Here is a 102,500-nt window from a genome sequence, read left to right as displayed (position 1 = left end):
AGGAGTGAGTATGGAGCCTTCTCTCCTACTTTACCTACTCGACACACTACTTCCACCTTCCTGTCCAACCTATTTCAACTTGCTCTTCTGATGAAGGGTAGTCTGTGGTGTGGTCTCCTTGTACCCAGAAACAGATGGTTAGGTTCCAATTCTACGCATCCGGAAGGAGTCGAATTGAGGATCCGCTACTCCTGGATTCTGAGTCTTAGCAATAAACTCAGGGACGAAGCTGAACGTTACCTCCCCCCCCCCCCATCCCCTTGAATGGGCAATGTCATACGAGAGACCATGAAGTTCACTGACTCGCTTGGCCAAGGCCAAAGCTAGCAGGAACACCGTCTTCCAGGTTAGGTGATGATTTGATGCCTGGTGTAATGGTTCACAGGAAGGTCTCTTAAGAAACCTGGGAACTCGAACCACGTTCCATAAGAAAGGTCTCACTTCCGACTGAGGGCATGTAAATTCATAACTACGTATGAGTAGAGAAAATTCTAGCGATGAGGAAATGTCCATTCCTTTCAGCCTGAAGGCGAGACTTAAGGCTGAGCGATAGCCTTTCACTGCCAAGACTGAAAGGTGCATTTTTTTCATGCAAATACACGAGGAACTCCCCTATTGTTGGAATAGTGGCATCGAGTGGAGAGATACCCCTTCCACGACACCAACCACAGAAGACTTTCCGCTTTGCCTGGTAGACTGCTGCTGAAGACTTTCGCAGGTGTCCAGACATCCTGATTGCAACTTGTTGCGAAAATCCTCTCTCAGAGAGGAGAAGCTGGATAGTTTCCAGGCGTGAAGCCGTAGTGAACCTACGGCTTTGTGGAAGATGTTGGCATGTGGTTGTTTGAGGAGATTGAATCGTGGAGGGAGTTCTCTTGGTGGCTCTGTTAGGAGTTGCAGAAGGTCCGGGAACCATTCTGCGTGATACCATAGCAGAGCTATGAGGGTCATTGAAAGATTGACCGATGTTCTGGTCTTGTTGACTACCCTCCTCATCAGACAGAACGGGGGGAAGGCGTAAACGTAGATGTTGTCCCACCGTTGTTGGAAAGCATCTTGCCAGAGAGCCTTGGGGTCTGGGACTGGGGAACAGTACAGTGGGAGCCTGAAGTTCAGGGCCGTTGCAAAGAGACCCATAGTCGGAAAACCCCACAAAGTCAGGACTTTGTTGGCTACTAGATGATCCAAAGACCACTCGGTACTCACTATCTGAGATGCTCTGCTCAGGTTGTCGGCGAGCATATTCCTTTCGCCTGGAATGAAGCGTGCTGATAGTGGTATCGAGTGGATTTCGGCCCATCTCAGTATCTCTACTGCTAGGTGGGATAGTTGCTGCGAAAAAGTACCTCCTTGATTGTTGATGTAGGCCACTATTGTGATGTTGCTCATCACCACCACAGAGTGACTTGTCAGGTACTGTTGGAACTGTTGAAGGGCTAGAAAGATTGCCTTCATCTCTAGGAGATTTATGTGGAGGTACTTGTCTGACTCTGACCAGAGGTCTGAGGTCGTTTGGTGCAGCATGTGGGCCGCCCACCCTTTTTTTTAAAGCATCCGAAAACAGCATCAAATCCGGGGGGAGGACGAGAAGATCCACTCCTTTTTGTAGGTTCTCGTTTGCCACCCACCACTAGAGATCCGTCAGTTCCGCAGGTCCCATGGGGATCGGGATGTCTGGGGAGTCGTACGCTTGATTCCACCGGGACTTGAGTGGCCACTGGAGGGATCTCATCCTGAGGCGACCATTGGGAACTACACAGGCCAGCGATGAAAGGTGACCAAGGAGACGTAACCACAATTGGGCTGGAAGTTCTTCTCGTCTGAGAAAAGGTCTTGCAACCTTTCTCAGCCTTGCTATCCTGTCGTCTGATGGGAAGGCTTTGTGGAGAGTGGTGTCTATAATCATGCCTAGGTATCCCAGTCTTTGAGTGGGAAGCAGTAAAGACTTCTCGAGATTTACCATGATCCCCAGATCTTGGCAAAGTCTCAGAAGTTTGTCTCGGTGTTGAAGAAGGGTTGACACCGAGTCTGCTAGGATTAACCAGTCGTCCAGATAATGGAAAGGACGGATGCCAATCCTGTGTGCCCAAGATGATACTAGGGTGAACTCTCTGGTGAAGACTTGTGGTACTGTGGAGAGACCGAAGCACAGCACCTTGAACTGGTGCTTTCTGCTGTCTAGGCTGAATCTTAATTACTTCCTTAAAGACGGATGGACTGGGATCTGGAAGTATGCGTCCTTTAGGTCCAGTGTGCACATGAAGACTTGCAGTCTTACTGCTAGTCTGACCGTGTCCGCCATCTCATTGCTGAACAGAGTTTGTTTGTTCAGAGCTGAGAGGTCGATGACTGGTCTCCAGCCTCGTGATGCTCTTGGAGAGCGCCCTTCTTCAACAGGATCTGGATCTGGACTTCTGCTCGAAGGGCTTACCCCCTTGCCGATCCCATGGCAAGGGAGTTCAATGACACTGGATTCGTCGTCAGGTGAGGTAGAGATGTTATGACGGGACGCGATATCCTAGACTGATCACGGCGATTGTCCAGGAATCGGCCCCAAGTTGCTTCCACCTGTTTGTGCAACTTTGTAGGCATCCCCCCACTAGTGGAAATGCAGGGAGACTGCCTATCCTAGCTTTTGTGGCCTCGGCTGCTCCCTCTAGGATTCTTGCCTCCCCTGGAGGACTTTTTGCCTTTCCTTTCTTTGACAGGAAAGGCCTTAGACACCAAGGTCTTCACTTCTGTTGTCGTCGTAGTGGTCTTGACTGGAAGGGATTGCTGTGGTGCTGGAGGCTTATAGGGCTTGGATCTTAAAGCCCTATGAAGGAGGGAGTCTTGATGAGACTTCCTCCACTCGCAGTGGCATCTTCCACATCCTTAGGCTCGAACAAGATGGATCCCTATAGGGAGGAGTGTCTGAGCCTATTGATCTCAGCGCTAGGGACCTTCTGATGGAATCTCTCAGCTACTGCATCCCAACGTTTCAGGATGGTATTTGCCCACAAGTTCGAGACTTGGTGGGCCAGAAACTCGATCGTGCTAGTACCTGAGAGAAGGAAGGTTTCCATAGCTTTCCTGGTACGTTCCTTGGAGAAGTCCTCAGAACGTATCAGGATACCTAAGGTCCCCAACCAGATATCGAGCCACAAAGTTGCTTTCATAACACACTTCGCAACTTTCTCCTGGTTGAGGATCTTCGCTGCCGAGAATGAGATCTGCCGGTTGGAGAGTCTCTCAAGAGGGACTCCCCTGGTTAGCTCTTCCAGCAAGTGGTTTTATGGGGATATTCTATACATATTTCTATGGTGAAGAAACAATGATCAGTAAACCTTTATTTTGTTGCAATTAGTTTACTTGTACTTACATAAACTATAGTTGCACTTATATAAAGGCTACATGATCAGAAGAAAATATATTTGTGGAAATGGGGATTTTTGTGATGTTTTGGGGATTTTTAGACTACCACACCTGGTAACACAGGGCTTGCCCGAGGTTAAGTAACAGACAGTAACGGCAGGGTAGCTATTTGTCCGTTTTTGCGGGCAATTCGTCAAATTTGGCCTTACGGCAAAACGACCGGCAGTAAAATAATTAGACATCCCGGCTAAACTATTTGGCAGTATTCTTCTCCAAATGATTTCACATCAAATATTTTACATATAATCTCATTTATATGTCATCTGTTATATCAAATATCTTAATTTCTAATCAATAAAATAAAATAAAAAGACAATAAAATGATATAACAGCCACGTAGCCTATATGTTGCTTACCAACCGACACATACTGTACATGATCAGGACGAAGAGAAGGTAATGTGTTGATTGAAATAGGGCTCGGAGTAGGAGACTCGACAATCTGACCGAACCGTCAGGACAAATTTGAACCTGTGGCTGTGTAGATGTTGCGACCCATCTCAGAATCTGCACCGTGTTGGAATATTCCCACTTGGCGCGGCGCAATGTGAAGATTCCCAGATCGGGCGACCAAGTTGGAATCGTATTTTGGTTGCTGTGGAGTGAAACAGATTCACGTAAATACGCCGACTGACTCGTTTATCTTATAGCAATAGGTGTGTTAACAGTATTAGGTTATATGGGGTGATGTCCTCGTCGTATATGCAGTGATTAGGCCATTATGTAAAGTCAGGTCATTATGTGTGTGTTTCATTTGTTTCTAAGGCGTGTTTGTTATTGTAGTATGGAATTGCCACCCCTATCTGTCACTGTGTTTAGGCCACTTAAAATTGTTGAATATCAGCCTCTAATTCACAAACAATGGGGAGGCTGTTGTAGTTAATTAACTAATATCATTTTTTATGCATTTGATATTTTTTAAACAGTGTGTATGTTAATTTTATAATGATTCAAAGCACCTTTAACACACTATCAATTGTCATGAATTACAAATAATTTTTTGTTGCAATTATAACCACATCTTGATGTTGGGCAGTCAAGAAAGGATAGGGGATATGATACTTAAATGCACAATGAACAAAAGCCAACACAGAAAAACAACCTGGATTATTTATCATTAATAATTTATTAGATTGTCATATAAATCAATAAAAATCTTTAACGTTGGCACTTCTGTCACTATGTCAAACAAATTGCTCATGAAGATAACACGATCATCGTAGCCATATTAATGCCTAAACCACAAGCCAGGAGACAGTTAATCCATGAGATTGTTAAAAATGCATTTAATATGTTACCAGAATCCATCAATTTCCATCGTTTTATTTTAACATTGATCATTGAAATCAGTAATAACAACAATCTTACAACGAAAGGCACTTTTGTATAATAGCAAATCAAAGCAATGCCTGGGTTCAACAATCCTTGCATAGTTCCTCTAACCAGAAAATACTTATATATCATGCACAATCTATCTATATTGAAATTCTTATCCACAGGCAAAAACGTAAAGAAATAACCAATTGACTTGTTGTGTCAAATCAAAGTTGAACCAAAGCGTCAATTATGAATTGATTTATGTGATAACAAACACTTCCCACATATCCAAATGACAGGAACTGACTCCAGGTTGCTGCATGCAGTATGATACCACAGCACACTGACTGACAAGCACTTAACGTTAATGTCGTCTGCTTGTGCTTTATATAGCCGTCAACATCTGCGGGAACCCAACACTGCATTCCAACTTTGCCGCACAAAGAATTCTAAAATCGCGCAACCCTTATTCGGAACCGGCGCAGAGTCGAACATAGCGCGGCACAGCAACACTGTCATGATATTTTTTTTTCATGAATACAGATGAATTCAAAAATAATTTAGATTTCAAAAATTATTTTATTTTTGGTAATTCTCCGATCATTAAACTTGACCCAACACTTTTTTTAAACTTGAATCCTCTTTCTACCACTATTTATGTAAAATTTTACTATTTTTCTGTGTTACAAAAAAATAGCACTTATATTTGTTTCTCATAATTAATTATCGAAAAAAGGATAAAATTGTAAAAATGTTAAAAAGGGCAAAACCATTTTAAATCACATAATTTTGATGATAAACTTTCACCTCGTAACTCGTGAGGAAATGGCGGAATATCAAGTGCTCGGAGAGCCCAAAAGTCTTTACGATCACATTAGTAAACAACAAATGAGCCTTAGTGGATAATGATATGATAGGAACGGGTCATCTGACAAGAGAAGTTAAGGAGGGAGTTAGGGCGGGAGATGATAGAAATAAGGGAAAAGGAGAAAAAGAAAAACTATAGTAATTTTCAACATAAAAGAAAGTACAAAAGTTGATAGTAATGAAAAACTGAAAGATGATTTTGATATAATTATGTGGAAGTTTGATTAATTTGATTTTGCCAGGCATTTGCCGTTTTAAAAGGGTATGTGAAGTATATATATATATATATATATATATATATATATATATATATATATATATATATATATATATATATATATATATATATATATATATATATATATACACACATTGATATGGAACTGTTTCATGGCGGGTGACCAAGAGCCCTGAAACATCTGATGTTATAACCATGGGAAAAATAAAAACTTGTATATCTACCCTGTTAATTGTCTGTTTGTTTGTGAACAACTTCCTGACCACAATTTTACTCATATAGTGAAACTTTCAGGGATTAATTGTTATACTGAGATGTGGAAGTGATTCAATGATTATATCATAAATAAGCGTCCTGCTGGCACTAACTTACATGTAGAAAGGCGTACCTATGGCCTACATAGCCTACAGTAGGTCTATGGGTATAACATGTTTTTTCTGTGGTAGCAGTACAGGTATATGCATATTTAATTTGTTTCTGAATAGATGAGACTATTATGAGAGTAATAATAATGCAAATCTGATGCTTATGCTACAAGAAATAAAAGCTAAATGTCCCAATTAAACACAAAATTAGGCCTATAGACATCAAATAACTATTTTTTCTTTAAATGCTGCCTGTGACCATTTGATCATTGCAGTACTTTTAAGTTGTCAACCATAACATGGAGATCAATTGCATTTTCCTTTGTTAGAATAACGAGACCATTAATTGATTCAGTCGATTTATGGCATAAAATTGTTGTGGTGGCCGATGTGGTAACGTCCCTGACTGGTGAACTCCAGACTGTGATTCGAGTCTTGCTCAAACTTGTTGGTTTCTTTGGTCGCTGCAACCTCACCATCCTTGTGAGTTAAGGATGGGGTGTATGGGGGAGCCTATAGGTCTATCTGCTGAGTCGTCAGTAGCCATTGCATGGCCCTCCTTGATCCTAGCTTGGGTGGAGAGGGGCCTTGAGCGCTGATCATTATGTATATATAGTCAGTCTCTAGGGCATTGTCCTGCATGCTAGGACAATCTTAAATCTAACATGATTATTCATTGGGACATTAAGGGAAACATTACTTCTCCATCACTAGGTTTTAATACATTCATTGCAGAGAACAAGAAAGAAAAATCTGTAGGAATTTTTATTTGTACCAAATTAAATTGAATACACCTTCATTCATCGTAATCCTTTTCATCTATTGGTTGACAATAGATGTATTGAAAAGACAGGAAAATTGGATAAAATGTACGAAAAATTAAAGAAAACGAAGAAAATACATTTTCCCATTCGTATCCGTTTCTTCAGGGTCATAAGAAAGTACAGAAGTTTTAAAAAAAGGATACGAAGAATACTTTCGTATCCCAATGGGAACACTGCAGTAGCAGTTCATTATCTTTATCCTTTCCCTTTTCTTTACTTTTATCATTCCTATCTAAAGTCCTCCAGGGAATAATAGCTAGCTCTCATCTATCGGTCAAAACCGATGTACAATATGTAGTCCTACATATAAAAAGGGCTCTTGTACATGGCGTGACTTCATCTGAACTCTATGCTTTTTTAACATTGGTAAAATTCTAATATTTTAAGTTAAAATACCATTCAAAATTACACTTTCTTCACTGGCGAAAGCTCTGTACGTTCGTACATCGGTTTCATCATTTCTTATAAACCTTTATATTTGTATACCTAAAAAATGATCAATGACTTTCTCAAACGAAATAATGTAGATATTCCTTCTAATTTCCAATTCTTTGATAGACTGTATTAACTTTACATCATTTTATCAACAATGCAAGATTTCCCATTAAAGATAAAAATGACAAACACAAAATCCACCAATCCGTATAAAATGGCCTGCAAAATATTAAGAATGGTGTCATTTTAAATGGTTTTGTCCTTTTTAACATTTTAAGAATATTTTGTTTTTATACTTGATTATTTGGAAAAATTCAAAGGTAATTTTTTAAAGATACAAGAAAAAGTAAGATTTTACATAAATAGAAGTAGCAAGAGAAGGATTCGAGTTTTCAAAGTCTGGTAAAGTTAAAAATGAGAGGACAATTTGTTGTCTGTCTGTATAGATTGCCTTATCTTGTGTCAGTCCCAGGTTCTTGCCGTTGGGCAGCCCGGAAATCAATTTGTTTACTTGACCACTGACCAGACTCTTTTTGAAAACTTGAATCCTCTTTCTACCTCTATTTATGTAAAATCTTACTATTTCTTGTATATTTAAAAAATAACACTTTGAATTTTTCCAAATAATTAATTATAAAAACAAAATACAATTCTTAAAATGTTAAAAAGGACAAAACCATTTAAAATGACACCATTCTTGATACTTTTGCAGGCCATTTTTTACGAATTGGTGGATTTTGTGTTTAGCTTTAATGGGAAATCTTGTATTTTTTATAAAATGATATACTAGGTCTCTCCCCTGCAGGACCTCCCTCTCAGGAGTCAGGAGGACAAGCTCTAGGGGCAGAGCAGCCTGAAAACCCGTGGGAGCGTGGCATATTGCCAAAGAGCCCCACCTAGAGACCAAACTCTAGGCTGTTGTCCGGGAACAAACTGACTGTTCGGGGTTGCCGTCCGTAAACTAGCACCTATGTAATATAAATTACCCTCCAAATCTATGTACTGATCCCTAAATAAAAATCTCTTTACCTTATCCAAACCCCACTGACGGGTTGCCAACACAAGAGCCCGTGTCCAGCAAAAAGGGCTGGACAATCGGAGACCACATCTTTACAGATTGACATACTTTTACGGGCTGTCCAGCAACAAGAGCCCGTGTCATGCTATAATGCATGGCAATCTACAACCAACCGAGAGGACACTCGACGAGCTGCCAACGCAAGAGCCCGTGCTCAGTCTATGTAGACTAGGCAATCTGTAAGCAAGCAAGCAAGAGAGGACACTGGTCAGTCTTGACGGGCTGCCAACGCAAGAGCCCGTGCTCAGTCTATGTAGACTAGGCAATCTGCAAGTAAGCAAGCAAGCAAGAGAGGACACTAGACAGTCTTGACAGGCTGCCAACGCAAGAGCCCGTGTCCAGCAATAAAGGCTGGGCAAGCAAGCAAGGACAGTCAGTACTCAGTCTTCTCAAATTGTGACCTGGGAACTACTAGATTCGTTTTGGTTGGATTTGTATGATAGTGACATTGTTTTGGGGGTCACAGGGGGGGCTAACCCCGTTAGGACATTAGGAAGGTAAGGACACGGCTTGTAGGTCAGGTTGGGGGGGGGGAGTTTAGGTTAGTTGTCATTTTTCTCGCTCTTTCCGACATTCATGCGCCGAGTAGTCCTAGTATATAGATTGTTGAGACAAGCATTTACAAATCTAGTAAATTCATTATTTCATTCTGTTAAACTTCCCGTGAAAAATTCGATAGGTGATGATCTTTACTCTACTTTCTGGCGATCGCGACCCTGTCCTAGTATGTTGTTTGTTGGGACAAGCATTTAGAAAAGTAGTGAATTTAATATTATTTCATTCTGAGATCATTCCTTGGAAAGAGAGCCAATTTCGGACATTTTTTACTCGATTTTCGAGCGGTCCAAGGCCTGTCCCCACAAACTACAAAGGTTCCCAAAGTTTCTGTTATAAAACAAAATTGAATACAGTTCTACATACAAGTGTCCTGGGGAGACCCATGCAAAGGTAATGCGTTAAATATGCTGCTTCTAAACTGATATAAAAACAATTACTAACTAATTGCTGCTGTTATCATAAACATGGAACTTGTTTATACCGACACATCCCATAACAAAATTTGTTATTCTGTGTAGCTTACGAAATGAGTTGCTTGCTTCCAATAGTTATTTTAATTTTGATTTCTGACTGAACTGTTTTGCGACAATTAAAACCAACAAAACCACCAAGGTATGACAAAATTTTAAAGCCATATAATCCCAATTAATCCATTCATTGCAAACACAAAGATGTTGCATTAATTTTGGCCTCGATAAAGAATAAACATAAACAAAAAAAAAATACGACCTCGGTAGTAAACCGTGCGAACGTAAGATGTTTGTTTACATTTAAGACGACATTTCTGATTGGTTTAAAAGAGGCTTAAAAGTTTGTAAAGACGATTCTGATTGGTCAGAGATTCCAAGAGAATTTTTTTTTTCTTTTTGCAGTTGCCTCTTCTCAACTTTTGCATTGTTGCTGAGGTCTCGTTGCCAGCAACAAAGAATTGAGTTTATGTGCACCTAAATTAGGATTTGAATGGTGTACTTGATCACGTATATAGGGACGTGGGCATTATCAGTGCAGAACTAAAGTTAAGCCACATGATTTGGATGACAAATGACCCACTAAGCACAGTGTGTTCACCTAGACTGGTCCTACAGTAATTTGGTGAGTGCATATTAATTACCATTTATTAATTACGTAATAATCTTAAGTCGTAGCTCCTAGCATCTCTTGCCCTTCACTGGGGTTGGGTGAAATGAGGTGGATACTAATTAAGGCTTAAGCAAATTAAGGTACTCTCAATTTAGCTTATTATTCATCATGCAGTAGTTATTCGAAACATAACTAGTCTTGCTGTGTTATCTATGGCTGCTTGCCCCTTACATTTCATTATATTATTATCATTACTTGCTAGGCTACAACCCTATTTGGAAAAGCAGGATGCTATAAGTCCAGGACCCTCCAACAGGGAAAATAGCCCTGTGAGGAAAGTGAACTTGAGGAAAAATAAAATATTTCAAGAAGAGTAACATTAAATTAAATATTTCCTAAGAGCCTTTGTAGTTTATGGGGACAGGCCTTTGACCAGACGAAAATCGAGTAAAAAAAAAGTCCGAAATCGGCTCTTTTTCACGGGAATGATCACGGAATGAAATAATATTAATTTCACTAGTTTTGTAATTGCTTGTCCCAACAATCTACATACTAGGACCACTCTGGTCATTGATGTCGGAAACGTGCGAAACAAAAGTCCGAAATCTGCTCTTTTTCGCGGGAATGATCACGGAATGAAATATTAAATTCACTAGTTTTGTAAATGCTTGTCCCAACAATCTCCATACTAGGACCACTCTGGTCATGGATGTCGGAAACATGCGGGAAAAATGGACAACTAACCCAAAATTCCCCTCCTAACTGACCTACAAGCCGTGTCCTTACCTTCCTCGTGAACTAACCGGGGGGGGGGGGGATAACGCCCCCCTGTGACACCCCCAACCACTATCGCTAACATACAAACCCCACAAACCCAACCTAACCGAACCTAGTAGTTCCCAGGTCACTACCCCTACCAGGGGGCAAGCCCCCGGACCCCCTTAGTAAGTCTCTCTCATACACAAAAAAAGGTATGGGCAGCACTCAAAATTATATCTTAACCACATTGCCATAATAAAAAAGTTACTCAGGCTTACCTTAATATTCGATATCCCAACATCACCAATTGTACACTTCTCACATGGACCCCCAAAATCCCCTAAAAAACCTTCTCGAAATAAATAATGAAAGAATTCGGAGATAACTCGAGTAAAATCACGTAGGTGTATATACGTTAAGAGTCTTAATCGAATCAATTTGATCAATATGAATGATAAACTCAACAATATCGCTCAAAGAGTAACTGTACGAAACATGTCTATCCATTACGGCGGTTAAAGTTGGAAAGGGTGGACTCCAGGTCAATCTCGGGTCATGTGGGGGGGATTAAAAATTTGAAATCACGTGGCCAACGAAAGGTTAAGTTCGGTTGCTTTGTTTGACACTGGCTTTATCTACCAAAATATCTTAACTAGATGTTGGCTAGCCTAACCTTTGGTTGTATATAAAACAAATTAGTATTCGGCATAATTTCAGGACGTGTCCCAACGAAATAACAATCTTAACAAGAGGTTAAAAATGAAGATTGTTGGAATTAGCGAAAACATAAGTCAGAACATCGATAACTGTTCAAGCTTGAGCCACCTGCTGATAGGCGAACCGAGCGCCGCCAAACGGGTTATTATAGTCAAGCAGGAAACAATGCTTGCGGGAAATTTTACGATCGAGTAAGGTGGCCGTGGCTACAGCGGACGACGGATTGTAACGACCTTTCCCTAACCTAACAATTCATTATAATTATCATAGCAGCATCAAATATCACTATAAATGACGTGTCCCAAAAAACTACAAACTTAAAAGAGAGATAAATATGTAGATTGACGGGACAGTATTAAATTGTAAAAACGAACGTTTCTTAGACTGGGATGACAAGGGCTCTATCTATCGGGAAAGATGGAAACTAAGCAGGAGCTACCCGTGACTTACGTTCGGAGCGTGCTGAACTTAGAAAATATTGCCGTGGTTAAGGTAAATTATATTATTCAAAATGATGAAATATGATACAATAACATCATATTATGGTATGTTGGATTATTGTAAAGAACATTTTCCCCATAATGAAAAACAATTTGGCTAGTAATAAGAAAGATATCGCCCTGTCCCCAAAAACTACAGACACCCCATTTCCTATATAAACTATAAAAACTTTAACAAAACAAGAGGAAGAAGAATAAGATAGAATAATGTGCCCGAGTGTACCCTCAAGCAAGAGAACTCTAACCTAAAACAGTGGAAGACCATTGTACAGAGGCTGAGGCTATGGCACTACCCAAGACTAGAGAACAATGGTTTGATTTTTGAGTGTCCTCCTAGAAGAGCTGCTTACCATAGCTAAAAAGTCCTCTACCCTTACCAAGAGGAAAGTGGCCACTGAACAATTTCAGTACAGTAGTTAACCCTTTGAGAGAAGAAGAATTGTTCGGTAACCTTAGTGTTGTCAGGTGTATGAGGACAGATGAGAATCTGTAAAGAATAGGCCAGACTATTCAGTGTGTGTGTGTGTAGGCAAAGGGAAAATGAACTGTAACCAGAGAGAAGGATCCAATGTAGTACTGTAGGTATTAGCTATATAGGTCTGAAACAAGGCTGTATTGTTCCCTTTTCAATAAATTATTCATAATGTTGAAGCTATTTGTAACATAACCTGTCTTGCTTTATTATCTATGGTTGCTTGCCCCTTACATTTAATTATCTGAATTTAGAAACTAGCTATATTGGCGGTGGGTAGAGTTCATATATCGCTGGGCTACTATAGGGGTTAATGCCACCACTGCACCTCTTACCATGTATTGTAGACCTTAATAAAGGATCTTTATAGTATTCCTTCGGCCCCAGCCTTTATCCACTCTGGGGTGTATGTATGATGATGGCCATGTCCATAAATCCCTCATTTTCAACTGTATCGCAAAGTTGTACAGCATAAAAACTTTTCAGAATGGGGGTGTATGTATGACGACAGCCACCTGAATGTATTATTATGGCTAACTTAGAATACGGCAGTGTAAGGAGGGTCGCAGGTGGGTGTTAGGCCCCCCTTTAGGTAAGTAGGTAAGGACAGGCTTGTAGGTTAGGTTAGGGGGGAAAGTTTAAGTTTTTAATCCGCGCAGGAGGAACTGGCTGCTGATATACAAAGGCTCCTCAGAATGTTCTAAATACCCTGGGTAAGTACTTACCAGATATAAATAGAATTATTTTGAAAACCCTCAAAATTGCCTTGAAATTTATGGTGAATGAGCTCTGTCGTTGTGTTACCTTGCTAATAGTGAAGCGAGCTACAAACCAAACACAAAGTAAGCCAAGAAAACTGTAGTCTAAGGGCGGTTGCAGGGGGCCATTAGCCGGGGCGGCTAATGGCCCCCTGCAACCGCCCTGTTATGTAAGTAGGTAAGGACACAGCTTATAGGTTAGGTTTGTTGGTGTTCTTGTGTAGCAGTTTTGCAGAACAACAGACACGGGTTTTGTAGTAAGAGATGACGAATGGAAAAGTATTGATTTAAAAACTCATGATAGAGGTGACTGGTGAAATCTAACTGAGGTCCTTTGTGTCAGTAGGTGTAGGAGATGATGATGATGATGATGCCCACAGGAGGATCTGTCCGTCATTATACAGTACAAAGGCTCCGAACGTTTTTGTATCCATGCTTCAAAATTTTGTGATCTTGTTGCATTTATTTTGATAGATAATGAGAATAGGCTATTAATATTTTTTCCATAGTCAATAGTTTCTGTTATAAAACAAAATTGAATACAGTTCTATATACAAGTGTCCTGGGGAGACCCATGCAAAGGTAATGCATTAAATATGCTGCTTTTAAACTGATATAAAAACAATTACTAACTAATTAGTCAGTGAGGGCCTGTGTTTAGGAAACGATGTGGTTTTATAACTAAAGTAAGGTGTTATTTCAAAGTCATGGTTTAATATGTCCAATAGTACGGTGTTACTAGAGTTCATAGTTGCAATAAAATGAATTAAAACTTGAATTAATATCAAGAGTCTAAGGGCCTTACATGGCTTGTACTAGCATAGCCTAACAATCGAAGCAGTAAAGTAAGGCTAAGTTTACCATGAAGATTGTGTAAGGTCATTGTTCCTATAAGAATCAAATTACTGTATCATATATGTAAGAGTATTCCCAGCAACAGCAGGAAAATGGTAGATGAAGCTTAGTGAACACATTTTATTCTACTGGTGTCCTCTCATAATGTTCCCCATTTTCTGTGGTTAACAGTTCTTGACTGGGTTATGAAGATCAATACTGTATTTTATTATAACTTATTTTACTGTACTATTAATTTAGTTGGTAATTGTTTATTGTCAGGAATACAGTGCTGAACAATTATCTTGATATCTATGTTTCTTTCTAGGGGGTAGCCTATACTAATATACTTTTTTTTAAGATGTGGTTTTATGAAACTAAAGGTTTGCTATATTATAACAATATCTGTTTGTGCAAACTACTCCAGAGGCCATTCATGCACTCTCATTCTTTCTCTGAAAAGCTGGGGTCTAATCATGGGAGATTTTTCCTTAATATTATCTAGACTTTCTGTGTGTGCTCCTTTATCTTGTAGAAGAGATGCAGGGAAAAGTTGTTGATTAACCATTAGGTTAGCAAAACGGATTTTGAGCTTCCTAAGGGATTTATGTACTACAGTGATATTCCCAGAATTTTACCTTTAGGTATCCAGAATTATAACTCCTGGCGCGAATATCCTTAAATTTTCAATATTAATCTTACCCGATAATCATGTAGCTGTCAACTCTGTTGCCCGACAGAAATCTACGGTCGGGATACGCCAGCGATCGCTATACAGGTGGGGGTGTACACCACAGCGCCATCTTTGGTCAGGTACTCTAGTACTTCTTGTCAACACCACCTCAATTTTTCCTCTGTCGTGCCTCCGGCTAGACCTACATGGATACGCTGTTGATTCTGGAGTTTTTGCTCACGATTTGGTGATGTATTTGCTCTAGAGTTTAGCTTTCGCTATTCAGGAAGTTTTATCATTAGCTTAGCTAGCTTTTGGAATTAATTTGATTAATTATGGTGACGAAGAGAGTATGAACTCTCTTTCACTTTTAAATGGCCGACCCTTCCCTTAGACGGAAGTGTTGGTGTCTAAGAGAGTATAGACTCTCTTTCTTAATTTTGCTTAACAAAAGTTATAGATTTATTTTATATCTCTCCGCCTTTTATAGGCCTCTTCGATTAACTTCCTTTTATTATAAACTTATTAAAATTAATTTTTATATTTGTTTATATTCGACCTTTCCTAATAGTAGGCGGTCTTTTCTTGGTACCGAAGTTAATTAACATTGAGCCCGTCATTTCGTTGTTACCTGTTAACATATTATGCTATTTTAATGTATTTGAAAGAATTTCTTTGATAGTCTCGTACTGTTTTCAAAGTTGAACTAACGTTTTGTTTTGTCTCTGCAGTTGTTGACGTTCAGAACGTTCAACTTGCGCTCTATCGTTACGATAGAGAGAGAATTTTCACGGTGTCACGTTGCAGTAAGAGTAAACCGATTCTAGCGTTTTGTTCATTCTTTCTTAGCTTAATGGTTTTTATTCTAATAAAGGAACTTTTTATTTGGGAAATCTTTCAGTTTTTTTCCTTTAACAATAATATGTTTTAACGATATATATGATTGGGCTCATCTCTCAGGTTCTAAGTCAAGAGAGAGAGAGAGAGATAGAGACGGAGGGAGAGAGAGGAGGATAAACGTTTCGTTCAAGCGAGTAACGTTGTTATCGTTTTTGCTCTTCTCCCTAGTCTCTTTAGGGGAAGAAGGTAAACGTTTCTAGAGTTTTATTCTTGTTCTCAAGCTTTATGCGGTGAGAGATTTTAAACGTAGTTTATTTGATCTAGTGTTTAGTCTCTTTCCAGCCACTGAATTATTTATCTTTCATTATATTTTTCTGTTACATTGTAATTCTGTTTTCGCAATTACTAACTTTTAAGGAAGGATAGAATTGCGTGTTTCAGGTACAAATCACTTAAAGTTTCGAGTTCAGTGAAATAAGTGCAAACAGAAAATCAAAAGTGATAAAGTGATAAGCGCAAAGTGTTACAGTGTTGCGTTCGAGGGTTCGTCTGTTCGTGCCAGTTGTTCGCCTAGTCTGGGACCTCTTACAAGCTCCCAAGCCAGGGGAGAAGTAACGTCGAAGGACTTATGGGTTCATCAGGCCTTGATCGACGAACAGACGTTTCCCTCCGTGGTTTCGGGTGTAACCAACTCACGTAGCCGACGTGATCACCCCACCCACACAAAGACGAGAGAGCCCTTTTATTCCTCGTCTGCGGAAGAGGTTTCTCGCAGAAACCATGGACCAAATCTTGCAGCTTTTAAGTGCAAGTCGGTCCCTTCCGCGCAAGTCCAACTCCTAGGTGATGCCATTAGCACTGGGTCAGTTCGGACTTGCTGCAGTACGACAACTGCACACCTCCCAGAGAGGCAAGGTGGTATCGCAACAGGCAGTAGCTCCGTCTGTTGCCGCACCAGCTGTTTTAGACCCTCAGTCTCAACGGACAGTAGCTCCGTTTGTTGTTGTCTTTCTTAAACTCTAGTGGTCTATGCTGCAGACAATGCAGTCTCAGCTTGCGGTGTTGATGCAGGAGTTTCAGGCAGAGAAGGTTAACACCCCTCCTCCTGCGAGCGCTCCTCCACCTCTACGCAGTCCAGCCTGCCAGACGTATGATGTTGAGGTTCCTCAAGCTACCTCCATGCGTGAGCTGCCGCATTGGGAGTTGCCAGATACCAGCTCTGTGCAGCAACCTCCACTTTCCTTGAGGCAGGATCCTCTTGCCACGCGGCAACCTCCTCAACACTTGAGGCAGGAGCCTTATGCTTTGCAGCAACCTCCTCTACCCTTGAGGTAGGAGCCTCATGCGTTGCGACTACCTCCTCCATCCTCGAGGCAGCAACCTCTTGCGGTGCGACAACCTCCACCATCCTCGAGGCAGCAACCTCAACTCCACCTCTGCACAGTCCACCCTGCCAGACGTATGATGTTGAGGTTCCTCAACCTACCTCCACGCGTGAGCTGCCGCATTGGGAGTTGCCAGATACCAGCGCTATGCAGCAACCTCTTGCGTTGCGGCAACCTCCACCATCCTTGAGGCAGCAACCTCAACTCTTGCGGCAGCCACCTCCACTCTTGAGGCAAGAACCTCAACTCTTGAGGCAAGAGCCTCAACTCTTGAGGAACCTCATGCTATGAGGCAGCCGCCTCAACGCATGCAGCAGCCGCATTCTTCACAGCATGAGCCTCTCTCTGCGCAGCTACCTCCTCAACCCTTGAGGCAGACGCAACTCTTGAGGCAGGAACCTCACAGGAGCCTCATGCTATGCGGCATCCTCCTCAACCCATGAGGCAGGAGCCTCATGCTATGCGACATCCTCCTCTACCCATGAGGCAGCCTCATGCTATGCGGCATCCTCCTCAACCCATGAGGCAGGAGCCTCATGCTATGCGGCATCCTCCTCAACCCATGAGGCAGGAGTCTCATGCTATGAGTAGCCTCATACTATGCGGCATCCTCCTCAACGCATGCGGCATAAGCCTCTTCCCTTGCAGCTTGAGCCTCATCCCATGCAGCATGAGCCTCATACCATGCAGCATGAGCCTCATCCCATGCAGCATAAGCCGCACACTATGCAACATGCTCTGCTTACCTTACAGCATGCTCTACATACAGCATGCTCTGCATACCTTACCGCATGCTACTCAGTCACACATCTTTGGTTGTTGCCAACTCACTAGACTGTCAAGCAGTTTCATAACGTTGCCTTCTAGTCTGCTGCTTTTGCACCAGTGAAACCCTCACTGAGAGAACTTAGCTTTTCTCGGATATGGTTCCTGTAGATGAGAAAGTGCTATTCTCCCTCCTTCTGATATTCCCTTGAGGACTCTGTCATTTGGAGAGGAGCCTTTAGCTGCGTAGCCTCCTATGGACTTTTATTTAAGCATAACATGCTTCCAGGGAAGGTAATGGTTCCACTTCAGTCGCTAACCCCGTCTGTTACCACACCTGCTCCCATAGACCTTGAGATGTGTTGCAAGACATGCAGTCCAAGCTTAGTCCTTGTTAGAGGATTTTTTGTTTACGGAGTCAGTGTGTCACTGGGAAGACGTTCAACAATCAGCAGAAGTGACTTGTTGTGACGCAGTGCGGCAACCTCAGCAACCCGATAAGGAGTTGTCTGTACGACCCAGACAGTCTAGACAGCTTCGGGTTGTCACTGTACTTCCTCGCTTCCCCATGGTTGACAGTTCACAGACTGTGCAGCAGTACCATGATCTTGTGTCCGGCTCCGTCAGACGACTAGCTTTTAAGAGCTCCCACAAGTCGTCGCTGTCTGGAAATTCTCATATGGACTATGGATCTGACCAAGGAACTGGGCCTCCTGGTCAATTTTGAGGAGTCCCAGCTCGTCCCATCCCAGACCATTGTCTACCTGGGTATGGATCTTCAGAGTCGAGCTTTTCGGGCTTTTCCGTCGGCCCCAAAGATCTACTAAGCCCTAGTTTGCATCCAGAGCATGCTGAGAAGGAACTGATGCTCAGTCAGGTAGTGGATGAGTCTAACAGGGACACTTTCATCGCTGGCCCTGTTCATCGAGTTAGGGAGACCCCACCTCCGCCCCCTTCAGTATCATCTAGCGGCTCACTGGAGAAAGGACATGACGCTAGAGACGGTCTCAGTTCCTGTTTCCGAAGAGAGGAGGTCTACTCTCGCGTGGTGAAAGAACAGCTTTCTTCTCAAGGAAGTCTACCTTTGGCTGTTCAGAAACCCGAACGCCGTCTCTTCTCGGACGCATCAGACACGGGCTGGGGTGCGACTTTGGACGGACAGGAATGCTCGGGAACATGGAATCAGGAGCAAAGGACACTTCACATCAATTGCAAGGAGTTGTTGGCGGTTCATCTGGCCTTGATAAACTTCAAGTCCCTCCAGCTTAACAAGGTGGTGGAGGTGGACTCTGACAACACCACAGCCTTGGCTTACATCTCCAAGCAGGGAGGGACTCATTCGTGGAAGTTGTTCTAGATCGCAAGGGACCTCCTCATCTGGTCAAAAGATCGAAAGCTCACGCTGGTAACGAGGTTCATTCAGGGCGATATGAATGTCATGGCAGATCGCCTCAGCTGGAAGGGTCAGGTCATCCCCACAGAGTGGACCCTTCACAAGAATGTTTGCAGCAGACTTTGGGCCCTGTGGGGTCAGCCAACCATAGATCTGTTCGCTACCTCGATAACCTAGAGGCTCCCGTTGTATTGTTCTCCGATTCCAGACCCAGCAGCAGTTCACGTGGATGCTTTTCTGCTGGATTGGTCCCATCTCGACCTGTATGCATTCCCGCCGTTCAAGATTGTCAACAGGGTACTTCAGAAGTTCGCCTCTCGCAAAGGGACACGGCTGACGTTGGTTGGCTCCGCTCTGGCCCGCGAGAGAATGGTTCATAGAGGTACTGCAATGGCTGGTCGACATTCCCAGGACTCTTCCTCTAGGAGTGGACCTTCTACGTCAACCTCACGTAAAGAAGGTACACCCAAACCTCCACGCTCTTCGTCTGACTGCCTTCAGACTTTCGAAAGACTCTCAAGAGCTAGGGACTTTTCGAAGGAGGCAGCCAGAGCGATTGCCAGAGCAAGGAGAACATCCACTCTCAGAGTCTATCAGTCTAAAGGGGAAGTCTTCCGAAGCTGGTTCAAGGCCAATGCAGTTTCCTCAACCAGTACCACTGTAACCCAGATTGCTGACTTCCTGTTACATCTAAGGAACGTAAGATCCCTTTCAGCTCCTACGATCAAGGGTTACAGAAGTATGTTGGCAGCGGTTTTCCGCCACAGTGGCTTGGATCTTTCCACCAACAAAGATCTACAGGACCTCCTTAGGTCTTTTGAGACCTCAAAGGAACGTCGGTTGTCCACTCCAGGCTGGAATCTAGACGTGGTCCTAAGGTTCCTTATGTCATCAAGATTTGAACCTCTCCAATCAGCCTCTTTTTAGGACTTCACATTAAAAACTCTTTTCCTCGTGTGCTTGACAACAGCTAAAAGAGTAAGTGAGATCCACGCCTTCAGCAGGAACATAGTTTTCACATCTGAAACGGCTACATGTTCCTTGCAGCTCGGTTTTTTGCTAAAACGAGCTTCCTTCACGTCCTTGGCCTAAGTCGTTCGAGATCCCAAGCCTGTCCAACTTGGTGGGGAACGAACTGGAGAGAGTACTTTGCCCAGTTAGAGCTCTTAGGTACTTTCTAAAAAGGTCATAACCTTTACGAGGACAATCAGAAGCCTTATGGTGTGCTATCAAGAAGCCTTCTCTTCCAAGGTCTAAGAACTCAGTTTCTTACTAATTCAGGCTTCTGATTAGGGAAGCACATTCTCATCTGAAGGAAGAAGACCTTGCTTTGCTGAAGGTAAGGACACATGAAGTGAGAGCTGTGGCTACTTCAGTGGCCTTCAAACAGAACCGTTCTCTGCAGAGTGTTATGGATGCAACCTATTGGAGAAGCAAGTCAGTGTTCGCATCATTCTATCTCAAAGATGTCCAGTCTCTTTACGAGTACTGCTACACCCTGGGACCATTCGTAGCTACGAATGCAGTAGTAGGCGGGGGCTCAGCCACTACATTCCCATAATCCCATAACCTTTTAACCTTTCTCTTGAATACTTTTTATGGGTTGTACGGTCGGCTAAGAAGCCTTCCACATCCTTGTTGATTTGGCGGGTGGTCAATTCTTTCTTGAGAAGCGCCGAGGTTAAAGGTTGTGATGAGGTCCTTTAGTATGGGTTGCAGCCCTTTATACTTCAGCACCTAAGAGTCGTTTAGCATCCTAAGAGGACCGCTACGCTCAGTAAGGAAGACGTACTTAATAAAGGCAGAGTAATGGTTCAAGTCGTCTTCCTTACCAGGTACTTATTTATTTTATGTTATTTTTGAATAACTAATAAAATAAAATACGGGATACTTAGCTTCTTGATTAACATGTACACTGGTTTTCACCCACCACCCTGGGTGTGAATCAGCTACATGATTATCGGGTAAGATTAATATTGAAAAATGTTATTTTCATTAGTAAAATAAATTTTTGAATATACTTACCCGATAATCATGATTTAATTGACCCACCCTTCCTCCCCATAGAGAACCAGTGGACCGAGGAAAAAATTGAGGTGGTGTTGACAAGAAGTACTAGAGTACCTGACCACAGATGGCGCTGTGGTGTACACCCCCACCTGTATAGCGATCGCTGGCGTATCCCGACCGTAGATTTCTGTCGGGCAACAGAGTTGACAGCTACATGATTATCGGGTAAGTATATTCAAAAATTTATTTTATTAATGAAAATAACATATTTCTCCAAAGGATATCACATAATATCAGCGGACGCATTCTTGACACGCCTCCATAGCAATCTGCACCCCAAACAGCGTTTTGGCTTCGAGGAGGATGTGGCAAAAGGGAGCCGTCCAAAGGCTCTCCCCGCTCTCGTAATACTATTGGGAATACAACAGTGCCATTCCCACTACGGCGGACATTCCTTGTAGCATTGAGCGTGGTGTTACAGATACAGTACCACGGGAGGGATACTGTGAAGATCTTTTCTTTTAGAAGAGATGGGTGGGTCCATCAGGACGACATGGCCATCTCACCCAAAAATAGATTTTTCGCTTCGCTCAAAATCCGTTTTTTGGGCTCAAGCCATGTCGTCGTGATGGAAGCATACCAGAGCATTAGTGTATCTGTGGCTTTTTAATCAGTGCCTTAACCTTATAGCAACCTTTTCTATGGTCATGGGGACCACATGAGACAAGGGACGTTACCGTTATTCGTCCCCATCACTAATCATAACCAATGTTAGTGCTTCCTGCCTCCTACAGAGAAAAGTCATTCTAGACAGTAGAAAAGGGATCTTGAGGTTAACATACATAGTATGACCAAACATAAGTACACACTGAATATACAAATAGTCTCATAGTTGTATATTTGCTAAAATAACATCAGTGTCTCTTATATCTATTATTTGATGCATACAAATATATGAGGGATACTTACTTTGGTAAGTTGAAGAACTCTGGCATGTATACATACAATTGTCTGGCGAAGGTGGACGCACTACATTCTAATAGACATTTATTACTAATAAATGACTAAAAGATGTTCAGTAAAACGAATGTAGTATGACAATGGAATTATACCTGTAACAAGTACAGAGACTATATTTCCTTCTTGAAGGAAGAAATGATGAGTGCCACTCTCAGACTGAAGAAAATTATAAAACTATTTCTCTTCATAATTCTTGTACTGGTTACTTCTATCTGCACTGTGTACTTCGTACACCGGCACTAGTGCTATCTGTATAATTCCACACCTGAGATTTTGAACAGAGCCAGTGTTATCATGGTAACACTTAATTAAAAGAAGTCACACCTAAGAAGGGTGACTTCTTCTCCCTTTAATTGACAGTTCCAGTCAATTAGCTGTTCATCGTAGAATTAGACGGCAGGTTAAATATTCTACCTGGCGTCACCACATATTGCTTCAGATCATGGATTTGTCTAGCATAGTGTATGTAGAACACTCTGGATGATTCTCATCCGTTACATGTGCGAGGACATGTGAGGTCCCAAACCAAAAACTGTTTACTACAGTAATTAGGGGGCAGGTTTTTATACACTACCTGCCACCACTACGAAGTGTTTCAGTTCATGCACTTGTTTTTGCATAGTGTTTGTAAAACACTCTGGATGATTTCCATCCAGTGTATGAACGAAGGCGCTCAAAGTCCATATACTGAAAGAAGTTCAGTGATGAAGCAATCTTTCTCGGATCATGACCTGCGGGAGTACTGTCCGGATCCGCTCTACGAATAAAGTAGGTGAGCTTCGCCCTTAGTTGTTTTAGGGATAAATTTGATCCATAAGTTTCTCCTTTAAAGAGCTGTCCTCCCCTGAAGTCTGAAGTTCTACGAAGATAGACCTTTAGACACTCTACAGGACATAGAGAGACATCTTCCTTCAGAGGGCAGATTCTCCAGGGACCCCACCTCTTAGTGGGTAGCTCGTTTATAGCGAGAAAGGATAGATCAGGAAATAGATTCAGTTCTCCCACTTCCGTGAACTGAATGTGACCCTCATCTCTGGATAGGGCCACTATTTCACTAACTCTAGCCCCGGAGACGATAGCGAACAGAAAAATAACCTTTTGGGTTAGATCCTTAAGAGAACAATCTTCATTGTTCACAGATGAGGCATAATGTAAGACCTTGTCCAAAGACCAGGAGATGGGCTTTGGTGGTACCGCGGGCTTAAGCCTAGCACATGCCTTCGGAATCTTATAAAAGATTTCATTCGCCAGATCCACTTGAGAGGCATATAGGAGAGGCTTAGTCAAGGCTGACTTGCACGTATTTATCGTATTGGCCGCCAGACCTTGGCTATGAAGGTGGACAAAGAAGGACAGACAGAAGTTCATTGAAATTTCTTTCGGTCCTTTTGCTTTGACAAACGCAACCCACTTTTTCCAGGAAGACTCATATTGTCTTCTAGTTGACTTGGCCTTGTATTCTTCTAAGAATTCTATATTGCCTTTGGAGATCCCAAACCTTTTTCCAACCGCTAGAGCGAGAAAATCATGAAATGAAGGGTTTGGGTTCTCTGTGATAAAACGAAAGCAGTTAATTTCTGAATCTTCATAAATATACCTAGGGTCAGAGCTAGGACCAGCCTCATCTAGTCTATCAGCCCCACTAGAGGATCCTCGTATGGGGCTATATAGCGAGGTAGTTTCTTGAAGACGCTCGTGATGAAGAGGTCGAATTGCAGTTCTGGGACTTGTTCCCATCTGGGAGGGAATATGTCTGCGCCCATGGATCATTCCAACTCTATCGGTTTATATCGAAATAGAGTATCCACCGTCACATCGTGGATCAGTTGTAAATGAACTGCTGGTAGGTGCCGTCCCTTTAAGAGAGGGATGGGTAACTTCACCAAGACTGAATGAGACGTTCGAATGTGATGTCTTATTATCGCTTCGGTGTCCCAGATCAGTCGTAGGGAGCCTGATCTGTGTGGAGGGGGCTTCCCCACCCATGAAAGGACCAGCAGAGTCTTGGGACTTTCGTGCTCTAATTTCTGTTAGAGAAGCGATTAAAGAGGGACCGATCTCACTTTTTTTATCTCTTCAAGCGTTTGATGCGTGTTTTCTCCAAGCTCTTAATGCATCTTTCCGGTGTGCCCTTAGCACCAGGTCTGTCACTATAGCGAACTGGGGAAAGTTTAGCGCTTTTTCCTGTTGGCGTTTTGGTATTCTGACTGAATACCTGAGTCTCTTGACAGACCTCACGAGCTCCTTTTATATTTCCAAAGGAGAGGAGAGTTGATGTGACTGAGGGCTTCAATGGTTTTTTAAACATCGAAACCCCTGAGCTGGAGAAAGTCGAGACTTCTAGAAGCCTATCTTACATCCGTGATGTCCCAGGAACCGGGTCATCTCTTGAATGCCCATTGGCCGGACACTTTGGGTGTTGCCCACTCCAGCCTCTTGATCAGGTATATTAATACCTGAACTATTTCTAGGCTTGAATTTGATGTGACTAAGTTCGTCAATCCTTTGAAGATACTTAGAACTGTGAGTCCGACACGTATCTTCCTCAGGATGAATGTTACTCTCTGTAATATGAATTCTAGATAGGAGGAAGGGGGGGGTGGTTGACTGGAAGGTTCCGAAGGACACCTTTCAGGTCTGACAAGACTACGAACACCCTTAATTGGAACAAGGTCCATATGTTCAGAAGGATTAACATTCAGAAATTGCTGTTTTTTATGAACTTGAGTGGCGACAAGTTCAGAATGGCTCATTGATATCTTGAGTCCTTCTCGTGAACACGAAGCAGCCTTCCCTGGAACTCGATGAGCTAAAGTTTTCTTACTACCTATATGCTCTATAGCTCTCAGGTATACTCCTCCAGGAGGGTTTTGAACTGTAGGAGAAGGTAAGGAAATGATGGTAGGGACATTTCTGTTTCCCATCAATGGCTCATCTTGAATAGGCTTTGGATCGAAGGTCCTGCGATCCAGAGGGAAAGTTCCTCCTAGCCAAAGCATCTTTATGCTTCGAGTAGTCAGTAGGCTTAGACTTTTGACCATCTGCCTGTAGCATTGTGGTCACTGGAATAGTGGGATGTTGTTGAGCAGCCCGGATATTTCCAGCATTTCTAATCTTCTTTTTAGGTTGGGGACCCACAACCACAGAAGATTTTCTCTTTGAAGGAATGCCCCATTTTTGGAGAAGACCTATGTTCTCCATGGTGGCGTTCTTAATTACTTCCTTAGTGACCTCGTGTGGGAAGAGGTCTTTACCCCAGATGTTGGAAGATATTAGCTTCCTTGTTTCGTGTTTTACTGCCTTCATAAAGGCATAAAGGTCCTTCACCAAGATAGCCATATGCATTTTGACTATGACCATGAGCATGTCTGGGGTACTCTCGTAGGTTGAACACAACTCCATGTAGTTTTGTAGAGAAAGGGATGTCACAAGTCTCTCCTTTGACTCCTGTTCATTACACAAGAGCAACACAGACAATTTAGGGAGACATACCTTGAATTGTCGACTTGCGACGTCCTTGTCTAATTTTCCTACTGAAAATGTCAAATGGACTTCCTTCCAATCCTTTTCCTGTCCGGGAAAAGCTGGTGACAAAGGCTTGCACTCATCGACTGTGGGACATGGCTCACCCGCCTCTACCGCTTTGGCAACAGAAGTAAATGCCTTCCCCATAAAGGGGAATGAGAGTGAAGTAGGAGCAAGAAAGGAAGGGTGTCCGTTATTCAGTGAGAATACCTTCGACTCTGAATAACCCGCCTTTCTTAGACTACCTGATAGGATAGTCTGTGCCTTATCATGGTCAAGAATCAAGACCTTCTTTGGTTCCATTTCTTTTCTTGACTTTGGTTCGTACTTCAGTCAAACTCAACAATTAGGGAAAGCATCAAAGCTTGGCCAAAATTGAATTTTGTCCAAAGGAACAGGCTGTACCTATTTTCTCTGAGATGCAGAGATTGCCATTTGAAATCGGCATCTGCTCCGCGAACCTCCAGTTATTGGTTATGGAGCATGTTGGTAGGTCTTAATTCATGGGTCGTTTGACTGACCCCTGGGAAGCGACAAGAGAAGCTTTACGAGGATCTATCTTGCGTTTTACTTGCTGCTTTTCGTTTTGTCTACGAAAGCGCTCTATTTGATTCTTCAGTTGGATACATAATTGTACCATTTTTCAAATTAATCTTACCCGATAATCATGTAGCTGTCAACTCTGTTGCCGACAGAAATCTACGGTCGGGATACGCCAGCGATCGCTATACAGGTGGGGGTGTACACCACAGCGCCATCTGTGGTCAGGTACTCCAGTACTTCTTGTCAACACCACCTCAATTTTTCCTCTGTCGTGCCTCCGGCTAGACCTACATGGATACGCTGTTGATTCTGGAGTTATTGTTCACGATTTGGTGATGTATTTGCTCTAGAGTTTAGCCTTCGCTATTCAGGAAGCTTTATCATTAGCTTAGCAAGTTTTTTGGAATTAATTTGATTTAATTTTGGTGACGAAGAGAGTATGAACTCTTTCACTTTTTTATGGCCGACCCTTCCCTTAGTCGGAAGTGTTGGTGTCGAAGAGAGTATAGACTCTCTTTCTTAATTTTGCTTAACAAAGTTATAGATTTATTTTATATCTCTCCGCCTTTTATAGGCCTCTTCGATTAACAAAATGCGACCTTTCCTAATAGTAGGCGGTCTTTTCTTGGAACCGAAGTTAATTAACATTGAGCCCGTCATTTCGTTTTTACCTGTTAACATTTTATGCTATTTTAATGTTTTTTGAAAGAATTTCTTTGATAGTCTCGTACTGTTTTCAAAGTTGAACTAACGTTTTGTTTTGTCTCTGCAGTTGTTGACGTTCAGAACGTTCAACTTGCGCTCTATCGTTACGATAGAGAGAGAGAGATTCACGGTTTCACGTTGCAGTAAGAGTAAACCGATTCTAGCGTTTTGTTCATTCTTTCTTAGCTTAAATGGTTTTAATTCTAATAAAGGAACTTTTTATTTGGGAAATCTTTCAGTTTTTTTTTTTTCCTTTAACAATAATATGTTTTAACGATATATATAATTGGGCTCATCTCTCAGGTTCTAAGTCAAAAGAGAGAGAGAGAGAGAGATAGAGACGGAGGGAGAGAGAGGAGGGTAAACGTTTCGTTCAAGCGGGTAACGTTGTTATCGTTTTTGCTCTTCTCCCTAGTCTCTTTAGGGGAAGAAGGTAAACGTTTCTAGAGTTTTATTCTTGTTCCCAGGATTTTTGCGGTGAGAGATTTTAAACGTAGTTTATTTGATCTAGTGTTTAGTCTCTTTTCCAGCCACTGAATTATTTATCTTTCATTATGTTTTTCTGTTACATTGTCATACTGTTTTCGCGATTACTAACTTTTAATGAAGGATAGAATTGCGTGTTTCAGGTACAAACCACTTAAAGTTTCGAGTTCAGTGAAATAAGTGCAAACAGAAAATCAGAAGTGATAAAGTGATAAGCGCAAAGTGTTACAGTGTTGCGTTCGAGGGTTCGTCTGTTCGTGCCAGTTGTTCGCCTAGTCTGGGACCTCTTACAAGCTCCCAAGCCACAGGGGAGAAGTAACGTCGAAGGACTTATGGGTTCATCAGGCCTTGATCGACGAACAGACGTTTCCCTCCGTGGTTTCGGGTGTAACCAACTCACGTAGCCGACGTGATCACCCCACCCACACAAAGACGAGAGAGCCCATTTATTCCTCGTCTGCGGAAGAGGTTTCTCGCAGAAACCATGGACCAAATCTTGCAGCTTTTAAGTGCAAGTCGGTCTCTTCCGCGCAAGTCCAACTCCTAGGTGTAGCCATTAGCACTGGGTCAGTTCGGACTTGCTGCAGTACGACAACTGCACACCTCCCAGAGAGGCAAGGTGGTTCCGCAACAGGCAGTAACTCCGTCTGTTGCCGCACCAGCTGTTTTAGACCCACAGTCTCAACGGACAGTAGCTCCGTTTGTTGTTGTCATTCATAGACCCTAGTGGTCTATGCTGCAGACAATGCAGTCTCAGCTTGCGGTTTTGATGCAGGAGTTTCAGGCAGAGAAGGTTAGCACACCTCCTCCTGCGAGCGCTCCTCCACCTCTGCGCAGTCCACCCTGCCAGACGTATGATGTTGAGGCTCCTCCTGCATCCATGCGTGAGCTGCCGCATTGGGAGTTGCCAGGTACCAGCGCTATGCAGCAACCTCCACTTTCCTTGAGGCAGGAGCCTCTTGCTATGCGGCAACCTCCTCAACCTTGAGGCAGGAGCCTCATGCTTTGCAGCAACCTCCTCTACCCATGAGGCAGGAGCCTCATGCGTTGCGGCAACCTCCTCCATCCTTGAGGCAGCAGCCTCATGCGTTGCGGCAACCTCCACCATCCTTGAGGCAGCAGCCTCATGCTATGCGGCAACCGCCTCAACTCCTGAGGCAAGAGCCTCTCTCTGCGCAGCTACCTCCTCAACCCTTGAGGCAGACGCAACTCTTGAGGCAGGAACCTCATGCTATGAGGCAGCCGCCTCAACCCATGAGGCAGGAGCCTCATGCTATGCGGCATCCTCCTCAACCCATGAGGCAGGGACCTCATGCTATGAGGAGCCTCATGCTATGCGGCATCCTCCTCAACCCATGAGGCAGGAGCCTCATGCTATGCGGCAACCTCCTCTACCCATGAGGCAGGAGCCTCATGCTATGCGGCATCCTCCTCAACCCATGAGGCAGGAGCCTCATGCTATGCGGCATCCTCCTCAACCCATGAGGCAGGAGCCTCATGCTATGAGGAGCCTCATGCTATGCGGCATCCTCCTCAAACCATGAGGCAGGAGCCTCATGCTATGCGGCAACCGCCTCAACCCATGAGGCAGGAGCCTCATACTATGCGGCATCCTCCTCAACGCATGCGGCATGAGCCTCATCCCTTGCAGCATGAGCCTCATCCCATGCAGCATGAGCCTCATACCATGCAGCATGAGCCTCATCCCATGCAGCATGAGCCTCATCCCATGCAGCATAAGCCGCACGCCATGCAACATGCTCTGCTTTCCTTACAGCATGCTCTACATACAGCATGCTCTGCATACAGCATGCTCTGCATACCTTACCGCATGCTCCTCAGTCACACATCTTTGGTTGTTGCCAACTCACAAGACTGTCAAGCAGTTTCATAACGTTGCCTTCTGGTCTGCTGCTTTTGCACCAGTGAAACCCTCACTGAGAGAACTTAGCTTTTCTCGGATATGGTTCCTGTAGATGAGAAAGTGCTATTCTCCCTCCTTCTGATATTCCCTTGAGGATTCTGTCATTTGGAGAGGAGCCTTTAGCTGCTTAGCCTCCTATGGACTTTTATTTAAGCATAACATGCTTCCAGGGAGGGTAATGGTTCCCCTTCAGTCGCTAAACCCGTCTGTTACCACACCTGCTCCCATAGACCTTGAGCTTTGTTGCAAGACATGCAGTCCAAGCTTAGTCCTTGTTAGAGGATTTTTTGTTTACGGAGTCAGTGTGTCTCTGGGAAGACGTTCAACAACCAGCAGAAGTGACTTGTTGTGACGCAGTGCGGCAACCTCAGCAACCCGATAAGGAGTTGTCTGTACGACCCAGACAGTCTAGACAGCTTCGGGTTGTCGCTGTACTTCCTCGCTTCCCCATGGTTGACAGTTCACAGACTGTGCAGCAGTACCATGATCTTGTGTCCGGCTCCGTCAGACGACTGGCTTTTAAGAGCTCCCACAAGTCGTCGCTGTCTGGAGATTCTCAGATGGACTATGGATCTGACCAAGGAACTGGGCCTCCTGGTCAATTTTGAGGAGTCCCAGCTCATCCCATCCCAGACCATTGTCTACCTGGGTATGGATCTTCAGAGTCGAGCTTTTCGGGCTTTTCCGTCGGCCCCAAGGATCTACCAAGCCCTAGAATGCATCCAGAGCAGGCTGAGAAGGAACCGATGCTCAGTCAGGTAATGGATGAGTCTAACAGGGACACTTTCATCGCTGGCCCTGTTCATCGAGTTAGGGAGACGCCACCTCCGCCCCCTTCAGTATCATCTAGCTGCTCACTGGATAAAGGACATGACGCTAGAGACGGTCTCAGTTCCTGTTTCCGAAGAGAGGAGGTCTACTCTCACGTGGTGAAAGAACAGCTTTCTTCTCAAGGAAGTCTACCTTTGGCTGTTCAGAAGCCCGACCGCCGTCTCTTCTCTGACGCATCAGACACGGGCTGGGGTGCGACTTTGGACGGACAGGAATGCTCGGGAACATGGAATCAGGAGCAAAGGACACTTCACATCAATTGCAAGGAGCTGTTGGCGGTTCATCTGGCCTTGATAAACTTCAAGTCCCTCCAGCTTAACAAGGTGGTGGAGGTGGACTCTGACAACACCACAGCCTTGGCTTACATCTCCAAGCAGGGAGGGACTCATTCGTGGAAGTTGTTCTAGATCGCAAGGGACCTCCTCATCTGGTCAAAAGATCGAAAGCTCACGCTGGTAACGAGGTTCTTTCAGGGCGATATGAATGTCATGGCAGATCGCCTTAGCCGGAAGGGTCAGGTCATCCCCACAGAGTGGACCCTTCACAAGAATGTTTGCAGCAGACTTTGGGCCCTGTGGGGTCAGCCAACCATAGATCTGTTCGCTACCTCGATAACCTAGAGGCTCCCGTTGTATTGTTCTCCGATTCCAGACCCAGCAGCAGTTCACGTGGATGCTTTTCTGCTTAATTGGTCCCATCTCGACCTGTATGCATTCCCGCCGTTCAAGATTGTCAACAGGGTACTTCAGAAGTTCACCTCTCGCAAGGGACACGGCTGACGTTGGTTGGCTCCGCTCTGGCCCGCGAGAGAATGGTTCATAGAGGTACTGCAATGGCTGGTCGACATTCCCAGGACTCTTCCTCTAGGAGTGGACCTTCTACGTCTACCTCACGTAAAGAAGGTACACCCAAACCTCCACGCTCTTCGTCTGACTGCCTTCAGACTTTCGAAAGACTCTCAAGAGCTAGGGGCTTTTCGAAGGAGGCAGCCAGAGCGATTGCCAGAGCAAGGAGGACATCCACTCTCAGAGTCTATCAGTCTAAAGGGGAAGTCTTCCGAAGCTGGTACAAGGCCAATGCAGTTTCCTCAACCAGTACCACTGTAACCCAGATTGCTGACTTCCTGTTACATCTAAGGAACGTAAGATCCCTTTCAGCTCCTACGATCAAGGGTTACAGAAGTATGTTGGCAGCGGTTTTCCGCCACAGAGGCTTGGATCTTTCCACCAACAAAGATCTACAGGACCTCCTTAGGTCTTTTGAGACCTCAAAGGAACGTCGGTTGTCCACTCCAGGCTGGAATCTAGACGTGGTCCTAAGGTTCCTTATGTCATCAAGATTTGAACCTCTCCAATCAGCCTCTTTTAAGGACCTCACATTAAAACTCTTTTCCTCGTGTGCTTGACAACAGCTAAAAGAGTAAGTGAGATCCACGCCTTCAGCAGGAACATAGTTTTCACATCTGAAACGGCTACATGTTCCTTGCAGCTCGGTTTTTTGCTAAATCGAGCTTCCTTCACGTCCTTGGCCTAAGTCGTTCGAGATCCCAAGCCTGTCCAACTTGGTGGGGAACGAACTGGAGAGAGTACTTTGTCCAGTTAGAGCTCTTAGGTACTATCTAAAAAGGTCATAACCTTTACGAGGACAATCAGAAGCCTTATGGTGTGCTATCAAGAAGCCTTCTCTTCCAAGGTCTAAAACTCAGTTTATTACTAATTCAGGCTCCTGATTAGGGAAGCACATTCTCATCTGAAGGAAGAAGACCTTGCTTTGCTGAAGGTAAGGACTCATGAAGTGAGAGCTGTGGCTACTTCAGTGGCCTTCAAACAGAACCGTTCTCTGCAGAGTGTTATGGATGCAACCTATTGGAGAAGCAAGTCAGTGTTCGCATCATTCTATCTCAAAGATGTCCAGTCTCTTTACGAGAACTGCTACACCCTGGGACCATTCGTAGCAACGAATGCAGTAGTAGGCGGGGGCTCAGCCACTACATTCCCATAATCCCATAACCTTTTTAACCTTTCTCTTGAATACTTTTTATGGGTTGTACGGTCGGCTAAGAAGCCTTCCACATCCTTGTTGATTTGGCGGGTGGTCAATTCTTTCTTGAGAAGCGCCGAGGTTAAAGGTTGTGATGAGGTCCTTTAGTATGGGTTGCAGCCCTTTATACTTCAGCACCTAAGAGTCGTTCAGCATCCTAAGAGGACCGCTACGCTCAGTAAGGAAGACGTACTTAATAAAGGCAGAGTAATGGTTCAAGTCGTCTTCCTTACCAGGTACTTATTTATTTTATGTTATTTTTGAATAACTAATAAAATAAAATACGGGATACTTAGCTTCTTTGTTAACATGTATGCTGGTCTCCACCCACCATCCTGGGTGTGAATCAGCTACATGATTATCGGGTAAGATTAATATTGAAAAATGTTATTTTCATTAGTAAAATAAATTTTTGAATATACTTACCCGATAATCATGATTTAATTGACCCACCCTTCCTCCCCATAGAGAACCAGTGGACCGAGGAAAAAATTGAGGTGGTGTTGACAAGAAGTACTGGAGTACCTGACCACAGATGGCGCTGTGGTGTACACCCCCACCTGTATAGCGATCGCTGGCGTATCCCGACCGTAGATTTCTGTCGGCAACAGAGTTGACAGCTACATGATTATCGGGTAAGTATATTCAAAAATTTATTTTACTAATGAAAATAACATATTATCCAAATTAGGGGTAGAAGACGAAGATGTCGACATCGATGGCTCTAAAGCCGGAACAGGTGGAGGAAATTCCGACACAACATTTTCCTCTTTTACCTTATGGCAATTCTTGCCCTTAATCCCAAAGGTTTTCTGGCCGTCAGGGGAAGTAGTTAGCTCCTGAGGCACTACTGTTTCCTCATTTACTTCAGGAAATAGTAGCTTACACATCCCATCATTAGGTAGGAAAAGTCCCGGAGAGATCTTTTGAAAGCCTCTCACCCAGTTGCATAATTTATATTGAGCTGTATCCCTAGTCTCTGTAGACTTGGGATTTTCAAAACCTTCGGACATTAATGTCCGACATATATTGCAAACCTGTGGGTTCCAATAATGTAGGGATCCGGAAATAATATTGCAGGGGGCATGAAACCTGCAAGTATTATGACCGTAAAAATACTTACTCTTGGCCTTGCAGAGGACTGCAGCACAAGGTATCTGGTGTTCCTCCTGTAAAGAAAGGAAAACCAAATGAGTATACAATGGATTATCTCCTTGACAATCAACATGCAAATGTCCTTTACAATAGAGTAGCTTAGGATAGCAACCTATAAAGGGATAGTAGGAGATGCATACTTGAGTACCCCTGTGAGCAAATGCTGTTGCCTCCCCTCAGTATTAACTACATGGAGATTTCTCTATAATGTAACTCCAAGTAGAAGGACTCGTACCACTAGGGGTAGAGAAGTATCAAATCACTGTCCCAAAATAATGTTAATACTGTGGGGTCAGGATGACTGATTCTCGATCAGAATATTGGCGAAAACTATTTATTCAATATATGAACGGTACCAGCAGAATGCTCGTACAAGGGTACCCAAGGTATGTCAGAAAATACTACTGTATCATGGTACTGTAGTTTTAAATATTTAACTTAGCCGGTGAATATATAATAGCTGACGCTCCGGCGGCTCGACAGAAAAACACAAAAACTCGCGAGCGATCGCTATGAAGGTTGCGGGTGTGCCCACCAGCGCCAACTATCGGCCAGATACCGCATATGCATGTAAACAGCTCCAATTCTTCTCTGTCGGTCTGATCGATAAGACGTACCATTACTCGCTGTTAACCTGGAGTTTTTCAACAGACTTGGTGAAGTACTTCATTTTGGTTTGAGCTTTCGCAGTGCAGGTGTTTTATCTTCAACTTAAACTCTTGAACTCTTTTTTGGACAGATTTAATTGTTGATGACTTTGGATTGTTTTTTTGGACTTTCTTTGACTTTTTCAAAATGGCTGACCCTTCTCCAATTCCTAGATTTCGTAAGTGTAATGCTAGGGATTGTAATAAGCGTCTTCCAAAGGCCTCTCTCGACCCACATACTGTGTGATCTAATTGTCGGGGTAAAACCTGTCAATTAGGAGATCGGTGTGAGGAGTGCGTGGGCCTTTCAGAATTCGATTGGCTTGAGTTTGACAAGTATTCTCTTAAGCTAGAGAGAGATAGGGTGAGGAGAAGTTCCTCTAGATCGTTAGAATTTTCCTCCTCCCATGCCCCTGAACCTAATCCTTCCCCTGTAGTAGTTGTGCCTGAACCCTCTACTAGCACTCAGGAACCATCAATGCGGGATATGTTACGTGCCATTCATGCTTTGGGCGAGAGAGTTGAGTCGTTAGCTACAGACCGTAATCAACTCATGGCGGACGTTAAAGAGTTAAAGTGTCAGAGTGCCACATTGGAAAATCGTGGGAAAGTGATTAGTGCGCAAAGTGTTATCAGTGTTGCGACCGAGGGTTCTTCTGTTCGTGCCTGTCGTTCGCCTAGTCCGAGACCTCTTGCAAGCTCCCAAGCCCCAGGGAGAAGTAATGTCGTAGGACTTATGGGTTCGAGAGGCTTTAATCAGCGAACAGACGTTCCCTCTATGGTTTCAGGCGTGTCTCATCAAGACCGCCCCTACCATAAGACGAGCGAGACGGTTTTCTCCTCGTCATCCGAAGGCTTTTCGCGTAAGAAACCGTGGAGCAAGGTTTCGAGGCCCTTAAAGCGAAAGTCAGTCCCTTCAGGACAGGTCCAGCGTCCTGGTTGTAGCCATTGGGACAGCTCTGACCCTGTGCAGTCATCGGAAGACTGCTCGCCGCCTAAACAGAAACGTAACACAGGCTCCGAGAGTCTTGGTGTAGACAATGTTTTGCAGTCGCAGACGTTACCCTCGTCTCTTACCGCACCCATTCCCGTTGATCCTAAATGGGTTGTGCTGCAAGACATGCAGAATAAGCTTGCCTCTCTTATGGAGGACTATTCTGCTGGAAAGATTCACGATGATCCTCACCGCTTAGCTGATCGAGATCCTGGCCGTCAGCCGCCCAAACGAGCCTTTGCTCGTCCTGTTGACGTTGGCGTTACTAAGTCACATCAGTCACGTTTTGTAGAGCCTCACTCGATGCAGTCCCGTGTTGACTTTCAGCCGCATGTGGACGTTCAGCCGCTGCCGAATGCTCTTGTTGACGTTCAGGACGTTCGTCAACCAGCGAAGTTGACTTGTTTTGACGCTGACCGTCAAGCACCGCAGTCAAGAGTTGTTTTGACTGCTCAGTCTAGGCAGTCAAGGCAGTCTCGAGTTGACGTCGAACGTCCTCCCGCTCCTGTTGTTGTTGACAGTCAGCCTGTTAAGCAGTTACATGACATAGCGTCCTGGACTGCTACTGATGCACCAGTGCGTGTGGACTCTGCTTGTCAAGCATTGCCACCAAGGCAGGTCTCGCCTTTGCTTGTAACTCAGCAGTTATCGGACGAAGCTCCTTCAGATGAGGACGTTGCTGATCCTCATCCTGATGATGATCCTTCAGAGGTAGATGAACCTAAGGCGGTTCCTCCTTCGATGGACTTTAAGAAGATCATGTTGATTTTCAAGGATCTTTTTCCCAATCACTTTGTTGCTGTTGCTCCTTGTTCGCCTCCGTCTGAGTTTGCTCTAGGCTTACCTGCTACCAAACCAGCCTTTACTAAGCTAGTGCTTTCTCGCTCTTCCAAGAGGGCTTTACGTCTTCTAGGCGACTGGTTGGATACCAGGAGGAGTTTGGGGAAGACGGCCTTTGCCTTCCCTCCTTCTAAGCTTGCTTCTAGATCGAGCGTCTGGTATGACACGGGAGAAGTTCTCGGCTTGGGAGTCCCTGCCTCTGCCCAGGGTGACTTCTCAAGCCTCGTAGACTCTCCCCGTCGCCTGGCCATGAGACGCTCGAAGATTAGTTGGTCCTCCTCGGACCTTGACCATCTGCTTAAAGACGTATACAGGGCCTTTGAAGTGTTTAACTTTCTTGACTGGTCATTAGGAGCTTTAAGTAGGAAGATCTCGTCTGCCGACCAAGATGTTCCCTTACTTATCATGTCATGTATGGATAAAGCCATCCGCGATGGCTCCAATGAGCTCGCCTCCACCTTTACGTCGGGAGTCTTAAAGAAGCGAGAAACCCTTTGCTCTTTTCTTTCGGCAGGAGTTACTCCCTGTCAGAGATCAGAACTGCTCTTTGCTCCCTTATCAGCGTCCTTGTTTCCGCAACAACTGGTTAAGGATATAGCTGCTTCACTTGTGCAGAAGGACACCCATGACCTGATGGCGTCCTCTGCTCGCAAAGGGGCTCCTTCTGCATCCTTTGCTGTGAGACCCAGGATCGAGACTCCGGCATCTAGATTTATCCCGCCCTTTCGTGGCAGAGCTCCCAGCAGGGGAAGCTCTCGTGCCGAGGGAAAGAGAGGTAAGAAGAGAGGAGCCAAGTCCTCACGTGGCAGAGTCTGACTGCCCACAGCCTCAGACAGCGGTAGGTGCCAGATTGAAGAGCTTCTGGCAGGCCTGGGAGAAGAGGGGTGCAGACCAAGAGTCTGTTCTGTTGCTCAGAGAGGGGTACAAAATACCGTTTGTACGCAAACCTCCTCTAGTGACAACTCCCATAGACCTCTCTCCCAGGTACCGAGAGGAGTCAAAGAGACAAGCCCTAAACCAAGAAGTGTCTCTGTTGCTAGAGAAGGGAGCGGTGGTGAAAGTCTCGGACCTTCAATCACCGGGGTTTTACAACCGTCTCTTCCTAGTCCCAAAGCATACAGGAGGTTGGAGACCGGTGCTAGACGTCAGTGCGCTCAACGTTTTTGTTACAAAAACAAAGTTCACGATGGAGACCACGAAGTCCGTCTTAGCAGCGGTCAGAGAGGGAGACTGGATGGTCTCTCTCGACCTACGAGATGCGTATTTCCACATTCCTATACACCCGGATTCCCAACCGTTTCTGAGGTTTGTTTACAGGAATGTGGTATACCAGTTTCGAGCCTTGTGCTTTGGCCTCAGTCCTGCTCCTCTCGTGTTTACGAGGCTCATGAGGAATGTGGCAAAATTCCTCCATCTATCGGGAATCCGAGCCTCCCTGTACTTGGACGACTGGCTTCTCAGAGCATTGGCCAGTCATCGCTGTCTGCAGGATCTACATTGGACGTTGGGTCTGGCCAAGGAATTGGGACTTTTGGTCAACCTAGAAAAGTCCCAACTGATCCCATCCCAGACTATTCTATATTTGGGGATGGAGATTCGCAGTCCAGTTTTTCGGGCTTTTCCGTCTGCCACCCGAATAGAACAAGCCCTGCTCAAAGTCCAACTAATGCTGAAAAGAGAACGTTGTTCAGTCAGGAGTTGGATGAGTCTCGTAGGGACTCTCTCATCCCTGGAGCAGTTTGTCTCGCTAGGGAGACTACACCTTCGGCCTCTCCAGTTCCATCTAGCCTCTCACTGGAACAAGGACAAGACATTAGAGACGGTATCAATCCCGGTCTCCGAACCAGTAAAGGCATGCCTGAAATGGTGGGACAGCAATATCAGTCTGAGAGAGGGACTATCCCTAGCAGTCAAGAACCCAAACCACGTGTTGTTCTCAGACGCGTCGGATTTGGGTTGGGGTGCGACCCTGGACGGTCGGGAATGCTCAGGTCTGTGGACCTCAAGTCAGAAGAGCATGCACATCAACGGCAAGGAGCTATTGGCAGTCCACTTGGCCTTGATGAAATTCGAAAGCCTTCTTCGAAACAAAGTGGTAGAGATAAACTCAGACAACACCACAGCTTTGGCGTACATCTCCAAGCAAGGAGGCACGCACTCCCTCACGCTATACGAGATCGCAAGGGACCTTCTCATTTGGTCAAGAAATCGAGGCATCTCCCTGTTGACGAGATTCATCCAGGGGGACTTGAACGTCTTGGCAGACTGTCTCAGTCGGAGGGGTCAGGTGATACCCACGGAATGGACCCTCCACAAGGAAGTGTGCAAGAGTCTTTGGGCGACTTGGGGTCAACCCACCATAGACCTCTTTGCCACCTCGTTGACCAAGAGGTTACCAATCTATTGCTCACCAGTCCCAGATCCAGAGGCAATCCACATAGACGCGTTTCTACTGGATTGGTCTCATCTGGACTTATATGCATTCCCACCATTCAAGATAGTCAACAAGGTACTGCAGAAGTTCGCCTCTCACGAAGGGACAAGGTTGACGTTGGTTGCTCCCCTCTGGCCCGCGAGAGAGTGGTTCACCGAGGTACTTCAATGGCTGGTAGACATTCCAAGAAGTCTTCCTCTAAGGGTAGATCTATTACGTCAGCCCCACGTAAAGAATGTTCATCAAAGCCTCCCCGCGCTTCGTCTGACTGCCTTCAGACTATTGAGAGACTCTCAAGAGCTCGAGGCTTTTCGAAGGAGGCAGCCAGTGCGATTGCGAGAGCTAGGAGAGCTTCTACCATCAGAGTATACCAGTCGAAGTGGGAAGTCTTTCGAGACTGGTGCAAGTCAGCATCTGTGTCCTCTTCCAGTACCTCTGTAGCCCAAATCGCAGATTTTCTTTTACATCTGAGAAATGTTCGCTCCCTCTCAGCTCCCACGATTAAGGGCTACAGGAGCATGTTGGCTTCGGTCTTTCGTCATAGAGGCTTAGATTTTTCCAACAATAAAGATCTCCAAGATCTCCTTAAGTCTTTCGAGACCTCTAAGGAACGTCGTTTGGCAACTCCTGGATGGAACTTAGACGTGGTCCTAAGGTTCCTCATGTCAGACAGGTTTGAGCCATTACATTCAGCCTCCCTGAAGGATCTCACCCTCAAGACGCTTTTCCTAGTGTGCTTGGCTTCGGCTAAAAGGGTCAGTGAAATTCATGCCTTCAGTAAGAACATCGGCTTTTCTACAGAAAAAGCCACATGTTCACTTCAACTTGGTTTCCTGGCCAAAAATGAATTGCCTTCTCGTCCTTGGCCTAAGTCCTTTGATATACCTTGCCTATCAGAGATCGTAGGCAACGAACTTGAAAGAGTGCTGTGTCCAGTTAGAGCTCTTAAGTTCTACTTAGCTCGTACTAAGTCCTTGCGAGGTGGATCTGAGGCATTATGGTGCTCAGTTAAGAAACCATCATTGCCTATGTCAAAGAATGCTTTGTCATATTTTATCAGATTTTTAATACGAGAGGCTCATTCTCACTTGAATGAAAAAGACCGATGCTTGCTTAAGGTTAAGATGCACGAAGTAAGAGCTATAGCAACTTCCGTGGCCTTTAAGCAAAATAGATCTCTGCAAAGTATTATGGACGCGACCTTTTGGAGAAGCAAGTCGGTATTCGCGTCATTTTACTTAAAAGATGTCCAGACTCTTTACGAGGACTGCTACACACTGGGTCCATTCGTTGCAGCGAGTGCAGTAGTAGGTGAGGGTTCTACCACTACATTACCCTAATTCCAATATCCTTTTAATCTGTCTCTTGAAATGTTTTTAATCTTGTTTTTGGGTTGTACGGAAGGCTAAGAAGCCTTTCGCATCCTGGTTGATTTGGCGGGTGGTCAAATGTCATTTCTTGAGAGCGCCCAGATTAGGGGTTTGATGAGGTCCTGTTGTATGGGTTGCAGCCCTTGATACTTCAGCTCCTGGGAGTCTTTCAGCATCCTAAGAGGATCGCTGGGCTTCGTGAGGAAGACAGACTAACAAGGCAGAGTAATCGTCTAAGTCTACTTCCTTACCAGGTACCTATATATATTTGGGTTTTGTTATGATATAACTGTCAAAAACTCTAAGCATAGACGCTGTAAACTTAATTAACTCTGGTCTCTACCCACCACCATGGGTGTGAATCAGCTATTATATATTCACCGGCTAAGTTAAATATTTAAAAATGATATTTTAATTATAAAATAAATTTTTGAATATACTTACCCGGTGAATATATAAATTAAAGGCCCCCCCTTCCTCCCCGATAGAGACCCAGCGGGATGAGAAGAATTGGAGCTGTTTACATGCATATGCGGTATCTGGCCGATAGTTGGCGCTGGTGGGCACACCCGCAACCTTCATAGCGATCGCTCGCGAGTTTTTGTGTTTTTCTGTCGAGCCCCCGGAGCGTCAGCTATTATATATTCACCGGGTAAGTATATTCAAAAATTTATTTTATAATTAAAATATCATTTTTCTAATTGCAGTAAGTCTATATTGCAATAAGTCTATATTGCTATTTACTGGCTACTGTACATCATGTATTGTAGTCTAGTCATTATGCTGCCTTCATAGTAGCATATGACAGTATGGTCCATCTAGCATGAAGCCAGCTGGACTAGGAAAATAAAGACATACAGTATACTGTATTTGTATATCCCACTCAGCCTATTTGCTATAATCTTCCTACTATATTAAAATATAGTTTCCTGATCAGGGAGACTCAAGGAAAAAGGCTCCACCCTTTAAGGGTTAGGAGTGTATTACTCCTGCCTTGAAGTTTTTAATATTGTAGGGTAATCCTAATACTGATTTCTAATCAGGATATTGAAGAAATCATATTCATTCAATATAGGATTGGGCTCAGCAAATGCCTGTGTTGGATATCCAAAATATATTGGAAATAACTACTAGTATAAACTATATAGTAATTTTCTATCTGCAGTATATTCTATAATGCAGATATACTGGCTACCTGTATAAAATATACAGTACAGTAGTTCAGCCGGCATGTAGCTGGCATAGCTAGGTCTTGCCGGCATACCCGGCATGCTAGCTAGAGAGAGAAAGAGAGATAGCATGGAAAAAAGGCTACTCCTTACTGTGAATGTATACAGTAATTAAGGATGTAAACATTTAATTTGACTGCCTTTTTCCAGAAAGGAGGTTCTAATAGAAGGGGAGAATGTACCATTCAGGCTTCCATGCAGCTACAGTACTATTGCCGACAAGGTACCGCCGATACACTGCCGGCCGGCAAGTCCAGCAGTACCAGTACAGTCGGCGTGCTGCCAACTGAGTCAGCACTATCTGTGCCGGCCTGGCCGGCAGTACCCTACCCCCGGCAACAGGACCTGTAGCAGCAGTCCAAGGGAGGACTGAAGATCCTTGGGAACAGAAGGGACTTCCCTCTCACGGCCATCATGGTCGCCGGCAGCCATCTTGGCTGCCGGCTAGGCCGGCAATTGTTGACAGATGATGTGGTTGGCGGCAGTATGCTGTGCCGTCAGCCAAAGACATGACTAGAGAGGGAGTCTGGCTGGCTCCGGCAACCTACCAGCAAAGGTAAGGTTGCAAGATGCCAGCCTAAAGAACGACAATGGCTCAGCCATCAAAAGTGGACAGAGGGGTAGGGAACAGGGTCCTGTAACGAGTGTGAAACGAACTGGCAAAAATTGTCAGTCCTACCACCTGTAAAAGAAACTCTGTTTCGGTATCGGCAGAATCCCAGGGAACAGGAGAGACTCGGTTCTCCATCCCAGAGATTGCCAACACAGTTAGGGGGATGGCGGCACTGCCGCCTCCTCTCAACAAAGAAGAAACAGAGTTCCAGTGCCACGTATCCTAGGCTAAAGAAAATTACTCTTCAGCCCAGAGAACTGTGGCATAGGACTAGTCTTTTAGTCGCAAGGAGAAGATGGTACTGTATCCTACCATAACTTCAAGTGCGGCTAATGAGGGCTAACCTCCATTGCTGGCCACCTGGCCGGAAGGGGAATGATGGTATCCTACAACCCATTCGCCCTGCTGGCAGGTCGCCGACATAAGACTAAATACTCTGAGATTCTGACTAAATCCCAAAACCTGATGGTATACCACAACCAACGGTTAAGGGAAGAGGCAGGACAAACCCTAAGTTAACCATGTCTGAATAAAATTCAAGGCACGGCTATTAAGGTTGTAGCCTGAGGCTACACTCAGAGGGAAAGGGATTACCCTTAAGTCTCCGAAGAGACGTGTAATGTTTCATAACATTCTAGGAGGTATCAGTCTCCACTGAATGAAAAAAATACACGAGGGTAACCGGGGAAAGTCTGAACGTATAGTAAAACGTCGGTAAGGTTACCTAGGCTATACGAGATCTCGGTTACCTAAATCACCGAAACTCTAACTATACGATCGACAGAGAAAAGGGGGAAACAAAAATTATGCAGATTATCGAAACTTTACAAGAATAATTGCCTAAATAGGTAAATAATTAAAATAATTAAATAAAGCCATTAAAAACTGGAAGTCGTTCTGCTATCTAAATAACACATGCCAAACGAACGACGGCGCCATGGCGCCTCCAGTAACTGGCCTAGCTCATAAACACAATAAAATACTCTAATTTCATTGTGAAACAGGAGCTAAAATATACTCATAGTAAAGACCCGATACTCAACTTTCCAGAGGCGGAAGAAGATAGAGAAAACATAATAATAATCCTGTAAAACGATCGAAGAGTTAGATCACCAGGAAATATCACCGAGCGAGATCGCTACAAAAAAAGGAATGTCCGCCGTAGTGGGAATGGCGCTGTTGTATTCCCAATAGTATTACGAGAGCGGGGAGAGCCTTTGGACGGCTCCCTTTTGCCACATCCTCCTCGAAGCCAAAACGCTGTTTGGGGTGCAGATTGCTATGGAGGCGTGTCAAGAATGCGTCCGCTGATATTATGCGATATCCTTTGGAGAAATTTTAAGGATATTCGCGCCAGGAGTTAGAATGCTGGATACCTAAAGGTAAAATTCTCTGGGAATATCACTGTAGTACATACAGTGAACCCTCGCTACTTCGCGGTTCGACCATCGCGGATTCACCACTTCGCGGGTTTTTTCCATAACCCATATATATATACATATCGTGGATTTTCCGGAAATTTCGAAAATACCGCGAAATCTGAAGACCCCAAATACGATATTTCGTTACCTGTAATTCCATTAATACTGTAATTAGTAATATCTGCTCTTACTGATTGTTCATTGCATTACATATGATATATAATTCAGCACAGAAAGAAATAAAACACGAAAAGAGAATGTGATCATACGATAATTCAGTACTGTATACAGTACGTAGTAAAATTAAATCGAACATGAAACGCAAATCAGATGCAGTCATACCATATTAGAATGGTGCAAGGCTGCTGATGGCTACTACTGTACTACAAATGTAATGGATGTGCTTCTTTTCCATGAATCTTTTGTATGTATACGTACGTAGTACTGCATCCAATAATATTCTTTGTTGCAAAAATCACATTTCGAATAAGCGTACGAGAGAGAGAGAGAGAGAGAGAGAGAGAGAGAGAGAGAGAGAGAGAGAGAGAGAGAGAGAGACATCCTACAAAAGAATAAAATAGCATACGTAAAGCTATTATTATCATTGTTATTATTGTTGTTGTTGTTAATAAAATTATTATTGTTATTATTATTATCATTATTATTATTATTATTACTGTATTATTATCATACGATAATTCAGTACTGTATACAGTACGTAGTAAAATTAAATCGAACATGAAACGCTAATCAGATGCAGTCATACCATATTAGAATGGTGTAAGGCTGCTGATGGCTACTACTCTACTACAAATGTAATAGATGTGCTTCTTTTCCATGAATCTTTTGTATGTATACGTACGTAGTACTGCATCCAATAATATTCTTTGTTGCAAAAATTACATTTCGAATAAGCGTACGAGAGAGAGAGAGAGAGAGAGAGAGAGAGAGAGAGAGAGAGAGAGAGAGAGAGAGAGAGAGAGAGAGAGAGAGAGACACACATCCTACAAAAGAATAAAATAGCATACGTAAAGCTATTATTATTATTGTTATTATTATTATTATTGTTGTTGTTAATAAAATTATTATTGTTATTATTATTATCATTATTATTATTATTATTATTACTGTATTATTATCATTATTTATTATTATTATTAATACTGTACGTACAGTATACGCGGGGTATCTTGTACTTTGAGTTGGTAACCTACGCATCATATAAGACGGGTTGTGATTGGTTCAAGCGCTGATAGATGACGAATCAGAACTCAAGTTTTGTTATCTAGCCTGTGATTGGTGTTTTGCCCGCATCTCCAGCTTCCAGGCTCTGTTCGCGGCCACTTTCTCTTACGCCGTATCGCTGAGTAGACGTTCTTAAGTTTGTGAACTTTAATCTGTGCTGTGTGCGACTGTTTTAAGTTGAACTTTTTGTTGAACTTTCTGTGTAAATCCTACTGTACAATGCCTCCCAAGCGTTCTGCTTCTACTAAGGCTGGTAGTGAGCCTAAACGCCACCGAAGGATGATGACGATTGCTGAGAAGGTGATGCTTCTCGATATGTTGAAAGACTGTAGAAGCTACGCGGCCGCAGCGCGCCATTTTGGAATCAACGAATCCACTGTTCGCTATATCAAGAAGGACGAGGCGAACATTAGAAAGACGGCTGCAATCACCTTTAGCAGATCAGCGAAGCGAGTCGTTACAACGCGTAATAAAACGATCTTACGCATGGAAGGTGCTTTAGCTGTGTGGATTGCCGACTGCCGGAAGAAGAACATAGCCTTGGATACGAACACCATCCGAACAAAGGCTTTCAGCTTGTATGAGAATTTTGCTGCAAAGGAACCTCAAGACGACGACGGCAACCATGCTGAAGAAGATGATGATGCAGCTGAACCTCAACCAGGGACATCCACTTATTCCCAGCCTCAGAAACAACGTTTTTCCGCCAGCAAAGGATGGTTCGCGAAGTTTCAGAAACGCTTCGCCCTGAAAAGCGTTTCCCTGCATGGCGAGGCTGCTTCAGCTGACACTGCCGCTGCTAAAACTTACGTGAACCAGACGTTCAAGAATATTATCGCCGAAGGTGGATACAAGCCGGAACAAGTGTTTAATATGGATGAGACCGGCTTGTTTTGGAAGAGAATGCCGTCGCGAACTTTCCTGTTCAAAGAGGAAGCCAAAGCCTCTGGCTTTAAAGCATTCAAGGATCGCGTTACCCTCGTGATGTGTGGCAATGCTGCTGGATTTTTGCTAAAGCCGGGGCTTATTTATAAGTCGAAAAAATCCTCGCGCTTTGAAAAATAAGAATAAGAATCTCCTTCCTGTGTACTGAATGCATAATCCAAAAGCATGGATTACAAAGATGCTGACCTCCAACTGGTTCCACCAGTGTTTCATCCCGCAAGTCAATGAATATCTCGTAGAGAAGGGCTTGCCATTCAAGATCCTTCTCCTTATGGATAACGCTGGTGGACACGCAACTGACCTGTCGCGTGAGGGTGTTCAGGTTGAGTTCCTGCCACCCAACACCACGTCATTAATTCAACCGATGGACCAGGGGGTTATCAGGGCGTTCAAGGCCCTCTACACGAAGAATACCTTGGCGGACCTCGTTGCGTGTGTCGATGCTGCCCAAGATGATGAGGATGAAGATTTTAACTTGAAGGCGTACTGGCGGCAGTACACCATAGCCACGTGCCTGGAGAATATTCAGAAGGCACTGCAAGAGATGAAACCTGCAACTGTGAATGCGAGCTGGAAGTTGTGGCCCCAGATTGTTTACGACGACGAGGGATTTACACCTGCTGAGATTCCACTCTCTGCAATACGGAAATCTGTGCAGTTGGCTGCCATAATTGGAGGTGACGGGTTTGGCGACATGACGTCTGAAGACGTCGATGAGTTGTTGGACTGCCATTCCCAGCCGCTAACTGACGCAGACCTAGAAGACCTGACGAAATCGGCAAGCGAAGAAGAGAGTGAAACCCAGGAAGAGACCCAAGAAAATGTCGAAGAAACGGGCTTAACACTAGAATGGCTTGCCAAGGTCTGCAACCATATAAAGGAGGTGAAAGAAATGTTGCAAGAGTGGGACGAGGATATGGTTCGGTCTATGCAATTCTCCGACAAGGTCGATGACATCATGACTCCCTACAGGATGCTCTTAGATCGGAAAAAGAAGCAGCGGCAGCAACTTCCGATCACAATGTTCTTCCAGCCTCGCAAAAAAGAGCCAGTTCCTCCTGCTAATACGCCTTCGGAAGAAATTGAAGAAGTTGAAGAGGTGTCCCAGGAAAAGACACCTCCGTCTGAAGAGACGTAAAATACTATCATTGGCTGCACAGTAGAAGACATCATCAGCTTCATCATCATCATTTCTACTGTGCAGCAAATTCATCGCCATCATCATTCAAGTTTTTCTTGAACTTCTTTCGTGGTGAGTACAGTAACAATCTTTATTTTTTACTTTAATATTCTAACATTTTAATATTTGTGCCTGTTTTATAGTTTAGTACTGTATGCATTAAGTTAAAGGGAAGGTTTTAAAAGTCTACATGTTGTAACCTATCATATTTTTTTTGTTTAAAATTTACATTTACGTACGTAAAACAATCTCTCTCTCTCTCTCTCTCTCTCTCTCTCTCTCTCTCTCTCTCTCTCTCTCTCTCTCTCTCTCTCTCTCTCTCTCTCTCTCTCTCTCTCGTAAATTGATTTTTTTTTTAATTTACATTTACAGTACGTACGTAAAACAATCTCTCTCTCTCTCTCTCTCTCTCTCTCTCTCTCTCTCTCTCTCTCTCTCTCTCTCTCTCTCTCTCTCTCTTGTAAATTGTTTTCCTGCTTTGCTACGTACAATATGTACTGTACAGTACTGTATGATTTTATATAGATACGGTAAATTATATTTGTAAGGTAACATATTTTGTAAATGCTTTTACTGTAAATATCATTATTTATCACTTTCATCATGCGCGTTAAATGCCTTCTTTGTTCTGAGCGTGGTTGTTTACTGAGCGTACAGTACTTTATGACTCCGTCGTTTCAGGCGGCGTCATAAAGAAAAACATTTCATTTGGAAGTCCTAAGAAAAATTAAGTAAAACATTGGTAATAACAAAATCAACATACTGTATAATCAATATAATCGATGCAAAAACTAACCTATACATGTATGTGTACACTAAATGAGTTTGTTTCTTCATTATGATCAGAGATGAACGTAAACAAAACATTGGTTGCCATTTTTTATCGTGCTTTTTAGCGTGTTTAGGAAACGCATGATATAAAATTGCCTTTAATATTTGTGCCTGTTTTAGTTTAGGGTACTGTAGTACATGCATTAAGTGTTCTGTACATTAAAGGGTAGTTTGTTAACAGTACTACCTACAAGGGAAGGTTTTAAAAGTCCGAATATACATGTTAAATAAATAGGTAAATATGATGTCACTACTTCGCGGATTTTCACCTATCGCGGCCGGGTCTGGAACCTATCTACCGCGATAAACGAGGGTTCACTGTATATCCCTTAGGAAGCTACTTTAAGGACCTTCCATCACGACGACATGGCTCGAGCCCAAAAATAATGTTTAACAAGATTTCTATAGAAGGTGCAGATTGAGTTCTTGTTGGTCTGTTTCTATTGAAGTTTTGCCTTGCAGTCTATGTGCTTGTGCATTGCTAGGGCTTTTTCTCCATGTATTTGCTTATGTCCTCCTACTCATTCATAGAAGATTATGAGGGCTTAGTAAAGGATATTTATGGAAGGGTTGGGCATTTGCACACATATCTACTCCTTACGTCTCGTCCTCTTCCGGGTTACGATAGGGCTTATGCCTGTTTGAGGATTCTAAAATATGTTAAATGCGTGTAATACTTTTGATTGTATATTGAACTGTACTGTAGTTTGTAGCATTTTTGTTATGATTAGCTGCTATCTGCAATATATGCTCATAACCTTTATGCTTCAGCAATAGCTCCCTCATGTTGGAGACGATGATTACTTCGTTGTGAAATGATATAACCGTTGTATAACTCTACTGAAGTCCCTTAAAGTGACCTTTTTAGCAACTACTGTACAATTATTTTTCACTGACACTGCATTGTCTCTGTCTTTTTTATAGACATGTCATACAACACATATACCTATACACAGTACTATATAACTTGGAGTAGAATTTGAGCTTTTTCTCCCTTTCTTTCTTTCTAGGTTTGTTGTGTTTTTATAAAACAAACTACAAAATGAAGATTAAAGTTAGTCAGAAAGCTGATGCTGCAAAGAATGCCTTGGATTCAGAGAAGACAGAATTATCAGATGACAAAAACCACCTTTTCAAAAGGTATAGGCTTATTTTTTTTTTAATGTCTTGTGTTTATTGTGTTGACTGTATAATATATGCATAGTTTTTTATATGTTAATCATTGCAACTTGTGTTGAACCCAAGATGCATTGCAATGTCACAAGAAATTCTTGTGGTATTTGTTAGTAATCTTGTAAGTATTTTTATTCTTAATTTTCTAGAAAAAAATTTACAAATCCATTTCATTTTTTCCAGGCATTTAGAGCATTGTTTTGACCATCGATTGCTACTTCTACTGATGTTGGGTGTTTGCATATTTTCGTACTTTCTTATGTATCACATTTCCTTACGTATGTATGCTCAGTACAACCAGGGGCCTCGTATTTTTTACGAGACTAAAGATGGAAAAGTAAGTATGAATGTTTTTAATATTACATTAGTACAGTACTGTATTTATATTTTGATGTACAGTAGTTAGGTAATGCTTATTCCGTCATGAAATGAATGCCAAATCTTTGGAAATGAGTGAAAGCATCCAGTTTTTTATTACTTATACAGTATTATCTATTTGTAAACAAGTACTAACCATGAAATTGGATGCTATTTATTCATTTGGAACATTCAAATCTTATTCAAAATTAAGATTAATGACTTATGTGGTACTGAGCTCCTTATCATTCACTTGAACATTTATCAGCTGGTTCCTTTGCTTTGTTAAGTTCATCGTGGTTTTAAATGCCTTCTATGTTCATATATACAGATTTCTTTTGTTTAGTGTAAGGGACAGCAACTCGCTAACCACTCATAGATCTCACCTTTGTGCCAAGATGAGCCAGGACTTAGTTCTTGGTTTCAATGCCTTGTCACTTTCCAGGAGTCTAGAAATACAGATACAAATGAACCAGTATCTTTTGATTTTGCTACCACTACTTGTATTAGTCCAGTAAACAAAGGATGTAAGGTTAATTGTTAAGGAGAGGGCTATGGACTTGTGACTCATGGTTATCTTTCTGGGACCCTAACTAGTAGTTGTTCCGTAACTGAAATACAAACCACGCTATTTACATAGCGTTTCCTTTCGGCGTAGCTAAAATGACGAACCATAAGAGTTTTAACGAGGGTTTAACTACCCCCCGCGCTAGTTAGCACGGGGGTAGGGTAGGTGTTGCTAGCTACCCCTCCCCCCTCCACACACCGGTGAGCTGCCTCACTTCCCTTTTGGCTCGGACGATGTACAGACGTTTCTGTCCCGTCCTCGCATATTGACAGCCTTAATTTGTTTGCTTTTTCTTCCAGTGTGTGTTTGTTTGAAGTTGGCCTCTACCTTTGCTTTCCACCATGCGGAAATGCCCTGGACTTCCCGATCGCCCCTGTGGAACTTTTATGTCGGCGATTGAGAAAGACCCTTACACCCTTTGCCCGCAGTGTCGAGGTCAACGGTGTAATAGTGATAATCTGTGTATGTAATGTCGGGAGTGGCCTCCCTCCCAGTGGGAGAGGTTTGCGCGGCCGCGTAAGAAGAGTTCTAAGAGAGACCGTTCTTCCCCCCAGGGGAAGCAGTTCTCCAAGGACTCTTCTTCCGTTGCCCGAACCTCCTCCGAAGCTCCCACTCGTTCGGTCTCTCGTGAGAGGCCGCCGAGTGGTAGCGTAGGCCCTTCTTTTGTTTCCCAAACTCGGTGTGTGGGAGAGGGCGTTGCCTCCCATAGCGAGGGAGCTCCCCCTCCTCCTTCGGGGGAGGATAGTATTGATTTTGTCGATTACGACCAAACTGTGTCTAATGATGATCTTTTCCAGCTTTGGGCTTCCTTGGGGCTTAAGGGCTCGCCCTCCAAGGAAGCCCTGTTTGATCTGATCCAGTTGGGGGCAGCTGTCCAACAGTCGCCGGTTATACCAGAGGTAGATCCCTTGGCTATTGACGACGTTGTTGTGACAGAGGCGTCCGACGGGTCGGGTCAAACCCCTGCTGCTACTGTTGCTGTTGCTGCTGAAGGCCCAGGTTCCCCCTCCGAACATCCTTCGAGGGGGAAGCTGGATCCAACGGTCTCTCCTGCGAGTGTTGCTCCCTCTCGGGGGAGTGCACTAACAGAGACTCCTCTTCGGAGGACCGACGATGCTGATACCCTGCCACGAGGTCGTCTTCGCCGTAAGGCTCCCCCTCCTCTTCGTCACCGAGGCCTTCCTTCTCCTTACAAGGGAGTCAAGAGGCGCCTCCTCTTCAGGTCGTCATCCTCATCGTCCCCTGTGAAGGACTCTTCTCGTCGGGAGCAGACCATAGCAGTAACTCCTCTGGACCTCTCTGCTGATCGTTCGCGATCTCCTGTGCCTGCCAGATCTCCCTTGCTTACGCAAGCACCGGTCCCTTCGGGGCAGAAGGACCTCTCTCACAATGTGGGTGAGGCCCTTCCGCGCCAGGTTTCACCTGTGCGCCCTTCTGTAGCGCGCAAGCGCCACCGCTCTCCTGATCGCCAGCGCCCGCTTGCTCGCCAGCGCTCTCCTGCCGTAGGAGATTTCTCCTCGCCAACGCTCTAATGATCGCCAGCGCTCTCCTGTTCGCCAGCGATCTCCTGCTCGCCAGCGATCTCCTGCTCGCCAGCGCTCACCTGCTCGCCAGCGCTCTCCTGCTCGTCAGCGCCCTGCGCGCAAGCGCTCTACGGCAGATGAGTCGTCAGACTCCTCTTGCCAGCACTCTCCTGATCGCCAACACGCCCCTGTTCGCCAGCGCTCTCCTGATTGCCAGCTTTCACCTGCTCGTCAGTGCTCTCCTGCTCAGCGCTCGCCTGCGCACTCGCGCACTTCAGCCCCTGCTGCGCGTCGACAGTCTCCTGAGCGCCGTCAACCTCCAGCGCATCAGCGCACTACGGCACGCCCAGTTCCTGATACGCGCCCAGCGCGCCAACGATCTTCGGATCTGGGCGCAGGCAAGGACATTGTTCCTTTGCCTCGTGAGCGTTCCCCTACGCGTCGACCACCGCCTGCGCTCGTCTCCAGCGCGCACTAAAGTGCATACGCGCCCACGAGCCAGCTCCTGAGCCCGCCCACGAGACTTCACCATCGAGACCTTCAGCCACGGCGCCATCCTACATGTCAGCGATCTCCTACGCGCCAGCATTCGCCTACGCGCCAGCATTCGCCTACTCGCCCGCGTGATTCTTCGCCTGCGCGCGAGCGCTCACCAACACGCCCAAGCTTATGATCGCCCCAGGGCTGCGACTCATCCACGCGCCAACTCACCTGTACGAGGTCGGTCGCCCACCCGTCATCGATCACCAACGCGCCGTCGTTCGCCAGCACGCCGTCACTCACCGACGCGACATCTCTCGCCAACGCGCTTGATCTCGCCTAGGCCGCATCGTTCGCCTACGCGCCATCATTCTCCTGATCGCCAGCGATCATCCAGGCACTCGCGCTTACCTGTGCATTCACGCACACCCTCGCCTGCGCGCCCACGCGCCAAGTCGCCAGCGCGCCCGCACCCTCATCTCCACGCGCCCACGCGCCTGCTCGCCAACGGTCGCCCGCGCGCGATCCAGCACCCACGCGCGACCCGTTAATCCTGCCACCGCACGATCGCCAGCGCGAACCAGCGATCCTTCCATCGCGCGAGTACCAGCGCGATTCCCGCCGGGATACTTCCAGATCATCCTCGCGATCGCCATCACGGAAGCGCCGAGCACGCGTCCAGGAGCCAGAAGAGTCATCAGAGACGTCCGGACAACATTGTTCTTCCCTTTCTTCTTTTCAGACAGGCCCTGTAGTATCCTCTCCGAAGGATCAACCGATCCCCTTCCCTCCAGCGGGGATTGCTGCACTGCGTCAGTCAGCCGCCAGCCTTGGTTCGGTTCCCTGATGAAAGCGGTGGTGCAGGCTATGAAGCCAGCCCTTGCTGATCTGGGACTGAAACCAAAGGCTCCCTCGCCCCCACTGAAGAGAAGGAGAGGAGTGGATTTCGCGGTGACTTCTCCCCGGGTTAAGCTGGCTCCCAAGAGGTCCGTCGGGAAGGTCCCTTCCCCCACGCAGACATATTCTCCTTCTCCTGTGGACGAACCTTTCCCATCCTCGGGAGAATCCAGTGAGGTGAGACACTCTCCCACAGCACCAATGGGAGGAACCCCACCTCAAGGGAGATAAACGTCTCGTGTAGGAAGTACCTTCCAGACCACTTTGCTGGAGTCCTGTATCCCTCCCAGGAGGGAGCCCAAAGACTCCAAGACGTTACCCAAATCATCATCGAGGTTTCGTCCATAGCCAGCCCTTCCCCGGGAGAACGTCCGCGTGTCCCCTCATGAAGAACCAATGGGGACAGGAGACTTAGCTGCCAGTCCACAAGGACTAATGAGGCAACTCAATAGTTTCAAGGATCCCGAGATCGCCAGGTTTATGGCATTCAGAAGCCCCCCAAGACCAGTGCAGCCCTACCCTGGTCCCAAGGGGTGAAGAGCGCCAGGGACAAGGTTGAGGGCCAGCTTTCCGAGCTTGCCTCCTCCAGCCGTTCTTCTGCCGGGAACAAGCTCCTCCCACCTCCTCGCGTACAGCAGAGGAGGTACTTCGAGATCAGGAAGGAGCCTTGTTTAGCTCTTCCCCTCCACCACTCCGTGGAAGAGCTCACCAGGGGTCTCTCTGTAGAGAAACTCAACGCCCGGCAGGTGACATTCATAGCGTCGGAGGTCCTGAGCCAGGAGAAGGTCGCGAAGTGTGCCTTGCAGGCCACTTCGTGGCTGGATGTCTGGGTAGGGTCTCTGGGCATCCTATTGCGCTCTGAGGACTTGTCCAAGGAGAGCAATAGGAAGGCCCTGAAGACCTTCCTCCTCTCGGGAACACGCTCTATCGAGTTTTTAGCTCACCAGGTCACTAACCTGTGGGCTAACTCGATTCTCAAGCGCCGTGACTCGGTGACCGAGAGGTTCCACCCGAAGGTCCCCGCTATGGATGTCAGCAAGCTCAGACACTCCTCCATCCTTGGAGGAAGCCTGTTCGAGCCCAAGGATATAGAACGGACTGCTGAGAGGTGGAGGAAGACGAGTCAAGATTCGCTCCTCCAGAAGGCCCTTACATCCCAGCCCTACAAGCCTCCAGCTCCTTAACAACAACAGCAGCCTCGCAGGACACCGAAGCAGGCTCCGGCAGCTAAGACCAAGGTGTCTAAACCGCAGCCCTTTCCTGTCAAAGACAAAAAGGGCACAAAGTCCTCTAGGGGAGGCAAAAATCCTAGAAGGAGCGGCCGTGGCCGCAAGCGCTAGGATTGGCAATCCCCCTGCGTGTCCACCTGTGGGGGAATGCCTACAAAGTTGCGTGCTCAGGTGGCAGCAACTCGGGGCCGATTCCTGGACGACCTCTGTGGTCGGACAAGGATATCGCGTCCCGTTCATTTCATCTCTACCTCCCCTGACAGCGAATCCAGTTTCGTTGAACTTCTATGCCAAGGGATTGGCAAAGGGGCTAGCTCTTCGGGCAAGTCGAGACCATGCTCAAGAAGGATGCTCTCCAGGAGGTCGTGGACGGCTCCCCAGGCTTCTTCAGTCGACTCTTTCTTGTAAAGAAGGCGTTTGGAGGCTGGAGACCCGTCATCGACCTCTCAGCCCTGAACAAGTTTGTCAAGCAAACTTCGTCCAGCATGGAGACAGCAGACACGGTCAGACTTGCAGTAAGACCGCAAGACTTCATGTGCACATTGGATCTGAAGGACGTGTACTTCCAGATCCCAATCCATCCGTCTTCCAGGAAGTACCTACGTTTCAGCCTAGACAACAAGATCTACCAGTTCAAGGTGCTGTGTTTCGGTCTCTCCACAGCACCTCAGGTGTTCACCAGAGTGTTCACACTGATATCTTCGTGGGCGCACAGGAACGGCATCCGTCTCCTTCCTTATCTGGACGACTAGCTGATCCTGGCAGACTCGGAGTCGACCCTTCTTCGACAACGAGACAGGCTTCTGGGAATTTGCCAAGATCTAGGGATCATGGTAAATCTCGAGAAGTCCTCTCTGTTCCCAACACAACGACTGGTATATCTAGGCATGATATTAGACACCGAACTCCACAGAGCCTTTCCATCAAACGACAGGATAGCAAGGCTGAGAAGGGTTGCAAAACCTTTCCTCAGTCGAGAAGATCTTCCAGCCCAATCGTGGTTACGTCTTAGGTCACCTAGCCTCCCTGGCCCGTCTAGTTCCCAACGGCCGCCTCAGGATGAGATCTCTGCAGTGGCGGCTCAAGTCCTGGTGGGATCAAGGCATCGATTCCCCGGACTTCCTGGTCTCGATAGGACCTGCGGAACTGACGGACCTGCAGTGGTGGCTGACCGACGACAACCTCCGAAAGGGAGTGGATCTTCTCGTCCTTCCCCCGGATTTAATGCTGTTTTCGGACACGTCAAAAGAAGGGTGGGGGGCCCACGTTCTGAACCAGAGGGCCTCAGGCCTATGGTCAGAATCAGAAAAGTACCTCCACATCAACCTGCTAGAGCTGAAGGCCGTTTCTCTGGCCCTTCAACAGTTCCAACAGACCCTGGCGGGCCACTCTGTGGTGGTGATGAGCGACAACACCACAGTAGTGGCTTATATCAACAAGCAGGGAAGTACCTTTTCACAACAGCTATCCCATCTTGCAGTAGAGATACTAAGATGGACCGAAGTCCACTCGATACGTCTATCAGCTCGCTTCATTCCTGGGAAAAGGAATGTGCTCGCCGACAATCTGAGCAAAGCTTCGCAGATAGTGAGTACCGAGTGGTCTTTGGATCCTCAGGTAGCCAACAAAGTCCTGACTTTGTGGGGTTCCCCGACAGTGGACTTGTTCGCGACAGCCTTGAATTTCAAGCTGCCGCTGTACTGCTCCCCAGTCCCGGACCCCAAGGCACTCTGGCAAGATGCCTTCCAACAACGGTGGGACAACATTGATGTCTACGCCTTCCCACCGTTCTGTCTGATGAGAAGGGTGCTCAACAAGACCAGACTATCGGTCAACCTGTCGATGACCTTAATAGCTCCGCTATGGCATCATGCAGAGTGGTTTCCGGACCTTCTGCAGCTCCTGACGCAACCCCTGAGAGAGCTTCCCCCACGACACGAGCTACTCAGACAACCACATTGCAACATCTTCCACAGAGCCATAGCATCGCTTCAGCTTCACGCCTGGAGACTATCCAGCGTCTCCTCACTGAGAGAGGCTTTTCGCAACAAGTTGCGGAAAGGATGTCTCGACACCTGCGAAAGTCATCCGCAGGGGTCTACCAGGCGAAGTGGAGAGTCTTCTGTGGTTGGTGTCGTGGGAGGGGATCTCTCCCCTCGATGCCTCTATTCCAGCAATAGCAGAATTCCTCGTTTATGTGCGGGAGGAAATGCGCCTTTCAGTCTCGGCGGTGAAAGGCTATCGCTCAGCCTTACGCCTTGCCTTCAGGCTGAAAGGAATAGACATTTCCTCCTCGCTGGAACTTTCCTTACTCATATGTAGCTACGAGCTTACCTGCCCTCAGTCGGAAGTGACACCACCTCCTTGGAATGTGGTTCAGGTCCTCAGGGCTCTGAAGAGACCTCCATTCGAACCATTACGCCAGGCCTCTGACCAACACCTGACTTGAAAGATGGTATTCTTGCTCGCTCTGGCTTCGGCCAAGCGAGTCAGTGAACTCCATGGTCTCTCGTACGACATCGCCCATTCAAGGGGATGGGGGGAGGTAACGTTCAAGTTCGTCCCTGAGTTTGTTGCCAAGACTCAGAACCCTGGAGTTCCGGACCCACGGTTCGACTCCTTCAGGGTTGTGAATCTCCGCTCCATAACAGATGACCAAGATCACCTGCTACTCTGCCCAGTGAGAAGTCTGAGACGTTATCTGAAGAGAACAGCTGCAGCCCGTCCCCGCGTGCAAGCCCTGTTTGTGAGCACGGGTAGGACGAAAAGGAGGGTCACCAAGAACACCATCTCAGCCTGGATTCGCAAGGTAATCCATCTGGCCTTGAATCCAGACCCTCCTCCGTCACGTCGCCCTAGGGCACAGGATGTCAGGGGCATCGCCACATCCCTGGCCTTCAAGAGAAACTTCTCTGTGACGCAGGTGCTACAAGCTGGAGTCTGGAAGCGTCAGACGACCTTCACAGCCCACTACCTGCAAGACGTGACACACAGGAGACTCGATACGTTCTCTAACGGCCCTGTGGTGGCTGCACAACAGCTGGTCTAACCTCAGGCTCCTTAATGGACAGGTAGCAGAAGGTTGAGGGCACTGTTACCCAGTTTTAGTCTGCGTGAATGAAAAAGTATGTCTGGCCCTTACTTCTTTCTTCATCCTCCCCTCTCTTGGGGAATGCAGCATCCTGGGTCTCTGCATAGCTGACCTCAAATCTCTGCAGGTAAACCATGCTTCCTTGTGTTCCTAGTATTAAGTACAATACTGTCGCGTCCCCCATACCCTGACGAGGTGGTATGGGGACGTCCTAGCCTAGAATTCCATATAAAGGACTTCAGGTCAACTTCCTAGGACGAGTCACACTTCATCTCTCCACACACACTTATGTAGGCCGCTCGTTTCTTGCGTAGCAATAAACTTGTGAGGTGCAGGGACTCTTTCTCGAAGTGCTACGCACTCAGATTCTGAGTCCCCGGGTAAGCCAAAGCCAGTAAGGCTGGGGACTTTCCACCCTGCCTAAGGGTAAGTCACCCTATATAAATAGCGTGGTTTGTATTTCGGTTACGGAACAAATGACAAATTCGAAGATAATTTGTATTTTTCTTAACCATACAAACAGCTATTTACACATATTTGCCCGCCAGCCCTGTCCCCCGAGACAAGTCCTACCTCTAAGTGAAGTGAGGCAGCTCACCGGTGTGTGGAGGGGGGAGGGGTAGCTAGCTACCCCTCCCCTACCCCCGTGCTAACTAGCGCGGGGGTAGTTAAACCCTCATTAAAATTCTAATGGCTCGTAATTTCAGCTACGCCAAAAGGAAACTCTATGTAAATAGCTAAGGTTTGTATGGTTAGGAAAAATACAAATTATCTTCGAACTTGTCATATTTATGAGATTATTAAGGAAAAGGAAGGAATAGGTATAAAACGCAAATGATAATGGAACCATCAAAACATTTTCCTCCCCACTAGTTTTAACCACAGATTCTCATTATAGATCTATGGTAACATATTTTGAGATGATTAAGCTTCACGAACCAGTCTTCTGCTGTGATTTCTTGCATTCCAAGAAAACACAATACAAAAACTAAAATTGAATGTACCTGTATAGGTAGTAGGTTGGCCGGGGCACCAGCCACATATTGAGATACACGACTACTACTAGAAAGTTATTGGGTCCTTTGACTGGTTAGATACTGTAGTATTACTGTACACTGGTTATGGCTAATTTTTCCTTTGCTTACATATATACCGAATAGCCTGGCCTATTCTTTACACATTCTCCTCCTTCCTCATACATCTTAGAACACTGATGTAACCAAAAAAGTTCTTCTTAACTCAACAGGTTAACTGCTACGCTTACTTTCCACTTGGTAAGGGTAGAAGAGACTCTTTAGCTATGGTAAGCAGCTCTTCTAAGAGGACACTCCAAACTCAAACCATTGTTCCATAGTCATGGGTAGTGCTATATCCTGTGTACCATGGTCTTCCTCTGTATTGGGTTAGAATTTTCTTGCTTTAAGGTACACTTGAGCACACTACTGTATTCATGTTTCCTTATTTTCTTTCCTCACTGAGCTATTTTCCCTGTTGAAGCTCTTGGGCTTATAGCATCCTGTTTTTCCAATTAGGGTTGTAGCTTAGCTGGTAATAATAATAATGCATGTTACCCCAGTCAACCTTTGCTCTTGTGAGAAATGAAAAAAGAGAAAACCCTCCAAACAAAAAATTTTAGGGATTCTCATATTTGAAGGGAGTATGCAAGCCCTTCTGAAAGGAAGGCAAAGTTATGAAAAACTAGAAATGGAAGCAAGAGGAAGTTCTATAAGATTTACAAAATGATAATATCTACCAAACCACCCAATGTAGGATTGATAGCATTTCTAAAACAAAACCAGTTGGATTGGATGTTTTATGATATGGAGGTGCTTCACACATGAATTAATGATGAATTTCCTATGATTTAGTAGTGCTAAGGCCACAAAAGTAGTGATGAGTAAAGCCAATATGAAGCCAAAATATTTGCGGAACATACAGTATATGTATCAATAACATACCATACAAAACAAAAAGATCCCGAGGAAGCAACACCAAAAGACCACACACACACCCATAAGGGAGGGTCAACAAAGCGGCTGAGAGAAAACCCAACAAGGTTATTGAATGAACGTGTGTCGCTACCTAGAAATCCCAAACACAAGTACAGTGATCCCTCGCTACTTCGCGGTTCGACCATCGCGGATTCACCACTTCGCGGATTTTTTTCATAACGCATGTATACACATATATCGCGGATTTTCCGGAAATTTCGAAAATACCGCGATGTGACCGATGGTGCGAGATTGGAGAAAGTAAGGAAAATTGAGTCATGATTGATTTTCAATATAAATGAAACTTTGAGGAGCAACAAAGATATCATTTGTTAGAGAGATAGAGAGAGGTAAGGAATGGGAGGTAGTGAAAAGCAGCTCACAGAGAGAGAGAGAGGTAGAAAGAGAGAGAGAGGTAGAGAGAGAGAGAGAGGTAGAGAGAGAGAGAGAGAGAGAGTGTGTGTGTGTGTGTGTGTGTGTGTGTTGATTTAAATGTAATAAACAAAAAAATTTGATAGGTTATAACACATTGGTGCTTATGTAATATCAACTGTATACTGTAGACGGTTTGAATAAGTTAAGAAATGGTATAAACGATACTTTGTTAGTGTATTCGTACACTCTCAAGAGCAGCAGCTAGACGTCAGCTGATCTAATCACAGCCAAAAGTAAAACAAAAAGAAGTCAACAATACTCTCAATTTTTAAAACACCCGAAATTTAAAAACAAAAGTACACGCTTTCTTAATGTGCAATTAACTATTTAAAGAGTAGCAATTTTCTAGAATAAAATGATGTTTCCCAAAAATTAGTGGTTTGCTGATGAAATCGGATGCCGTATTTTTAGCAACGATTGAAATGGATGTAAACTCGGCATAATTTTTTCGTTTCGTATTTAATTGACACTAAGAAAACTAATTTTAGTTTCTTCATCTATATGTAAGTATTGTATAACACGAAGAAAGAGAGAGAGAGAGAGAGAGAGAGAGAGAGAGAGAGAGAGAGAGAGAGAGAGAGAGAGAGAGAGAGAGAGAGAGAATGAATCAGCTGTTGTAATTGAATGCCGTGTTTTTGTTTCGTGAGAATTTCATCGCCACGACTATAACAACAACATACTGTACTGAACTTTACAGTATTATACAGACTTCTGTAATATGATAAAGTAAAATATTTGTAATAACCTATTTTATATGAAATGGGGCTATTTTTTTTTTGTTTAAAATTTATTTTTATGTATGTAAAACAACTCTCTCTCTCTCTCTCTCTCTCTCTCTCTCTCTCTCTCTCTCTCTCTCTCTCTCTCTCTCTCTCTCTCTCTCTCTCGTAAATTGTTTTCCTGCTTTGCTACGTATGTATGATTTTATATAGATACGGTAAATAATATTTGTAATAACATATTTTCTAAAAGCTTTTACTGTAATATCATTATTTATCACTTTCATCATGCGCGTTAAATGCCTTCGTTTGTTTACTGAGCGTACTTTATGACGCCGTCGTTATAAAGAAAAACATTTCATTTGGAAGTCCTAAGAAAAATGAAGTAAAACATTGGTAATAACAAAATCAACATACTGTACTGAATAATCAATATAATCGATGCAAAAACTAACCTATACACAGATGTGTAAATGCGTTTGTTTCTTCATTATGATCAGAGATAAACTAAACAAAACATTGGTTGTCATTTTTCATCGTGCTTTTTGGCGTGTTTAGGAAACCCATGATATAAAATCGCCTTTAATATTTGTGCCTCTTTTAGTTTAGGGTACTGTTGTACATGCATTAAGTGTTCTGTACATTAAAGGGTAGTTTGTTAACAGTACTACGTACAAGGGAAGGTTTTAAAAGTCTGAATATACATGTTAAATAAATATGTAAATATAGTGTCACTACTTCGCGGATTTTCACCTATCGCGGTCGGGTCTGGAACCTATCTACCGCGATAAACGAGGGGTCACTGTATTATACTCAGTTTGGGAGCAGGGATCTCCAAAATGCCTGACATCTTCAAAAACACAAAATAACACAGAGCTACAAAAAACACGTCCGAACGTTCATGGGTGCTAACAAGGAATGATGGGAGAAGGATAGGTAGTAGTGGTGGGGGGGGGGGGGCAGTAGCTGTAGTGAACAACACCTCGTAGTAACGGGGGATTTTGAGGAGGGAGAAGTCTAATTGGAAAGGGACCTCTGGTAGTGGTATCACTCGCCCCAGTTTTAATACCGACACCCTTTAGGGGTGAGCGAGCTGGATATATTCCTGGCATTCCATGCAACTTTTTTCTCTGGTATATTTAGCAGTATTTATACCTTTGAAATGATGCTTTAAGGAGCATTTCACGGAGCGACACAGGTTGAGCCCAGAAATAGATTTTTCCTTCGTCAAAATCCCTTCTATAGTAAATTTAGAATTTCATAATGAATCTCATATTGTTAAGGAGGTGTGTTTTTATGAAATGTCTCAGCAATGTAATTTATTTCAGCTGTACCGCGTTCATTTCTCCTGGCGAAATTGTGGCAATAAGGAGGACCCCATGCAAGTTAGTGCATTGACATATTGTTAAAATGAATTTTAAAAGGGTAACTTCTTTGGATTTATGATTATATAAAATAGTTCATATGACTATACTTGTTCAGAAGGCCTCATCATTTGAAAACATTTAGCAAAGAAATTGAGGACGAGTTTTGCAATAAGGAATTTTATCATAATAATTCCAAGTTTAAAATGTTCTCTATTTCAGCTGAGCAATCTACAAGTCTTGCCTGATCCAGTTATTTTGGATAAGAACATTACCATTGATCTTATATCCTCTCTTGGAATTGACATCGATGCTGATCATCCTTTAAGTGTAAGTACCTTAAAGTTAGTTGCAGTTATGATTTCTGTATTCTTGAAATTGTGCTTATGTTGTTTCATTTAGGATTTCATGCCTCGAATATTATTACGATGACTCTTCAATGATGTTTACATTGCTTCCTCTCCAGAAGCCTGGTTTAATAGACACTTAGCTGTAGAATTTTGAAATATTTTGAAAATTATCCCATTTTCTTTCTCGTCAACAAATACATGCCCTTTACAAAGAAACAGAGCCCTCTATTGTTAAATGGTAAGAAGCCCAGGTTGGTGCGTCAGTTAGTCTAGTTTTCAGTTATCTCCATTGACCGATGACGATGGCACACTCTCAGATTGTTTACATATTGTCATTAAGATGTCTTCCCCTGGTTTAGTTAGCAATTATTGCATGGAATGTGCACGGGAATTATTTCTGGGAGATCGTGATCTGCATTCCCTTTGTGTATCTTGTTGGAAGCAATTCTGTAGTTTAAATAATCACCGTGAAGAGTGCATTTCACTCTTGTATCATTCATGGAAAAGTATGTCAATGGTTGCTGATCAAGTTACCAGTTCTAGCACTAAAGGAAACTTGCTGTTAGTTCAAGGGAGAAGCCGGGGAAGACTAGGCTAATTGATTATAGCAGGATAACAATGACATTGACTTGCCTCCACCTTTAGACAACACATGTTCAACCACCTTTCAATAGTGATGAGCTTCACAAGCTCTAGACATCACTTGCTCCCTTTGTCAAATGTCACAAGTCCAGTGAATCCTCCCTTAGTCATGATATCTAGAGGAGGAATAATGTCGACTTTGAAACTGAAAACTAGGTCAACTGATGCAACAACTTGGGCTCCTTACCAATGACCGATAGAGAGCTCTGTTTCTTTAAGAGCATGCACTTGTTGAACTTAAAATATTCTGGGCAAGTGTCGATTAAACCGGGATTCTGGAGAAAAAGCAATATGAACATTAGGGGAATACAGAAATGAGAAGCTTTATCAAAATTCTTTTTATCAGAAGCAAAAGTTATTGTTTATTTATTCTTAAGTTATATTTGGTATCAGTTTAAAATGATTCTTCATACTGAAGGGACTTTTTTTTTTTTTTCCTGTTAGAAAGTATTGGTTGTTTGTTAAAGCAGAAATTGATTAAGGGTACTTGTATGTTCCTACTTTTACTCTAATGTTTTTGACATTATCTTAATTTCAGTAATATATTCCTACTTGAATGAAAAATGAAAAAAAAAAATTAACATAACAAATTGTTATACTGTACGTGCAAGTGTTGTGGAACATCCATTCAATAATGTTAACTTTACCCGATATTGTAAATATTTCTCATAAGAGTTATCAGTGGAATTTGTATATCCTGATGATATGGAAACATATGCCGAGAGGTCTTTAATAGACCTTCTGTATGGAAAATGTACCCAACCCAGAAAAATGTCTTTTTCAATATTAATCTTACCCGGTGATCATGTAGCTGCAGCTCTGCTGCCCGACAGAAAAAACCTACGGGCGGGATACGCCAGCGATCGCTATACAGGTGGGGGTGTACAACAACAGCGCCATCTGTCGAGTAGATACTCCAGTACTTCTTGTCAACAAAGAACCAATTTTCTCTCTGTCGTGCCACCGGCAAGACCTACTTGATACGCTGTTGTTTCTGGAGTTGATTTTCACGCTATTTGGTGATGTATTCTCTCTAGTTATTAGCTTTCGCTGTACAGGAGTTATCATCAATACCTTATCAAGCTTTATTGATTAGATTTTGGATTATTTGTTGACGACTTGGATAGATTTTGGATTTCCCCCTTTGACTAATTCAAGATGTCTGACCCTACTCAAGTCCCCAAGTACAGGCAGTGTAGCGCTAGGGACTGTTCTAGGCATCTTCCGAAGGCCTCTATAGATCCTCACACCGTTTGTTCCAATTGTAGGGGTAAAGCCTGTCAATTGGAAGATCGATGTGAGGAATGCGTTGGGCTTTCGGAATTCGATTTTCAAGAATTCCTTAAGAATGCACGTAGGCTAGAGAAGGATAGGATCAGGAGGAGTTCGTCTCGCTCTTTTGATTTTTCCTCTCCCCATGCCCCACAACCTATTCCTTCCCCTGTAGTGGTTACACCCGACCCTTCTACTAGCTCTCAGCAACCCTCGATGGCGGACATGATGCGTGCCATTCAGGCTCTTGGTGACAGAGTTGAGTCATTAGCGAATGACCGCAATCAACTCTTGGCCGACGTCAAAGAGTTGAAGGAGAAAAGTGCAGTGGGAAGTGTAGTGAGTGCAAGTGCTGTGAAAAGTGTCAGTGTTACGCATGAGGGTGCATCTGTTCGTGCCAGTCGTCCTCCCAGTCCGGGACCTCTTGCAAGCTCCCAAGCCCAGGGGAGAAGCAATGTCGAAGGACCAAAGGGTTCGACAGGCCTTGATCAGCGTACAGATGTACCCTCAGTGGTTGCGGACGTATCTTGCAGAGATCGTCCCATCCACAAACAGACGAGTGAGCCCATTCATTCCTCGTCTGCGGAAGAAGTTTCTCGTCAGAAACGCTGGACCAAGGTCTCACGACCTCTCAAGCGCAAGGTCCCTTCCGAGCGAGTCCAACGGCCCAGGTGTAGCCACTGGGTCAGTTCGGACTCGCCGCAGTCTTCCGAAGACTGCACACCTCCCAAGAGAGGTAGAGTGGTTCCGCAGCAGGCAATCACTCCGTCTGTTGCCGCACCAACCGCTGTAGACCCTAAGTGGTCTATGCTGCAGTCTATGCAGACTCAGCTAGCTTCCTTCATGCAGGAGTATCGTGCTGAGAAGGTTGACGCTGCACCCGTTAACCTACAACCTGCCACGGTTGTGCGCTCAGCTGACACTGCGGCTGCCTGCTCCCACACTCCGGCTGTGAGAGCTCCACCACCGATGCGCAGTCGACCCTGCCAGACGCATGTTGACGTTAGCCGACGTGCGGCACCCTCCGTTGACATGCGTGAGCTACCGCATCAGCAGTGGGAAGGTACTGTCAAGCTGCCGTGTTTTGACGCAATGCGGCAGTCTCCGCAACCCACGGCAGTCCCCACCACGCACCACCACTCCGCTTTTGTTGTTGCCAGCTCTCAGACTGACCAGCAGCGGCATGATGTGGGATCCAGTGCAGCTACGCATGCACCCGTGCTGCCGGATTCAGCCGTTCAGCTTTCTTCTCCTCCTTTGCCGCTTCCTCCTCAGCATTCGGATGAAGGAATCTCTGATGACGACGAAGCTGCGCATTTGGACGATCAACACTCCGACATAGATGAACCCAAGACTACGCCTCCCTCCTTAGACTTTAGGAAAGTCCTTGCCCTGTTTAAGGAGTTGTATCCGGACCAGTTTGTGTCTGCAGCCCCACGCTCACCTCCCTCTGAGTTCGCTTTAGGCATGCAGTCAGCAGCTCCTGCCTTTACGAAGCTCGTACTCGCGCGCTCATCCAAGAGAGCTTTAAGGGTACTGGGAGAGTGGTTGCAGGCCAAGAAGCAACTTGGGAAGACATCCTTCATCTTTCCCCCGACCAAGCTTGCTTCCAAATCTAGCGTCTGGTATGCCACGGGAGAAGTTCTCGGCTTGGGAGTTCCTGCCTCTGCCCAGGGCGACTTCTCAAGTCTGGTAGACTCTCCCCGCAGACTGGCTATGAGACGCTCCAAGATTTGCTGGACCTTTTCAGACATGGACCATCTTTTGAAGGGAGTTTTTCGTGCTTTTGAGATCTTCAACTTCCTGGACTGGTGTTTGGGAGCGTTGAGCAGAAAGACCTCCCCTTCGGATAAGGACTCTGCCATGCTCATCATGTCATGCATGGACAAAGCCATTCGGGATGGGTCTGGCGAGCTTGCGGCTTCTTTCGTGTCTGGAGTTCTTAAGAAGCGAGACCACCTTTGCTCCTCCTTGTCGGCGGGGATCACACCATGTCAGAAGTCAGAGCTGATGTTTGCTCCGCTATCCAAGTGTCTCTTTCCTGAAGAGCTGATCAAGGGGATTGCTGCCTCGTTGATCCAGAAAGACACCCATGACCTGGTGGCGTCATCCGCACGTAAAGTCACAGCTTTACCTTCCGTGCCTAGACCTAGGATGGACACACCAGCGTCTAGGTTCATTCCGCCCTTTCGTGGCAGAACCTCCAGCAGAGGAGGTACCCGTGCCGATAGTCAACGTGGCAAAAAGAAGAAGGGTTCCAAGTCCTCAAAAGGCAGAGTCTGACTGCCATCTTCTCCAGACAGCAGTGGGAGCCAGGCTCAAGAACTACTGGCAGGCCTGGGAGAACAGGGGTGCAGACGCACAGTCTGTGAAGTTACTCAGAGGGGTACAGGATTCCATTCTTGCGCAAGCCCCCTCTAGCAACTACTCCCATCGACCTCTCTCCCAGGTACAGAGAGGAGGACAAGAGGCTAGCTTTACAGCAAGAGGTGTCTCTCTTGCTACAAAAGGGAGCGGTAGTCATAGTCCGGGACCATCAATCCCCGGGCTTCTACAACCGTCTCTTCTTAGTAGCGAAGAAGACAGGAGGGTGGAGACCGGTGCTGGACGTCAGTGCTCTAAATGTCTTTGTCACCAAGCAGACGTTCACCATGGAGACGACGAAGTCGGTGCTAGCATCGGTCAGGAAGGAAGACTGGATGGTCTCGTTAAACCTAAAGGACGCGTACTTTCACGTCCCCATCCACCCAGATTCCCAACCTTTCCTAAGGTTCGTCTTTGGGAAGGTGGTTTACCAGTTCCAAGCCCTGTGCTTTGGCCTAAGCACGGCACCTCTAGTGTTTACCAAACTGATGAGGAATATTGCCAAATTCCTGCATTTGGCAGACATCAGAGCCTCCCTCTATTTGGACGACTGGCTTTTAAGAGCTGCGTCAAGTCGTCGCTGTCTGGAGAATCTCAAATGGACTATGGATCTGACCAAGGAATTGGGTCTCCTGGTCAATATAGAAAAGTCCCAACTCATCCCATCCCAAACTATAGTCTATCTAGGTATGGAGATTCTGAGTCAAGCTTTTCGGGCTTTTCCGTCGGCCCCCAGAATCAGTCAAGCCCAAGAATGCATCCAGAGCATGCTGAAAAGGAACCGATGTTCAGTCAGACAGTGGATGAGTCTAATAGGGACGCTTTCATCGCTGGACCAGTTCATCGCGTTAGGGAGACTCCACCTCCGACCCCTTCAGTATCACCTAGCTGCTCACTGGAGAAAGGACATGACGCTAGAAGCGGTCTCAGTTCCTATATCCGAAGAGATGAAGTCTGCACTGACTTGGTGGAAGAACAGCATTCTTCTCAAGGAAGGTCTACCACTGGCTGTTCAGACCCCCGACCACCTTCTCTTCTCGGACGCATCGGACACGGGCTGGGGTGCGACACTGGACGGTCGGGAATGCTCGGGCACGTGGAATCCGGATCAAAGAGCACTACACATCAACTGCAAGGAGCTACTGGCAGTTCATCTGGCCTTGAGAAGCTTCAAGTCCCTCCTTCTAGGCAAGGTGGTGGAGGTGAACTCCGACAACACTACAGCCTTGGCGTACATCTCCAAGCAAGGAGGGACTCATTCGATGACGTTGTTCGAGATCGCAAGGGACCTCCTCACCTGGTCAAGAGATCGAAAGATATCGCTTGTAACGAGGTTCATTCAAGGCGACATGAATGTCATGGCAGACCGCCTCAGCCGGAAGGGTCAGATCATCCCTACAGAATGGACCTTTCACAAGAATGTTTGCAACAGACTATGGGCCCTGTGGGGTCAGCCCACCATAGATCTGTTCGCTACCTCGATGACCAAGAGGCTCCCAATTTATTGCTCACCGATTCCGGACCCAGCAGCAGTTCACGTAGATGCCTTTCTTCTGGATTGGTCCCATCTAGACCTTTATGCGTTCCCCCCCGTTCAAGATTGTCAACAAGGTACTGCAGAAGTTCGCCTCTCACGAAGGGACAAGGTTGACGTTGGTTGCTCCCCTCTGGCCCGCGAGAGAATGGTTCACCGAGGTACTGCAATGGCTAGTAGACGTTCCCAGGACTCTTCCTCTAAGAGTGGACCTTCTGCGTCAGCCGCACGTAAAGAAGGTACACCCAAGCCTCCACGCTCTTTGTCTGACTGCCTTCAGACTATCGAAAGACTCTCAAGAGCTAGAGGCTTTTCGAAGGAGGCAGCCAGAGCGATTGCCAGAGCAAGGAGGACATCCACTCTCAAGGTCTACCAGTCAAAATGGGAAGTCTTCCGAAGCTGGTGCAAGGCGAATTCAGTATCCTCAACCAGTACCTCTGTAACGCAGATAGCTGACTTCCTTTTACACCTAAGGAAGGTAAGATCCCTATCAGCTCCTACGATCAAAGGTTACAGAAGCATGTTGGCAGCAGTCTTCCGCCACAGAGGCTTAGATCTTTCCAACAACAAAGATCTACAGGACCTCCTTAAGTCTTTTGAGACATCAAAGGAGCGTCGGTTAGCCACACCAGGTTGGAACTTAGACGTGGTTTTAAGGTTCCTGATGTCAGCAAGGTTCGAACCGCTTCAATCAGCCTCTTTTAAAGATCTCACTTTGAAGACTCTTTTCCTCGTTTGCCTAGCAACAGCTAAAAGGGTCAGTGAGATACACGCCTTCAGCAGGAACATAGGATTTACATCTGAAACGGCTACATGTTCCTTACAGCTTGGTTTTTTAGCTAAAAATGAACTCCCTTCTCGTCCTTGGCCCAAATCGTTCGAGATTCCAAGTCTGTCCAGTTTGGTTGGAAACGAACAAGAGAGAGTACTATGCCCAGTAAGAGCTCTTAAGTACTATTTAAGACGTACAAAGCCATTACGAGGACAATCAGAAGCTTTATGGTGTTCTATTAAGAAACCTGCTTTACCGATGTCGAAGAACGCAGTTTCTTATTACATCAGACTTTTGATTAGAGAAGCCCATTCTCATCTGAAGGAGGAAGACCATGCTTTGCTGAAGGTAAGGACACATGAAGTTAGAGCTGTCACTACTTCAGTGACCTTCAAACAGAACCGATCTCTGCAGAGTGTAATGGATGCAACCTATTGGAGAAGCAAGTCAGTGTTCGCATCATTTTACCTTAAAGATGTCCAGTCTCTTTACGAGAACTGCTACACCCTGGGACCATTCGTAGCAGCGAGTGCAGTAGTAGGTGAGGGCTCAACCACTACATTCCCATAATCCCATAACCTTTTTTAATCTTTCTCTTGAAATGCTTTTTATTGTTGTTTTTGGGTTGTACGGAAGGCTAAGAAGCCTTTCGCATCCTGGTTGATTTGGCGGGTGGTCAAATTCTTTCTTGTGAAGCACCTAGATTAGAGGTTGTGATGAGGTCCTTTAGTATGGGTTGCAGCCCTTCATACTTCAGCACCTAGGAGTCGCTCAGCATCCTAAGAGGATCGCGAGGCTCAGTAAGGAAGACGTACTTAAAAAGGCAGAGTAATGGTTCAAGTCGACTTCCTTACCAGGTACTTATTAATTTTATGTCTGTTATTTTGAATAACTGCTAAAATGAAATACGGGATACTTAGCTTCTAATGTTAACATGTATGCTGGTCTCCACCCACCCCCCTGGGTGTGAATCAGCTACATGATCACCGGGTAAGATTAATATTGAAAAATGTTATTTTCCTTAGTAAAATAAATTTTTGAATATACTTACCCAGTGATCATGAATTAAAGGACCCTCCCTTCCTCCCCATAGAGACCCAGTGGACCGAGGAGAAAATTGGTTCTTTGTTGACAAGAAGTACTGGAGTACCTACTCGACAGATGGCGCTGTTGTTGTACACCCCCACCTGTATAGCGATCGCTGGCGTATCCCGCCCGTAGGTTTTTTCTGTCGGGCAGCAGAGCTGCAGCTACATGATCACCGGGTAAGTATATTCACAAATTTATTTTACTAAGGAAAATAACATTTTACTAAGGAAAATAACATTTTAGTAGTACAGTACAGTATTCCTATCATAATGATCAAAGCAGGTTGCTAAAAGAATGTGTAAAACTATTGGGGATAATAGATTAGCTTGATTACTAGTAAGTGAAAAATATATCATTAGAAGAAATAACCAAGATTGGTACATCATCAGATATAATGACAGATGTGTATATAGTATTGTTGAGTAGAACAGTACTGGTCGAGAGCCTTTTGCTAACGAAATGTCTTGGCAAGCCTAGGTACACTGTATTATTATTATTAGTAGTAGTAGTAGTAGTAGTAGTAGTAGTAGTAGTAGTAGTAGTAGTAGTAGTAGTAGTAGTAGTAGTAGGAGCCAAGCTACAATCCTGGTTGAAAAAATAGAATGCTACAAGCACAAGGCCTCCAACAGGGAAAGTAGTCCGGTGAGGAAGGGAAATAAGAAAATTTATGCATAAGTTTATTTTGTTTTGAAAACTAACTCTTATATTAGTTTTTCTTATTAATAAAGCTTTTATTATTTATGCCACATTTAAATCTATGGATTGTATATGGGAATAGGGGTTTCTGAAAAAAGTAAATTTACCTATACAGTATTGCTCTTTTTAGCCTTGGAAACATTAGTTCCAGAAAGGTTAAAATGTCAGTGTACATAAATTGTTTTACAGGCTGACATCACTCTGGAGCGACATATTGGTTTTATCTGGGTGGAGATTCCTTGCGTTCTAGAGGTGGGATCATGTTTTTACGAAGACATCTGCAAAGTCATTCCTTTTACTCCAGACGAACCCTGCCCTGATCCATTTCCACGCTTTAATGTTCCATGCCACTGTCCTATAAAACACGTAAGTGGGTTATTGTATGAATTTGTAACTAAAGTTAGAGAAATGGAATTAATAATTCAAATTTGCAGTAAATACATTAGGTAAAACACTGCATATGATAAGAATGTGTCATAACTTTATAGAATATTTTTCTCCAATGTCTGCTTCTTTATTTGGTGTGATTTTTTTAAAAATGTATTTCACTATCAGAGAATATCTATTTGAAATAAAGGTAATTTAAAGAGTTGGATAAATTATGGTATATATATAAAACAGTACTAAGTTTTTTTTTATCTTAATTGGCTAAGAATGCAAAATTTTTAAGGGGTTTACAATATTTTTTTTTTTTTAGCAAATAAAGCATAATTTTTTTTTTCCAGGGAGCGTACAACATAAGAAATGGGACATTTAATCTATCAGCAATTTTGGAAATGATTCCTCTACCCCAGTGGTTGGCGTCTGGAGATTATTATGGAAAAGTTATTGCATCTCAGAAAGGGAAGGAGATGGGATGTTATGAAGTGTATGCGTCTGTAAAATCTTAAAGAAACCCCTGAAGAATTAAGGTAAGTGTTTAAAGGATTGCCTATTACCTTGAAGATTAAAGATTTTAAATGATCTTAATACTGTTTATGTTGATTGAGTTGTAGTGTTGGGATTTTTGCAGAATGTCTTTACCTTTTGCCATAGGTTTTTTGTTCGTTACAATCATATATTTTTCCCCTAGCATTATGAAATATTAGGTGGCAACAAAATCTAGTATGTTGTGGAGCTTATTTAGCTTTTTCTTTTATTTACTACATTTCATTTACTCAATGATTGCAATTTTTACACATGAAAGGTATTGAACAGCATTTTATTTTACTAACTTTGGAAAAAAAAATGCGTTGTCGAGACATAACAGATGGTTACTTATCCTTAAACCCTCACAGCCTAAAGACCAATTCCCCTTGCCACAAACACCCATAGAAATGAATCAAGGTTTTAAAATGCTTTGGAATTTTCCTCTTGAATTACTGCAAAAGAAAGGGGGTCCAGTTAGGCATTTGATATTATCGGCACTGTATTTCATATACTGTATTCAACGAGCATTCTTATGAATAAATAGGATTTTATAATAATGTGGGAAATTTAAAGAATTTTTTTATAAATTGAAAGTTTTTGATTTCCGAACGTAAAACTTTACATATTTTGAATCTATATACTTTACTAATTGTTGGGCAGTATATCTTTTTTTATTAGATACACTTCACTATTTGCTTCGTTCAAAATCTTTCAAGAGGAAACTGAACTCTTATTTCATGAGTCTTTTGACAGTGACGATTTAACAGTAAATGAACAATATGTGATATGAAATGTTAAATACTCTGAACGAACAAGGTAAAACTAGTGGATGTCCTGTGGAGAGAGGGGTTCCCCTGCTGTATGGGACCGGAAAAGCAGCCATCAAAGTAAAGTTAAGTAAAGTAAGTAATGATTATCATATCAGTCACACCATACCTATACTGTACTATATAATTTCTTTTCCAATTGCAGATTGCCTTTCAATGCTGATATCAAGAATAACAAGTATTCAGCAGAAGAGCTCAAGTTTGTTTTTCAAGTACAAGATCAGCCATAATTAATTAACTCTTTATCCTGTTCCTTGTTAATATTGATCCATTTGATAAGGTGCTTCTATTTCTTGAGAGTTATCTCATGGTCCAAATGACTCGTCGGGTGAAGATGAACACATTAGGTGATCAAATGTCATAGATGTTTTGTATTTCATTTGAAGTAAAATTCAAATTTAATGTTTTACTACATATTTGCCATACTAAACTCATGCAGTTCTCCCAAGGTTATAAAAGATTAAAGCCATTTCGATCTTTCAATAACAATTTTTGTTAGATTAAAAGTAAGTCGTAACATTTAAAACACACTGCTAATAAACGGACCAGTAACTTGAACATTAATATATATATTGATATGTGTTTTATCTTATTTCAGGGACAGTAATTTTGAGGTGCTTTTATATGTGTATAACAGGGTTATGAATCTATATGAATTGAGATGGAACATATGAATAGAACTTAGCTTTTAGTATATATTTTGATAAATTGAAGAATTAAGATGGAATATATTATGAGTAGAACTTAGCTTTCATAAGGTTTGGTAATTTTGCAATATTACCTGTTGAGAGTTGCAGGTCATGCATAGGAGTGAGATAAACTTATCAGGGATAATCATTAATATTTAGTTGAAAGTTGTACAGTAGTTGAAATGAATTGATTCTCTTATTCATGAAAGGTGAAGTTTGTGGAGTTGTGCAGGTCATTTAATCATGTGCTCAAACTTGGGGTGATGTTTTAGAAATTTGTATATTAGTTATTTTTCTTATTTTGCCCTATAAAGTATGGCAATTTAATCCTGCAGTATTTATTAAATACTGGATTTGTAATGCTAAAAGATATTATTTTATTTATGCTCAATTCTTGGCTTTTATTGATTAGCAAAGTTATAGTCATTCCAAAATCCAATGAAAAACAGCTTTAGTAATTCTCTACGGAAAGTGTCCTGGTGCCATGAGATGTTTTTACAAAGCTCACTAAATAAAGGTATTTGAAAAGGTGCTCAAACAAGGTGCGGTAATCCCATCAAACAGAAGTAAATCTATTTAAAGATTATCTAGGCAAAGGTAGCATAATGAAAACAGGAAAATACATGAAGGAAATGGAAATCTTAGAGAGAATAAGATCCATCCATTAACCTTTAGTGCATCATTGGACCTATTTTACATCTAGATATATATCTATTTCCTCCTTCGGTCACATTGGATGTATTTTATATCCAGTTATTACCAATGTTTTATTATTTTGCTATGACAACATTAAAAAACATGTAAAATTATATATAAATGGAATGGAAATTTCTTCAGCCATGCAACAATAAATGGTTGTAAAGTCCTTTCCCTCATTTTTATTTATTTTTTGCTAAGATAAGTAAAATGTACCGCAAAAAATGCCACTGGTTGAGTGCCTAATTAACTGGTGAGGGGTTGGTACTTGAAGAGTTAAGATAAACATATCAGATTAGGTATATCTCCATTATATAATGAAGAGCAAGTGTCTGGCTATATATATATATATATATATATATATATATATATATATATATATATATATATATATATATATATATATATTTCTCTCCGGTCATGTTCAGCGGCATTGCCAGACGTACAACTACTCTATCTCTTCCCATCCCTTAGGTAGGGGTTAGAGGGGTGCATGTGTGTGCATATCTATCTAAATATTTAGCTGTCATTTTTGACGGGTTACGTACACTGGTGTTTAAACAAAAGAGTAAAAAAAAAATTGTTTTTATGTGGACTTGGACATAGAACACAGCAGTGTAACTGAACATTTTAAAAATTCAGTTGCATTACCAGTGTAATTGTGATCATATATTTTCCTCTTCATTATTTACATAGAATTCATACAGTATGCTATGTTATGTATGATAAGCTCATGGTGTGCAATCAGTACATATGTACACCGACGTATTTTCTTCTGGCACCATTGCAGTATGTGTAGCACCAGTTGGAGGAATGCTAATAGTCAGGCCTTCTCCATCATGAGGCTCAATACTACACAGTACTTTAGAAGTTTTATTCCAGCTGTGACCAAGTTGCTGAATGATCTTCCTAATCGGGTAGTTGAATCGGTAGATTTTCAAAAGTTCAAACTTACATCAAATGTTTTTATATTGAGCAGACTGACATAAGTTTTTATATTTTATACATGAAATATCTGTCTTAATGTTATTAGTTTTTAAAATATTTTAATTGTTTATTACTTTTTATATCCTTTATTTATTTATTTTCCTCACTGGGCTATATTTCCCTGTTGGATCCCTTGGGCTTATAGCATCTTGCTTTGCCAGCTAGGGTTGTAGCTTAGCTAGTAATAATAATAATAATGATAATAATTAGATGGCCCTCACCTGGTGCTACAGATGCTTTCTCTATCTAACTTCCCTAAGTTCAGTTAGTACTGCTACTTAATTTTGTTTAATCACACCATAACTTACTTTATTTGGTTTTTAATTTTGTTTACTTTTGCAATAACTACTTTATTTAATTTTTTATTTTGTTTGCCCTCACCTAACTACTTTAATTAGTTTTTCAGTTTGTTTGCTTGCACCATAACCACTTTATTTGGTTTTTAATTTTGTTTGCTTTTGCAATAACTAATTTATTTGTATTTCTAATTTTGCCTTTTGCAATAACTACTTTATTTAATTTTAATTTTTTTTGTTTGCACCTAACTACTTTAATTACTTTTTCAGTTTGTTTGCTTGCACCATAACCACTTTATTTAGTTTTCAATTTTGTTTGCTTGCACCATAACTACTTTATTTAATTTTTAATGTTATTTCCTTGCTTCATAACTATTATTTAGTTTTTAATTTTATTTCCTCGCACAATAACTATTAAGTTCATCCATATCATAATGCCTATTTACCCATAGTATACAGTAGACAGGGGACTCTCATAGTCACTCAAATACGCATTTTATTTTACTACTCTTGAGTGAGCATATTCGTGATTTTAAGCCGCCTTAGATATACGACAGGTTTTTAAAAGTTCTGGGGGAACTATGACCAATTGTTTCGGTCTTCCTTTAGTTTGTCAGAATGCTAAAGAGGTGTTGGATTGCCTCAGGTAAATGACATGAATCTATGAAAAAAAAATTTAAATATTTTTAAACCCTATCATGCAAGCTTGCATGTTATCAGGCACAGGTACAAACCAAAGAGATTTACTCAAGTTGTATTCTTTCATTTTTATATAAAGCAAAACTAAAACTACACAAACTTTTGTGTTTGCAAGAAATGATCTGATAAAGAATAAGAGCATTATATTTATGGAACAACCATTATTTCAAGTGATTTATTTTTCATTTACTAGAATATTGCAATAAAATCAAGTGACTAAATATATTACTAAAAGAAAAAAGTTTTAGTTTCAAGGTCTTTAGTATGAAATGTTATATCTACTAAGAATTTTAGGGCTTCCTTTTGGAGATCAAGAGGAAAAACTAGTAATTACCATTCAGAATAAAAAGTAATTCCTTTATATCTACTGCATATTGTAAGAAAGTAGCCTCTTAGCAACAAGTTATACTGAACAGGTATCTATAACTTACTTTTACCTTCCATATTCTAGCCTCAAATGTAACTGTGTAAGTTTTGCTTACTTTTATTAAGGTACTGACTATTAAGTGCCATCTTTGAAAGTTTTAATGGAATTTACGTTAGAATCGGTAAAGTACGCCAGTCAATTGTTATGTGGTTAGTAGGTGACTAAGAAGAAGACCTTATGTATTTGTTTGGAGTGAAATGGTATCAAATTAGTTTTAAAGATAGGTGTATAAAGATACTCTTGAAGCAATTTACTGGGGACACTACTTTTCATGTCCCAGATACATACTAAAGGATGAATGTATTTACTTCTTATTCAGATTGTTTATGTAGTGTTCTATGGGACACTTTCATTTAATTTGTAAGTTGGGCATGTAACCAGCCTGAGGCTTTAATGCCTCTCTCCTGGAATAGAGTCCTGGTTGGCGGAAAAAATTTCTGGTCGCAAGTTTAAACTAAAGAGTAACTCCTGAGAGAGTAGTTCATGGTATGTATGCTAGGAAAAATACACATTACTGAGAATTTGATGTTTCTCTTTTAATGAAGTGAATATTTTTTTAGTGCATAACTTGTGTAATTTGAGTTTTTAAACTGAAGTGTTCATTAGAATTTCTTGTACATCAGAATCCCTCAAATATGGAAGTGTCAGTGTAATTTCTGATTTTATGCTTTATATTTTGTAGTTTAGTTACACTCATACTTGTAGATCCGGTTGTGTTTTTTCTCTGAGTAATATTAATCACTAAAATATAGATGATGATATCCTTAATAATAATCCTGTCTGCCTGGTGTTTCAGGAAACAGCTTTAATTTAGGTTAAAACATTATCATGTTTCTGGAGCCAATTCATTAGTTACTGAAGAATCTGAATGCTTATGAACTGTAAAACTTATATTTTTCAATATTAAACTTAGCCGGTGATCATATAAGCTGTCAGCTCTGCTGCCCGACAGAAAAACCTAAGGACAAAATACGTCAGCGATCGCTATACAGGTGGGGGTGTACATCAACAGCGCCATCTGTCGAGCAGGTACTCAAGTACTCCATGTCAACACAGAACCAATTTTCTCTCTGTCGTGCCACTGGCAAGACCTACTAAATACGCTGTTGCTTACTGGATTGATTTTCACATTATTTGGTGAAGTACTCATTTCTAGTTTTTAGCTTTCGCTTTGCAGAGGTTATCTTCAATACTTCCTTGCATTCTTTGATTGAATTTTGGATTATTTGTTGACGACTTGGATAGATTTTGAATTTCCCCTTTGACTAATTCAAGATGGCTGACCCTTCTCAAGTCCCTAAATACAGGAAGTGTAGTGCTAGGGACTGTTTTAGGCGTCTTCCGAAGGCCTCTATCGATCCTCACACCATTTGTTCCAATTGTCGGGGTAAATCCTGTCAATGGGAAGATCGGTGTGAGGAATGCGTTGGGCTTTCGGAATTCGATTTTGTCGAATTCCTTAAATATTCACGTAGGCTAGAGAGAGATAGAGTCAGGAGGAGTTCATCTCGCTCAGTTGATTTTTCCTCTCCCCATGCCCCACAACCTATTCCTTCCCCTGTAGTGGTTACTCCTGATCCCCCTTCTAGCACTCAACAACCTTCGATGGCAGATATGATGCGTGCCATCCAGGCTCTGGGTGAGAGAGTCGAGTCATTAGCGAGTGACCGCAACCAACTCATGGCAGACGTCAGGGAGTTGAAGGGTAAGAGTGCAGTGGGAAGTGAAGTGAGTGGTAGTGCTGTGAAAAGTGTTAGTGTTGCGCTTGAGGGTGCGTCTGTTTGTGCCTGTCGTCCTCCCAGTCCGGGACCTCTTGCAAGCTCCCAAGCCCAGGGGAGAAGCAATGTCGTACGACCAAAGGGTTCGACAGGCTTTAATCAGCGGACAGACGTTCCCTCCGTGGTTTCGGACGTATCTTGCCAAGATCGCCCCACCCACAAGAAGACGAGAGAGCCCGTTCATTCCTCGTCTGCGGAAGAGGTTTCACGCCAGAAACGATGGACCAAGGTCTCACGGCCTCTCAAACGCAAGGTCCCTTCCGCGCAAGTCCAACGGCCCAGGTGTAGCCACTGGGTCAGTTCGGACTCGCTGCAGTCTTCCGATGACTGCACACCTCCTAGAGAGGCAAAGTGGTACCGCAACAGGCAGTAACACCGTCTGTTGCCGCACCTGCTGCTGTAGACCCTAAGTGGTCTTTGCTACAGTCTATGCAGACACAGTTAGCATCTTTTATGCAGGAGTATCGTGCGGAGAAGGTTGACGCTGCACCCGTTAGCCTACAACCAACCACGGTTGTGCGTACAGTAGACGCTGACGCTACCTGCTCCCGCACTCCGCCTGTGAGAGTTCCACCACCCATGCGCAGTGTACCCTGCCAGCCGCACGTTGACGTTCACAGACGCACGCTACCCTCCGTTGACGTTTGCGAGTTACCACAACAACAGGAGGGTGGAGTTAAGCTGCTTTGTTTTGACGCTGTGCGTCAACCTCCGCAACCCACTGTGGTTACCGCTACTCGCCCGCAGCAGACTAGTCAGTCAGGAGTAGAAGCTTTGCTTCCCCACACAGCTATGGTTGTTGCCAGCTCACAGACTGACCAACAGTTCCATGACGTTGCGTCCAGTGCAGTCACGCATGCACCCGTGCTGCCGGACTCAGCCGACCAGCTGATTCCTACTCCTTTGCCGCTTCCTCTTCAACATTCAGACGATGGACTCTCTGATGATGACGACGCTGCACATCTTGACGACCCGCACACGGACATCGACGAACCCAAGACCACGCCTCCCTCCTTGGACTTTAGGAAAGTGCTTGCACTGTTCAAGGATTTATATCCTGATCAGTTTGTGTCTGCAGCACCACGCTCCCCTCCCTCTGAGTTCGCTTTAGGCACGCAGTCATCCGCACCTGCCTTTACGAAGCTCGTCCTCGCCCGCTCATCCAAGAGAGCTTTAAGAGTGCTGGGAGATTGGTTGCAGTCCAAGAAGCAACTTGGGAAGACAGCTTTCATGTTTCCCCCTGCCAAGCTTGCTTCCAGATCTAGCGTCTGGTATGCCACGGGAGAAGTTCTCGGCTTGGGAGTTCCTGCCTCTGCCCAGGGCGACTTCTCAAGTCTTGTAGACTCTCCCCGCAGGCTGGCCATGAGACGCTCCAAGTTTTGTTGGACTCCTTCGGATTTAGACCATCTGATGAAAGGAGTATTCAGAGCGTTCGAAGTTTTTAACTTTTTGGACTGGTGTTTGGGAGCGTTGAGCAGGAAGACCTCCCCTTCTGACAAGGAAACTTCCATGCTCATAATGTCCTGCATGGACAAAGCCATACGGGATGGTTCTAGTGAGCTTGCGGCTTCTTTCGTTTCCGGGGTCCTCAAGAAACGGGAACACCTTTGCTCCTTCTTGTCAGCTGGAGTAACCCCATGTCAAAGATCGGAGCTTATGTTTGCTCCTCTCTCGAAGTGCCTCTTCCCTGAGGAGTTGATCAAGGAGATTGCTGCCTCCTTGATTCAAAAAGACACACATGACCTGGTTGCGTCATCCGCACGCAAAGCCACCCCTTTGCCCTCCGTGTCTAGACCCAGGATGGATACTCCAGCGTCAAGGCTCATTCCGCCCTTTCGTGGCAGAGCCTCCAGCAGAGGAGGTGCTCGTGCCGAAGGTAAACGTGGGAGCAAGAAGAAAGGTTCCAAGTCCTTTAGAGGCAGAGTCTGACTGCCACCTTCTTCAGACAGCAGTGGGAGCCAGGCTCAAGAACTACTGGCAGGCCTGGGAGAACGGGCGCAGACGCACAATCTGTGAAGTTACTCAGAGAGGGGTACAAGATTCCATTCTTGCGCAAGCCCCCTCTAGCAACAACTCCCATCGACCTCTCTCCCAGGTACAGAGAGGAGGACAAGAGACTAGCTTTGCAGCAAGAGGTGTCTCTCTTACTTCAAAAGGGAGCGGTAGTCAAAGTCCGGGACCATCAATCCCCGGGCTTCTACAACCGTCTCTTCTTAGTCGTGAAGAAGACAGGAGGGTGGAGACCGGTGCTAGACGTCAGTGCTCTGAATGTCTTTGTCACAAAGCAGACGTTCACCATGGAGACGACAAAGTCGGTTCTAGCATCGGTCAGGAAGGAAGACTGGATGGTCTCTTTAGACCTCAAGGACGCCTACTTTCACGTCCCCATCCACCCAGATTCCCAACCTTTTCTAAGGTTCGTTTACGGGAAGGTTGTATACCAATTTCAAGCCCTGTACTTTGGCCTAAGCACGACGCCTCTTGTTTTTACGAAACTGATGAGGAATATTGCCAAATTCCTGCATTTAGCAGACATCAGAGCCTCCCTCTATTTGGACGACTGGCTTCTAAGAGCTTCGTCAAGTCGTCGCTGTCTGGAGAATCTAAAATGGACTCTGGATCTGGCCAAGGAATTGGGTCTCCTGGTCAATATGGAAAAGTCCCAACTCGTCCCATCCCAAACTATAGTGTACCTAGGAATGGAGATTCAGAGTCAAGTTTTTCGGGCTTTTCCGTCGGCCCCCAGAATCAGTCAAGCCCAAGAATGCATCCAGAACATGCTAAAGAAGGACCGATGTTCAGTCAGACAGTGGATGAGTCTGATAGGGACGCTTTCATCACTGGACCAGTTCATTGCGTTAGGGAGACTGCACCTCCGACCCCTTCAATTTCATCTAGCTGTTCACTGGAGAAAGGACAAGACGCTAGAAGCGGTCTCGATCCCTATTTCCGAGAAGATGAAGTCTTCACTGACTTGGTGGAAGGACAACATTCACCTCAGAGAGGGTCTGCCACTGGCTGTTCAGACCCCCAACCACGTTCTCTTCTCGGACGCATCGGACACGGGCTGGGGTGCGACATTAGACGGTCGGGAATGCTCGGGCACGTGGATCGCGGATCAAAGAACGTTACATATCAACTGCAAGGAGCTACTGGCAGTTCATCTGGCCTTGAGAAGCTTCAAGTCCCTCCTTCTAGGCAAGGTGGTGGAGGTGAACTCCGACAACACCACAGCCTTGGCGTACATCTCCAAGCAAGGAGGGACTCATTCGATGACGTTATACGAGATCGCAAGGGACCTCCTCACCTGGTCAAGAGATCTAAACCTGTCTCTAGTAACGAGGTTCATTCAAGGCAACATGAATGTCATGGCAGACCGCCTCAGCCGGAAGGGTCAAATCATCCCAACAGAATGGACCCTTCACATGAATGTATGCAAGAGACTATGGGCCTTGTGGGGCCAACCTACCATAGATCTATTTGCAACCTCGATGACCAAGAGGCTCCCAATTTATTGCTCGCCGATCCCGGACCCAGCAGCAGTTCATATAGATGCCTTTCTTCTGGATTGGTCCCATCTAGACCTTTATGCATTCCCCCCGTTCAAGATTGTCAACAGAGTACTGCAGAAGTTCGCCTCTCACGAAGGGACAAGGTTGACGTTGGTTGCTCCCCTCTGGCCCGCGAGAGAATGGTTCACCGAGGTACTGCAATGGCTAGTGGACGTTCCCAGAACACTTCCTCTAAGAGTGGACCTTCTGCGTCAGCCACACGTAAAGAAGGTACACCCAAGCCTCCACGCTCTTCGTCTGACTGCCTTCAGACTATCGAAAGACTCTCGAGAGCTAGAGGCTTTTCGAAGGAGGCAGCCAGAGCGATTGCTAGAGCAAGGAGGACATCCACTCTGAAAGTCTACCAGTCGAAGTGGGAAGTCTTCCGAAGCTGGTGCAAGTCGGTATCAGTATCCTCAACCAGTACCTCTGTAACTCAGATAGCTGACTTCCTTTTATACCTAAGGAAGGAAAGATCTCTTTCAGCTCCCACGATCAAGGGTTACAGAAGCATGTTGGCAGCAGTCTTCCGTCACAGAGGCTTAGATCTTTCCAACAACAAAGATCTACAGGACCTCCTTAAGTCTTTTGAGACCTCGAAGGAGCGTCGTTTGGCCACACCAGGTTGGAATTTAGACGTGGTACTAAGATTCCTTATGTCAGAAAGGTTCGAGCCACTACAATCAGCCTCTTTTAAAGATCTCACTTTGAAGACTCTTTTCCTCGTCTGCTTAGCTACAGCTAAAAGAGTCGGTGAGATACACGCCTTCAGCAAGAACATCGGATTTTCATCTGAAACGGCTACATGTTCTTTACAGCTTGGTTTTCTAGCCAAAAACGAACTACCTTCTCGTCCTTGGCCGAAATCGTTCGATATTCCAAGCCTTTCTAATTTGGTTGGAAATGAACTAGAAAGAGCCTTGTGCCCTGTTAGAGCTCTTAAGTTCTATTTAAAACGAACTAAACCTTTACGAGGACAGTCAGAAGCTTTATGGTGTGCTATTAAGAAACCTTCTTTATCCATGTCGAAGAATGCAGTTTCCTATTATATTAGACTGTTGATACGAGAAGCTCATTCCCATCTGAATGAGGAAGACCATGCTTTGCTGAAGGTAAGGACACATGAAGTTAGAGCTGTCGCAACTTCAGTGGCCTTCAAACAAAACAGATCTCTGCAGAGTATAATGGACGCAACCTATTGGAGAAGCAAGTCAGTGTTCGCGTCTTTTTATCTTAAAGATGTCCAGTCTCTTTACGAGAACTGCTACACCCTGGGACCATTCGTAGCAGCGAGTGCAGTAGTGGGTGAGGGCTCAACCACTACATTCCCCTAATTCCATAACCTTTTTAATCTTTCTCTTGAAATGTTTTTTATTGTTGTTTTTGGGTTGTCCGGAAGGCTAAGAAGCCTTTCGCATCCTGGTTGATTTGGCGGGTGGTCAAATTCTTTTCTTGAGAAGCGCCTAGATTAGAGGTTTTGATGAGGTCCTTTAGTATGGGTTGCAACCCTTCATACTTCAGCTCCTAGGAGTCGCTCAGCATCCTATGAGGATCGCGAGGCTCAGTAAGGAAGACGTACTTAAAAAGGCAGAGTAATTGTTCAAGTCGACTTCCTTACCAGGTACTTATTTATTTTATGTTTGTTATTTTGAATAACTGCTAAAATGAAATACAAAATACTTAGCTCTTAATAATGTCAACATGTAATGCTGGTCTCTACCCACCCCCCTGGGTGTGAATCAGCTTATATGATCACCGGCTAAGTTTAATATTGAAAAATGTTATTTTTATTAATAAAATAAATTTTTGAATATACTTACCCGGTGATCATATATTAAAGGACCCTCCCTTCCTCCCCAATAGAGACCCAGTGGGCCGAGGAGAAAATTGGTTCTGTGTTGACATGGAGTACTTGAGTACCTGCTCGACAGATGGTGCTGTTGATGTACACCCCCACCTGTATAGCGATCGCTGGCGTATTTTGTCCTCAGGTTTTTCTGTCGGGCAAGTATATTCAAAAATTTATTTTATTAATAAAAATAACATTTTACTTCACTTATGCAAAGGTGTCTGGCTTATGGATTTATGATTCTCAGAATATGTTTATCTAAATCTTCCTGAAATGATTGGCTGTGAGGTTTTGATACTATTAACCCCACTAGAAGGAGGAAATGCTTTTACAGCCGTGTTAATTATCTAAATCTTCCTGAAATGATTGGCTGTGAGGTTTTGATGATATTAACCCCTCTAGAAGGAGGAAAAGCTTTTACAGCCGTGTTAATTATCTAAATCTTCCTGAAATGATTGGCTGTGAGGTTTTGATACTATTAACCCCTCTAGAAGGAGGAAAAGCTTTTACAGCCGTGTTGATTCCTAGAGTAGCATAGCTTTATTAGTTTACATTCCAATTTTATGCATAATCGCTCATTGTGTTAAGAAAATATTGACTAAATGGACTTGCCTCTCTATGATAAAACAAATATATCTATTTCATACTGTAACATGTAGAAGCAAACTTATATACAGTAATAGATTGGTAAACATTTTTTTCATAAATGTGCAAAAGCGTGTATTAATTAGGAAAAGCAAGCAACATACAGTATCTGAAATTTTAAAACGAAACTTAAATTTACATCACTTATTATTTTATTTTATTTTAGCAATTCATGATGTTGAACCATTGATAATACTGAAGTTTTATATGATAAATTTTATGAAGGTTTTGTAAGTTATTAGGACTATACAATATATAAATAGTTTTATGATTTGTAAGTCATTGAGTTTTGAGTCCAGTGTAATTCAGAATCTCTTAAGAGGTATGTTCTATAAATTAAGAATCCAGTTTTAAACTGGATGAAAACCTTAATATGTCAGTTGGCAAAAATTTTAATTTGTAGCACAATATACCAAATATTTAAAAAATTGTAGACAATGTTGAATTAAAAACTTTTTATATAAAGTAATTGTGATTTATTTTTAAAGTTCGAAGCTCAAATATTCCTGTAGAACTAGCACAGGTTGTGCAATGGGAATAATTTTTTACGAAACAGTAAATTTTTAAATAATATATATTTTGTATTGGCTTTTTATTGGACTAGTTAAAGATTTTATAGTAGAGTATTTTGTTAATGTATTGTAGTACTATTTTAAATAAATGTAAAAATATAATTAATTTTTTATTTGTTACTTTATATTTTGATTTTGAAAGCATGGAAGTGAAAGAGGGAATGCACTGTAATCTAGAAACTTAAAATTTACACAATTTGAAAATTTTACCATTGCTGTTATTCTATATTTTCCAAATTGACAAGCAGGAAAAATGGAAAAACAACAAGTTTAAAGGCTGCTCATGAATGGCAGAGGCAAGGGACAGTGAAATTGCTCCATCGAGCAGGACAATGCCCTAGAGACTGACCATACATGATCAGCACCTAAGCCCCTCTCCATCCAAGCTAGGACCAAGGAGGGCCAGGCAATGGCTGCTGATGACTCGGCAGATAGACCTATGGGTTCCCCCAACCCCCCATCCTTAGCTCACAAGGATGGTGAGGTAGCAGTCACCAAAGGACCTAATGAATCTGAGCGGGACTTAACCCACTGTCTGGCAACACCAGGCAAGGACGCTACCTCCAGGCTACCACAACCCTTTATACGAATAATAATTCTACTTTGCTGAGCTCTATGCAAAGTAGTGCCTCGGTTAACGAACTTAATTCTTTCTGGGAGTTCTCTTGCAAACTAAATGGCCTGTAAGCTAAAATACAATTTTTTCCGATAAGAAATAAAGAAAATTCACTCGATGAGCTCCACATATCCATAAATACACATATACAGTCTTGTATTGAAGAGTTTATAACCTATACTCTAATATAAAAAATTAATACAAATTAATAATTCACAATAAAAATAGAAATACTTTACAGTACAGTATTGACAAATTATCTCTCACTTTGTCTTTGAGTTGATTTGTGAATGGTGTGAGGGAAGAGTGAAATACAGTACTGCTTGGAGGGAGAAACTCCCTTCATGAAAACTTCCATTAAAATATCGTGAATTCTCCGTACTGAATAACGTTTCTATCAGTAAATGAATTACTTGAATTATGATCTTTGGACAAAAAAGTAGACAAATATTTTTGGAAGAAACATATTCCAAAATGTTGTTGGCCTAAAATAAATAGCTTTTAGACAGCATTAACTTCCATATTATGAAATACTTGGATGACTGAATTGTTCCACAATATAAACTGTCACTATGGAGTAATTGATGTTAAGATGCTTCCATTATACCAAAAGGAGAGGAACTACTGTTGATAATCATTAGTCTCAAGCAATATCCAAAAATCTATCACTCACTCTGAGGAAATGCACTCCAATACACCATTACTGAGCGGCGAGTTCCTGTGTTTAGCCCCGCCCTCCACCTATGCTATCTCTCCCTACACTACGGGTTGATTACTCAGTCGTGCAGTAAGGGTGTGAAGGGTGACCTTCCTCAGTGTGTGGTGTGCCAGTAATTCCTGTGTCCAACTGTATTTGAGAGTACATTTGCTCTTACAACAATATTACAGTGGTACCTCTACATACGAATTTAATCCGTTCCACAACCGACTTTGGATGTAGAAACGAATTTTCCCATAAGAATACACTGAAATAGGATTAATCCGTGGTTGAGCCCAAAAACCTATGATAACTCCTTAATAAATTTCTACACATAATTACACATGACAATATGCACTCTAAAATGACAAATTCGGAGATAATTTGTATTTTTCCTAACCATACAAACCTTAGCTATTTACATAGGGTTTACTTTCGGCGTAGCTGAAATTGACGAGCCATTAGATTTTAACGAGGGTTTACTACCCCTGCGCTAGTTAGGTTTGTATAGTTAGGAAAAATACAAATTATCTCCGAATTTGTCATTTGTTCCGTAACCGAAATACAAACCACGCTATTTACATAGGGTGACTTACCCCTTAGGAAGGGTGGAAAGTCCCAAGCTATACTGGCTTTGGCTTACCCGGGGACTCAGAATCCGAGTGAGTCGCACTTGAGAAAAGGAGTCCCTGCACCTCACAAGTTCCTTGCTCCGCAAGGAAACGTGTGGCCTAATAAGCTTGTGTGTGAAGGAAGAAAGTGTGACCCATCCTAGGCAGTTGACCTGGAGTTCTAGAAGGAACTCTGGGTTAGGACGTTCCCAATACCACCTCGTCAGGGTATGGGGGACGCGACAGTATTGTCTCAATACTTGGAACACAAGGAAGCATGGTTTACCTGCAGAGGTTTGAGATCAGCTATGCAGAGACCAGGATGCTGCTTCCCCAGTAGAGGGGAGGATGAAGAAAGAAGTAAGGGCCAGACATACTTCTTCCGTTCATGCAGTGTAAAACCTGGTAACAATGCCCTCAACCTTCTGCTACCTGTCCAAAAAGGAGCCTGAGGTTAGACCAGCTGTTGTGTAGCCACCACAGAGCGATAGAAACATATCGATACCCCTGTGGGTCACGTCCTGCAGGAAGTGAGCTGCGAAGGTCACTAGACGCTTCCAGACTCCAGCTTGTAGCACCTGCGTCACAGAGTAGTTCTTCTTGAAGGCGAGGGACGTTGCGATGTATCCGACATCGTGCTGTAGGGCGACGTGACGGGGGAGGGTCTGGATTCAGGTCGAGATGAATGCCCTTGATTCCGAGCTGAAAAGGCATACTGGTGACTCTCCCCTGCGTCCTTCCTGTGCTCCCAAACCGGGCTTGCACGTGAGGACAAACTGCAGCTGTTCTCAAAGATAACCCCTCGGTTCCTTTACTGGCAAGAAGGAGAAGGTCTGGGTCATCTGATACGGAACGGAGACTCGAAATCTCGAAGGAGTCGAACCGAAGGTCCGGGACTCCAAGATTCTGAGTCTAGAAAACAACTCAGGAGCGAACCTGAATATTACCTCCCCCTATCTTCTTGAAAGGGCGGAGTCGTACGAGACCATGAAGATTGCTTACACACTGGCCGAGGCCAGAGCGAGCAGGAGCACCGTCTTCCAAGACGGACGACGATCAGAGGCCTGACGTAATGGTTCGTAAGAAGATCTCTTAAGGGACTTGAAGAGTCCGAACCATGCTCCATGGAGGAGGTCTCACTCCGACTGGGGGCAGGTACGTTCGTAGCTTCGCATGTGCGAAGAAAGATCCAGCAGGAAGGAAAAAGTCTATTCCTTTCAGCCTGAAGGCCAGGGAAAGGCTGAGCGATAGGCTTCACTGCCGAGAGCGGAAAAGAGTTTCCTCCCACCGATAAGCAATAACTCCGCTATTGCTGGAGTAGAGGCATCAAGGGGAGAGGTACCTCTCCCACGACACCAACCACAGAAGACTCTCCACTTCGCCTGGTAGACCCCTGCGGATGACTATCGCAGGTGATGCGACCTCCGCTCCGCGACTGTTGTGGGTTATCTCTTCGTGAGGAGGCGGCATAGTGTCTCCAGGCGTGGAGCCGAAGCGATGCTACGGCTTGTGAAAGATGTTGTATTGTGGTTGTTTGAGTAGCCTGTGTCGTGGAAGAAGCTCTCCCGGGAGTTCCGTTAGGGGATGCAGAAGGTCCGGAAACCGTTCTGCGTATAGTCGCAGCGGAGCTCTCAGGGCCATCGAAAGGTTGACAGACAACCTGGTCTCGTTGAGACCCCTTCTCAACAGACAACAATGGTGGGAAGACTCAGGCGTCGATGCTGTCCCACCGTCACCGGAAAGCATCTTGCCAAAGAGTCTTGGGGTCTGAGACTGGGGGGAAGTACAGCGGCAGCTTGAAGTTCCAGGCTGTCGTGATCAGGTCTCCCAGACCAGGACTTGCTAGTTACTAGAGGCCAAAGACCCCCAGGTACTCTCTATCTGTGAGGCTCTGCTCAGATTGTCGGAGAAAACATTCCTCTGCCCGGAATGAGCGAGCCGATAGTGGTATTAAGTGGACTTCGGATCATCTCAGTATCTCTACTGCAAGATGCGAAAGTATGAAAATGTACCTCCCTGCTATTTGGAATACGCCAGTACCATGGAGTTGTCGCGCATGGAGCGACTCGGCAGGATCTGTAAGATCTGTAGAAGAGCCAGACTACGGCCTCCAAGCCTACCTGAATGATGAGGAGGTACCCTTCAGGTCCTGACCATAGGCCTGAACCGGAACATGCCCCCCCCCCCCCCCCCTTTTCTTTGACGAGTCCGAGAACAGCATCAAATGCGGGGAAAGGACGAGAATATCCACTCCCATGCAAGAGGTTCCATAGGTCAACCCCCATTGCAGGTCTAATCGTTCCGCTGGTCCCATAGGGGCCAGAAAGTCCGGTTAATCGTTGCTTTGATTCCACCGGAACTTGGGCCGCCTAACAGGGAACTTATCCTGAGGCGACCGTTCGGGACTTGGACGGGTCAATGAGGAAAGGAGACCCAGGAAACGTTCCAAGATAGGGCTGAAAGGTCTCCTTGACTGAGAAAAGGTTCTGCGACTCTCCTCAGCCTTTCCACAGTCAACTGAATGGAAGGCTCGGAGAAGGAGTCAATATCGTGGCTAGATATTCCAGATGTTGAGGTAGAAGTAGAGAAGGCTCCTTGCGAATTACCATGATCCCTCACTCTTGGTAAAGTCCCGGAAGCTTGTCCCGGTGTTGAAGAAGGTCGAACCCAAGACTACCGGAGCTGGCCAGACCTCCAAAAAGCGAAGGAGGCGGAAGCCTGCTCCTGAGTGGCCATGAGGAAAGCAGGGAGAGTTCTCTGGTGAAAACCTGCAATGCTGCGGCGGGATCGCCACACAGCATTTTAAGCAGGTACATCTATAGTTTAGGCTGAATTCCAAGTGGTTCCTGGAAGATGGATGGAATGGGACCTGGAAGTACCCGTCCTTCCGATCCAGGGCATAAGGAGTCTTGCGGTCTCGTTACCAGTCTGATCGACTCTGCTGTTCCACGCTGGACGAAGTTTGTTCGACAAACTTGATCAGAGCTGAGAGGTCGACGACGGAACTCCCGTCTCAGATGCTTTCCTTCAAGAAAGGATCGACTGAAGAAGCCGGGGGGAAAGCCGTCGACGACCCTATGGAGGACATTCTCCTAAGGCATGGCTCCTTCTGCCCAACGGGCAAACCTCTTGCCGACCACATGGCATAGAGGCTCAGCGACACTGGATTCGCTGACAGTGGAGGAGAGATGTTAAGAGTGAGGCGCGATATCCTTGGCTGATCACGGAGATCATGCAGGAATCGGCATCGGGAAGCTGTTATCCGGACGAGTAACCTTAGGCATCCCCCCAGCGTGAGACCTGCAAGGGGGGTTGCCAATCCTAGAGTTTGTGAACTCGGCCGCTCCCTCTAGGATTATGCCTCCCCGGGAGAACTTCCCGTCCTACCTGTCCCTGACAGGAGGGGACTGCTATTGTACACCTTGTCTTAGCTGCCGTAGCTGGTTCTGATAACCTAGGCTGACGAGGCTGAATGAAGAGGCATCGGAGGCTTGCAGGGTCTGGAAGTAAGTGCCTTGGAGGAGTGAAAACGGGATTCGACTTCCTCCGCACAACAGCTGTCCATTTCTCTGTCCTTGGGCTCAAACAAGCTCTTCCCAAGGATGGAAGAGTGTCTGAGCTTGTCGACATCCACGGATGGGACTCCCGAGAGGAAGCCCTCGGTCACTGCGTTAGATGCTCCAACATTGAGTTTGCCCGCAAGTTTGAAACTTGGCGACGGAACGCAAAGGTGCTTGAGCCCGAGAGAAGGAAAGTACCCATGATCTTCCTGGAGCTTCCTTATACAAAACCTCGGGTCGCAATCGGGGATGGAAAGGCCTGGTAAGCCCCTTCCACGAAATGGTGAAGAGGAAGGGCTAACCCTGTCACCCCTTGCCCAACGGAGAAATCTCAAAAGAAAAACTTCCTGGCAAAACCCTTCCAGGAAATGGTGAGGAGGAAGGACTAAACCAGGTTCTGGAAAGATGAATATTGCTCAGACCTCCCTGAAGATTCTTCCTGCACTTGCACGTGCCATGCTCTGCATTTACGGGGTGAAGACCGTGTTCTGGAAATACGCGCTCCAGAAGACTCGCTAGGTTGCCCGTGTTGCGAAACCCCGACGGGAATCGCGGTTGCAATCGTCCTGGCGCTCGCGCGATGGTAAATCAATGGTTCGCGCGTGGGCGAACGTGGAAGCGCCCGTGAGCGGGCATGCAGGCATGTGGGCGCGCAGACGAAAGTGTGCGAGGGAGCGCAGAAGGAGGGCGAGCGTGGTTGGAAGGGAGAGAGCTGGCGGTCGGAATCCGATAGTGCGCAGGCGAGCGATGGCGTGTAGGCGAGCTACGGCGCGTTGGCGAGCGATGGCCTACTGGCAGGAATCGCGCTGGCGCTCGCGCGATGAAACACCGTTGGTTCGCGAGCGGGCGAACATGGGTGCGCATGTGCGCGGGCACGTGGGCGTGCGGTCGCGCGGTCGCGAAGGCGAGCGCAGGCGGCCGGGAGACCGATGGCGCGTAGGCGGGCGATGACGCGTTGACGAGCAATGGTGCGTCTTGGCGAGCGATGATCCGTAGGCGAGTGAAGGTGCGTTGGCAAGCGATGGCGCGTTGGTCAAGCGATGACGCGTTGGCGAGCGGTGGTGCGTTAAAAACGCTAGCGCGCAGGCGAAGAATCGCGCGGGCGCGTAGGAGATCGCTGACGCGTGAGAGAGTAGAGAAGGTTGACGGCGAGAAGGCGAAGGAAAACTTCTTGCCTGTGCCCAGTTCTGATAGATCGTGGGCGAGAGGGCGAACGTTAGCACGCATCGCGCTAATCAGAAGGCGCGCAGGTGCATCAGGACGGGGAGCGCTGATGCGTGCTGGCAAGCAAGCGATCCTGGACGTTCAGGAAAACCGTTGGCACCCATGGCGCGTAGCAGGAAAGGGCGCGCAGATGTGCGCCGGCGAACTGAAGAGAGCTGGCGCACAGAAGGACAGAAGTACAGGTGAGCGCTGGCGAGCAGGAAGAAGATCTACGGCGAGACTCAGCTACCGGAGATCGTGGTCCACAGCAGGCGAGCGCTAGAGCGCTAATGCGCGCGAGCGCGCAGGAAAAAACCTAGCACTTAAGGGACTTACCCACACTGTGGAATAAGCCCATTAGATCCGAAGGTACCGGTGCCCGTTGTAAACGGGGTGTGTTGGAGCCCACTGCGCATCTGCGTCCAGGAACGGAGGTGAAAACTAGAAGGTCTGGCAGGAGTAGCAGCTGCAACGGTCGGTACTCGTCGAGGAGGGTCCTCTGCGGAGAACGTCGAACAAAGATGAAGACGACCTCGGATAGGTGCAACACCCTCCGACCTCCGAAGAGGAGTCTCTGAACGTGACCTCCCCCGAGGGGAAGAGTCACTTGCAGGAGAGACCGTAGGCATCAGCTGTCCCCAAAGGGAAACTAAGCCCTCAGCAACAACAACAGCAGTAGGAGTCTCTGTGGTGAACTCCCCCCCAGGGGAGAAGCACTCGCAGGAGAGACCGTAGGCTCAACTGCCCCCCGAAGGGGACAGAGGCTTTAGCAACAACAGCAGATGGAGGCCTCCGAAGAGGTGTCTCTGTGGTGCACTCCCCCTCGGGGGAGAAGCACTCGCGGGAGAGACCGTAGGGCTCAGCTGCCCCCGAAGGGGATTGAGCCTTCAGCAACAACAACAGACGGAGTCCTCCGAAGAGGAGTCTCTGTGGTGAACTCCGCCCCGGGGGAGAAGCACTCGCAGGAGAGACCGTAGGGCTCGGAAGCCCCCCGAAGGGAACTGAGCCTTCAGCAACATCAGCAACAACAGCAGAAGAGTCCTCCGAAGAGGAGTCTCTATGAGTGTCCTCCCTCGTGAACGAAAGAGGAACACTTCGTAGAAGAGACGGGTCAGCCAGTGACCTAAAAAGAGAAATTCTCCGAAGAGGGGCTCCTGAAGTTGCTCAGCCCCTTGAGCATAACTGCAGGTGCGCTCAGCACCAAGAGCATAGTCGCACGAATTCCATGGTCCGAGCTTGCAACCGCTCAGCCCCTTGAGCAAGGTTATAAAAGCGGTCGCTCAGCACCAAGAGCATAACCGCCGGAGGACCAGGAACAAAATGAAGGCAAGAGGAGTTCCCCCCGAAGGGAAAAAACTCAAGCCTTGACGGGAAAACTTCCCTCGGAAGGGAAGTTACCCACCCAAGGAGGCGAGCCTCCTGAATGTTCTAAAATGAACTGGAGAGCTGTCAGTCGTCACGGGAGCACTTCCAGGAGAAGGAGACACGCCCCTGACGAAGATCTATAGGGGAGGCAGCAACAGCAGACTCCCCAGGCCCCAACAAGACAGCTCGCTTCGTTGTCACATTACACAAACGAAACTAGATCGTTAACTGTGAAAAATAAAAAAACAAAAGTCATTAGTTAACATTCCTTCCCCCGAGAAGACTCCGAAGAGGAATCCCGAGGGAAAAGAACACAAGAATTACACAACAGGCACGTGCCCTCAAAACCACTTTACACTCACGGAAGGAGAGCTGTAACAAACACAGAATTATAACAATTATAATTATGTAATTTAAATATGAATGTTCACTAAATAAAGAACGAGAACCCCGAAAGGAATCGTTCTACAAAAAGCTGAAAAGTCAACAAATACAATTAGATTCATAAACTAATTGAGACAAAATGTATGGCGTAGCAACCCCACCCACACGGGAAGGAAGCTACCCAGACGTAGTAAAGGTAAAACGTAGTAAAGGGTGAACGACCTCAAGAGAGAGAGAGAGAGAGACCGTAGTCAAACTCGATCGCGACCCATGAAAATACACCGTGGTGGCCTAACTGCCGAGGGCTCCACGGAGATATCGTACACTACACACACAAACACGAACTCTGAAAAGGAAACTTACTGATTTCTATACTCAAATATATACATAAACACGAAAATATGTTTACATATATACTGAGTATAAGAAAAGTAAGTGATTAAGTAAAGACAAAATAAATAATGGCTGCCAAGCGAGGACGAAGACAGGCATGTCTGTACATCGTCCGAGCCAAAAGTGAAGTGAGACATTTCACCGGTGTGTGAGGGGGGGAGGGGTAGCTTTCTACCCCTCCCCCTACCCCTGCTAACTAGCGCGGGGGTAGTAAACCCTCGTTAAAATCTAATGGCTCGTCAATTTCAGCTACGCCGAAAGTAAACCCTATGTAAATAGCGTGGTTTGTATTTCGGTTACGGAACAATTAAATAATAGACATGTAAAAAAGAATAATTATCAAGAAAAAATAAATAAGAAACGGGTTTTAGCGCCACTTTACCTTAGAAAGTCCAGCGCAGGTATTGGTCTTGCTACGCAGAGAGGAGATGGACGGGTGGCGAGGAGGTAAAGAGGGTGACTACGATAAACGTACACTACCATAACTTATTCTAACTTACACTAAGTGAACTTTAACCTAACTTAGCTTATTTATTTTTTTATTTTATATTTTTTTACATTTTCTTTTTTTCTTTTTGATGATTAATTTTAATCACTTTCACTCTCTCCACTTAAAATTGATTGAATTTTTTTCTCTTCACTCTTTGCCGTTTTCTTTGAACCACTTCCTTCCTCTTCATCACGAGTTCGCTTTGTAGTTTTTTTACAGAAGCTATCAATAGAAAGTTGCTTGATATGGCGTTTCAGAATGGTTCGAAAATGAGTTAGGCAAACATCATCGAACTGCGCAACTACACGACAAACCTGCAATATTTTTGGATGGTATTTGTCGATGAAGTCAACCACGTCTTGATATTTTCCTAACATCTCTTTTATTTGCGCCGAACCTAACACATGTTCTACCTCCTCGATCCCTTCCTCGTCATCACTCATGTGCTCAGACATAGCATGGAGTTCCTTGAGCTCCTCTGTGGTAAGTTCGTCGTGATGTTCGGCAACGAGTTCCGTGATGTCATCTGCGTCGACCTCCAGACCCATGGACTTGCCAAGGGAGACGATTTCCTCTACGCCTTCCGCTGCACCCACCACGGGATCAGGTTCGGGGTCAAAACCCTCGAAAGCTCGGGGAGAAACTGCATCAGGACACAGCTTCTTCCAGGCAGAATTCAGTGTCCGTCGAGTTACTCCCACCCAAGCCTGATCTATGATCTTCAAGCAGTGCACGATGTTAAAGTGGCTTTTCCAAAATTCACGCAAAGTTAAGTTTGTGCTTTGCGTGACATTAAAGCACTGCTTGAATAGGTGCTTGGTGTAGAGCTTCTTGAAATTCGAGATGACTTGCTGGTCCATGGGCTGGAGGATAGAGGTGGTATTTGGTGGAAGATACAGCACCTTTATGAACTTGAATTCATCGAAGATATCATCTTCAAGTCCGGGGGAGTGAGCGGGTGCATTGTCAAGGCATAGCAGGCACTTTAAAGGCAATTTCTGCTCATGAAGATACTTCTTCACAGAAGGACCGAAAACTTGGTTAACCCATTGGACAAAGAACTGCCTAATGATCCAGGCCTTCGAGTTGGATCGCCAGAAAACATAAAGCTGGTCCTTATCCACATTCTGTGCCTTAAAGGCCCTAGGGTTATCAGAATGGTAAACCAGTAAGGGCTTGACTTTAAAGTCCCCGCTAGCATTGGCACATAGGGCAAGAGTCAACCGATCCTTCATTGGCTTATGCCCAGGCAATTTCTTCTCTTCGGCGGTGATGTAGATTCGACTGGGCATCTTCTTCCAAAACAGCCCGGTTTCATCACAATTAAACACCTGCTGCTCTACGTAGCCTTCTTCCTGCACGATCCTTTCAAAGCTCTTCACAAAGTCAGCTGTAGCCTTTGTGTCCGCACTAGCAGCCTCTCCGTGGCGAACAACTGAATGAATCCCGGACCGTTTCTTAAATTTCTCAAACCAGCCACGAGATGCCTTGAAATCGTCTGAGGAAGGTTCGGTTGAACTCTCCCCAGCATCATCCCCAGAGCTCTCCTCCTTCAAGTCCGTGAAGATGGCGTGCGCCTTCTCGCAGATGATAGTTTCGGTGATGGTGTCGCCAACAATCTCTCTGTCCTTGATCCAGATTAGCAGAAGTCGTTCTATCTCTTCTATAACAGGGCTACGACGTTTTGAAATGATGGTAATCCCCTTAGAAGGTTTCACTGCTTTAATGGCTTCTTTCTGTTTCAAGATTGTCGAGATCGTCGACATATTTCGGCCATATTCTTTTGCAAGTTCACTCATGCTTTTCAATAATTTCTTGCTTTACTTCTAAAGAAAGCATTTCCTTCTTCCTTTTCTCACCACTACCACTACCACTTGCGAAACTAAGCCTTTTAGGACCCATGTTTTACGTAAAATACCGTAAAAGGATGATTGTAAAAAATCACGATTAAAACAGTTAATAGCAGAACGCACAGGGCACAACCACACGAAGCCGACGAGAACAGAGGAATGACCCAAGCCACGCTAATTGAGGGTCCCTCCGAGGTCGAAGTGCTGCCTTCTATCGGCGGAAATAAAAAATACATCAGGCGCTATGAGTACCACCTACGCATACAGGTATTGTTTACTTCGGGTGTCGAGAAAAAATTCGGGTGTAGAGTAGGAACGTATTCGAATTGTACTTCGCGTGTCGAAAAATTCGGATACAACCGGTACGACGAAAATTGCTTACTTCGTGTGTCGAAATAAAATTCGGGTGTAGAGTTGAAAAATTGCTCGAATTTTACTTCGGATGTTGGAAAATTCGGATGTAGATACATTCGTATGTAGATGTTCCACTGTATCTCCAAAACCTCCGGATAGAAAAAAGCTATCCTTTTGGCAAGAAGAAATGGCGTAAACTGATGTTTTCACAACTAAATATTCAAATTCTTCTTCACCCAAGGGGTCAACTACTGCACTGTAATTGTTCAGTGGCTACTTTCCTCTTGGTAAGGGTAGAAGAGACTCTTTAGATTTGGTAAGCAGCTCATCTATGAGAAGGACACTCCAAAATCAAACCATTGTTCACAGGGTAGCCTCTGTGCCATGGTCTTCCTCTGTCTCTTGGGTTTGAGTTCTCTTCCTTGAGGGTACTCTTGGGCGCAATATTCTATCTTGTTTCCCTTCCTCTTGTTTTGCTAAATTCTTTATAGTTTATATAGGAAATATTTATTCTAATGTTGTCACTGTTCTTAAAATATTAAATTTTTCCTTATTTCCTTTCCTCACTGGGCTATTTTCCTTGTTGGAGCCCCTGGACTTATATATAACATTCTGCTTTTCCAACTAGGGTTCTAGCTAAGCAAGTAGTCGTAGTAATAATAATAATAATAATAATAATAATAATAATAATAATAATGGATTAGATCATTGGCGTAGCTAATGTCCTTTTTGAAGATGCTCCTTGGGCTTCCAAAAGAAGGGGGCTTCCAAAGTAGGATCAGAAAATAAAGTATATAGGATTTTATTTCAAAAATACCTACAAAACCAACCTTAATTGCATCTTAGAAAGTATAAAACTGCACCTAAAAGTGATTGATTTTTTTCTTTTTTTATTAGTGCCATCTCCCTTCCTGCTAATCAGGTTTCGATCGCCTCTCACCAGGCTTGGGGGGAAGGGGGAGGCTCTTTATCATCTCAGTGCACTGGGCCTCCAAATCTAGCTATGTCCAAGGATTGGATTAAGCAAAAAAAAGATTCAGGGATATATTAAAAATGATAGAAAACCAATAACATAATAAACCGCATGAGAGAGAAATTACTTGGAATCTAATATATATATATATATATATATATATATATATATATATATATATATATATATATATATATATATATATATATATATATATTGAGTTCTGAATAACATGAACATCCATTGCCGGAAATAAGTTTTATTTCTGATAGGTGCTACAGGCCCTTCAGATGTAATGTTTTCCAAATCGATAAAAAAAAAAAAAAAATATTCAGAAAAAAATAAAATATTCGTCCTAGCAAAAATTAGATCATTTTAAATATGCTAAATTCTACTATTGCAAATTATCTTGATTATGAATGAAAACACAAGTGGGAAAATTAATGGATAAAAAAGAGGACACTGTGATTTAGGGAAATTATTAATTACCAGTGTGTACAGTACTTAATATGCACTTAGGGTTGTGGTGGCCGATGTTGTAACGTCCCTGACTGGTGATCGCCAGACTGGGGTTCCAGTCCCGCTCAAACTAGTTAGTTCCTTTGGTCGCTGCAACCTCAGGTACGACCCCTTCATAAATGAAACGGATACGAAAAAGAGACCGTACAGTGGATATGGGATTGATAGCAACAATGATAACTTGAGCTAAGGATGGGGTATTTAGGGGAGCCTATAGGTCTATCTACTGAGTCATCCGCAGCCTTTGCCTGGCCCTCCTTGGCCCTAGCTTGGGTGGAGAAAGGCCTTGGGTGCTGATCATATGTATATATGGTCAGTCTCTAGGGCATTGTCCTGCCCGATAAGGCAATGTCTCTGTCCCTTATCTCATCCATTCATGAGTGGCCTTTAAACCATTAAACCTTTAAAGAAGGTTAGGATAATACTATGTAATCTATCGTGAACAAAGCACGAGTTTATGGCTTCTGGCTGATATTAAAAAAGCCCCACTTGAAGTTCTTCTAAAATTTTTATGACCAATTTTATCTTATGAGACTTCCCATTTGTTGTGGAATATTGTCCTAATTTCATGGAACGCTTTTCTAATACTGAACCCAGTGTTTTACTTCAATATTTGATTCGCTTTAACTTCTTTTTAAAACTCCAGGTTTTGTTTTATTACATTTAATCGTCCAAGATCCGTTCTTGAATGTTTCTGTACCTTGTACGCACGCCATTTTGCTCACGTACAGTTGGACACAGGAGTCCCTGGCATACTCTTCTAGGAGGACACTCCAAAATCAAACCATTGTTCTCTACTCTTGGGTAGTGTCATAGCTTCTGTACCATGGTCTTCCAGTCTTGGGTTAAGAGTTCTCTTGCTCGAGGGTTCACTCCGGCACGCTGTTCTGTCTTGTTTCTCTTCCTCTTGTTTTTTTTGACGTTTTTATAGTTTATATAGGAAATATTTATTTTAACGTTGTTACTGTTCTTGAAATATTCTATTTTTCCTTGTTTCCTTTCCTCACTGGGCTATTTTTCCAGTTGGGGCCCCTGGACTTGTAGCATCCTGCTTTTCAAACTAGGGTTGTAGTTTAGCAAGTAGTAATAGTAACAATAGTAATAATACCTGGCTCTAAAATGCAACCTGTCACACCCTTACTGCGTGGCGAGTAATCAAACATAGTGTAGGGAGAGATGTTGGACAGGGATAAACACAGGCACCCGCTCACAGTAAGGGTGTGGCTGGATGCACTCCCTCAAAGCTGGGTGTACCAAGAATTCTTGTATCTCACTGTACATGGCATAATTTTAATTTCTAATATAAAGTGACAAGAAATTAAATTCTGCAAGAGACATAAATCAAGGAAAAGTCTGTGAAAAATACAGCAACACAGAATGTGAATTGATTGCGGTAGAATTTGAATTTGAAAAGCTAGTGAATATTGTAGTTTACAGACCCCCAAACACTAAGGAGTTTGACATAACAATAGAAAAAATAGATGATATATGTAGAAACCATAAAGACTGGAATATACTCCTATCCGGAGATTTTAACTTTCCTTTCGTGTATTGGAAAGAACGGATAGAAGAAAGTGGTTGTATGTATACATACAAAAAAGATAGTAATAGTAGTGCAGAAGATAAGAGGCAATTTGAAAAGCTTCAAGATATGCTATTAGAACATAATATGCAACAAATAAACCACATTCCAACAAGAAAGGAAAATGTTCTAGATCTAGTATTTGTGAATGAGGTGAATTATGTTAAAGAAATAATAGTATATAACACGGGAATTTCAGACCACAATGTCATAGAATTGATAGTCCATTCCAAAGCAAGTGATCGCAGAATTAATAAAAGCACAAAACTTTGGGAAGGATATGGAAAATATAATTTTTACACAAGAATATAAAATGGTCAGAAATAAAGGAAGAACTGAATAAAGAATGGAAAAATGTATTTGTAAGTGATAATATACAGGTAAATACGGACATACTGTACAAAATACTGGAGAAAATTGTTGAAAAATATGTACCGAAAAAAAAAACAATAAACAAAAGACGTGCATACCAAGAGACAGAAGGATCTTATTTCAAAAAATTAGAAAGTGGAAGAAAAATCTTGCAAAAGAAAAAAATGTGTGGAAAATGAGGGAAATATAATGTAAGATAGAAAATGCAGAACAAAAGATTATACAGTCGAAAGAAAATGAAAAAAAGGACTTAGAAGAAAGGACACTTCAAAATATAAAAAGAAACCCCAAAGTACTTTACTCCTATGCAAAAAAGATGAATAAAGGGAGAGTAGAAATAGGCCCTCTAAGAATTGAAGGACGGCTAACAAATGAAAAAAAGGAAATATGCAACATATTAGCAGAAAAATATAAGAGTGAGTTCACGCCAAGAATTGCGAATGAGAATAATGAAACAGAAATGAGAGAAGAAAATGTTGAATATCTAACGGATATAGATATTAATGAAGCAGATATTGTCAATGCTATAAACGAAATTAAAAATGGATCAGCAGCCGGACCAGATGGAGTTCCAGCGATTTTGTTAAAAAAAAACTGCAAACACTATCGCGAAGCCGCTTGCAATACTGCTAAGACAAAGTGTAGATATGAGCGAGATATATGTCAAACATAAATTAGCTTATATAACCCCTATCTTCAAAAGTGGCTCAAGACTAGAGGCAAGCAATTATAGACCTGTTAGTCTAACATCACATATTATGAAAGTGTATGAGAGGGTAATAAAAAAGAAAATAATGAACCATTTGGTTAAAAATAATTTGTTTAATATGGGTTAACACAGTTTTGTGCCTGGAAAAAGTACACAGACCCAACTGATAGCACACTATGAAAACATATACAAAAATATGATAAATGAAAAAGACACAGATGTGATCTATCTAGATTTTGCAAAAGCCTTTGACAAGGTAGACCATAACATATTGGAGAAAAAAATGAGAAAGCATAATATTGTGGGAAAGATAGGAAAATGGGTAAAAGAATTCCTGCAAAACAGAAAACAGATAGTGGTTGCAAATGACGAGAAATCAGATGAAGCCCAGGTAATATCTGGTGTGCCACAAGGTACGGTATTAGCTGCACTGCTGTTTGTTATTATGATCTCAGACATAGACTGTGATGTTGAAAACTCCGTAGTGAGAAGTTTCGCCGATGACACAAGAATAAGTAGAGAAATTACTTGTGATGAAGATAGGAACTCACTACAAAGAGATCTAAACAAAATATATGAATGGGCGGAGATAAATAGGAGGGTATTTAACTCCGATAAATTCGAATCAATAAATTATGGAAACAGAGAAGGAATGGTGTATGCATACAAGGGACCTAATAATGAGACAATCACAAACAAGGAAGCAATTAAAGACCTTGGTGTAATGTTAAATAGGAATGTGTTATGCAACGACCAAGTAGCAACACTGTTGGCTAAATGTAAAGCAAAAATGGGAATGTTATTCAGACACTTTAAAACAAGAAAAGCTGAACACATGATTATGCTTTACAAAACTTATGTACGTAGTACACTCGAGTACTGCAATGTGATATAGTGCCCACACTACCAAAAGGATATTGCGCAAATAGAGAGTGTACAAAGGTCCTATACTGCTAGAATAGAAGAAGTTAAGGACCTTGACTACTGGGAAAGACTGCAATTTTTAAAACTATACAGTCTAGAAAGGAGAAGAGAACGCTACATGATAATACAAGCATGGAAGAAAGTAGAAGGAATTACTGAAAACATCGTGGAGCTTAAAATATCAGAAAGAGCAAGCCGAGGTAGATTAATAGTGCCAAAAAATATTCCAGGTAAACTAATAAAGACGCACAGGACATTAATCCACTACGCACCAGCATCGATAATGCAGCGACTATTTAATGTGCTGCCAGCACATCTAAGAAACATATCAGGAGTGAGCGTAGATGTGTTTAAGAATAAGCTCGATAAATACCTAAGATGCATCCCAGACCATCCAAGACTGGAAGATACAAAATACGCCGGAAGATGCATTAGCAACTCTCTGGTGGATATACGAGGTGCCTCACACTGAGGGACCTGGGGGAACCCAAACAAAAAATAAGGCAAGGTAAGGTAAGGCTCTCTCTCTCTCTCTCTCTCTCTCTCTCTCTCTCTCTCTCTCTCTCTCTCTCTCTCTCTCTCTCTCTCTCTCTCTCTCTGTGATTCGTAAATCATTCAAAATACCTTACTTTGAAGCACCGTTTGTAATCATCTATGATGGCAACTGCAAAGGAAAATTCCTTAGCTGTACCAATCTTTTTTTTCTATTTGGTTAGCAATTACTCGATTTTTTTTTTTTTTTTACCATTGAAAAGTTACCCTTCACCATTAGCTCTTATAGTACCATTGAGCAGTAAAACCTCCTGAAACTTCAGCTTTTCTGGGTAGACGTACTTCAACCAAAGTTGGAAACTTGCTGGCTTTAGTCGAAATTCTTCTCTTGTTTCGTTCGCAAAAAAAAAAAAAAAAAAAAAAAAAAAAAAACATGAATCTGTAACATCATTCCCCAAGAGCCAAGTGTTCAACAAACTTTGTTTCTCTCACTAAATCATAATCAATCATTTTTTAAAAGAAATTAAATATGAAAGCACAAAGCACAACTTAGCATGTTGTGTCTGAGGTCAGTTTATCTACTGCCAAACAACCTACACTTTAAAATCCACACCTATCACATTCTACATCTATATCTCACAGGCAACATATCTCACGCCTTCAAGTTCCGTGTTCATACTTTCAAACCACGAGACCGTTAATGTGTCGGTGTTTTAGTCTCTTCAGGACAAACTACAGTTATGCGGTTATCAAAATGTTCAGCCCAATCTAAAGGCTGGTTTACACGGTCGAACGCGGTTCGACAGACAAGTGTTTGAAGTGATGTTCGAACGTGTGAACGGGGTATTTTGTTGTCGAACGGTTCGAAGACAATCTAAGGGCTGGTTTACACGGTCGAACGCGGTTCGACAGACAAGTGTTTGAAGTGATGTTCCAACGTGTGAACTGGGTATTTGGTTGTCGAACGGTTCGAAGACAATCTAAAGGCTGGTTTACACGGTCGAACGCGGTTCGACAAACAAGTGTTTGAAGTGATGTTCGAACGTGTGAACTGGGTATTTGGTTGTCGAACGGTTCGAAGACAATCTAAAGGCTGGTTTACACGGTCGAACGCGGTTCGACAAACAAGTGTTTGAAGTGATGTTCGAACGTGTGAACTGGGTATTTGGTTGTCGAACGGTTCGAAGACAATCTAAAGGCTGGTTTACACGGTCGAACGCGGTTCGACAGACAAATGTTTGAAGTGATGTTCCAACGTCTGAACGGGGTATTTTGTTGTCGAACGGTTCGAAGACAATCTAAGGGCTGGTTTACACGGTCGAACGCGGTTCGACAGTGCTTGAAGTGATGTTCCAACGTGTGAACGGGGTATTTGGTTGTCGAACACGTTCGTCGAACGGTTCGAAGGAAGTCTGTTCTCGTCTGACTTTTGTCCACAAACCTTGCGCATTTGTGACTGACTCAACCTCTTCGAACCGTTTGACACGTAGATTCTAAACCGGGTTCGACAAACCGTTCGTTAGTGTAAACCCGGCTTTAAAACAAGTTTCTGATATGATTAATTCATTGAAATTCTCCCATTCTCGTTACGTCAGACTGCTATCACAGACTTAACGTCCATAATTGTTGTTAATGAAGCACTCATTAAGATAGATCAATGAAGCGATTGCATCATC

At 44.0% G+C, this 102,500-nt stretch overlaps 1 protein-coding gene across 2 annotated transcripts; it reads left to right on the top strand.

Annotated features, from left to right (window-relative positions):
- Positions 1-8,536: 8,536 nt before the first annotated feature.
- Positions 8,537-72,013, top strand: LOC137626799 (ganglioside GM2 activator-like). Of its 2 annotated transcripts, none has more exons than XM_068357794.1 (8): positions 8,537-8,909; positions 48,270-48,399; positions 48,616-48,769; positions 61,051-61,107; positions 61,309-61,416; positions 69,995-70,171; positions 70,531-70,716; positions 71,687-72,013. In XM_068357794.1, the coding sequence occupies exons 2-7, from the start codon at positions 48,302-48,304 to the stop codon at positions 70,693-70,695; spliced, it is 759 nt and encodes a 252-aa protein (XP_068213895.1). In that variant the 5' UTR covers positions 8,537-8,909; positions 48,270-48,301; the 3' UTR covers positions 70,696-70,716; positions 71,687-72,013. The 2 variants fall into 2 exon arrangements, with proteins under 2 accessions (XP_068213895.1, XP_068213888.1); XM_068357787.1 differs by lacking the exon at positions 8,537-8,909 and adding an exon at positions 9,938-10,187.
- Positions 72,014-102,500: the final 30,487 nt, after the last annotated feature.

This window comes from Palaemon carinicauda, chromosome 2 (assembly GCF_036898095.1).
Source record: "Palaemon carinicauda isolate YSFRI2023 chromosome 2, ASM3689809v2, whole genome shotgun sequence".
In the NCBI taxonomy this organism is placed as follows: domain Eukaryota; kingdom Metazoa; phylum Arthropoda; class Malacostraca; order Decapoda; family Palaemonidae; genus Palaemon; species Palaemon carinicauda.
This window is presented reverse-complemented; position numbering and strand designations above follow the sequence as displayed.

Bases quoted from the DNA above. Each gene is read 5' to 3' on its own strand.
- LOC137626799 (XM_068357794.1), top strand. From the start codon at position 48,302: ATGAAGATTAAAGTTAGTCAGAAAGCTGATGCTGCAAAGAATGCCTTG. The intron at 61,417-69,994 runs GTAAGTACCTTA...ATTGTTTTACAG, and splicing joins ATGCTGATCATCCTTTAAGT to GCTGACATCACTCTGGAGCG. The intron at 70,172-70,530 runs GTAAGTGGGTTA...TTTTTTTTCCAG, and splicing joins GCCACTGTCCTATAAAACAC to GGAGCGTACAACATAAGAAA.